At 41.4% G+C, this 131,316-nt stretch overlaps 2 protein-coding genes and 1 long non-coding RNA gene across 6 annotated transcripts in view; all 3 read left to right on the top strand.

Annotated features, from left to right (window-relative positions):
- Positions 1-26,557: 26,557 nt before the first annotated feature.
- On the top strand, positions 26,558-34,647 carry LOC110016549. Its single transcript, XR_002291879.2, has 2 exons — positions 26,558-27,684; positions 34,134-34,647. It is a non-coding gene; the product is annotated as an uncharacterized LOC110016549 (long non-coding RNA).
- A 210-nt stretch (positions 34,648-34,857) lies between these two features.
- Positions 34,858-92,014, top strand: LOC105355847. Of its 4 annotated transcripts, XM_023963415.1 has the most exons (20): positions 34,858-35,570; positions 35,781-35,967; positions 36,639-36,785; positions 39,471-40,059; positions 46,751-46,804; positions 49,452-49,937; positions 79,508-79,608; positions 79,761-79,887; positions 80,001-80,050; positions 80,717-80,822; positions 81,266-81,424; positions 81,519-81,636; positions 81,722-81,783; positions 84,178-84,303; positions 84,395-84,483; positions 84,567-84,695; positions 84,801-84,994; positions 86,688-86,811; positions 89,092-89,279; positions 90,759-92,014. In XM_023963415.1, the coding sequence occupies exons 7-20, from the start codon at positions 79,543-79,545 to the stop codon at positions 90,991-90,993; spliced, it is 1,773 nt and encodes a 590-aa protein (XP_023819183.1). In that variant the 5' UTR covers positions 34,858-35,570; positions 35,781-35,967; positions 36,639-36,785; positions 39,471-40,059; positions 46,751-46,804; positions 49,452-49,937; positions 79,508-79,542; the 3' UTR covers positions 90,994-92,014. The 4 variants fall into 4 exon arrangements, with proteins under 4 accessions (XP_023819183.1, XP_023819182.1, XP_023819181.1 ...); XM_023963414.1 differs by lacking the exons at positions 34,858-35,570; positions 35,781-35,967; positions 36,639-36,785; ... (1 more) ...; positions 46,751-46,804; positions 49,452-49,937 and adding an exon at positions 63,783-64,025; XM_023963412.1 differs by lacking the exons at positions 34,858-35,570; positions 35,781-35,967; positions 36,639-36,785; ... (1 more) ...; positions 46,751-46,804; positions 49,452-49,937 and adding an exon at positions 65,632-67,893.
- A 27,152-nt stretch (positions 92,015-119,166) lies between these two features.
- Positions 119,167-131,316, top strand: part of btbd3 (BTB domain containing 3) — a 13,044-nt gene continuing 894 nt past the window's right edge. Inside the window, exons 1-4 of the mRNA XM_004077476.4 lie at positions 119,167-120,077; positions 120,671-120,761; positions 127,380-127,498; positions 128,918-131,316. The exon at positions 128,918-131,316 is cut by the window's right edge and continues 894 nt beyond it. Coding sequence (XP_004077524.2) covers positions 119,614-120,077; positions 120,671-120,761; positions 127,380-127,498; positions 128,918-129,950 — 1,707 coding nt within the window. The 5' untranslated portion in view covers positions 119,167-119,613 and the 3' untranslated portion in view covers positions 129,951-131,316. The remainder of the gene's footprint in view (positions 120,078-120,670; positions 120,762-127,379; positions 127,499-128,917) is intronic.

The following is a 131,316-nucleotide window of genomic DNA, read 5'->3' as shown; positions in this document are numbered from 1 at the left end:
GAAAAACTGAAACTTTAGAAAGTTTAAGTAAAAAGGATTTATTATCTGTCTTGTAGGAAAAATAGTTGTTAATGACAAATTTTTTAAATTGCAAAAAAAACACGTCAGTGAATGAAGTTTTTCTTCTGAAATCGAAATTCAGGGTATTTGCTGAATTTTTTAAGGAAAATGTTCAAATGTTAAGAAGTTTTGTCTTATTTCTTTTTTTGCAGAAATAAACAGTTGTTTCTGTAAATTACTTACTTGTGTTGCACTGATTGTTACTAAAACAAATTTTATGGTGCAAAAATGGAAAACAAGCCACGAATGGCGTTGTGCCCCCATTTGACCCGAACACGTCTATGAAGTTTTTAGAAGAATCGGCAAAAGTACATTTTTTGGATTTCCTTGGCAACTGTGGTTTTTTTCCTAATACACTATGTCCTATTGTTTCATTCAGCTTGAGCTGGAGATTCAGGCTTTCCATTTTCATAAAATTACTGTATAAAACGCCCCAGATTCAAAATCTACATTTTCTAATTCCAACATTTTTCCCCTGGAAGCTTCCCATGATGCTCGAGGGTAGATCAACTAGCGGGAGTTTCAATTTGTATCCTAAAGGAGATTTCCTTTTAAATTCAAGATGGTGGCCTCTTCCCAAGGTCAAAGGTCAATGAAACTTCAGTTTGGAATTCTTCCCTTACCCCGAAATAGCTTTTTTAGGAGCTAACACCCGTGGCGGAGGGCTCGGCATCTATCCGTCGCGAAGGCGTTCCATGTCGCGCTGTGGAGAAGTGCTTTTTTTCACGTCGGTGTGCTCTGATGCACAGATGTTCAAAAAAAGTAATGACCGTTTGCTTTAGCACGAAACTTTAAAACCAAGGTTTTTATGCACTTCTGAGCGCTAGCAGCTCTGCGCTGACGTGGCCGAGTGATGACGTCATCGAGTGAGAGTGACGTCCGAATGAGAAGACACTAGTTTTCCATAACTCTCCTTATGGAGGGTTAAATGTAGGGAGAAGCCATAGGGGAAGAATTAGGATTGTTTCCTTTACTCAGAAAGAAAGAAGAATTGTAAAAACAATCTGGTTCTTCAGTCCAGGACGTGAAAATCAGTCAAAAATGTTTGGCAAACGTTCTTCGTTCGGCTCAAACTGTTATAAATCGCTTTTATCAATTAGAATCTGTTTGTTGGCGCATTAATGCAGCTTTAAAGCGACTCACGGCGCCGTTTTGTCTTCAGAAGAATCTTTCTGCCTTTTTCATGTTCATGTTTGACGTCTGTTGCAGAAAAACTTCAGAATTCCAAGTCTCTGTTGCGACTTACAGGGAAGAAACACAAAACCTACAAATATTTCCGATGACAGGCCTTTTCTGTAGGTTCACCACAATCTGACCTCATAGGAGCCTGTTTATTTGGGTCTAACCCAACAGCACATGTATTCAGTGTTTTATTACCAAAGCATCGCCATGGCACTTTTAGAGATTCAGGCTGTGCGTCTGCAAAAAAACACAACCACTTATTAAAGTCTAGACGCAACACAAAACCATCTGAAGTTCTGCAGTAAGCACTCACAGCTTGTCATGCACCGAGCTGTCAGTATCTCTTCACCCGAGCGGAGAGGAGCCGCTTCCTTCAAAGCCAGCAAAGAGAAAATATCTTCTGGATCAAGAAAAAGTCTTTGGCCTGAAGAGCTGACAGAGATGCACCGTAAAAACAGGCTGCCTAAAAAGCACGAAGCTTAAGAAGAAAACAGGAAACTCATCAAGTGATCAAGTCGTTTACTTAACAAGAGATCTTACAGTTCTGCACGGTGCTGCAGGGGTCAGCCCCACAGCGGGAAGGCCCTGGTTCGAATCCCAGCGGGGACCTTCCCGTGTGGACTTTGCATGTTCTCCTCGTGCCTGTGTGGGTTTTCTGCGGGCGCTCTTGCTTCCGCCCACGGTTCAAAACATGTTACACAGGTTGATTGGTGACTCTAGAGTCCCTCAGTGTGCATGTGTGAGAGTGTGTGGTGATTGAGTGACTGCCCTGCGACGGACCTATCCGGGTGTACTGGGACAGGCTCCAGCAACCATGTGACCCCAGAAGGGATGAAGCAGGGAAGGATGATGGATGCATGGGATGAATCGGAAAGAAAAATATCAAAATCTAGAAACAAGCAGATCCAGACACGCATAGAAAAAGGACATTTAAGCTTAAATAGATACTGTTAGATGGAATGATCAGAAATTAAATGTTAAATGGATGAACATTAAGTCATTTTCTGACTTAAATTCAGAGCAAATGGTTTGTATTTTTTGAGTTTTTAAGTATACAAGTTGTTTTAACATCTCTTTGCTCTACACCTTTCCAAACGTTTTTAGTCTTATAAAGGGCTAGGATTTAAAAATAAGGAGATTATTATTGAAATGAGTCAAAAATCTTTTGCTCCAAACTCCTGACAATAGAAAAACTTTATTTCAGACTCAATAAAACCCAAGTTTTGCTGTGATTTGTGTTTATATTTTTAGGATGTTATTTTAAAGTGTTTGAGAATGTCTACAAGTTTAACTGACGTTGAGTGTCATTATTATGAGAACAAAATGTAGATTTATGTTCAAAGAATAAGTGCTACTTTTAGAATTTTTTGAGGAATTATTAAGATGGGCCAACTTATCTAGATTGTCATTTTGTTTCAAAATGACTCATTTTTTTCCAAAATGAGTCATTTCCACTCGTTTGTAGAACGTTTGTTAATTCCATAGAATCTGTATCAGAGAACTGGACTGAGCAAGTGGGACATCATCCATAGAAAACGGATTACCAAATCAAATCCGTTGCTATTCTTTTGCGATACGGACGGCGCCACGTTGAAGCCAGACATCGTCAGTGATCGGGCCAACTCGATCTGATTAAACGTGTCTATGGCAACCACCTTCGCCAATCAGCTACTAATTTTATAAAGGCATCCGATTGGTCAGTTTGTGACTTGAATAACTTGAACTACAGAAAAAAAAATCATGAGAAAAATGAGGATTGTTGCGTTTATTTCTCTATTGAAGTCTATGGGATTTTGGCTTCTTGGAGCCAGCGGGTTATTGCTGTTTGGAACGCCGGGGGGAGGGGTCACTCAGTCCAGTTCTGACATACAGTCAATGGTACAGTGACAAAAAATGTGTAAAAAGTGGAAATTACTCAAATGTGATCAAAAAAAAAATCTTAGGACGAGTTGGACCATCTCAATGAATCTTCATAAAATCTAAAACTAGCACTTATTCTTTGAACATAAATCGACATTGTTGTTTCCAAAATAATGACAAAATAAGAGACTTAATGTGGCTTCTATTAGTTATGAAGGAATTTTGTTTCATATTAAATGTCTCATGTCTTACATCAAACTATTGTCAAGGATTCTAACTCACTTTTATAGTAATTTCCTTTTTTCTAGATCTAAGCTCTAATTGGGAGAAAAAAATCTGCTGATTTTAAGAAAAGCTTGGAGAGCAAAGAGAAGTTAAAACAACTTAAAACCTGCTATAATGTGTCGATTTGAAATCTTTGTCACGATCAGACAGTTTGCATTGTTTGCATTGAAGTGGCCTTTTTGTACAGTAAAGCCGGTGTGATGAACCCCCCCCTTTCTGAGGTCTTCTTTCTGCATCACAGTGGATGTGTTTAAGTGAGATCTCTTAGTTTTAACCGGCATAAACCTGCAGGCAAAAGGTTGGAGGCTTTTGTCTCTGATGAGAGTTTTTGGGGCTGACATCTTTTTGCAGGAAAGAACAGACGAGTCTCTCTGTTGCGGACGTGAAACTCACAGTTGCAATGAATGGAGAAAGTGAAAAGTCCTGGTGAAAGAGAGGGATCATTTACATTGAAGTGCATCTGCTCGTGCCAGGGATGTGTAGGAATTTTGAGTTGCAGTCTACCTCGTCCCTGAAATAATGAACCTTGACCTCAAACAAAAGACTCTGAAGGCTGCCGGAGCCGCTGTCAGTGTGTGGACACTCACGGAGGAATGGGGAGCTTTTGGAATGAAAGCATTTCTCTAATCTTTTAGCGAGACATTGAGATAGGGAACATAGCAAGGTGAAACGCATAATGCTGCTCGCGGCGGCGCAGAGGAGCGGGTCTGAGGAGTCCGGAGGTCTGGCCCTCTCTTCAAATGGCACAGTGTTTTGTTGGGGAATGTGCAATTATGGAGGCCAGGCCTTTGATCCAGGTTTTCCATCAGGGCTAAATTGTCCTCACATTGAGCTCAACAGTGTATCCTTGGGCACTCCTTTATATTCTGCTGCTCTTTCATGTGCACCCCTCTGGAACTCAAAGCATCCCCTCCTGAAAAGCAAAGCCTGTCCGTGGTCCAGTGCGGTGTGGAGAAACAGCCCAGTCTGCCCGGACATTTGTGGAGACGAGGAGCGATTTGATGCTCGTAGTTTCTTCCACCTGCAACAACCCCCCCCCCAACAGTCCCGGTTTATCACACAGACTTTCTCCTTCTTTTCCTACAGAGGTTTCTTTTGTTTAAAAGTTAACATCCAGGAGTTTAATGCTCATCTTCTGATTCGTTTTTTTTGTGAGGGTCTATATTTGGCGAATTATATTCGTATTACTATTATTCGTATTAGTATTACCTCTATATAAAAAGTGCTTTATAAATGAAGTTTGATTCACCTATATGTTTGTGCTTTAAGTTAATTAAAATGACTTCTGCCAGAAATGGGCCAAAAATTATTTCATTGTTTAGAGCTTAGTAAGAATAAATATATAATGGATGTGATCATCTTTTGATCTATTTTCAAAGCGTTTCCAGTGGTCTTTTAATTAGGATTATGACCTTTTTTTTTTGACAAAATCAAAACCCTGAGTCGTTTTCCAGGACATGGATTCTGCAGAGCGGCAGGAGTTTATTAGAAATTCAGCTCTGAGATGTGGGCGGGACCACTGGTACAGAGCAACCCCGCCCCCCCTTCCCGTCATGCATAGCTGAGCGCTATCTGGTTACACGCTCCCCCGCTAGCTTACGGCCCCTCTCACACCCCGACCGAGACATTACAGGTGGAACAAAAATGGCAACGATACTGGAGCCTTCCAGACGACACTGATTCACAATGACTTAAAGAAAAAAAAACCTCAGAACTTTAATCTTAATATTTCTTTCAGTATGTCTTCTGTCATCAGAAAAATGCCACAAGTAAAAAAAAAACCCAAAACACAGTTTTCCTTGCAGTGGGTCTTACAGTCAGAACCTTTGTTTTACTTTGCTTAACTGCAAGGAATGTTTTAAAGTTTTCTTTAAAGGAAAAAAAAAACATTTTGCAAATAGACAGTAATGTATCACCCAAATGAATTTGTTAAAAAGTTGATTTTCATGCTAAATTTAAGGATTTGTTGTTTTACCAAAGCACAACAGAAGGTTTAAAAGCAACTGATCCACAATTTTCTGCTTTTAAACCTTATAAATCCAGTCTGTACTATTCGGCTTTACTTTTTTTAGGGCAGTCTTTTTTGCCAATGACAAAAACATTAATTGAAATCCCCCACTGGTGAAGCAGAACACCCCCCCCCCACAACCACCACCAACACTCTTGACACGGCAACAAATGGTTTGAAAATGTTCACATTTTGTTTTTTGTATGACAAAATTAGTATTATAATAAGGATATTCTGTTAGTTTTGATGAAGTCATTTTTATGACATGCTTGGCAGCTTTTTATTCTTTCATTCTCTAATTGAGCCTTAAGAATACTATAATAAATGTGTCCTTTGAAGTATTTTAACTTTTTCAAGTATTATCAAAAGTAATTTGCGTATGATTTTATTCCAAACACGTTGAACTCATCTAATGATTGTTTCATAGTTTTGGGAAATGATTTCTGCATTCATTGCTCGGTAATTGCAAAGGGATCTGGGTGGTAAGATCTGACCTGCAGCGATCCATGAAGGTTTTCCTGTAAGACTGAACTGCTTTCCTCTGCAGGCTGAAGATAATGAAGACGTTTCACGGTTTGACATCAGTTTGTGTTGACGTAAAGTGTGGTTTCCAGCCTTTGCAGGACTTTGGATGAAAAGTTTAAAGACGCCGTCCAATAAAATTTCTCAACATGTTTTTGTGACACTTTTCTAATGATGGAGAACATTTATAAAGGAAAATTCATCTTCAAATTGCATTTCAGCGATGTATTTATTCAAATCATTGTGAATCAGGAGCAGATGAAAACATGTGAGGAATTTGTGACGTAGAAAATATTCTGGATCCATGAACGTCTGAGCTGGAATCTGGATCTGAACTGGACGGCTGGATACTGCTCGCCATTTCTGTTGCACCTGTAATGTTAGGTAGACCGTGTGAGGAGCTGTAAGCTAGAAGGAGACCATGTAAACAGAAATCTCTCATTTCTGGCAGGCTTGCTCTGCGTCAACAGTCCCCGCCCACAACTCAGAGGTAAAAATATCTACTGAACTCCTGCCGCTCTGCAGAAACTGTCCTAAAAAAAACAAGAGTTGTTTTTTTTACGGCATAATTAAAAGACCACCGAACGCCTTGAAAATACATCAAAACGTGGTCAGAGGGGGAATTAAAGAATCTTTTAAGAGAACCCAACTTTAGGGGAGATTTAAGGGATTTGCTGTACATGGTTTTATATTCCCTGCATTTCCAGAGATGAATTCCCTTCAACAGCTTCACTGCCCTCCGAGTGAGAACGACGTCAGCTGTTAAGATGTGCTAAATAGCAGTAGGAATGTGTTTCAAGTGGTCTCAAAGATGGCAAAGAGTCAAGGGCAGGCCCCCCCCTTCCCACTCCTCTGGTGAGGTGCCAAGCTCCGCTGCAGGGCGGTGGGTCTCCTCTGAAGGTGATTTTGTTTAAGTGTGCGCACACTTTAGTCATGTAAGTGGGTGCAAACTTTCATTAGTGGTTCCCCGAGCAGTTGAGAGATTTCTGGCACGACACGGACGCCTGCTGCTTCCAAAGCAAACGCGTTGCTTCTACCAACCCAGCGGCCGGCACGCATCCCGTCTCAGAATGTCCACGTGATCCTTTGAACGGTCACTCATCACGCTCTCCGTGCAGAGCTCTGCAGCCCGCCAGTCAGCGCTTTCACTCCATAGTGTAACTGTATCCGGATGACTTTTGTCCCACAAACGTTCTGAGATGCAGTTTCATCCACAAACATCAGCCGTGCAAATCAAAGCTGGTGGTCAGAGAGCTGCAGGAAAAGTGAGCGGTAAATTATATGTCAATGCTGTAAGACATATTTCCCTTTGGGGTGGGGGTGGGGGGGGTGTATTACCACAGATGAAAGGAGTCGCCTGGTAGAAGGAGATCAGACTGGGACTGGTGCCGACCAGAGCTTGGCCGGCTGCTTTGGAAAGCCACACAAGTGTGTTTAATTGCCTGACAGACCCGAATAATTCTTCCACAATCTCAATTTACGCAGTCACTTGAGTGGGGTCATAAAATGCTGGTGATGCTTGTAGAGGATGGAGACACCGAGCCTGCTGCATATCTTTGACATTTTGGTCATGTGTGCGTTACACTGTACGAGTAACGGCGTGAACAAGGACTCTAAAGCCGCAGTCACATGTACTCATGTATGGCGGGGAGGTGTCGGGTTATTGGGTTGTCCGAGTCCCCGGAAATTCGTAGAGAGCAGCAGCTGCATCTTGAAGGGAGCACAGGTGAGTCTTGAAAATGGAACGCACCATCGTTGTTTTGGACTTTCAGGTGTCCTTTATTATGAGGTCATCAGATTGTGTCTCTAAACCTAAAGCGCGCCTTGATGGTAGACTAGATTGATGCACTTTACTGTTCTTTTTTGTAACCAGAAAAAAACGTGAAAACTTTCATGTTGGAACCTACAGTTTTTCTACAAAACTATCCCCGTCAGATCTCTTGTTGTCAAAGACAAAACTGAGATCATTTAAAACAACAAAGCTGTTGTTTTTCCTCTCAATATTTTAGCCCTCCAAAAATTCTACTCAAAAGAAATGGGCTCAGATTTTCACTTCACACTCTCAGATGTTCAGTTCATGGTTGGCAACAAACCCAAGATTTTAGACAGATGGCAAAATAATTCATTTTATACTTAAGTATGGAAGACAATAGCCGTCCAACCGGCTCATGAATGTTATTTTATAAAGCAACAAACACCCTTTGAGCTCCATCAACTGTTTTTTTAACTTTTCTCTCTGCCTAGGTCCGGTTGGCTTTTTGCACGACCCGTTAACGTTAGTGTGGTAGGTGTATCGTAAAGTATATAAGAGTTATACAAACACACATTCTGGTGAAGCTGTCATACGATGACCTTAAGCCACACTCTAGTTGTTAGTACGGCGTGCACATGATGTGTGCCTGTAGGACCCCCCATAGGATGGATGTCCACACAAACTACACTCCGATTGTCAAATTTCCTTGATTCTAACAGTCGGGCCGCATGCAAGGAGCGCGCACGTGTCACGTGAACAGCACGTCAAATTTTAGAACCACGAGTCAAAACGTTTGCTGTTCTCCGTGTTTGGTGGTTTCTCCCTTTTTGCATCTGTTTTTATGCAGATATTTGTGTCAGCAGCAGTACTTTTGTTGTTCCAGTGGTTTAAAGTATTTAATTGTTTTGGTCTTCTGGTCCCCCCCACCTCTATCTTAGCAGCTGTTAACTTCTTACTTCTCTTTCTTCCTGATTTTCCATAGCAGGAACACTGACAGCTGCTTTGTCGACTGCAGATAACGTAATAATACCCAAACCTATTTGACAAAGTAAAAAACTGATTAGATGGATTTTTATGCCTATAAAGATGGAAATTCTTTCTTCTTGCAATTTAAGGATCAGAGAGCTTTTTATTGTCATACCAATATGTAATTCAAATTTATGGAATGTATATATAAAAAATTGGCATAAAAACCTGTATTTTAAAACCTGTGCAGTAAATTACCATCCAGAGTAACATTGATTTTCAATTTGTTTTAGAATTTAAAACGACTGAGACTTTGCAACATCTTCTTTGACTGAAAAAAGGGAAAGAAGCTGAAACCTTTTATTGGTCAGCTTTAAATCCAACATGCAGTTGTGTGTCTGCTGATGTGAAAGACTCAGAAAACCCCACAAGCACACAAACTAATCCAAATGAAATTCGATCGTGCGCGTGGGGCCATGTGTGCACACACACCCGAGGATTTGTGCACAGGAAGCTTTTGGAGTGTGAAGTGATCACATGTTTGTGGTGGTGGTGGGGGGGCACGTGCACGTTAGACCTTTAGTGTGTTGAGCTTGTAACATTGTGTTACATGTATTGAAGCTGCTCGTGTGGAACAGAAATAAACATCTTTTCAGGTTTAGACCAGTTTCTTTGCTTCTTTCCAAAGTTTTTTTCTACATCTTCATGTAGGGCCAACATCTTCACCCCCTCCCCCTGTAGTCCCTGTGTTTTATCCTTGACCCTCTCAAAAGGTCACCTTGCCTTGTTGCATCTGTCCCACTCAGACGCTCAAGGACAGCCTATGCTTTCCAGAGGACAAGGTGCAAGGCCAGCCTTCTCCTTCGGTTGTACATCTTTCAGGCTCCGGCCTTGAGGAGCCTTGAGGGACGGTTTTGTGTGGTCCCGGCTCCGAGTAGTTTTCGGTTGGACAAAGGCGCGTGTTCTTCATTAAGGTTTGATGATGTTCAGGTATAAACCTCTGCCTGCGGGTGTTTCTGAGGATTCTGACACATTTTAAACTCATTTTCCTTGTTGAATTTGCAGAAAGACATTAGTTTTAAAAGAAGACAGAAATTAATTTCTTGTTTGCTGTACAATGAGCTCAAGGTGACCAAAAGATCAGGTATTTTGCTCAGATTTGCCCCCAAAAATTCCTACGATTTAACTGTAAAATTATTCATGCTGTCGTGTTTTTCTCTACCGGACAAAGGATAAGTGTTTAAAGTGGTTTCATATGGAAAATGCATAACAAAGGTCCATCTGCTATCAACATCCAGCCAGGCACAACATTAGATGCTGATCTCCCAATGAGGAGGCTTCAAGTTTGGAGCAGCCTGATGATTTTTTAACTTACCGAGAGCCTTCTCTCCTTGAGACGGACGTTCACTTTCATCCATCTTTCTGCTCTGTGACTAATGGTCCGGCCTCGTGTGAGCAATAAGTGCCGTTCATGGCTCAGGGCACGGGACGCCCATCCCGGAGCGGCAGCTCCTCTTCCTCCTTGGTGCTCCTGCGTTTAGGAAAAGGTGAAGGACAAACGAATGTGCTTCGCCTGAGCACTAATCTGTCCCCTGAGTATCGAGCCTAACCAGAGACCCCAGCTGGCCCATCAGTAACTTAACCCCGTCCTGAATCAAGACTAACACCATGTGGACGAGCTGAGGTGACTGTGAAGCTCAGGTTTCTCAATAGAAACGAATTTATCCTGCCATTAAGCAAATTCATAAGAAGAAAGGCTGTCATGGCCGCTCAGTGATAAATCGACTTGCTGGCTTATCGTTTCCCCAAAGAAGCAGAACTAAAATCTTAAATACACCTAATATTCTTAATGTTATTGTGGTTAACCATGAAACTGAGCTGAGTTTTCAGAGGTAGTAAAAACTATATGAAAAACGCAGATGGCTTGTACAATAGCTCGGCTCTCGGAAACTTTAGTGTACTTAAGTAAAAACTTGAGGTCTAAGTAATGAGAAGATGGGCTGCAGAAGAAACCCCCACTGAGGAGCCCTTTAGGCAAAAGGATGTACTCTAAATCATCACAGGACAACCTCAAGAGTTCACTCTGCATTTTGGGTCCAACCACTCCTAGCAGCACCATCCGATATCTTTTTAGAAAAACCCAAAATAATGGAACGTAATAATACATAGTTCCATGTTGATGTAGTGTGCAGACACAAGTGCTTTTTCTACACAAAGACTAATTTAATTGAAGTTTTATCCCTAATTTATGAACCAAACTCCTAAATTTATGTTTACATGAAAACCCAAACTATCTATTTATTTGTAGCTTATGGGTGCAGTTAATTTTTATCTATTCATTTGTTGGTCATTGTTTTTAAGTTTTTGCCTTTTTTTACCCATTCATTTACCTGTCTTTCATATGGTCCAGACATGTAGATCAACTAAATAGTAAATGTTGATTTCTGTGGACATTTGAGGTTCGCCTGGTAAAAAGGTCTTAGTTCATTTGCAATGTAAATGAAGAAAGGATGTTAGGTAAACAAAATACCAGAAGAACTGCATTAAGGCTAGAGCCTTAATCACATGCACGTGTGTGGTGGTGGTGGTGGGGGGTGGGGGGTTGACCCGTACAGGTGCTGCAGGTTTTTGGGTATTTCTGCACAGGTGAGATAGCACCTGTACTCGAGTAAGTGTTTATGTTTTTCTGGGTTGGATGATGGAATGTCATCCCCACACCAAGGCCCCCGCCAAGGCAGCAGTGGTAGCCAGGACCCCCCCAACACCCGCATGGTACAGCAGATGACCAGTTAGAGCAACCACCTTTTAAAACTAAATTAAACAGACTAAACCAAACTGGACACCCCTGCCCTTAGACTCTCCTTCTCGGTAAGGAAAGACTCCTAAAAATAAACGGATTCCGGAAAAAAATGTGGACAGGGGTGTACACGTTGAGGAGGGGTCCTCCCCCAGGATGGACAGGCGTTGTCCCAGAACTCTTAGAGAAGAATTAGCTTATCTGACCCTACAACTAGATGTTTAAATGGTCCAGCAGATGAGCTTCATCCAGATGGAGTTGGTGGACGGCTGGGGGCGCCAGACGAGCCGGAGGTCCACGGCCAAGTACCAATACTCAGTCCTGAGCCGATACTTTTGTAAAACATTAAAAAATAATACTTTTTCCGGTTGTTCCTTATTTTTCCCCCCTAATTTTATCTTTTAACACCTAAACAGAGCATTTCTGAAGTAAAAATAGTGCAACTATCAACTAGAAAGAAATGTCGACTATTAACCAGTAAAAATAGGTGATAATTAGTCATGCGAGGAAAGTTTGGGAACTGTAGTGTTAGTTCCTTTAGAACTATAAGTCTTTGGTTAATTATGATCCATTTTTACACGAAAAACTCTTTAAAAATGTGATTTTCTCCCAGAATATTGGCTTCAGTAGGACAGTACAGTAGTAATTAGTCTTGTGAGAAAGCTTGAAGACTGTAGCCTTAGTATCTTGAGAACTATTGAACACAGATGTGATTCATATCTGCATGAAATATTTGTAATTGGTGTTGTCTAAGACCTGTCACCCGCAGGCGGATCGTAGAGAAAAATGCGCACGAACATTTTAGAACATTTGTGCCTTAAGGATTTAGGGATAGGAAAAAAAAAGACAAAAAATTCAATAACCGGGTTTCTGAGCAAAAGTTTTGCAAACGCCCTTAAAAAAAAGTCAGCACTTTGTGGGAGGAACAAGGTTCTATCTGCTTGTTTCAGGCAGAGCTTCTCAGAAACGAGCCGACATTTTACCCACAGTTCCAGGTATCGGGTTTGTTCTGAGAATCAATGTGTGAAACTATTGGACAAATTCTCTCATATAATCAAACAAAATCCAAACGTCTTTAAGGGTTTTTTCTCTTACACTAATGTCTTTAAGTTGTGTCAGCACAAGTCCGCATGACTCAGCAAGCTTGAAAATGTGCGGCGCTCATCTTCTGTGTAACTAGGGGTCATGGTGTGATTTGTTCAGAGAAAACTGGATACGAGAAAAAAAAATCAGTGCATAAATCAAGATTAAGCACATGAAGGATCGTGGAATGTTTTAATTACAGTAATTAAAATGAGGAATTGTGTGTGGCTACTGTGCTCTTTTAAATGTATTGTATGCTCTTCAGGGTCAGCCTATCATTAGTGAATGTGTGGGAGGATCTTCACAGCACAGCGCTGACCCAACACTGTAATCAAAGGCATCTATAGGTTAATAAATATCCACTGTCTTCAAGCAAAACAAAGACATTTTGTGAACTTCTAAAGCTTTTCCTAAATCCCAGCTTTATCATTATGGAAACAGTTTGGCTTAGCCTGCTAAAATGGTTTTACAGCCCCTTTGTGCTGCATGTGACGGCGCTTAAGTCTAAATACAGACTCAGGATGTTGAGCTGTGAGAAATCTTCCTATGAGAAAATACATGAAAGCGAAAAGGGGCAGCGGGCTCCACAAAACGACAGATTGTGATAGAGATGGAGGGAATCGGGACACAAACGAGGAAGTGGGAGGGCGCAGGCGAGAGTTCAAGAGTGAGGGAAGTCTGTGGGGAGGGGCTCACGGAGGGTGGGATGAAAGAGAGAGGCCCGGACGGGTCCGAACAAGAAAGCAAAGCAAAATATCTAATTGGAATCAAGTGTCCTGACAGCGTGCGTGGGCGACTGAATTCCACAAAGCGTGCTGCTTTTTCCACTCGCAAGGGTGAAGCCTTCGAGCTCAAGCCAGCCAGGGGGGAAATTCTTTTTTATTTTTTATTTTTTCAAAAGTTAGAGGAGACCCTTGCATCGGAGTGATTTTCTTTGTGGGCGGTTTTGGTTGAAGCAAATGATGGAAGGGTGTGGAGAACAACCACACAAGTAATTCCATTTCAAACTTCCCCTTTTCCTGCCAACGAGTCTCAGACTTCCCAGCGTTTGTGTTGTACGCTCACTGAAGAACTAAAAACTAAATTAAACACTGAACTGCGAGTGCGCCCTAAATGCTGATGAGAGCGTGCACGTGTGGAAACGTGTTAGGCTGGAAGGAGGAGGATTCTGCTGTTTATTCACTCCTAGTTTACCTGTATTAGTCCATACCTAAAAACAAAAACAGAGTCACGTTTAGTTGACAAGTATTCACAACATGCATCCTTTTCCTAAATCTTGGCAGAAAAAAAAGTTCTTCTCACATAATAATAATAATAATAATAATAATAATAATAATAATAATAATAATAATAACGCTCCCCCCTTTACCCCTGCCATCCTGCTCAGAGCTGCACATGACAAAAATTGACGTTAAATTGATACTTTATTTATCTCACAATGGGGACATTCTTCTCCCTATTTTGACCCATCCCCTGGGGGGAGCGGTGAGCTGCGGGGGGGGGGGCGACGGCTGGCTGGGGAGAGCAGGGATCGATTTGCCAACCCTTCGGTTGTTGGACGACCAGCTCTACCACCTGAGCTAAACTGCAGCCCAAAATAATCACTTTTTCCAAAACGATGGATTCGTGTTGGTTTTATCTCCATAGCAACCATTTTCTTATTGATCGCCCGGGGGTGATGAACAGGTCTATGTAGGTTTTAGAAAAATCAGCAATATTTCAATTTCCTTGGCAACTGAGGTTTTTGTTAACGTGCTCACATTCTCTTATATTTTCATATTATATGTCATGTTGCATTGTTCAGCTTGAGCCAGTAAATCATGCATTAAATTTCAGCATATTTTGCAAGAAAGTATGCAATCAACAAGGAAACGCCACTTTTTCTGAGCCTGCCACACTAACGGCGTTCAAAATCTTCAAACTTTAAAACCAACATTAGTTTGTAGCTTCTCAGTGAGGCTCTAGGAGTTACAGACGATAGAATGAAATCCCCAGGGGGAGTTCAAATTTGTAAAAGGTGCTAACGAAGATTTTTTTTTTTAATTCAAGACGGCGGCCTCTCCCTGAGGTCAAAGGTCAATGAAACTTCGATTGTAGTTTTAGACATTACCTGTTGGCGTCTGTGTGGGAAATTCCATGACGAAAAAGATACGTTTTGAGTTTGCTAGGGAAGAAAATGATTCATAGATGGGATTTATGCACTACCTGGTATATAGGCGATTAGATATACATATTGTCTTTTATTCAGAATGATGGTTTCTTTTCTGTCAGTTTATCGGCATAGAAAATGTTCATGTTTGCTCTCTGGACTCGACACGACTATTGTGCTGAAAATAGTTAAGTTGTTTGTTATTTAGGAATATGAGTCATAACAGTGTATTGACTCTGGGAAGACGCTCGATTTTACATGGCTAGCGTTGCATCTGTAGTCCTTACTGGTTTGGAGGAAGGTTGGAGTATCAGGAAACACGTCTATAACGATAAAACGCTCCCAATAAGAAAGCCTGATATTGAGTTTTTGGTCCTAAACGGAGCAGCGGGCTGCATACATTCCAGCACCTGTGACAAGGAAACGATCGGAGACTACTTTGGAAGTGTAACTGAAAACCTACAGCTCTTCTGCGGCGGTGGACACGGAATTTGAGACACAATTCACTGAAGGGGAAACTCTACTCCCCTCATTGTTCAACGTAAGGCCAGAATAATCAAGGGAACACCCTTTCTTGCAATAAAGTCAAAAATAGTGGCATGAAGGGAGACTGTTGTGCTGAAAAACATCAGCTTCTTTCAGCTGAAGGACATTTCTCATCAGAATTGGTGTTTTTGGCGGATTGCTCCGTGGCGTCTCTGCACTCCGAATGTAAGGTGGACCTCCTTTCTCCCAGGGAATCCTGGAAGAACATTCCCGTCCTGACACACCTCTTAAATTATAAACATTAGGAGATCCTGGACTGATAGCTACTCAGTCCTGAAAGCCGTCATCCAGAAGTCATTCATCTTACTCAGTCGAAGATGAGAAAGAAACCTTAAAGGCCACTTAGAGGTCGGACTAGTTAGGTTTTCTGAACGTGGGCTGTCTGAGATGAAAAAAAGAAAAACAGCAGAAATGATTAAAAATCTATTTGCCAAAAAGAAAAACTGAATTTAGAGGCAAAACGTTGGCTGACAGAAGTACCTCTGCCATGCGCTTTTTTATGTTAAAATTGATATTTTATGGTACTGTTAAAATGGTCCTTCTCCATTGGTTTATGTATTACGGAGCCCTCCGGGTGCCAGTGGTAAAAAAATAAAGATAAGAATAAAAAATCAGATAATCCGTGGGCACGGATTGCTCAATTGTGCCCACAGATTAATCAATTGTGCTCGTAATGTTGCGCAATCGTATGCGCGCGCACACTGCTCAGAGACTCATACATTACCGGTGCAAGTACCAAAAGTGTGCAGCAGTAGGAACTGATTCATTCGTGGGCCCAATTTAGTGATCCGTGCCCACGGATAATCAGATTTTTTAATTTATTTAACCACCGGCACCCTGGGGGCTTCGTAATTTATAGCCTTTATAAATTACTAAAGTGTTTCTGTTAAAGATGTTTTTAAAATAATAAGTTAAAATATACCAAAATTCTTTCGATTTATTTTATTTTGACTTGAAGCCAAATAGAATAATTTGTGCCTGAAAAATAATGAAAATGTCAATTTTTTTAATTTATTTTAATCTACAACCAAAAATGTCATTTGGAAATGGATGTTTTTATTTAGAGGCAAAAAAAATAGGATTTATTGGAAATGATTGATTTGGACATAAAGAACACATTCTTTCATTTTGTCTTTGTTATAAACATCTTTTAATATAATTTAAAAAATTAAGATTCCCAATGACTTTGCTGCATTTATCACCAGATCATTGCTTCCCAAAAAATTAAAAAAAATTTGATTATCACAAAAAAAGAAAAGCGTTTCCTTAAAATTTGTAGTGGTCCTGAGTGTCTAAGTGGTGGAGCTTGTATGTCGGCCGCATTCCCATCTGGTTCTGATTAAGGTCGTAGGCATTCCATTTCAGAGCGGACATATCTACTCATCAGCTTATTACTTTGCTTTGTCTGTGATGCAAAATCTTCCTGTTCCAACTTTAAACAACTGCATTGAAACAGAATATTTTACCTGTTCCTCTTTAAAGCTCTTTTTTATAATAAAAAATAAATTTAAGTAGTTCCTTCCTCAAAGTCAGTTACATGTGAACTGCAGTCATAAGAAGGGATGCCGATTGCAGATTTAAAAATAACCTCTGGTCTCTGCACGGGTCCTGAAAATCTGCTCCCGTTAGGAATGCTTTGTGGAAACTTCTCATGAACAAAAAATGCTATTTGCAGCTTTTAAAAACCGTCTCGTACGTTTACCACAGCTTATGAAACAGTCACACATCACCTCTTAAAACCTTTTAACCAAGATGTCCTCATGGTGCCATGGCGCATAAACAGGTACAGTGTTTGTTTTCCTGACCTCCGAAGGGAACTACAGTGTCTCTTACTGTAACTAATGGCAAAGAACTCAATCCTGCTCTGCCCTTAACTTTGTCCAGATGGGATGTCTGAACTGTGGTTTGGAAAAGTTAAAAATAGTCCACAAAGTAACACTTCATCTATCTTTCTCAGCACTGTGACAACCAGCTGAAAGAGAACAAACCACGTCACTTTTGCTCTGCGCCGGGGGAGATGCTGGAGGACCTCTGACATTTACAGACATGCTGCTCTCTTTTCTCTGAGTAAGAGAGAAGGAACTCTTAACTGCAGCATTTACAGATGAGGTACATTTCTGCAGAACATGACTTTTTCTGTACTTTAAAGTGCAAAAACTGAATCTAAAGGTCGTGTTGCAGAGCCACTACGTACATTTGCCACATATTGCACAGATGTAAGTTGGTCATGCGTGACTATATGTGGAAAAAGGGAGAAAAGTCGTGGTCTTCACATGAATGTTTTTATAAATGAACCACGCAAAGAACCCGTAAATCAACGTAGAACATGAACCGTGCGTGTTTATATGCAATTTATTGGTGATTTGTGCGTTAATTATGTGATTTTTACCATGATGTGAGCGCCGCAGATGCGATATAAAAGTTATACATCGGTGGTACATGCGTTAAAAGTCTGTTAGACAGACGGGGAGTGGGTGGGGAAATATGCATCTCTAAAAAAATCATGTACAATTGCGAAAGATTTACATAATAATTGCGTAAAATACGCATAAACTGCGTAACTCTCAACCGACAGAAAATGTTGAACAGCTCAGATTCCTGATCAGTTTGAGAAAACATGTCTTGGTGACTGGAATGTTTTAGAGTTCTTAGTTAAACCATTTTTCTTACCTTATTGGCAGTTTCCTCTCACTTTTTCTTTTGCTTATTTAAAGACAATCTGCGAATTGGGAAATCATTTTTGACTTTTTTCTAATTAATTTTTGACTTTTTACAGTGTATGTTACGAACCAAGGTAGTCTAGAAAGAGCACTAATCTTAAGAAAATCATAAGAAAATGTTCTGTTCATGCAGCAGGTCACAAGAAATATAATTATAAAATATCAAAGGAGTTCCATACTAGCATTCAAAAAGGGAAACATTGTAATTGTAGCTTATTTTGACTACAGTGACAAAAAACTAAGTGGAAATTAATTCTATTAGGCTTCATTTATTCCAAAAAGGTCCAGACCGCTAACTCATCAGTTGCAATGAGCGTTGTTTTTGCGACATTACCTAAAGTAGACTTTCAGAGGCTGTTTGTGACTGTTTTTCCGAATGCATTTCTTTTCATGGTCTTCAAATAGACTGTGTTCATTTTCTAGAGCCGTGAGAGACATTTAATGTGGCTTCTTCTCCGTGTTATGAAGTCATTTTTTAAATCAAGCAAGTTAAGGTTTTTAATCACGTTTTCAATTGTCAGTTTTTAGAATAGAAGAGTTTGGAACAAAAGGATTTTGATTCCTTTTAATGATGGTTTCTTTATTTCTAGATCCTTGCTCTTAATGAAACAAACATTCTGGATGGTGCTCATTTTCTAGAAAATGCTTGGAGCAAAGAGAAGTTAAAACAACCTGGATGTCTAAAAACAAGGTTTGAAATCGTTGCAAAGATCAAATAGTTTGCAGTAAAATACAAATCTAACGGCAAACGGATAATCTTTTTCCCAGAAAAGATTTACTAAAATGTTTCACAAGAAAAAGCCCAAAAGCATTTCTTTGCACCAGTTAGGAAAGACTCAGAAAAATGTCCGTTACAGGTGTGTGCGTGTGTGCGCCGTGTGCGGCTAAGCTTTGCTTGTTTGGAAGGGGAACAAAATAAGAGGACAAGGAAGTGAAAAAGGAAAGGCAAAAGTGGGATCAAGACATTACGGTTCGCCACAGATGGTTATTGTTTAGAACTCCAAGGTCACGATCTTGCTCTCCGTCTATCTCAGAGACCCTCAGGGCTACGAATTAATCATACGAAACTCAAGCCTTGATATTGTAAGTAGCCTCCTATCAGATTACCAAATGTCAACAGAAATCGGATTACTTCAGCAATAGGCGGAGACACTTGCGATTATAGTCGTAGCCGGCAGCGGAATGCCAGCCCTGCCAAGGTCTAGAAACTAATATTTTCTACATCTAACCAACATCTGCTACCATCTTCCATTGGGTCTGAGGGACAGAAGTAGACTTCCTTTCTTTCTTTTTTTTGCTGTTTACTTTTCTGTTAACTGGAAGGGATATCCTGTCAGTGCGTGCTCTCTTTCTTCTTTCAATCTCCTCGGCCAGTCACACTTGCGGCTGCAGTGAGGATGTCAGCAGGAGAAACTCCTGAAAGATAACGCTCTGAAAAAGCCTCTTTGTCTGCAGCAGACAACCAGCAAAAAGGCTTTGAAGGGATGAAGTATCCCGCCTGTCACCCGCCGCCTCACACCTCCCATTATCTCCGTATCCTCCTCCCTGTGTGTGATCCCAGTGCGCAGCGACACAGGACCCAAGCATTTAGTTGCTGTCAGTCAGGAAGGAGAACATAGAAGAGCCGTCTTGGCTCTGTAGTGGCCAATGAGCCAAAGAGAGCCCCCCCCCCCGTTACTTTCCCTGCTTGTCAGGAAAGGGTTAACCTCGGTGGGGGAGGCCAAACAATATGAGTGATGGTAACTGAGTGTGTAATTAATGCTCAAAGTGTCCGGTCCCCAGGACGTTCCCAACTTCAGGACACTTTCTCAGACATTGGAAGACAGAAAGGTCAGCAGCAGGAGAGGGGGGCATCCGGGGCCCCCGTATGCCACAGCATCTGTCCTGGGGGAGGATTTGGTCTCCAACTGGGCCTCAAGCCAATGACCCTTGGCAACCATGAAGTTCTGGCCTACGGTTATGGCAACGGTTCTCTGGTCACACATGTGTGGACGAGGTGATCAATTCTAAGCTGCATATTGGTTAGTTAATAGATGATTTTCAATCTCAGCATCACAAATAAATGATGTTTTAACTTTTTACTGCACGTGAAATGTATATGCCTGTAGGATGTCCACATAAACTACACTGTGGTTGTCTAATTTCCTGATTTCTAACAGTCAGGCTGCACCGAAAGGAGCGCATTTATCACCTGAACAGCCCAAACAGGCTCCCTGCTCAGCTAGCAGAAACTAAATGATTTGCTTTACTTTACCCTTACTTACCCTTTGCTTGAACATTTTCTATCTCCGGATTCACCAAGCAGTCTACGACCTTGATGTTTCGCGCGGGTCACCTCCGTGGCCACGGACAGGTTTAACCATTTTTCACCGGCAGGCTGATTCACCGGCAGGAAAGGCTGATTTTCACCGGTCCGTCTGTGTTGCGTCTCCGTTGAGTTGCAATGGCAGAATACAATCGATCATTCATTCATCAATATAACATATTCACTTCACATCCATCATGTCTGCGTCTGACAGCCGTCTCTCCAAAACACTAGCTTTACTCAAGAGTTCTATGTCACTCCGTTGACGCGTCAATCTCACGGCAGAAAGCCTAAAAAAACTGTTTCAAAGGTTCCAAAATAAAAACTTCCTTTGTACTTTCAAAATAAAAACGTAATGTTATGTTTAAGGTGACGGGCCCACATGATAATGCATGTTAACATTGCTAACAACGTTGTCCATTTTCGCCATGGATGACGAAAGTTTAGTTTTGGAAGGAGAGAAACATAACATCACTTATGACGCAAAACATCCATTTTACAAGGACTCAGCGAGGAAGAAGAGGGCACAGAGGGGTGGCAGGAGAAACCACCCCTCCAGGAGACGCAGCAGAGACAATGTAAACTAACTGGCGGAAACTTAAAAGCCTGCAGGGAACACAAATCAGGACCATTGATCAGAGCTACAGCTTTCATTTGAAACTGAACCTAACGACTGGGACAGAGTCTGGCTCAGTGCTGCTGGTGTTTAGCCATTGGGAATTTATTGGAAAGTGATCTGAAATATCATCATTGTCTTCTTTTAAGCTATATAAAACAAAAGCCTTTTAAAGAAACAGCAATCATTCTCAGGATGTGCAATCACACAATAATAATGATAATTTATGACTGTAATGGTGAGCAATTGGATTGTGTTTAATGTAGACACACAGTGGACACCAGAACCAATGATGGGAAATCCCAGCACCATCTGTCAAAGTTGATGTTTTCCTTTTTGATGGAACTGCTGTAATTCAAAAGTTATATTTAGTTGGTTGATTCAGACCGGGCCTGCTTGATTGTGCAGACTTATTTGGGCATGGAAAAATCTGTTTTAAATTGGACGGGACACATTATGTCTGATCGAGTTACATCAGCGAAGCAGACACTAGCCCGCTGTGCAGGAGCGTGCACGGGCTTACAGCGACGTGTAGTTAGTGCGGCTTGTTCTGGGTTTCTTATTGATTAATGCTCTCACAGCAAAGGCCAACCCAGGCCTTGCTCATGTTTCATTTGGCTTCCTAAATGAAGTTAATTGTTGGCCAAATTCAACAAAAGGTTAAATTAAAACTTTTCATTGAGACTGTGAGAGTATTTCTGCGTGGCATAAATAAATATGGAGTGACATTCATAAAATCCCATTTGATCTGGCTGTGTAGTTCCGTGTTTGTTTCGGATGCTGGTAAGTGGTGATTAAGTGCATTTTTGGCCAGAAACAAAAGATCAGTCATGCAGTAAACAAAACTGTGATTGGTTGCGCCGCCACAGTCCAGAGTAAACAAATAACACGCTCTAGTAAGAGACTTAAGCCAGAAAGGAAACTGGCATCAACCTCAGATGTAAAAGTCAATCGGCCTCCTATGCTGTTTCCCCCACCAGGAATCTTGATGACCAAAGCCATCTAACTCTTTGTCAATGGTGGTGAGAGCCGCTCCACCACATGTGAGCATTCCTGAGGCACCACGGCTTCACCACAGGCTCATATTTATCGTGTGTGGTTCAAACACCACAAAGAAGACCACAGCGCCCAGGGAACACACACACACACACACACACACTGTGTGTGCTGTCTGACCTCGTCAGCGTTGCCTGTCAAGCTCCTCTCCTGTGGAACATGGACTGTAACAGCAATGTTATCGATGTAAGGAATCCAGCTCTTGTAAAACAAGTTAGCGAGGACATCTGGCAGCTGTGGCGCTCCGACTTGAGAAGCCTCCCATCAAGATCAACCGATTTTCAACTTGCTTGGAGGGTGACCCACCAAGCTGGCATTTGGTAATTACTACTTTGCTAAGTCTTTTGTATTTTAATTAACCTACAGCTAATGCCGTTTAATCACTAACACAGAAAAAGCCTCTTTCTCTTTACGATGTCTTCAGTGTGTGTTATAGGAGATATAACGAGTGTCAGACAGGCTGTGTCTGAAACATACAAGCCATTAGCAGCCAGTAAGAAGTGCAGGGAGTCCTTCCTCTGGCTGCTCTTTGGCTCTTTGATTGTGGACCGTCTCAGTAGTTTCAGTGGAGCTCAGTTATTATCATCCTCCAAGGTAACATGCAGCGGCGCTTTTATGTCTTCCCTGAACTTTAGACCCAGCTGGATATGTTTAGGACTGTTATAATGCAACAGAGGTTCAAAAGATTTCACTACCTTCCATTTGGCTCTCCTGCTGGCCCTGTTGGGCCACTTTAATATGCTTCCACACAGGGTCTGGATCTCATCAGGCCCATGTGAGGGAAGGGGAAAAGGTGGGTGGGTTGACAGTCAGGCTGGATTTACAGGGAGAATCAATGAGATAAAATGCCGATCTGTTAGCTGCCGTGGTGGTGAGGCCTGACAGATACAAGTGCATTGTGGGCTGATTAGCCAATGCTGCATGGGGAACTTTCTGGTGCAGTAATTGGCATCCTGGATTTCAGATGCATACATCTGTTTTTAAGGTGCAATGTTTGACTGCAGTAATGGGGGGGGGGGGGGGGGGGGGGTAGTTTGAGTCAAAAGTAATACTAAAAACCACATTTTCACAGTTTAAGATACCTTTAAGCCCCCAACTCAACTGCACCCTAGTGCCAGCCCAGGCATGACTACAGAGTACTTTCCTAGGCGATGGCGTCAATTTCCCCTACTCTCTCCCTGGGGAGTGTGGTGGGACACCATAAAACTTTACTGAGGGGAGTAGTGCGACATGGGAGTGTCTCACCTCCATTAAAGTGCTTGCCAGGGAGCTGTGGCATTTAAGCACTCATAAATAATTAATGGCGAGCTTCACAAAGACCAACATGGAGTTCCCCCCAGTGTGAGGTGGAACAACAGCGGGGATCGTGAGGGGTAGAGCAGAAATGGAAGGGTCAGATGAGGCTTCCTGGTCACAACCAAGCAAAATGACTCCTGAAAAAACTTTACAGAAACCGCTCAAACGCTGCAGCCCTCTGTAGTCGCACTGAACCACAGCCAAGCGTTTGCTCCCCAGGAGAAGACTGCCACCAATATAGTCATCATAAGCTGGGTGTTTTTCCCACTCTTGCTTTACAGGCGAGAGGTTAGGTCACCAACATCTGGAGGCCCGTTCTCCAAGTAAGGGAAGGTCAGTGGAGAGGCAGACTTTCTCATTACTGTTATATGGCTCATGAAGTCCTACCGTGAAGTGGGTGGGGGCGGCTCACACAATGTAAATTTCAATCAGGTATGACAGTAATAGTCTGCGTCTGTATCTTGGCAGCCTGGATTGGGGCGTGTTGTCGAGTAGGTGATGAGTATGTGGTGGATAACCTTGGATTACTTCACTCAGTGACATGCCGTATGGGGGGGGGGGCTAAAACTGTTAGCAGGGCAGCTTGACATCACGGAACTGATACAATCACAGCACTGTCTGTAAAGCAGCTCTTTAGTCAGGAGGGGAGGGGCCGGACTACGTCAGCCTCCTGAGGTAATTCACTCTGCGAGTCCTGCTTGCTCTGCATGGGGAGGATTTGTAGGGATTTTGGGTGGGCCTTTTGTCGGGTCGTCCGTCTCGTGACTGCACCGGTTGAAGTGAGATTGATCTGCGGTCGGGGCTAAGCCCTGGAAGTCTGACACAGAACGGAATTAAAAACGAAGACAAACGATTGCCCCATCATTTTTGCTAACAAAGAGAGACAGAAAGTGAACTTGACAGGCACTGGGGCATTGCATGTTTACCCAGGTGTGAGTTGTAGCTTGTCAGCTGCTGTGGGACAATACCGAGAGCGGGCTAAATGCTTCACTGTATGCACAGATCTTAGCAGGAGGCATCAGTCTTTCACAAATAACCCGATTGAGACACATCCTCTAATGGAAAACCTTTATTCTACAGCCTCTTCTCTGCATTTTACATTCACCGTAACGTTTCAAGATGGACAAATTTGAATTCATATTTTCAGGGAAACAACGGAATAGAACTTAAGCGAATTCCCAATAATTTTAAGCCTTCCTCTTTACAGAATAAATAATAAAATTGAATGGTGTCTAGTCCATAGTAATGTAAACAAATATATTTAGCAGGACAGAAAAAGTCCCAGCCTGTCTATGTGGAATAAATCTTTAGCTCAAATTCCTCCTTTGACTCAGAGATTCATTGCAAAAGCTGTTGGCAGCTGAATCATGTTAAAGGCTCTTTTCTTTCTCCTCATTTTAAAAAGGTATTGCATGGCGGTCGCGCCAGGAGAAATAAATCTTCATGAAAACTGTCCACGCTCAAAGCTGTGTGTGTGTGTGTATGCGTGTAAAACCAGGACAACATCAATTTCATCAATTCTGTGGGGTTTTTCCAGCAACCGTATTACTTCTAATTACAATGGACCTTTCACAGTTATAGCCACGAGCTTCATATGGTTGTAGTTTGCATTAATTCATATGTGGTCCATGTTTGTAGCCTCAGTAGTTTAATCTGAGCCCAATCACAATTCAAAGTCAAATTCCGGATGTTTCCTCGATTGATCCCATTCCCACCCTCTGGAGATGAAGGGGGGGGGGGGGGGGGTATTAAAACATAGAAGGGCACACATGCAGCCACTCAGGCCGTTGTTGGTCTGGCAAAAGAAAACATTACAGCATAAAAATTTGTATTAAACAAATGATAGAAGACGAAAGTTAGAGCATGGTCAGTGTGTTTGTGTTAAGCAAAGTGAGGTAGAGGAATTTTAAATGCAGCTCAGATGGTAGGAAGTTGTCCAACGCGCACCTAAAAAATTAAACCAAACTTCCCTTTAGAAGACAAAACAATTTTTCTCTGTCATACTATTTTGGACATTTTCGATTGGCTCAGTCGGCGATTCATGTCGTTAGAACATGAACTGACAAGAGGCAATAAAGCCATGAGCATTGTTGAATGGCGTCACCCTCTACCGCCCTCACCGCCCCCTTTGGACCCACTCTCACTGGCTGAACGGTTGGTACCCGGCCCTCACTCTGCATTTTACTGCTGCTGTTCAGAACTATAGGTGACAAATTTAAAAAAAACACACACACTTTTTTCAAAAGGGAAGCTTTTCTGTTTGTTTTATCGCCATGGCAACCATTTTATTTTTTGGTCATCTGTGGGTGACCAAAAAGTCTAGGCTAACTTAAGAAGAATTGGCAAAAACAAACTTTTGGATTTTCTTGGCAACAGAAGCTTTTCGTTTACCACACCCACATTCCTTGTACTATTTCTTTTGTATTGTTTATCTGGTTTAATCTAGTTTTAACATTGTAAAGCCCTTTGTGATTCACTCTCTGTGAAAAGCGCTATATATATAAAGATGAACTTACTCGTCATATTTTATTTAATTTGAACGATTCATGTGTGTCAAAACTACTATATGTCTCCATATTTGCATCATTTTGCGAGTTTGCCGTGCTGATGCTGTTAAAACTCTACAAACCTTAAGCCTACTAAAGGTGATTTTCTTTGGAGGGGGGAAATTACTTCTGTTTTGGTTGTAGACTTAACCAGGTGGCATGTGTGTGTGTGTGTTTGTGTGTGTGTGGGGGTCATTCTAAAGAGAATAGAAGAACCAAAGAGGAAGAATTACGAAAACAATCTGGCCCTTGCAGCCCAGGATGGCTGCGGGACAGACAGTAGCGGTTTTAGGCACGGGCAATACGGGCATATGCCCAGGGCGCAAATTTAAAAAAATCTGCACCACTATTGTTATATCACGGAGTTGGTAACGCTTTGTAATAAGTCATTAATAAACTGTCTTTATAAGCATCTTAATACCACATTACTCATGCTTGTTAATGTCTTTTAAGTAGTTTATTAAGGAATATGTTAATGTATTTATAAATAGCTTATTTAACTGGTAAATCAGTTGTAAGACCTTTAAAAATGCTAATTAATGTACTTATAAGCAGCTTACAAAAACATTACTAGTGCTTGTTAATGTCTTATAAATAGTTTATTAAGGACTCTTATTATAAAGCTTTAGCGTAAGTTAGTTTGGAACGCAGAACAAGTCCTGCAGCATTTATACCTCAAGGACTTCTCACCATGTTGATCAAAAAGCACAAGAAAGAAGGAAAAAAGCCTGAAACTAAAGAACAAAACTTGTTTCAGCTCTACCCAGTTTTTGTAATTATAAGCCGATAAAATAAAAATTTTTGAAAGAGCAAAATATGACTTAAAAAGACGATTTCAAACAATTAATTGTACATTAAATATTACTGACATTGACAGTTTTGAATAATGAAATAAACCATAGACCATCAACCAAAGAATAAACAATAAACCCAATTGGAGAACTCTTGTACAAAACGATCAATAATTTACTTTAATTTAAAAAAGTAATTGCACTTGGGAGGAAGTTGACGCTTTATGAGAACTTTCCATCCATGTTATGTTTAAAGGAAAAGAAAGCCAATATTATTTTTCTTAGCAAAAAATTCTGTTTTACTCAGAATGTGGACGTCAGTGAATAAAGTGAAGGGCGTCCTTCCAGAAGTTGTGTTTTACAGTGAAAGGGGTTTGTGGGTTCATTTTATTTCTGTCTTAATGAGGGTCACTCAGGCCAGTAATGGATTCTTTGGCCGTAGTAGTTGCTGCGGTCTTCCACAGTGATGATCTGACTTGACATTTGAGAGGGTATACCTCCTCTTGTGGGGACTGTGGGAGATAATGACTGCCAGATTACATCAACAGGCTACCATGCCAACTGCTCATTGATGACACATCCCATGATGCAAAGCTATAATAAAGCTCCCATCAGTGGTGTCATAGGACTTTCAATGCTGGTTATTTCTCCGCAACAGATAGTTACCCAATAATTACATTTTAAAGTTCACTGAGAGATTTCCATAAAGATTTTAGAGACATTATCCTGTATTTCATGTCAGTTTTACTGAAATATAGTTCACCATGTCAGTCTGATGAATCTCCCATCGTGCTATTGTTTGGTGCAGTTCAAAACATAAATTAGACTTTTATGAATTTGAAGTTAATGTGACACTGACACCAACAATCACTGTTTATTTATGATAAAGATGATCAGATTAAGATGATCATGTTTTCACATGTCTATGTTGGACTGCCCTCTATCACCAGTTCTGTTCATAAACTTTGATAGTGGAAAGAGTTTCTAGGCACAACCAGTGGCTGGAGGGGGTCTGGTTCTGTGGACTACAGGATTTCCTCTCTGCTCTTTGCAGATGATGTTGTCCTGGTGGCTTCATCAAGCCAGGTCCTCCAGCAGGCATTGCGGCGGTTTGCCGCCGAGTGTGGAGCGGCTGGGATGAAGGTCAGTACCGCCAACCCTGAAGCCATAGTTCTTGACCAGAGAAAGGTAGTTTGTCCTCTCTGCTTGGATGGAGTGCTCCTGCCCACAGTGGAGGAATTTAAGTATTTTGGGGTCCTGTTGACGAGTGAGGAAAGATCTGAGTTTAAGATAGACAGGTGGATCGGAGCGGCATCTTCTGTTATGCCGTCTCTGTGCCGGTCTTTCTTGATAAAGCGAGAGCTGAGCCGCAAAGCAAAGCTCTCAGTTTATTAGTTGATCTTCGTTCCAATACTCAACGATGGTCATGAGCTCTGGGTCATGATCCAGAGCACACGTTTACATAGACTTCCCATTGGACGTGCTTTGCCAATGGCAGTTTGGACGTAGCTTTAGAGAGAGAGTGAGAAACTTGGTCATCAGGGGCCTCATTTATAAACGTTGCGTACGCACAAAAGAAGGCGTACGCCACTCTCTACGCAATAGTTGAGATTTATAAAAAGCAAACTTGACGGGAAAATGTGCGGTCCTCCACGCAAGCTCTGACCCAGGCGTACGCACAAAAACGGGTGAAATGAGAAATGGCGACACCGTCGGCAGATGGAAGAAACACGTGAAAGTGACAGTGTGTGCCAAATCGTGCTGGCATGTGCTGTGCTACACAATGTGGCACAGCTTAAAAACGTGCCTCTACCCCCTGGCGCTGATTGCTGTGTTGGCCCCGACCCTGAACCCCATCCCCACGCATTTGAGCCATTTGCTGCTGCTGTGCGCCAGCGTTTGGAAGTGATGCGTCGCTTGTAAAGAAAAAGAGGTGTGGAAAATATTATTTATTTAAGAATTCCCTCATCGTGCAGTTTATTTCAGTCAGGGCGATCTTGATTTCGCCCAACTCCTTGGCCACCTCTCTGATTGAACTACTGACTTCCCTCTGCATTTCAAGGACTGCATCGGTGAGGACGCGTCCACTGCTGGAGGGTTGAGAGCCGCGTGCCGTGGAGACGCTGGGGCCAGACGGCTGCTCAGCTGCAGCATCGTAACCACTGGCCCCGCTGGAACACCCAGCAACTAAAATAAAATTTTTCTATATTAATAATCTGTAATTGTGTAGCCTGCATACATGTGACTGCATTCATTTGAATTATTTCTCTTACCTGTGTCACCCTGACCCTGGCGCGTCGGCGATGCAGCGCTAGACGTTTTTTTGCCTCTACTTTGATGTCCGATCATTTCTTTCATTTCTTTTTTATTTCGGCCACGTCCGAGGTTGTGAGGCTACAGCATTTTCGGCGTCTGCCACCGTTTGCCGCTCACGTGCCTTTTTGGCATTAGTAATGTCCACACTGTGCCCCAAACAACACTTTTCTCCTCTATGGGCAACTATGGGCGTGTCATGTAGCCGCAAAAGCTGCGCTGCATTTAGAATCGGTTGTGATTTATAAAGGGAAAGATGCGTAGGATGTGCGTGCGCACGGTTTTATAAATCCGAATATTTCTGTGCGTACGCACGTCCTATGTTTCATCCGTACGCCACTTCTGACGCAAATCCTACGCAAAGTTTTATAAATGAGGCCCCTGGAGAGAGCTCAGAGTAGAGCAACTGTTCCTCCACATCTAGAGTTGAGGTGGCTCAAGCATCTGTTCCAGATGCCTTCTGGAGGCCTTCCTGGGGAGGTGATCCAGTTTACGCTGGAGAGACTATGTCTCCCGGCTGGCCTGGGAATGCTTTGGAGTCTCCACAGAGGAGCTGGAGGAAATGGGCAAGGAGAGGGAAGTCAGGGCATTTAGCTCAGACTGCTGATGGATGGATGGATGTTTTCACCTATGGTCATATGTCTCCATATTTGCATCATAATCTCACCTGAAATCTGAACTTTAGCAGATGATTTAAAGAATTTTACGTTTGTTTGGCCCCTTCCAGCTCTGTGGAGAACTGAAACAAAGAAGACAGAAACTCTGTGCTTAATTTTCATTGTTTACAAAATGCATTGCATTGTAATTCTGGTAAACATATTCAATGTGGAAAAAGAGTTGATTCAAGGTCTTGTTCCATCCCCAAATAACCGTGCAAAAAGAAGATTATTCTATTTACTTGACCACATAAATCATCCACGATTCCCCGCTGAAACATTTCTCATGGAAACTATCTGTTCATCAGACTTTTGCTTCCGTCTTGAGCCAGACCACCATACAGTGTTTACTATTAGAGAAGCACGTCTATAATTCATATTCTGTGCTGAGTTCTACTGATGTTGAAAAAGTGTGTTAAAAAAAAAATCCAATCCCCTGTTTGCTGAAAACTCGACCTTTTGAAAATTGGACAATCTCCTGTATTGTCAGGTGTGGGTGGGCTTGGCTCTTTTTCTGCACATTAGCTTCCAGCCACAGACTGCAATCTTGCTTGTTAAAAAGTGAGAACAGGCCAAGAAAAGGTGGTGGTCTGGATTTCCAAAAAACTCTTTGTAAATCATGATCATCACTTCCTTTGTGCATCCAAGAAAAGCAGTTTGGAGGTGGCAAAAAATCATTCTAGCAGATGCCGGTGGAGCGTGGAACGGCTCGTCTCACCTTTCCATCTGGAAGCCCTTACACAACACAATGCAGAGTACGCACTGCCATGGCAACGTGGTCCCGTTTAGAAAAAGGTGATGCTCAAACAAAAGTTTAGAGGAAAGGACACATGCAAGATGCAGGAGCACGCTGTGTGCACGCCTGCAGTCTTTAAGCTCAAGTGGTCCTGGATGTTGTTTGGAAGAGGCAACCCTGCAGGTAATGAGTAGGTACTGACTTGGCCCTGCGAAGGTGAGCTCACTTCCCCTCTTCATTTCTTCACACTCGCATGCACCGCTGCTCTCCAACTATGACTCAGCTCATGGACGGAGAAAGCCCTGCAAGAAACAGGAAGTGGTTTTACCAACCAAACTCAGGTAAAACTGATTGAAACATAACAGCTCAGACGAGGAGACCCCTCCCCCCTTACACACATGTCTGTACTCTATACATGCCCCCCCCCCAAAAAAAAAAAAAAACATGCAGAGAAACAGGATGTTTGCAGGCTCCCCAATGCGATCTTTTCAGACTCTAATGGCATCCTGATGGAACACAGGTGTCTCCTGGGAGTTGCAGCAAAAACACAAAAGATGACTCAGTGCCCGCTTCTCCGGTTTAATCATTCAGTGATTATTTTGTCTTTTGGTATTTCCTTACGCCCATGCTTTGCTGCAATTTAAAAGCTTCAGTCTGTTTTTATTTTTTTTGGGGGGGGGGGGGGGGGGTGCTAAAAGACTCTATAATAAAGTGATGAGACAGCAGGTCTTTGTGCCTGCCACATAAACAGGCCCCTGACTTTTAAGGGATTTTCCCTGAGACATCGGATGCAGGTGCTCTGCTTAGATCAAAGCGGCCAAGTAAAACTTAGTCTGGAGAGTCCAGGGGAACTGATTTATTCAGCTGTCCCTCTGTAAAAATGCAGTGTAGGATATTCAGCTAATGATGTTCCTTCAGATCACTTTAAAGTCCCACTCCGATCATCTTTTAATCTATTTTCAAAGTGTCACCAGGGGTCTTTCAATTAAGATTTTGCCATTTGTAGTGCCCCCCCTAAAAAAAAACAAATAAAACAAAAAAAAAACCTGTGTTGCTTTATAGGACATAGTCTCTGAAGAGCAGGAGGGGGTCATTGGAAAGTCATCTCTGAGTTGTGGGCGGGACTATCTATCTATCGATCGATCGATCAATCGAATGGTTCTATTCATTAATATTAATATTGTGCTGTTGAAAAATAGAGTGCATGACTGTGCAACGCCAAAACGCCTGTCTGTACTATGTGCCTAAGGCGAGGGATGATGGACTTTGTCAAGCAGAAGGAATGCTTTCACTAAAGACGTTAACGTCACACCCATACACGCCAGTGATACCTGAAATTGGCAGCAACAGTCAGTGAAACATGAACACACTTGTGAATTTGTGTTCAAATGTTGGGCTGTGAAGGCAACAACTTGTCTGTAAAACCTCAACCTGAGAAACATAAAAGTGAAAACATGACATCAGTTACTTGATCAAAAAGAATCCAGAGCCAATAAAAAAAAGTTTTTTAATGGAAATTCAGGAGGACTGTTGTCTGCCAAAAAAGAATGCAGTCATTTTTGATGTGTCAGCACACGCATGAACCCCCACACTGCTACGGTTTTAATGTATGAAGCTTCATAGCAGGGCAGAACAAGTGTGAAAGACGGTCCGATGTACCTGTTCAGCCCCTAACTGCAGGTGCTGTACAGCTCCTGAGCTTCGTTTTAATGCACTAATAACTGTGTTCTATTTTATAATAAAATCTAAAATAATCTGGAGTCTCAACAGGATTTCATAATCTAGCAAACAATTTGACATTTGCCTTTTGTTGCTGAAGAACAGTGAGAGCATCTGTCAAAATAGCAATAAATTCTTTTTTCAAAGTTGGAAAAGCTTCACCCCCTCAAGGTTTACAGGGGAGATTAATGTCTTTTAAAAAAACAACAACTGGTATCCTTATTCTCTGAACAAAACTCTGAACAAACACATCTGGAATGTACCTCTGGTTTCGGATGTTGTTGTGTACCAACTCCACAAATTTTGCTCTGAATGCAGCCCTGTTCCCATTGGAACGTTTAGAATCGAAAATCTCTTTGCCAGCCATCGATTTCCTGCATGCTGCTGTATTAAGGTGGTAGGAGATCTCAAACAGGAACAAGATGTGGAAGATATGAGTCATTGTGAAATTTTCAAAATCACAGCATTGGCTTTGTTCCCTTGTCTTGACATGTGTGCCTGAAATCCTGAAGACGGTGTTTTCTAACAAGCCCGCTTCACCTGCAACATCTTCCCGCCCAGAATCATGTCATCAAAGCAGATCTAATGGTCACCCCAGAGATGAGTGGATTTTCTGCATGGCTTGTCCCCAGTGCAGCCTTCTGTAACTGCTGTATCCCCGCTGAGTGAATGTTTCACAGGTATCAGCGCACGGAGTTGACAGAGGATGAAGCAGAGCTTGTACCACAACACAAACCGTCTCACATGAAAGGCAAACAAGAGTTGAAGCGCAGCTGAGTGCAGGAGGGGTGGAACACACCGCCACTAACAGCAGAGTAAATAATACCTGCAGGGATTGACCTTCTTGTTTTGACATGTATATTGCATTCCCAGCAGGGAGAAATTGGAGAAATGAAGGCAGCAGTGATGGAGCACCTCCAACCTGCATACAGAGCCATTCAGAGAACATCCTTGACTCAATGTTCTAGGCTAACAATGCAAATTACCTCCTTTCAAATATAATGAAAAGGCCTAGAGAAGATCCAGACACAAGGAGGAATGTAATAGAGATAATAAACTAAAATACTAAACTAACTTAGGGCAAAAATGTACTAAAGTAAAATAATCATGAAAAAAGCCTAAGTTAAAGGTTGGTAGTTACCTTTGTTTGGCAGAAATTTAATTTATTTGAGTCCATATTTGTAAACAACGTTTGTATTGATTGTTTTGTTAATCTGATTGTTTGGTTTTATGTATTAAAATGACAGTAAAAAATGTAAAAACATTTTTTTTTTACTCTGGGAGCAAAAATAAAAGGTTTCATTTCTGGACTGAGTAGCGCCCCTGAATGTTACGACAGTCCAAGTCCAACTACCTCAGAGACTGGGCTCGCCTGCAGACGCAGATTTTTTGCATGAAAGTCATTTCTGAGGGACAGCAGCCAGCTGTGGTGAATTTCTGCTCATCTGGAGGGACTGAGATGTAACATGGGGCTTCTATATGTCTCCACACAAATCTCAACTTTTTCTTCTCCTTAGGTATTTCTCTGACTTTTTGAGAAACATCTTTTTGTAGCAAACCCCTCTTTCTTCTACTCCTCATTAACCTGATGAAGAAGGAAACATGTTTGGTGTGAGCCCTCCCCCCAACACCACTTTGCTGTGGGAATGGAGTAGTAATGGTCGATGGAGGGAGGTCTCACACAGGAGGGGAAGACACCCACAATCAACACACACATAGATCAGAGAGCCGCAGTGTGTTTTCAGGTAACGCTGAGGGGGGGGGGGGGGGGGGGGCAGATGAACGCATCCACAGGAGCAGCGGGGGTCCTGATGAGACGCCTGAAGAGTCCTGGAACAGCCCAAGGAGGTACGGCGCTCGTCTGGCCCGTTTCCCGGCCTCCCGTGTTGGATCATGAAAAGGATCCAGTCGTTTACACCCTGTTGAAAAAGCCACCATAGCCACAGCAGCACCTGGATGTTATTTGGGCTAATGGACTTGGGGCTCACACCACAGTAATCAACTCAAGGGGGGGGGGGGGTTGTCGCTTGATTTCATGCAGCACCTTTCTCCAAAACTCCCTTTCTTTGTCTTTCTAAGCTCCCCTCCACTTTATTACCTTCCTACCTGCTTTCCCTGTCCTTATCTCCCCCATCCCCTCTTCTCATGTTTACCCTTTTTTTGCACAGGGCCGTGTTATGACAGAGACTTCCCTCCCCGGATGTATGCAGTCGGCGCTGGTGTCATGCCCTTAAGAGGTATGAGGGCCCTCACCGTCCTGCCAGACCCACCCGGGCCGGGAGGAGGGGCTGCTGGAGGTTCTGCTCGCACCTTTCCTCTCCTGGCTGCTGTTGATGGAAACTTAACGCAACCACACCAGAGGGACGAGGATTCACCTGTAAAATGTTCTCCTCATGAGCCTTTGCAGATGCTAAGAATGGTATTTACACGCCAGGATTGTTTCCAATTCTAGAAAAAGACTCCAACCTCACGCCAATGTAATTTCAAATGGAAAACAAGGTCAAAGTTATGAAAAAAAGTTGTTAAAGTATAGGAAGAAATGTCAAAATTTTAAGTTGTTAAAGTGTGTGAAGAAGGTTGCAAGAAAGTACAAGAAAAAAATCGTAAATGTATTAAATGAAAAGTCATTATTTCACAAGCAGTTGTGCCTTTTCAGAATAAAGTTCTAATTTAATTAAAATACATTTTTTCCAAGAGATTAACGCAGATTCAACAAGATTTTTGATCCGTGTAATGTCCAACCGATTTTACTGAATTTTCTGCAACATAAACAAAAAAAATGTAACGCTCAATTGTCTTTGGTGAAACCTTTTGAAAAGCTAAATTTAACACTTTTTGTAAAATTATGGCATTTTTATTAATACATTTATGGTTTAATTCTCATAAAAATGTTTGATTTTTTTCTCATACATTTACAACATTCTCCTTAATCATCATTTTACTTTAATTTCATGAATTTTGATTTATTTGACATATTTTATGGTTGCCCTAATATGACCTGTATGGACCAATTCCTTCATTTGTTTTTTATTTTCTCTCCCTTACTTTTCTGTAGTTTTTACACATTATCCTGCTGAGGTTTCTTGGTCCCTTTTACTCTTCTTGACTCACATTTATTTTTGTTATGAAAGCATCACATTGAAGGTTATCACATCCAAACCTAGAAAAAAAAAACGTAAACAGACATTGATTTTCATTTCTTTCAATACATGGTGTCAACCCAGAAAGCCGCCAATATAACATTATCAGTGCAACCCACCATATAAGTAAACCTGCCATAAAACATGTCAAATAAGTTTCCATTGGCCTCCTGTTTTCTCCCTTTTCTAACAGCCTGAATGTGAAAAAAGTCTTAAGTAAAATGCTACATTTCACCATTTTTCCATTCTTTAATTTTCACCACAAAGCCTGACATGTTTTAGGAGGTGCAACTTAATATTGCCTGAACTCCAGGACCTACCACAAAGATCTCTGGGTAAATGGGAGGGAAGGAAGTGCACAGACAGGAGGACGGGCGTGGATGGAAAACTGCACACTGACTTGGCTGGAGCAAACTCTTAAGTAACAACACGTGGCGGCGGAGGAGCTCCACATTCACGGTCACGGTGAGAGCCAGGATGACAATGGCCGCCCGGGCAGCCGGCGAGTTCCGAATAGGAAGCTGATAAGGCTTTGCCATACCTAATTCCTTTCCATGTTCTCATCCTGGGTAGCCATCACAATGGGCATGATTCATGGGGGTAATTCCGCCAGCTACTGAGTTGGCTCCTGTTTGCGTTTGGGAAGAATGTGACCTCACAATATGTCTCTTTCAGACCCATCACTATCTGCCTCCAACCAGGCTCCGCTTGAAGCCCTCTTCTGTTAAAGACTGCAGAGTGAGGACAAGGGAATGTAACAGACAGGCAAGGAGGAGAGGGGAAAAATCCTGCAAACACACTCCTCCTCCTCCATCCACTCTCCTCCTACATCACTCCGTCTGTTCCGGAGCTAAATCGACAAGTAAGGGAAGCCAGTTTACAGCAACAACCTGATTTCATGGAGCAAGAAGATCCCATTCTTGTCCTTTGTTTCTATAAATAAGCCACAGGAACTCCTCTAACTTTCAGATCAGAGCAGGAACGTGTGACGCAACAGTGTTGTGTAACAGGAGACCTCAGAAGGTCTCCGCATCTGCCTCTGAGACAAACTGCAATCATCGTGGGTAATTATTTAGCTGTATTAGGCTGTTTGAAGCTCAGTTAATTCCTTGTTACATTCCATCTGTCACACACACAAAGGCCCCAGTCTTATCTGCAGTCGGTGCTGAAATGTAAATTGGCTCAGGCAGCAGTGAGCTTATGCTACACGGAACATGAAGAGTGTAGAATGGCATTCAGTGCCAAGCGTGACTTGGCGTCTGCGTGTTTGTAAAAGCCTTAAAAACTGTAAGGATGTGGGATTAGTCGTTCTTGATATAATTTAATACACTTCTTTCCTTCTGAAGAGATGAGCTGATTCTCGGTTTGTCATTAGGAACTGGATGTATGGCGGGTGGCATTTCAATTCTTTGCCTCCAAAAGTCATCAGAAAATTTGTTTTCAATGATTCTGAGAAGATGAGCAGATAGAAGTTTTCTGTGCAATGCAAATTCAGTTTAAGAGGCATCAGTTTACATCAATTGACCCGTACAGGTGCTGCACAATTTTGGATTGGCGGGTCATGGAGAGGAGCGGCAGCATCTTAAGTTGAGTACAGGTGTGTCTTGCTGTTCCTTTGAGGACCGTACGACCATCTCAAGGGACGTCATGAAAATGGAACGTTCCACTTTCCTGCATCTGGTAAGTGTATCATGTTGTATTTGTAGGACTAATAGAAGTTTCACGCACTTATCACGTCTAGGTGATGCTGTTGTACGGTGTCCTAATGTCACACTAGTTGTCACGCCAATCTCGCCTTCTTTATTTTCCCTTACTCTTAAGCTACGCTCACATTGGGCAATCTTGAACGTGCTTTCAGCATATGGTGTTCACACTGCCTGAATGTAGCACATGTACTCAGTTGGAAGAGGCGTGTTGCAAAATGTCAAAGCGGTGCAAATCTGGTGAATCGTGCTCCAGGCTATATATTTTTCACAGATTTATTCTGATATACGACAGACTTGGTGCCAGATAAATCCAGTCGGGCACAAGTTGCAATCATTAATTCCTCCTTCATGATCAGTTCTACAACAGTTGGTACTATCGTGTTTTGAAAAAGACGCGAGTTTAACTTACAACATGCGTTCCGTGGTCACGCATGTTGGACGTAGATCCCAAAAACTGATTTAAAGGGTCTATACCGTGCTTTTCTCAAGTCTTTCAGATTAAATTATATCCTTATACAGTATATGATAATATGTTACTTTTGGCAGACTAAAGAGCTTTTTTTTTAAATTAAATATTAGTTATTTTCACAGCTCGTTTTCCAACCTGGAAGTAAGACATGTTGACCTCTGAGGCTCCGCCTTTCTCTCTATGGGTTCTCAGCAGCGTGTTTGTGTTTTCTCCCACAAAAACAAACGACATCCAAACTTTTGTAAAGAAGGAAGTGCATATTGTTTATATAAAAGGAACGCATTTACCCGATCCCCGCTAGCTCCACGGCAGTGCAGAGTCTACCTGGAAGAGGCTGTTCCTCACTTTGTGATGTCATAATGTGAGAACCCGCTAGTTTTTGTTGAGTTGGAGGGGCTGCTGCTCAGAGAGTGTGTACATTTCTAATAATGCACACCTCGTCGGCCATTAACCCTTACTTGCTGAGATTCTTTAAGTTTTTAATTAAAGAAAACTGTCAAGATGTTGAAGGATGAAGGCCTGCAAGAGAAGAGAACGACTCTGTGTCTACGTTTATGTTTGCTGAACTCTTAGCATGTTTTTAAAATACAGAAACTACAACAGTTGGTTCAATAACAACACCCTACATTAGTGGAATAGGTGCATGTTTAAACTGCAGGCATAAGCAGTGATACATCCTCCATGGATGGAAGCCAAACTTAAGTAAACTAATGTGCTGTTCTATTTATTCAACAAAGGTTATTAAATAGCGACTCGTCGCATTTCGGGCAGACACTCGGCAGAATTGCAGGTTACTCCCCTAGGGCGGGTCAGTTAATTAACCCACCTGCTTAGCGTCCTATTTAAGTCAGGTGTGCAATTGTTCATTCTCTCTTACCTTCAGCGCTCATTCTTTGCAGTTCCCTGTGCTCGCTGTTCTCTTTTCACTGTCCCGCCGGTCCCTGTCGGATCTTGTTGGATCTTCATCCTTTTCGCAGCAGCGCTGTGTTCCTCTTCGCCGATTCTCCGTGTTCGTTGTTCTCCTTCTGCGTCATGGTGTCCTCCCCCGTTCTTCTGTTTGTTGGTTCCCCCCTTCTTACAGGGGGGGGGGGGGGGGACATCCGTCTCCCCGCGTCTGCCCCTGTGTTTCGGCTTCCGGCTCGTTGCGCGTCTTCGGATCCGCGGCTCTCGTGTCGCGTGCCTGCGTGTCGCGTTGCGTGTCTACGGAGCAGTGTCCTGCCTCAGTCGGGTTGTCTGTGGCGATCGATCGGGAGATGTCTCGGCGTTTTTGGGTGCCGTAGTCGCCGGAATGCTTGGTGAGCGGCGTGCGTTGGCTTCGGCTTCTGTGCTGTGTTTTCTTCCGGGTTTTCCTGCTGTCGCTGTCGTCTGTGACGTCACGCTCCTAAGGACCCTGGGACTTGCAGTTCTCTATAAGGCACAGTGCGTTTTCAGACTCTGGTCCGGTTTCTGCTGTCTGGGCCATTATTCAGTGGCGGCTATTTGTTTTGCTTTCTTTGAAGCTGTGTACAATTGCTAGTTGACCTGTATTTGGATGGGTTGGTTTATTGGTAGGTCTCTTTAGTGTGAGGGGGAGAGGAGGTAAAGTAGCGAATGTTCCCCTGGCTTTCGGCGGAACTAAATTCTGCCCCGTTGTGTGTGCGTCTGTCAGTTTGCGCATGGCCTGTCCACTCACGCACACTGGTGTTTTGTTTTGTTTTTTGTGTTTTTTGGCGTTCTGGTTGTGTGTTCTTTGGTTGTTTGGGGATTTGTCGTGGGGGGGTTAATGATGGGCTTTTCCCAGGGGCCGTTTCTGTTTTGGATCGGCACTAAGGTGACACCCGGACGTTCATGTCGACGCGATTGTGTGGGAACTGTCGCGCCTCGGTTCCTCCGCTTTGATTTTGGCATCGGCGGCTTTTTTCCTCGTGTTCCTTCTGATTTTCGTTTTCGCTCGGCTGACTATGCCATCTCTATAAGTTGTTCTGTCAGACACTCGTTTTGGATTTCGGTTCCGCTTTATTCAAGGAAGACGGATGGGTCTCCGCCATCCGGATCATTTGTTTCTGCTCGGATCTTGGTTTTGATGCGCGCCTCTCTGTCCCTATGTAATCTTCGTGTTGTGCTGCCCGTCGTTCATCCTGTCTTTGGAGTATCCGGACATCCTTGGTTACTTCATTTCAGTGGTCTGTGCTTTGTTTCCACCTATTCCAGCACCTCTATTATCGGATGCAAGAATCAAATCCGGCCGAGCCGCACTCCGTTGCTACGTGCGATGTTGACCTTCCTCATCTACAATCTCCTTGGTTCTCGGTTATACTTCCCAGTGCCTGCTCCTCCGTGACCTTCCGCAGGTGCGTCCCTTTGGAACTTTTGAAAGTTACTTCTCTTACCACTGGTGTACATAAAATTTGGTGTTAAGTTTTTGTGCAGGTTCTGTATTTCACTGTCACTTCTCTGTTGGAATTTTTGATTATGGTGGTTTCCATTGTGCGATGACTCCACAATGGGACTTTTTCTTAACTTCTACCGAATTTCGCTTCTCAGTATTGTTCTTTTAAAAGCAGTGTTATTCCATTTTGTCTCAAGCATTTTAAAACTGATCAGTTTCTGGGTTATTTGTATGTTCTTTGCCAAGACTAATACTGGTTTTGTCTTTATCTATGCATCGCATCCTGAGCCTGCGAACGCCTACTCCCCGGTCAGCTGCTCCATTTCTGCCGATTGTCACCCCTGCATTCCCTGGTCTGGTGCTGCAACGATGACTGCTCAACGCACCTATTGCTGCACTGAAAGTGAAGAGGTGGTGGACCTCCTCTGCGTTCCAAGGACATTTCTGGCTTGAATCAATCTATGTCAGCGGCGGAATGAGTGTGAAATTCTTGGATTATAAATGTTGAAAGAAAATTATTTGTCAGGTGGAAGCCTAAAAAATTAAGGATGTTCTGGGTTTGTATTGGTATGCGATGGAGCTACAAAATTGGTTCGTAAGTTCATTTATATGTTAGTGTAATGGAACTCGACTTCATGGAGGTTTGAGGGCGTTTAATTGGTATGCCAATTGGGAGAACTTTGTGGCCGTTAGGCTCGTTGTGGAATTGTCGTTGGGAGTTCGTAATAATGGAAGTTACTAAGCCTGCGTGAGTAGCATGCCTAATGGATGTTGTGGCGTCGAGCCCGTCATAGTGTGATGGCAGCTTAGATTAATGGATGTTACTGAGCTTGTGTGAATATTATGCCAGATGAAATGTTTATGGCCGTTAACCCCGTCATAGTATGAGATGGAAGCTTCGTATATGGGGTTATTTCAGCATGGCATAGAATGTCATGTATTGGATGTAAGTTTGTGTCATCCTAGGGTCGTTCATGGCGGCTAAAATTGTAGTTCCGCACAGCGTTTTGCGGACGTGGGCTTTACGTTCTAAAATCAGGTATGAGTACTTCTTCTGTCGGCTCCCATTTCATTTCTTTCCCTTTCTCTTTTAGGTAGTATGCTCCCCTGGTGAACGGGAGCGGCCCAACGGTCAATGGTGCCGGGGTAAACATATAGCAGATACACTAGATAGCATGTTCCCTTCGTAGAGTGGTTCTCGTATGGGAGCGGCCCAAACGGTCAATGGTGCCGGGTAAACACATAGCAGATACACTAGATAGCATGTTCCCTTCGTAGAGTGGTTCTCGTATGGGAGCGGCCCAAACGGTCAATGGTGCCGGGTAAACACATAGCAGATACACTAGATAGCATGTTCCCTTCGTAGAGTGGTTCTCGTATGGGAGCGGCCCAAACGGTCAATGGTGCCGGGTAAACACATAGCAGATACACTAGATAGCATGTTCCCTTCGTGGAGTGGTTCTCGAAGGGATCGGCCAAACGGTCAATGGTGCCGGGTAAACACATAGCAGATACACTAGATAGCATGTTCCCTTCGTAGAGTGGTTCTCGAAGGGAGCGGCCAAACGGTCAATGGTGCCGGGTAAACACATAGCAGATACACTAGATAGAATGTTCCCTTCGTAGAGTGGTTCTCGAAGGGATCGGCCAAACGGTCAATGGTGCCGGGTAAACACATAGCAGTCATACTGGAAAATGAAATGAAATGAAGTGAAAATGGAATGCCGCCGAAAACACACCTCATCTTATTTACACACTGATTATACATTCACATTTTCTTCTTCTGGATGATCTTGGGTTGGGGGTTTGTTACCCTAAAGCGTAAGGAAAATAATTATCTTAAGAGAAGTCCTTCCTCAAGTGGAAGCCGCGAATGATGAGTTTAAAATGCATGGTGTTTAAATTGAATCAGGTTGTGTAATCTCGTTTGCTCCCCTCCAGTCTTCTCTCTCTCTCTTCAGATAGTATGCTCCCCTGGTGAACGGGAGCGGCCCAACGGTCAATGGTGCCGGGGTAAACACATAGCAGATACACTAGATAGCATGTTCCCTTCGTGGAGTGGTTCTCGAAGGGATCGGCCAAACGGTCAATGGTGCCGGGTAAACACATAGCAGATACACTAGATAGCATGTTCCCTTCGTAGAGTGGTTCTCGAAGGGAGCGGCCAAACGGTCAATGGTGCCGGGTAAACACATAGCAGATACACTAGATAGAATGTTCCCTTCGTAGAGTGGTTCTCGAAGGGATCGGCCAAACGGTCAATGGTGCCGGGTAAACACATAGCAGTCATACTGGAAAATGAAATGAAATGAAGTGAAAATGGAATGCCGCCGAAAACACACCTCATCTTATTTACACACTGATTATACATTCACATTTTCTTCTTCTGGATGATCTTGGGTTGGGGGTTTGTTACCCTAAAGCGTAAGGAAAATAATTATCTTAAGAGAAGTCCTTCCTCAAGTGGAAGCCGCGAATGATGAGTTTAAAATGCATGGTGTTTAAATTGAATCAGGTTGTGTAATCTCGTTTGCTCCCCTCCAGTCTTCTCTCTCTCTCTTCAGATAGTATGCTCCCCTGGTGAACGGGAGCGGCCCAACGGTCAATGGTGCCGGGGTAAACACATAGCAGATACACTAGATAGCATGTTCCCTTCGTAGAGTGGTTCTCGAAGGGAGCGGCCAAACGGTCAATGGTGCCGGGTAAACACATAGCAGATACACTAGATAGCATGTTCCCTTCGTAGAGTGGTTCTCGAAGGGAGCGGCCAAACGGTCAATGGTGCCGGGTAAACACATAGCAGATACACTAGATAGCATGTTCCCTTCGTAGAGTGGTTCTCGAAGGGAGCGGCCAAACGGTCTATGGTGCCGGGTAAACACATAGCAGATACACTAGATAGCATGTTCCCTTCGTAGAGTGGTTCTCGAAGGGAGCGGCCAAACGGTCAATGGTGCCGGGTAAACACATAGCAGATACACTAGATAGCATGTTCCCTTCGTAGAGTGGTTCTCGAAGGGAGCGGCCAAACGGTCAATGGTGCCGGGTAAACACATAGCAGATACACTAGATAGCATGTTCCCTTCGTAGAGTGGTTCTCGAAGGGAGCGGCCAAACGGTCAATGGTGCCGGGTAAACACATAGCAGTCATACTGGAAAATGAAATGAAATGAAGTGAAAATGGAATGATGCCGAAAACACACCTCATCTTATTTACACACTGATTATACATTCACATTTACATTTTCTTCTTCTGGATGATCTCGGTGTTGGGGGTTGTTACCCGAAAGTGTATGGAAAAAATAAGTGTCTCAAGGAATTGAACGGAGCCTTATGCCAAAACGAAGTTGTGAATCAAATTGTGAATGTCAACCTAAAGATGTTGTGAAATAAATATTCTTCTGCAAGAGTTGTCTGACTGAAATGGCGTATACTTATATAGCGCTTTCTACCTTCTTATGAAGGCCCAAAGCGCTTTACAGTCACAGTCCCATTCACCCATGCACACACACATTCACACACACATTCACACACTGGCGGCGGCTCCGCTGCCGAGCACTGGCGCCAACCTCCCACCAGAGGCAAGGTGGGGTTCAGTGTCTTGCCCAAGGACACTTCGACACATGGGCGTGCAAGGGGGGAATCGAACCTGCAATCTTATGATCATGGGTCGACCGCCCTACCGCTGCACCACGGCCGCCCCCCACGGAGGCCCTTTTAAAAAAAAAGGGCCTCCGTGATCAAATACATCTTTTTATATCGTTAAATTACTGAAACTCCAGTTGGGTCGATGCTACAAATGACCGACTCGTTCATAAGGCATGTTCGCTCTGACTGTCATGTCTTTGACATGCCGTCTGCCTAATAAGCTGCTGCAGGCTCTTTCACAGGGGGCTGTGATGTCACTTCTGGCATAGGCTGACTTCCCCGGAAAATGCAATTCTTCAGATTAAGAGAAGAGTTTCTGCTTGTCTGAGTAAACCAGGGTCAGGGTGGTACGGCTGACTGCACACCAGCCCAGTTCAGATAACATTCAGACCCAAACTCATGCAGATGTGCCGCTCACAAGTCATCCCTGCAACTCTTAATTGCGGTGCTCCACCAGGACCGCTGGCAATTAGAAAGCAGGCCGCCAGCGTCGGGTTTGAAACCGCACGGTGGGGTTGATCTTTACGAGGCCTCATCAGGCTGTGGCCCTCACGGTGTCTGACACGTGCTGAGCTGCACCTTCTCGTTTGTCAGGACTTTGATGAATTGATTGCTTGAAGAAACCCACGGAGAGTCCGTTCAGATCCTGTTCCACCCTCGCCGTGTCTCAGTAAACGAGGGGATTCTTGAACGCTGACTCATGATCTGCTTCTGCTAACCGTGCAGATGAAAGTTAGCAGACTTCCAGTTTCTAATCTTTCTTTGCAGTGTTTGAGATCCGTCACAAAGTGTAAGACATTTTGGAAAGCTTTGTTAAAAAAGAGACTTTTGGAAGAAAATGAAACATATTTTTAGGAATAATTCTTTAAAATTGTTCTGCTTTCCATCACCAAGTGAAGGGCAGGAGAAGGCTTCTCCAAATCCTAACTCATGTTTCATCCAGCTGCCGTTTCCTCACACAGAAGAGAAAAAAATCCCTCAATGCACCAAAAAATGTTAAATGGCGTAGACTTGTGTAGCGCTTTCCTACCCCGCTCTTTATAGTCACAGTCCCATTCACACACTGATGGCGGCTCCGCTGCCCAACACTGGCGCCAACCTTCCACCAGGGGCAAGCTGGGGTTCAGTGTCTTGCCCAAGGACACTTTGACACAAGGGTGGACAAGGCGGGAGTCAAACCTGCAATATTCCTATCAGAGGTCAACAGCTGCACCACAGCTGCAAAAAATCACACTTCATCACTTGTTATTATAATCAATACAAGCTGTTTCAAAAACATAGTTATTAACCTTTATACTTCTCAAGTAGAAGCTCAATTATAGTAAGTTTGAAACAGCCGTTGTTTGATGCATATTTGCATCAACAGGCACTGAGGTGTTAAAACACACCCACACATCACGTAGTGCAAACGTCATCACCAACATCACTGATGTGACTACTATTAAAAAAAACAACACAAATTAAAAAGGCAACATGAAGTTTTAGAAATCCAAACAAAATGCCAGAAACCAAAACCTAAATCTAAAAAAAAACAAGTCCTAAAAAAAATGAAACAAGATGAAAATAAAACATTTTTAAAAGCAAAAGTAGGTTCCAGAAATCGGATTGAAATGGTAAGAAATTAAATAAAAAAACAAAACCAGAAAAAGTAGATATCATAGGATATCATACACCTTTTGAACAGGAATATGAGACCCTCTATAGAAGATATTTCCTAAAGCTTCTGGCCATGCCCACTGCAGGAGTTTGGTGATTGATCAACCAAAACATCCTTCTGCTTCCCTTTTCTAAAAAATTCAAACCTCATCTTCCCATCAGCGATATCCCATCATACCTATCTTTTTCTTGTTTCAAATTTTGTCACATTTCATTTGGATTTTTGGAAATGACATTTGATTTCTCAAATATTTCCTTTGTTTTATTTTTTACATTTTCTCATCTAGAATTCAGTTTTTCTTTCAAAAATCCAATTCTTTCTTTATTATTTGTTTTGCCTTTTTAACTGCCATTGTGCTCTTTATTATGCTTTTGCTTTAAGTGATGAATCGTGTGGATGTCATCCTGATACTGACACTGTTTTAGATTTAAACACTTTCTCACAATTCCAGATAAATACCTCAGTAAAGCGTCTTTAAAATGAGCTATTCAAATAAATATCTATGTAATCTGGAGGAACGTTTGGTGAAATGTTCACAAACTGACTTTGTTTACCCATGGGAACGCAGACTCATCGAAATCTGTTCAGCTTTTCTATTTTGGACTAACGTCTAGACATAAAAACATTTACTACGAACCAAAAGCCACAGCTGGGTTTTACAAAACTGAGCGAGACTTGGACTCCTCAGAAAATACCGTTTGTCATGTTGGGCCAAACCAAGCGTCTGCATTTGATTTCCTGCCAAACACCTTGCTCGACAGGGTTTATATCTGAACTCCTCCAATCCTGTACAGCTGATGAGGTCATGTGTTTACTCTCTGCTATGGCTTTACACTTGGGAAAAGATCGTCTGCAGTCATAAAATGTTTATATTAGCGACTTTTATGAGACGTTCCTTGTATACATAAGTGTTTGCACCACAATAAAATACAACAAGGCCAACAAAGTGAAAATTGCAGGCTTCATGCAGGGGCTGACCACCTATTTTTCCACCCTCCAAGTCACAACATCTGTAAATAAAGTCAATCTGTTCAACCAACAACACCCAAAAGTGCGGCCGCAGTGATGTCATTCCTGCATAATTATGGAGTCAGTTCGTTTAATTAAAAATGCACTTTCTTATCATTACTTACTTTTAGGACTTACATTTCTATAAAACATAATGGCAGGAAAATGTACACACGAGGAATTTAAAAAAAGCAGATTTACTGCAGAAAATTGAGTTTTATTGTTATCTGAGATGCACCCATGTGGTTTTGGTTTTTATTGCCTTTCTTAGAAGTGGAACACTGAAAAAAAAAAATCAAAATTAAGAACACAACTGGAATACAATTGGGAAATGAATAATTGAGATTCACCTGAGAACGGTGTTGGTAGAATTCTTAGTTTCTGAGCCAGTGGTGGAGCTAAAGCAGAGGTCTTTGGTAGGGAGCAAATGGGAACAGCTGAGTAGAGTAGACAACCATAACAAAATAAAGGATCAAAAATATGCATAAACACTTTTTTTTATTATTATTCATGAAGCTTTTTTTGTTAATATTATTTGTCTAGAACAATACTAATATTGACTCAAAATAAGGGGTCAAGTGGGAGGGGTAAAGCTTTCTACTGGGGGGGCAGGTGCCACCATTTGCCTCCCTGTAGCTCCGCCCCTGCTTTGAGCACCATCTTTTCTTCACGCTTACTGTTTATGCAACATTTATGATTGTTATTACCCAAGCTCAATAACAAAATTTCTTAATAAATATCATTTCTTCACATTGTTTTTGACTGAATGATGTTTGCGGTCTTTTACAGGGAACTCCAGGGATGCTCATGTTCCAGATACCTGCTGCAGATTACCTGGATCAGGTGAGTTGTACCTGTGAAGACACCTGTAAATGAGACTATTTTATGCCTAAATGTTGATAACTCTGCAGAGAAAAACACATTCTAAATAAATGAGAGCTGTTGGGGTGTGAGAAGACCAACAACACAAAAACAGAAACAGGAGCATCTGCGTGAAGACAAAATATTCTCTTTTTTGTCAGTAATAATAACAGATGAAGAAGAAGATTTCATGTTTTTCTGCACTGGTACATAAAGTCATGAGAAACATCTCTGAAATAAGTGGTTACTGTTTGCTCAAAGTTATAAATTTCAACAAGAAATTCAACTAAATGAAGCAATCAGAGGCAGTTCTCTAAAGTTTTTCCCCCCTATAATTCACTTTTTCTGTGTTTCTTTCTTTAACTGATTTATAGGTGATATTTGTGTCCAAAGTCCAAAACTGAAACCGAGCACCGCTCTAGATTTAACATGAAAACAAGGACTCCACTTTGAATCATTTCTTGTCTTCGGCAGGTCAAATCCAATCCTGTCTTAATCTTGAGGAAACATATTGATGTGCAAAAGCTGGTTCAGAGCAACAAGAATGACTGAAAGTCCTGTTTTGATTGAAAAAAGTCTAAAATGAGCCTCAGCACTGATACTGTGAGTGGGAACAAAAAACACAAAGAGTTCGCAGGAAGAATGGGCCTCCATTAGTGTTCCCTGTGCCCACTGATGACTGATATGATAGCAAGCCCATTCAAACTGCGAATTTTACACATGATTGAGGCTCTATTGGATGTAATGAAATGGATTTCCTGAATATTGCACTTGAGAGACTGTGTGGCCACTAGCACAATAGCTACTATTATGGTTTTGGACCCTCGACCCATTTTTCATTGTACCGGGTCCGCTGTGTCATTACCACAGAACCCGCGGTGAACCAGCGTCTTTGGTTTCGCGGCGGTTACACATGCGACTGTTCCCCTCTGCAGGAGCAATTCGAGGAGTGTTAATTGAGCTCTGCAATCACTCAGCAGATTCATGGAGGGTCTGAGGGGTCACGGGAGACTTTCAGGGGAGGCTGCAGGGAGGCAGCCGGGCCTCAGAGCTGAACACTGTGGCTAGAAAATTGGTGATATTTTAATTGGAGCTTGTGTATTGCTTTTTTTATTATTATTATTGCATTTGGTTCTTTCAAGTTTTTAAGTGTGGACAATACAACAAAAAAAAATCAAAGATATGTTAAACTCATTTCAGAAAACAAAGGAATACATTGATTAAAAGACAGAAAAATCAACAAAAATGTAAGAAGAAAATAATTCATAAACATAAATAGAGATTTTTTGCCATGATACAGATAATTAAACTTAGGTCACATCACATTTATTAAATACAGTCATTATTAGAGCTCATATAATCCCACCCCCACTGGGTTATTTCATTTTATATTTTTTCATAGTTGTCATAATCCTGTTCATATCAGATTAAGAAACCTTGACAGACCGATTCGGATCCATCACTGCTCACTGACGCTGTCCGGTTCCAACATGGCCGCCGCTTCTGTACTTCAGAAAAATTACGGCAGAAGTAAACCGTTTTCTTTTGGTGACATCACTTGGTCACGTTCTCAGACACAGACAACGATTTGAGTCGTCGTTTCCATGACAACCACTCTGGCCAATCTTGAGTGAGCTTGTTAAAAGGCCACATCCCTTCCACTTGAAAGGGGGGCTACACCAAGGTTGTGTCCAAATTTCTTCCTTACTCACTACAGTGCGCTCCATAGGGCGTTCAGCATTTTGTAGTGCTGTCCGAATCTACCATTCCAAAATCCAGCGCCCTAGAAATGACCAGAAGTCTCTGTGAAAAACCAGAGTGCATCGATAGTCACTGGATTGGTGAATGTAGACCACAATGCATTGCGTCTGAACAATTTTTGCCAGTATGACAATGGATTCATAAATGACCATCGCAAAACGCTCATATCAATTCGATTTTCACTTCTTGAAATCGATGACGTCAAAAGCAGTGAGCATGGTGTCTGAATTGCTTTTAATATCCTGGGCACTACATAGTTTTTTAGTGGTTAGGGGTTAGGGTGGGTTAGGGTTCAGACACAGCCCAAATGTGTCAGTCAAACGTTTTGAACGTTGAACATGGGGGCCGGAAAACTCCACCTACTTATATTTAGGAATCTGATTGGTCAGTTTATAACTTGAATAACCTGAACTACAGTAATAATATTTTTAAAAAAAGAGGATTATCAAGATTGTGTTTAACCCTTGTGCTATAGGCACTTTAACATTGGGAGTTGGGTCATCTAGACCCACTCGACAGTGCTCTGAACCTTTTTTCTTCAATGGTTTGTGATCTTCACTGGTGTCCATGGATTACATGAAATCTTTCCACCTTCATCCACCTTTGTCATGGTAGGTAGAACACGTTAAAGTAAGGGTGGGGTCATCTAAGATAGCACAAGGGTTAGAAAGAAAGGTTTCAGAGCAAGAATGGTTCTTCTGACCAATAGACTGAGCAAAAGCTGCTTATTTCTCTATAGAAGTCTATAGGGTTTTGGCGGGTACTTCCTGTTTGGAACGCCATAGGGGCGGGGTCACTCAGTCCACTTCTCTTATAGAGTCAGTAGCCATGACCCAATTTGATGTCCTTTTGTGTTCCTCCTGTGCAGATGTGCTTCAGTCATTGGGTGAAGATCATTGGCGGAGACAGACTGGGCGTGGCCACGGAGGCCCATCTGGCCTCCTATAATCAGCTTTAGACAATGGAGCTTCAGCAGAGCTACACAGATGCAGTTGGAAGATGCACATGCATAAACCAAAGTACAGAGACCTCAGCTTTTGCTTCAAGAAGGTCCAATCCTTAGATTTATGTGGCACAAAGGCTGGATAGAAAGTTCTGAGATTAACTAACCGATAATGTTCATTGTTTACTCTCCAGTGGGGAGATTCAGTGAGTCAGAGTATTCGTTTGAATCAATCTGCATGCAGCCCAGCATCTGGACACTCTTAATTCCATTTAATCCCCTACTATCAGCCAACCACCTCACGCCAGCACACTCTCAGCCGTGTACCATTTATCTTCAAACAGAGAAAGGGAGAATCTCTTATCTTCTCCATCATGGAACAATGACACCTTTGCATCTTCTCCTGTTGGGGTAAGAAAATGTAATTTCCAGTATTTCTCATTGGGCAGAATTCCTCCTATTATATGTGGTGTGTGTTGGCCAAATAACCAGTTCTGTTTACTGAAGCTTTTCGGTAGTTTTATTTGTATTTTTTGCAAATTGTAAAGCATTGAAGTGTAAATACTTATACTTTAAATTTGCATGAACAATGTCCCAAATTCTTCATGGACATGCATCTGCTCCGTAAAGCGAAAATATCAAGTTGAAATCTAGTGCTGGTGCACCCACTAGGTCTGTCGCCGTGTGGTGCCCTGCAGGGTTCCTATTTTGGACAGTCTGTCCTCTCCGTTAAGGGCGGTAACATCTGGAACAGATACGACTGTTCAACGTTTAATACATTTAAGAAACAACTTCAAGTTGGGCTTAAATACAAACAACAAAGCACTCACTCTGGAAGAGGATATACCAAACAACCGCATGAACTTGCAGATGTAAATATTGTATGTCAGTGTTGGATGAATATCGCATTTTGACTGTTTAAATGGTTTCATTATAATAGTTTATCGATTTATCTGCCACCACTTCCTGTTTAGAAGGCCAGGGGGGAGGGGCATCTTAGTCCAGTTTTGACACACAGTCAATGGTTTGATATCCTCCATTTTAATGTATTTTACCTGAAATTCAGAGCTCTGGGTTACTGTTTTCTGCTTCTCAGTCGGCTTTGTAAATCAAACACAGAGTGGTTTACATGTTTAGCACATCGCCGGGCTGCTGCTCTGCCGGTTAAGTGAAGGTCAGAGTCATGTGACTCTGTTTTCCTTCTGACACTGGAAGAGCAAATGCCATGTTTCATCTGACACACTTTGAAACCCTGCGTCACAGTCTGGGTACAGCACAGTCAGGTTGTTGTAACTCATGAAAAACAAGGAGTTTACTGTGATTGCCTTTTAAAAAATTAGGCGGTGATTATGTGCTACTGAAAAAATATACAATAGGATTTATTGAGCTTTGCCCTGACTTAATGACTGTCTGTGCTTTTCAGGATTGGAGCCTTTCTGGTGAGTGCAATCATAACAACATCGTTTTCTTTTCTTTCACACAGAAATGCAGAACTAATGAGTTTGTGTTACCCCACTAAATAAGGTTGAGCTGTAAAATTGCTCCACCAGGCACGGTTCTGCAAAGGCATCAGTGCCAGATGGCAGAATTGGACAAACCTGCATCATGAGCCCCGTCTGCCAAGAATACGAGGTTTTCCCAGTGTCTCCCAGCTGATTGCATACTTGTTGTTTTCTCATTATCCACGGCTCCACCCGGTCCCGTTATTTGGAAGTGTTTGATGGAAGGTAAACAATCGGTGCACAACATACTAGACTTGAATCCTGCAGGCAGTTTTGGACGAGACACGAACCCGTGGAGTGGTTTGCATTTGGGTGGAGTCGGCTGCATTTACAGTAGAACTGCAGAAAAATATGCATGGACCCCACCCTGGGCTAGTGATCAACTCCTCTGTCATCAGTGTCTTTATCATGGAGACAGGGATTGATGTCCAAGGATCAGATTTCATCAGATTTATATTGCAAGAGAAAGTCCCACTTTTCAAGCACTTGGAAACTGAAAAGCTTTCTCTTTCACTGCTTGCTGGGATGTTTTATTGTCTTTTTCACGAAAGCTGGCAGCGCTCAGCAGCTTGTGATTTTCCAAGCTGCTTTTCGACGGTTGTCAATGCACTTCTTGTTTCTGAGAACACCTAATCAAATAGGATGTTGTTGGTTTTCTCAAACCACCTATGAAGTTTTCCAGTTAGATCCTTAAATCATATTTGCAGAGCTTTTCCCCTGACTTGTATCTAAGAAAACCACAGATGACTAATTGTCTTGTTGCACCAGCTCATTAAAAATGAGTAAAAGCTGAGAGGGAAAAAACAACAGAGATGCAGAAAGGATCTGAGATGTGTGGGATTTTCCTCGCCGTAAAAGAAAATCAATTGTGTTCTATGTAATCCAAATGTTTATGTGATTTTATTCCTCAATCCTGTGAAGTCCTCTGATCTACCTTAACAACCGTGTGGTCCAAACCACATTTAGTGACTCTGAAGTCGCATGAATGACAGGGATTTCTGGTTCCAAACTGTGATTTGCTGTATAAAAGCTCACTTTGAAACGCTGTTTAGAGCAAAACATAGATGGCAATACAGGAAATGCAATTTACAAACAGCAAGTAATACTCTAAGATGTTATGATTTGGATGATTACACATTAAAAAAAGAGAGACTTGTTTTTTATTAATTAAAGGGTAGAAGCAGAAAACCTCTTTTTGTTAACACACCCAAATAAAGGCATTAAAAAGCTTGAAATGATGCTTAAAGGTAGTTTGAACGGGACTTTAATCATTTACCCCCTTCCTTTAGACATTTCTGTGAAACAGATACTTTATTAGTACTTCTAAGGAGGTGTTTTAAATCTGTTTTTAGGAACTCTGTGCAGTTTTTCTAGTTTACCACATCCATTGAGAAGATTCCAGAGATTATTTTAAGCTTAAATTCCTTATAGCTGAAACAAATGTTGACTTCTTTGGGTACTCAAAGGCCACTTAGAGGAACCTTTACAAGTAAAAACACGTGTTCACATGAATCATTGTCTTATATCTGTGTTACAACATGTGGTTAAAGTGTGAACCAGAGTGGGAAAGGACCATTCAGGCCAACACCAGCATTTCAAAATCAAGGCTTCGTTTGGGTTTGAGACATTTTATGGGAAAATTAACTCACTCCTGTGTTCAAAAACTAAAAAAACTACATGCAAGTTTTGGTCCAAATATATAAGGGCAAAAAAGAAAAAGTACCAGTTTTTTCCCCCGAATAAATGAATGAGTGAACAAAGGAATAAAACTTTATTTCAATAACACTTTACGACACAATCACGGTGCCAATGTGCTTTAGAAAAGAAAATAAAAAAATAGAAAAGAAAATGTTAAAATTGATAATATTCAGAACAAAACATTATAAATAACAGCATATAAATACAACAACAATAAAATACAGGAAAGACAGATAAGAATTCACCAAAATGAGTTAAAGAAAAAAAGGCTGCATTCACAGATTCAGACTGAAAAGGTCCGCTGGTTCAGACAGAGTCCGCTTCATTTGGTCCAGGTCGAGTCCTGAACCTTATGTTTGGCCTGTATTCAGACTGGCATCCGCCGAAGATTTCTGTCACAACTGAAGCTTGTAAACAAAACCACATGACTAAAGACCTCTTCAGTTATTGACCAGGAATTATGAGGGCTTGGCAAAGCAATGAGAAAAAGAATAAAGGACGTTCTTCGCTTTGCAATTCTCGTCGGGATAGTTCCTTTATTCAAACTTTTGGAAAACGTTCATTTTAGCAACACTCCGAGAAAGTGAATTTTTAAATGTTAGTAAACTGAACAAAAGTGGACAAAACGTGATTTTTATGAGACAGTTCCGGTTTTCTGAGTGTTCTAGAGGTAGATAAGAAGACTAATCTGACCTTTCCTGCTCTTTCTTTGGAGTTGAGTACTTTCACTGGGTCAGATAACATGAGTGTTTTAGTGCAGAGAGGAGGAGCAATAGAGGTAAAGAGACCTGGGACAATAGTTCAAAGCCTCTTTGTATTTTGGTCAGCATTTGATCCATTGTCCCTGCTGGTCTTTAGAGACCACCACCAACATGGCATTATCTTACTCAGGTTGACAGGGCTTTGTATGGCTGAGATGAGCTGACAGATTAGGTGCAGGTGAAGCTTGAAGAGGGAGGGATCTCAGCAGTTTGTTTTTGCCTGAGGAATGGCACACCAATATTTTCAAGACTTTTTTTTCCAAAAGGGAATCTTCTAAAACATACAGCGAGTTTGGGATCATCAATCGTCTCAATTGGACTGACACAAAGGCTGGTTTTGTTCGTCCAGTAAAAATGCAGAGTGCATCTATCTCTCATTCAGTGACACAATTAGTGGGTGGAGTATCTTTAGAAAAATGCAAATGAAAGCCAGAGTGGGAGAATTTGGACGAATTACTGTCAGTAACAAAACATTTACTGTTCCATCCCTAAGGCTTGGCTTCCTGGAAACTTGATAACGGTTCTCTTAACTTCTTTGCTTCTATTTGGATCAGACTGAGACTTTGGCAAAAGCTAAAGACTCTCAGGACTGTTTGTCATGTTTATATTGAGATAATTTAATGGGCTTCATAAGGACGCTGAGAAAGTGGTCCATAGAAGTGATCAATCAGCGACCACAGAAAGCAATAGTAGTTCATTTCAGGCCAAAAGAGACTTTAACTTGTCTTAAAAATGTTGCTTTTTCTCAAGTCTCCTGGATTTAAAATACTCCCTGGAAAAGCTCACTGCATCAGCATGTGCAGCATGGAGGATCGGCTCTTGGCCTGCACATGAATGGATGTGACAAAGAGATGTTATCTGGCCGTAGGGAGGATGTTTGCAGTGTGGGAGAGGGAGAGCTGTGTGGCTTCAGTGTGCTAATGCAGCCGGCAGCCAGGAAGGCAAAGGTGTCGACTCTGCAGATCTGGGTTAGCTACTGATGGCTGCGAGGACCGAGCACTGACCCCATGGGCTGATAAAAAAAAAAAAGTCACCTCAGGCAGGAGCCGCGGGGGTCAGAGGTAACCTCATGGCTGGGAAAACACAGGCCGTGGCTTTCCGTCACTATTTGGCCTAATTGAAATGACAGTTGAAGACCGGTGGGGTTCCAGTGTTTATTTACGTCTTTGTTACACGGTGAGCAAGCGCAAAGATATGCTTTTCTCTGCCAGGGATGACATAGCTCCTGTATGCTGTCTGACTCTGGGATCTCCGCACCAGTACAATAAGGACTTCCTGTGCGCCATCAGATTCCAGGGCATTACAGCCGGCGCAGGGTGAGGTTGGGTGGGTGGGAGTGGGGGGTGCCGGGGACGGGGCTTAGCCAGAGAGCGTGGATCTTTATCAGACCGACAGAATTATCTCCTCTTTTGACTCCAAAGCCGGCTGTCAGTGCGTCATGGAGGCTGAAACAGACTGTAGTTTTGTTGGAAGGTGGACTCGTACTGAAATAACTTTAGGAAGATGTTCTGTTTTGATTAGCAAAATATAGGCAACCCCGTATGGGGCATGTAGGTTCCTGCACGAACTATCAAGGTCGTAGACTGCTCGGTGACCCAGAGAACAAAAATGTTACTAAATGTTTACAGGCATGCTGCGTGTGACAGGTCGAAATAAACACTACAACAACACGTAAGGTTGAAGTAAGTGAAATGTGGGCGTGTTGTACAGATTTTGAATTTTTTCAGCACCTTTAAATTCTGTGCACTGCGCAAGAAGCACATTAGTACTCAACCGATAAGTGCACGCTCCTTGTGTGCCCTGTAACGCAAAGATCTCACAAAAGGCACTGTTTGCTAGCAATAAGGAAGTTAGACAAAGTCGCTTGTGTGAACATTCTTTGGGTGTCATACGAGTTCGCGTTTGTGCACAGTCAGTCAGGAGCCAGGACTCACACTTTACTTACGACTAGAGTGCAGTGTGAGGGATCTGTACGACTGTGTCACCCATATGTCATAAGTGCATGCAGCTTACCTAAAGGTTCATGATAGAATTACCACATGCAGAAAAATGGTACGTCCCTATAGGTGGCTGTACGAGCCTTAAGGGAACTGCAGGACACACCTCTGCCTCCTTTAAGATGCAGCTGCTACTCTCTACGACTCTTCAGACAACCCAAAAAACTTGCAGCACCTGTATGTGTGAAGCCCGGTACGGGTGCATGTGACCACCAACAATGCACCACAGAGAAAATAACAATTGTCAGTTGTAAAGTATGTTCCAGGTGGTTCCTTGTGTCCCAAGTATATGAAAACAAAACAGAATCAAATAATAAAATAAATAAATAATAAGAATAAAATAATACAAATAAACCATATTTGTTAGGAAAATTATGTAAGAGCAGAAACGTCTATGAAGACTCAGCTCTCATGGTTTAAACACAGTTTCTACTTAAAGAAACCCAGGGAGACAATGAGCTATCCTCTTTCACTCAGGTCAAGGTGAAAGGGCAACCCTCATCAACCTGAGTGCTAAAACAGCCTGCTGTTGTGCAGCACGCTGACACGTTTGGCATTAATGGCCTTCAGGAGGAAAATACACAATCCCTAAACACAGATTTGTGGCAGCAAAAACCTGGCCTGAGCTGCAGGGATTACAGCATCCGTTGGAGTCTTTTCGTTAGGTTTTCTCATAGATTTTAGGGTTTGATGAGCATGTGCCACGTACTACAGCATCACGTGCATAACATTTGTGATTCACTGCTTCAAAATAAAGCTTTTAAAGCCTGAAGGTCATTGCAAATTCTGAAGAGCAACGGCTCTTTGGGTTGAGCAAATTTTTCGTTTTGACACGAGGATGAATAAGCTTGTGATGATTTCAAAAGTCCATTGAGAACAGGAAATGAGCAGCTAATGTGCTGCCTTTTCTCTAATTGAGCTGCTCACAGGGTCAGGTTTCTGTCCTCACTTGACTGTGAAATGAAAGGATCACCGCCACACTTCCTCAAAACCTCCGTGACATCCGTCACATGTGACTAAAAAGCACACAGCGCGTGGTGTTCCTTATTTTAGTAAAGCTATGTGGGAGTGCTGATACTTGCCCCCATTATTATTTTTCTTCATTTATTCAATACTTTTTTGTTTTTCCTTCTGTGCTGATCTGAAAGCCTATAGTTCAAAACATCCAATAAAAATGATTACTCACAGGTGAAAAGTGTTTCCAACGTATTTACTTCAAAGTCAGACGACGAAAAACAGTAACCAGGAATCTTCAGGCCTCAGCTTGTAGGTTCAGTGTTAGTTTTATTGCAGAGCAATCAAGAAACGACATGATGAGTTAGTTCGAGAAAGCCTCTTCTCTCAGGAAAGAATGCGGAAGGACGGCTCAAGCCGTGTCCGCAAAGAAACATTTAAACCGAAAACCAAACAAAAAAATGACAAGACCCGAGCGGAGATGTTCAACCACACCTGAAAACCAAACCAAACAGCAGGAACAGCTGTCAAGCACGGAGGTGGAAGGGTGATGATTTGTTTGCATCCACAGAACATGGGCAGAAAAAAAGTAACTGAGTCAACCAATACACATCCTGTGTGGAGTTCTTATTGAAAAAAGAGGAAGTGATCTGTCAGACGTGTACAGCTTGACCGATGGTGGATTGGTGATGCAACAGGGTGGAGAAGCCCACCTGGATGGGAACGGGTGCAGATTTCACCACCTTTTTGTCAAACCAACTCAAGTTTCTTATAAAAATATAACTTTGTAATAATTATGTCAGCGTGTTTTTCTAAAAACTGTTTAAGCTTGAGTTCTGCAAACTAATAGTGACCACTTTGTCCTAATTGGCAATTTTGAAATGCACCACATTTTCTTATTTCCACTATTAAGGAATAATGTAAACAACACTGCTCCTTTTTTGGGATTTTTGATTGCTCAAGCTTATGCGTGAAAACCAGTTTTTCTAAAGGATTGTTCTATTTTCCAACAGTTTTCCGAGTGTTTATTTTAACCCTTGTGCTATCCTAGGCACTTTACCATTGGGAGTTGGGTCATCTAGAACCACTAAACAGAGCGCTGAACCTTTTTTCTTCAATGATTTGTGATCTTCACTGGTGTCCATGGATTACATGAAATCTTTCCACCTTTATCCACCTTTGTCATGGTAGGGAGAACACGTCAATGGAAGGGTGGGGTCATCTAAGATAGCACAAGGGTTAAATAGTGATGAGGGCTCGAAGAATCAGAACGGGAGGAAACCGAACGGTTTTCACATTTCCTACACAACATTAGATACTGTTTTTCCAAAAATCACCTTCACCAAATCAAAGGCTTTTTGATGGAAAGAACTTTGTGCTGAAATATTTTTTTTTTTTTTATAAAACGCAGTGGACTCATCGGGGTGTGACAACCTGTGGACCAGTTCAGTTCTTTTTGATGATTTTCAGTCTTTTCTTCACTTGCACCAAACAAGAAATGAAAACTTAAAAAAAGAAGAAAAACCCCCCACAAACTTTCATGAAATAAGCAACTATACAACAACCTGCCACAAGGGGGCCCAAGTTTGGGTCCCCCTGTGCCTGTCCCCAGCCCGGGTAAATGTCAGGAAGGGCATCCGGCGTAAAAATCTCTGCCAAACCACCTGTGCGACTCAGTGAAAGCTGATTCGCTGCTGAGACCCCTGAAGGGAAATACCGAAAGGTGAACAATGACAACATAAAACAAACTGCTGTTAACTCAAACATTCACAACATTTGTATGATGATCCTTAACAGTGGATGGTATCAGATCAGGAAAAGGATCTTATCACAGGATGTGACATCCACTAATCTAAACTAACTTTATTGATAAGAACAACAGAAAATAAGTAAAGTAAAGCAGATCAAGCATGACAAAAATGTCACACAGAATCATCTTTTGTTTTTTTGGTGCACTGTTGTTTTTACGCTACACAACCCTGAGATCTTACGCAATCTCATTCTTAAGTCTAAGTCTGAATCTGAATTCCTCCCTAACCGATCCAGCTCCTCCTAACCCCCAACGTAAGTAAGGGAAAGTATATGAGAAAAGTGCACAAAAGTGCATAACATGAAATTGTTCCCACCTGGTAATTTTTACAGCATCAAAAAGTGAATATTAAGTCATTTTTGCGTGTTTTCCAAGTGAGGGTCGTTTCTATCACTGCAGGCTATAGTTTTATTAATAGAGCTACTTCCTCTCCATTGTCTTCTGCAACATCTGCTCCTAACCCTCCAGATGTATATGAACCATCTAATCACCTGCCACACTTAATTAAAGCCTCCATCCCTGCTTTTATGAGAGGCATCAAAGGCTGCCGTCCAAAGGGGGTCATGCAGATAACACTTTAATGGTGCACTCTGCGAGGTTTCTACACAATGGGTGATAGGAAAAGACTTGGTTTGGTGAAAATAGGTCAGTGTCGGCAGCTGTAGGTAAAGTGCTCCAAGCAGGGCCTGCAGTCCAGCGTGCCTCTCCTCGTATTTAACACCCTTTGTGCCATCCCCTCGGCACTAATCTGGCTTTTCACCAAGTGTTAAAATTAATTTGCAGTGATGTCTATGAGGATGCGAGCTTTGTTAGGAATCCTCAAAGGGGCAACAGTGGGACAAGTTGTCAACGGTGGGCCTTTGTCCTCATTCGGCCTCTGTCTAAACACCCCTGACAGCGGCTTTGAAATCCACGTCTGTGTGTAAAATCCCAGAGTCCAGTCCGAGTTTCTCGGTTAGCTCTGAAAGGACAGATGGAGTGTAATTTTGTTTATCTATTTACTTCACTTCCTCAAACTTATCTCAAAGGAGGACATCAGTGAGGAGATAACCGCATGGCATCAACAGAAGGTGTTTCCATGGGAAAACTAGTGTTAGTCATTCATGCAGTGATGCTCAGAATGCCTGTATGCAGCAGCAGCAGCAGCTGTTTTCTTAGCATCTTAATCTGTTTAGAAAGTTTGCGTGCATCAGTAAAGACCCAGTCCCATGAAAATTGTGTTTTTAACATGTTTTTGTGGCATTTATAAAGAGAATTTATTTGATGCATCCACCTGCAGACAAACAGATCCATGAACGTCTTTGTTTTCCTCGTCTGAGCTGGAATCTGGATCTAAACTGTACGGCAGGACAGCTCTTATATTGCTCACTAATGTTAAGTTGGGGGTGAGATAGGCTGCAAGCTAGTGGGAAAGCGTGTAAACAAAGGGATTATGGGAAATATAGAGATAATAATAATAATTTGAGTTTTTCTTTGTTCAAATCTAAAGCATAGAAGGAGATTTAATTTCAAGTACTATACTAAAACATATATGTTAAACTCTAGAACTCACAAGAAAATGAGATGAAATTTAAGAATTATGACACAGGTTATAAGTGTTTGTTACATCATCTTTCTTTTTTACATCAAAATGTATTTTTCTTTCTTTCCCTTGACTGTATGGGTCATGAATAATAAATATGTTTACATACAGATATAGTAATGTATTCAATAAATGCTTTATTAATCAGAATCAGAATTACTTTATTGATCCCACATGTGGGAAATTTGCTCGTTAGAGGATTGTAAACATAAGTGGGGAAAAAGAGAATAAGAATGATATAAAAACAAAAGAAATTGTAACATAAATGTAAACAACAGGGTGGTATAATTTAAAAAGCTGTTTACAGACAGTGCAGGTAAAAAGATGTGGAAAAAAAGTGCAAAGAAAAAAAATTGCTAAGGTCATCTGTTGCATTTTAAACAAATCAATAAATAAATACATAAACAAATAGATCCATGTTCGTCCTCTGAGCTGGTTACGGCTGAATAGCTTTAATATTTCTCGCCATTTTTGTTGCAGCGGTAATGTTTGATGTGGGTTGTGAGGCAAGTGTGTAAACAGAGGGGTGATGGGAAGTGGGGTGGGGTTGCCCTGAGTCAACAGTCCTGCCAACAACTCAGAGGTGAATTTCTGATGAACTCCTGCTGCTTTGCAGAAACTACGTCCTAGAAAATGACACACATTTTTTTGATTATGGCTAAAAGTGGCATCAAGAGAAACAAAAAGACCACTGGGAACACTGTGAAAGTAGATCAAAAGCTGATCGGGGTGGGACTTTTTAAATAAATTGCCACAATAAAAGCGGATTAAGTTACAACTTTTCTGTCTGTCAGCTCCTTTAGCGTCACTCTGGAGATGTCACGAGCGAACATTCAGACAAAAACAGAGTAAATGAGTAAAAGTGTGAGCCGGGCAGTGGTGGTGGTGGTGGTGGTGGTGGGGGTTGCAGTGGGAGAGTTCCTGTCACCAAATTAAACTTCCATCCCTTTCAAAGCCACTTTCAGATTCCAGCAAGCCAATCAGCCCATCTAAGACAAATGATATTGCTGAGCTTTCCTGCCACACTGGGCGTGGGAACGGCACAGATTCTCATAAAAAAACAGAGCCAGTAAATTACCCCCCCCCCCCCCGCTTCAAAGACCCTAAAAAAAAAAGAAAAGAAAAAAGTTTGTGTTTATGTGTGTTGTTGTCTTTGAGCCCATCGGCATTAGCCGCTCTCAGCTGTGTGGTGTGAGCGCAGAGACGGATGACGGTCAGAATCCTAAAGGTGCCGACCGTCATTCTCATGAACATACGCAGCACAAAGTCGGGTTTGCGTTACTCTTTTCTCAAGGCAGCCGTTTGATCAAAGCCATTTAGAGGTCCTTTCCCCTAAAATTCCCCCCTGTCCCACCCTGCAACCCCCCAAACCACTTCTTCCTTGCCGCTGCTAATCATTGGTGGTCTCCTGACTGCCAACAGTAATTGATTAGAGAGAAAAGGCTGGCAGTGGAGGGGAGGGGAAACGAGGGGAAAGTTCAGCCGAGGAGTTCTGAAGGTCGCTGGCCTTTTCTTCTCCCCTCTGAACCCTTTTTCTCCTGCTATTAGGTATCAGCCACAGGGGAAACGGCAAATATTTGGCACACTTTCCAAGAGTTTTAGTGCTGATTACAAACAGGAAGCAAAAGGAGGGCATCTGCTCCGAGGGGAAAAAAGGCCTTTTTTTTTTCTTGTTGTTCTAAACAGATTTAGTGAAGCCTTTTTGAAATCAACTTCAGCTCCTGAATGCCATCACAGTTTGGCCCCATGTGGCTGCTCAACAGCCCTGACAGAACAGGTTTTTCTGAAACAGTCACTCCTTCCATCCGTCTTGATTTCACATTAAAAGGTGACATTCATTTCCTTCGGGAAGTCTTGTTTACGCAGCATAAACTGAATCTTAGGAAAGTAAAAAAGACCCTATTTATTCCAATAAAAATTCTCTTCTTTTCTGTCTTACCAGAAATATAATCTTGTCAAAGTTCCACTCCAATCGTCTTTTGATCTATTTTCAAAGCCTTTCCAGTGGTCCTTTAAATCTGATTAGACTTGCACAATAAATCACAAATTTATCGCGATATCAAGCTGTGCGATATGGAAAAGACTGCAACAACTGTGATAAATGGTTTCCTTAAATTTCCATAAACAATCTTATGGCACTTTGAAGTATTTAACAAATCCAGTAAATCTGTTTGTGCATTTGACAAATCGGATGGAGCTCTTTCACGTTAGATGTTCGCCTCCTATGAGTAGGGTAGGGTCATTTGGAGTAGAACTTAAGATATGTTGACTCTTATTTAAATTAAACTGTTCCAGTAAAATGGAAATGATGCTTTTGGTTGTTTTGCTGTTTCTTCATGTATCGCAGGTTATATGGTCATTGCAATATTGATCACAAATATCACAAATTGCAAGTTTACCTCATATCATGCATCATAATTCAGAGTATGCCGTTTTTAGCCAAAATCCCAAAACCTGTCGATTTCTAGGTTGAATGCTTCCCTTCTCCTAAGTCTTCTCCCTATCCCCCAAAAAATTGGGTCTTCAAAATCCCCCAACTCCATCTGGAAGAAGCTCATCTGCTGGACCAATTTAAACATGTAGTTGTAGAGTCAGATAAGCTACTTCTTCTCTAAGAGTTCTGGTCCATCACCTGTCCGTCCTGGGGAAGGATCCCTCCTTCAAGTGGACACCCCTGAGGTTTCTTCTTTTAATTTAGGAGCTTTTCCTTACTGAGAAGGAGGGTCTAAGGGCAGGGATAGCCAGTTTAGTCTGTTTAGTTTAGCCATTACCGATTGAACTCCATGTCTTCATGTTTACTATAGAATTACCGGTATGAAGCCCACTGGGACGACTATGGTTGTAATATCGGGCTATATGGATAAAATTGAATTGAAAATCCGGACTGCATCAATACCCGCCGGTCTCTACGTTAGCGCCTAGCTGCCAGCGATCAGAAAATGCATAAGATTGTTTTGTAACTTAAAAAAATCATGCAAAAGCAAAATGTTATTATTTGCATTTAAATGTAAACTTCTATTTACAGAGCACACCCACAAAAAGAAATGTGTTTCACCCTACTGGCGCAACGGCTCCTTCTAAACCCTTGTGCACTTTAACATTCGGAGTCCCAGGTTGACCTGTACAGATGCTGCAGGATTTTGGTTTGTCCGGGTCTGTGAGGGGTCACGAAGAGGAGCGGCTGCATCTTAACCCTTGTGCTATCCTAGTCACTTTAACGTTGGGAGTTGGGTCATCCAGACCCACTAGACAGTGCTCTGAACCTTTTTTCTTCAATGATTTGTGATCTTCACTGGTGTCCATGGATTACATGAAATCTTTCCACCTTTATTCACCTTTGTCATGGTAGGGAGAACACGTCAATGTAAGGGGGGGGGTCATCTAAGATAGCACAAGGGTTAAAAAAACAGTTCAGGTCCAAACGCCCCTACAATTGGAGCAATGGGGAGGAGGCGGAGGGGAAGGGAATGAATTCGGATTCTGACCTAGTTTCTGCACAGCAGCAGGAGTTCAATAGAAATTTACCTCTAAGTTGTGGGTGGGACTGTTGACGTGGTCTATTTCCCATAATCCCTTTGTTTACACGCTTTCCCACTAGCTTGAAGCCTATCTCACTCCCAACTTAACATTAGTGAGCAATATCAGAGCTGTCCTGCCGTACAGTTTAGATCCAGATTCCAACTCAGACGAAGAAAACAAAGACGTTCATGGATCTGTTTGTCTGCAGGTGGATGCATCAGAATGGAGCAGAGCAGGAAGTGTGTGTCCCACCCGGCGTATTTTCTACGTCACATATGTGAACATATATAATTCACAACAATTTTCACAAGAAACGCAGTTTTAATGTGATGTTTCTTTATATATTGTCCTCCATCATGAGAAAAATGCTTCAAGAACCTGTTAAAACAAAGTTTTCCTCGAACTGAGCTTTTAAGAAGGTTTTTTTCTTACAGACCCACAATGCAACTACAGAGAGGCTGAAGCATTCTGCTCCTCTGTGAATAGGAGTGAAGAAAATGGCTCTTTTTTGGGGGGGAACTGTGTTTGCCTGCAGCAGCTCTCTGTATGACCAAACAGGGTCATGATCACCACACAACCCAGCGCCGACTGTGCACGCAGAGTCCCGATGCCTATGGAAACACGACTGTCTCCGGAAATGTTCGACATGCTTCGCAGAGCTGCTGCAGAGCACGAGGTGAGGCTGTTTTAGAAAGCAGAAGCGGGTCGGTGTTGATGTTGGCTGCACAGCCACATCTGGGCCATCCAGAGTTTACCACTTTCTCTGCTTATGAGACCGTTAAAAACACAATCGGGGTACGCTGGGATCCTCTCAGACATTTGTCTGGACATGTACCCTACCTCACAGAGTGGAGGGAGGTCCAGGGAGTTCATGAAGGCGGGGAGAAAGTCAAACAAAACCCAGGGGGCTAAGTTAAAGGCAAATAATTAGACTTGTTTATAATTTATGTTGGAGGAAAAGGTGGGCTTCCATGTTTATCCTGGTCATCTTTTCTGCAAAGTGCCTGCAGGCCTATAGCATCTGTGAAGCATTCATCCTCGTCTTTACTAACTCCACGTCTCTGCAACATCAGAAGGAAGTCATTTTTTTTCTAGATCTGCAAGTTGTCAAGGTTAATGCTCTTTGTCGTGTTTTTTTGTGTGCCTTTGATAGAGTTGTGATCTTTGCATTTTGCTGCATAGTTTTGTGTTTATTTTGAATTTGAACACCATGAGGAATTTTGTTTCCTGCTGATGAACGAACTCGTCGTTAATTGGTGAAATATCTCTTTCTGTAGAGGCTTCTGCAGATTTTGCTTTTCTTTCTACTCGTTTCTATCTTGGTTTTCCTCAGACTCAGTGGGTTTCCTGCTGTTTAAGCATCACACCAACATATGGAGATCTTTTAACAGCGTTGGACTTCTTCCACCCTGAGCGTCTGCTCTCTACTGCCCTCCTTTGAGAGCATAGTTGTTTGACCTGTTTTACACCCTTTAACATTATTTAAGCTTTTTATTTTCCTTTTGTTTGATGCTGCTACTTTTATTGTTTTCCTTTGCTTTCTTGTTTTGTTTTCTAAAATCCCATAAGGCTTTGTCACATTCGCTCTCCGCTGTTTTTGAAGGAGCTTCTCACCTTGACCTCCTAACCTGAACCTTCTAACTCAACGCAGATGTTCACAGCATCAGGAGCGGCGCTGCCTGCTGGCATCTTTGTCTCTTTAGTGACATATGAGAAATGACCCTGTGTGGTTACATTCATATGGTGTGGTCTGGAGCCATCTTCAGCCTCTGGGACAAGTTTCCTGTTCTTGCATTTGTACGAAAATGTTTACAAAGTCTGAGAGGAAAAGAGCAGAAAGTAAGAAACTCTAGAGGCTGTTAGTTTGATTTCTTTAAAAAAGAAAACAAATCTGTGACGGGAATATTTTTAAATAGTTTACTGCTGGTTTAACTTTGTGTTGAGACAAAGTAAAGAAAGTAAGTAGGACTTCAGATATGATATCAAAGACAATGTCTGCAGAAAATGTTTGGCAGGGACCAATTCAAAAATTAGGCAGCATTTAGATCTCTTTTCACAACACTGAAGAAAATTTATGAAATGGAGAGTTATTAACAAAAAGGAAAACTAAATTGTGTTATTTGTGGTTTATCAAACTAAAGTTTTTAACCTTCATGGCTGATTTTCAGAAAAGACAAGTAAAAATCGAAAATCTGAATGTTACATATTTCGATTTTGTAACAAAATAAAAGAAGTTCTGTATCTGAAATTTTGATTTTTTTAATTAGATCTAATAGCACTTTTCTTGAACATTTTTTTTTTAAAGTCAAGACTTTTAAAAGATCAGGATTTATTTGGCAGCACATGTTCAAGCGGCCACTTTTAATCATAAGTCTAGGTAAACGTGAGTAAATGTACGTTTCGGGTTCTGCGTTCAAATTTCTCGCATTTACCACAAATGTTTAAAGTCAGTCTTTGAGCTCTGAGTACAAAACACTGAACGCGGACTGAAATTTAAATTAGGTTAAACTTTGACCAATCAGGGACGCAGATTTGTTGGTGATGTATAGCTTTTAATTCACAGAAGTACCAAAAATGTGAAACTTGATCCTGAAGTTTTTTGTTTTTTTGCCAGAATTTTTTGACACCAAGTCTTTCATGTATCGGAATGGAGCCTGGAAGAGATTTGCACTGCTGCGACTTTTCGCAGCAAATCTCTTCCAAATGTGGGAGGCGGCACGCGCCAGGAAACAGTAGAATAAGAAAAAAGAAGTAGTCCCTCCCTGCTTGTCCAGTGTGATTACATTGGGCTAAAGGCTGAAGTTTAAGATCCCCCATTTAGCGCGTTCTTGAACATGTGTCACCGGTGTGAACGATGCTTAATAAGGCAGCTCCACAATCTGACAAAAAAGAACAAAAAAAGAAAACTACAGTTTAAAATGAACTCAAAGGAGCAAAAGTCCTTTCTTTTCTTTGGGTTGCGTTCTAAATAATACGGATGAGCTGGAAACTGAGGAGCAAATCAAAGTCTTCCTGTGGAAAAGCTTAAATAACAGCAGCCGGTAAAGACGGTAAAGAGCGCCAGCGTTTTGCTTTCACTCACAGTGTGCAAGGTGAGATGTGGATACAGGTAAGAGTCATTTCCCCCCATCACTCTGCTGTCACTCTTTGGGCTGTGTGAGAAATGCAGGGATATCATCTTTTCACACATGCTTCCAGTGTGGGTGGGTGCGCTAAAATGGCTTCAGGTTGGTGCTGGATGATTAATCAAGCTGGAGAGGACAGGACCGGGCCTGCGGAATGAGGGAAATGTCATCCGACGCCATACGGGTTGTGTGAGCAAAGCATCCGCCAGCCCATATTCCTATGTCTCCTACAGATGACCCTGACAGGAATTATACCCTGACTTGCTGATACGCCGGCCCATGCACAGTCATGCATAAACAGAAGCACCAATGTGGACATAAACACAGGATAATCTTACAAATAAGCGGATGGTTTTGTTGGACTGTTTTTTCCGGTGTGTTATTCAGAGCGTCTGAGTTTTCTTTTGACGCTGAAGTGCATCTGAAATGATGCTGTTTACCATTTCAAAGCATCCTGATTGAAGCTGGCATTCATTTCAAGTGTTTTCACCTGATCTGACCGGCATGAAGTGGCCTTTTTCTCTCTGTCCTCCTGAGCAACACGTGATGCAGATGACTGGACGGTGTGGCGAGGCTGCAGCTTCTGTTTTTTCTTTCAAAGATGAAGAGGTGGGCGAGCCGCCACTATGGCCAGTACAGACGTGGAAAACCGGCGGCCTCAAGAACGGAAATGGAGAAAAGGCACTCGGCGTTGGTCCTGCAGGCTGCTCTGCTGCTCGTGTTTGCGTGGTCATCAGGAAGAGAAGACTAATGAGGGTTCCTTACATCTGAACCTCAAAAAAGAGGGATCAAGTGAAAGGGAGGCAGCAATACTGATTAGAGTGGAGGATGTGGGGATTGTCAATGCCAGCTTCAGTCTGTCAGACGAAGACCCCCTGACTCAGACGAATAGCAAAGCTCGCTTCGCCAGTGCTGTGTCTGCGACTCCAAGGCTGCAGAAGAAGAAAGGACTCAAACATCTGTCTGCACTCAGCATTCAGCCATCCAGCGATGCAAAGGATAACGTACAAAGAGAGGAATACAATCTGCAGCACGAGAGGGCCACTGATAGCCCTCCAGCATCTGAAGGCCTCCTCACACCACTTATCCATCTGATACCACCCACTCCTTCTAACGTTGTCGAAGACGATCGCTTCTTTGACAGCAATTCTGAGGAAAGTGATGGACGAACGTCAAGCGGAGATCAAAAGTCCAACTCCTGTGAGCAGGAAGCAGATGAGGGAAAAGTGGAGGGTTTGAAGGCAGATGGACATGAAAGCACAGAGGACCTCGACGCTGAGCCTGAAAACGACAGAGAGGAAGACTTTGGAGACAAAGAAGAGCCTGTGTCAGCAACAAGGGTGGACAAGGAGAAAGCAAAACCCAGATCCGTTTGGAGAGGCTGTCACATGACCCCTCTCCATGAACACCTTCAGAAAAGTGAGTGTGCTTCATTCAGAGATTATTTTTCCACATGTGTTCTTTAAAATGATACCTTTCTTTTTTGCCTTTTTCTTTTTGTATCTAAATGAAATGCACTCAAACTAGTTTATTTAAATTTAGTGACAATTTGAGACATTTATCCCAGCAAACATAAACGTTTTAAAGAGAAAGTGGTGTTTGAGGCATTTTTCACATGATGGAGGACGTCTACTAAATAAAATTAAGCTTAAAGCTGCATATTTTTTAATTCAAAATGTTTTTATCCATAAACAGGCGCAAAAAGTTCAGTTAGATGAAGATAATGTTTGATACATAAAAACACGATGGGGACGCCACAAGATTTGATTTGATTTATTCCCACATAAAGAAAAACATTCTCATATAAGTATAATCTAACTTAGAAAATAAAAGAGGTGATGGGACAGTCTGGGTTCATTTACACCACTACACCCTTAAGAGATTTGATGAAATAAAAAGTAAAAGTTAAACAAAAAAAAATCTAAAACACAAAAGTCAACAAATTAAAACAGAGGCTGAGGCTTGTGAGGGCTGGCTTATTGGAGTTTTCTTTTGGTTCAGTTGTACACATTTTAATGAAACGTTACAGACATGTGTGTTTGTATCGCTACTCTAGCAAGAATACTGTAAAAAATGTGGAATTTGTGCAGCTTAATTCCATCTTTGGTTCTCAGTTCATCCTGCAGTCTAGAAACTGCATTTCTTCTTATTTTGAGTGATAAAATGCCGCAGAAAACACAATGTACCTGGTCAGAAATATACAGTTTGGACACACCTTTCCATTCATTTGAATGAGAAGGTGTGTCCAAACGTTTGGTCTGTACTGTATGTGCAAACTCAAAAACACACAGTTATTCTTTAATTAGTCAAAAATTGCAGAGGATAATAAACAATGTCATCCATCATGGGGCAGACAGAAAATCTGTCTATGAATCGGGTAAAATTAATTTATTCTCGCCACAGATTGAGACGCTTAATACATTTATCAAGGAATTTCTCAAACAACCCTTTTATTATAACACAATGTTCCTTTATTATTAAGAGCAGGATTGGCATTTATTTCCTTTCCTTTCCACCAATAAAAATAGATAATTACGGCATAAAAATACTTAGTTTACAAGTTTAGAGTACATTTTGTACTTTGTTAGGGTCACATGGTGGTCCTGCAGTAGAATAAAAATTTGTGACTTAAAAAAAACCCCACACATCACGTTTAGAACCATTTTTTTCTCACTCTTAGTTTCACACGCTCACATAAATGCTCAAACAAGCTCATCCTTCATATTTCAGATGCAAATATCACATGAGTCGTGTGTGCACACCTGATTTACGTGAGTACCTAAGTGAAAAAAAAGGAAGACCCACCATATCTGCAAAAGAAAAACTTTGCAGACAAAAATTTAACTCTGCATATTCAAAACAAAACAAAAAATAATGCCTCAAATAAAAAAAACAACTTCCCCTTCATCCAAATAACTATTGTTACCCACGCCTCATCATAGTGTCTGTCCTCAAAGGGCCAGATATAAGTTACACATGTAACTAAATGTAATGAAAAATAAATGTAACTTGTTAATGTTAAATAACTCATTAGTTGTTTACTATAACTTTTTAAAGTGACAATTACAGTTGCATAGAAAATATGTTTTGTTACTCTAGCATAAAAATGTTATTCTGTCAGCTTAGGTTATATGGAGAGTGTTTAAGTCCTAATGTATAGTTGCCCAATCCCATATTTCAAGTCCATTTCCCCCTAGATATGATTAAATATACACCAATTTTTAATTTTTATTTTGAGAACTTAAAAACTTTTATGCTCTCGCGGGCAGTAACGTGCAGTCAGGAGAGGCAGGTGAGGCTGTGCCTCACCTGTCATTATGGGAAGAAAAGAGAAAAAATAAATTCAATTATTATATTTAATCAGTAATTTGTGCTTTGCAGTCACTTTCCATTTAAATGTACCATTTTTGAGTGTTTTTTCTTTTCAAAATCGCTGAATTTCCGCATTTGCCGTTCAGATACTAAGAAGTGACGTGCGATGAGGCACCAGCCCGCTATCCAAGCCTCACCTTGGATTGCGCAATACCTACGCAGTCAGACGGTGCTGCTGTATCTCTGTATGTCGGTTCAATCACTTGTACTATATGAGCTGAGTTTACATAATTTAGCAGATGTATATAATGTACAGTGTTTGTTTTTATAAATAACTGTATGTGAGGGACGTGTTTCTGGTGCTGAGCGCTAAACGCCGGCAAAAAAGCCGCTGGGTGAGGCCAGACATTCTCGTGCCTCATGTTAGGGGGCGCCGGTGAGCCCTGAGATCATGACGCTAAAAAATACTAGAATAAGTGATAGCAAGCTGCAAGTCATTTTCTTCAGAAGGAGCGGAATATGGACTTTATTTACAAGTAAAGGTAAGACCAGTGCCGGCCCTGGTCTTCCGGGGGCCCTAAGCGAGATTTAATTTGTGGGCCCTCTAACTGATCAGCAGCACCAACAAAACGCAACTGTTGTTGTAATATAAATGAGATATATCTAGTGCAGAATGTTGGAAAGAAGTGCCTTCACTGTTGTGCGTCTGTGCACAAATGTATGACTGTCCTTTAAGTAATAATGAAACAATAAGTTTGATTTGGGTTCCATATTGGGTAGATTTGAACTTACCAGCAGCAACATCAACATTTTCCCCTTTCAACAGAAGATGTGGTGACAGGAGTTTCCTATGCAGCTAAAAAACAAGAATTATTATACAATAATTATTGATGAAGTTAATAAAATAACTATAGCAGAATACTACTAATAGTTTAGTGGTTCAGTTAAAATCTGTGTGCAGGTTTTTCACAATGTCATGATCTTTTTATATATTTATGAGAAATAGATTGTTTGATTATATATTTGCACAAGATCATATTTATTTATTTATTAAGAACAGTTTGGGGCTCCATACTCTTCAGCCGCTGTTTATGGAAAAAAAGGGGTTATGCAGACACTGTTTTTTAAATTACTTTACATGCCACATGAAGGGATGTGGATGCTGCACCTCCTCCAATACTTTTTGATACTTTTTGAGAGCAGAAGAAAATGTTGGCTGACACGGAACTGTGCAAAACATCCTCATTATGTAAAACCAAAACTGTGAAATACAAATGAGAAAGAAATGTACCTATTTATAAATAATAAATGTGAATAATAATTTGAGTATAAATGGAAATATAAGCATTTATACACTTCTTATTCTAGTGTATAAATGCTTATACACTTCTTATTCTAATCTAGCCACAGGGGTTGCAAGCCAGTTGCCTCTGTGCCGGTCCCAAGCCCGGATAAATAGAGAGGGTTGCGTCAGGAAGGGCATCCGGCGTAAAAATTGCCAAAATAACCATGCGAATCATCCACAACACTTTAGACATACCGGATCGGTCGAGGCCCGGGTTAACAACGACCGCCACCGATGCTGTTAACCTACAGGGTGTCGGTGGAAATTTGACTACTGTTGGTCGAAGAAAGAGGGGAGGCAGAAGGGTCCGTGGCCAGAGAGAGAAGGGAAAAGGCAGGAACATAGGTTTGAGAATAGGGACTCTTAACGTTGGCACAATGACAGGGAAAGGCAGAGAGCTGGCAGACATGATGGAGAGAAGGAAGGTAGATGTACTGTGTGTGCAGGAGACAAGGTGGAAGGGCAGCAAGGCACGTAGTATTGGAGGAGGATACAAACTGTTCTATCATGGTGTTGATAGGAAGAGAAACGGGGTAGGAGTGATTCTGAAGGGGGAGTTTGTAAACAGGGTTCTAGAGGTGAAAAGAGTCTCAGACAGGATGATGAGCCTAAAGTTAGAAATTGAAGGGGTGATGGTGAATGTAGTCAGTGGGTATGCGCCACAGGTTGGCTGTGAGTTAGAAGTGAAGGAGAGATTCTGGAGTGAGTTGGATGAGGTCATACAGAGTTTCCCCAGAGGAGAGAGAGTTGTTATTGGAGCAGACTTTAATGGGCATGTTGGTGAGGGCAATAGAGGTGATGAGGAGGTGATGGGCAGGTTTGGTGTGAAGGAAAGGAATCTGGAGGGACAGATGGTGGTGGACTTTGCGAAGAGGATGGAAATGGCTGTAGTCAACACTTACTTCCAGAAGAGAGAGGAACATAGAGTGACATACAGAAGTGGAGGTAGGAGTACCCAGGTGGACTACATCCTATGTAGACGAGGTCATTTGAGAGAGGTTAGTGACTGCAAAGTGGTGGTAGGAGAGAGTGTAGCCAGACAGCACCGCATGGTGGTGTGTAAGATGACTCTGGAGGTCAGGAAGAAGAAGAGAGGGAAAACAGAAAAGAAGACCAAGTGGTGGAAGCTACAGAATGAAGAAACTTGTGAGGAATTTAGGCAGAAGTTGAGACAGGGTCTGGGTGGTCAGGATGAGCTTCCAGATGACTGGGAAACTACAGCAGAAATTATCAGGGAAACAGGTAGGAAGGTGCTAGGTGTGTCATCTGGAAAGAGGAAAGACGGTAAAGAGACTTGGTGGTGGAATGAGGAAGTACAGGAATGCGTCCAGAGGAAGAGGTTGGCTAAAAAGAAGTGGGATGTAGAAAGGACTGAGGAAGGTAGACAGGAGTACAAGGAAGCGCAGCGTAGAGTGAAGAGAGAGGTGGCAAAGGCCAAACAGAAGGCTTACGATGAGCTATATGACAGGTTAGACACAAAGGAAGGAGAGAAGGACTTGTACAGGCTAGCCAGACAGAGAGACAGAGATGGGAAGGACGTGCAACAGATAAGGGTGATTAAGGACAGAGACGGAAAGGTGCTAACAACTCAGGAGAGTGTACAGAAAAGATGGAAGGAGTATTTTGAGGAGCTGATGAACGTGGAAAATGACAGGGAAAGAAGGGAGGAAGATGTGGTTGTTGTGGAGCAGGAAGTAGCAGAGATTGGAAAGGATGAGGTTAGGAAGGCTCTGAAAAGGATGAAGAGCGGAAAGGCCGTTGGTCCTGATGACGTTCCTGTGGAGGTATGGAAGTGCTTAGGAGAGGCAGCAGTGGAATTTCTAACAAGGTTGTTCAATAGGATTTTAGAGAGTGAGAAGATGCCTGAGGAATGGAGGAGAAGCGTTCTGGTTCCGATCTTTAAGAACAAGGGTGACACGCAGAACTGCAGCAACTATAGAGGAATAAAGTTGATGAGCCACACAATGAAGCTGTGGGAAAGAGTAGTGGAAGCCAGGCTTAGGAAGAAGGTGGAGATCTGTGAGCAGCAGTATGGTTTCATGCCCCGTAAGAGCACCACTGATGCCATTTTTGCTTTGAGAATGTTGATGGAAAAGTACAGAGAAGGTCAGAAGGAGCTGCATTGTGTGTTCGTAGATTTAGAGAAGGCGTATGACAGGGTGCCGAGGGAGGAGCTGTGGTACTGTATGAGGTCGTCTGGAGTGGCAGAGAAGTATGTCAGAGTAGTTCAGGACATGTATGAGAGAAGTATGACGGTGGTGAGATGTGCTGTAGGTCAGACAGAGGAGTTCAAGGTGGAGGTGGGACTACACCAAGGATCAGCTTTGAGTCCTTTTTTGTTTGCTATGCTGATGGACAGGCTGACAGATGAGGTAAGACAGGAATCTCCCTGGACAATGATGTTTGCGGATGACATTGTAATTTGCAGTGAGAGTAGAGAGCAGGTGGAGGAACAGCTAGAGAGGTGGAGGTTTGCTCTGGAAAGAAGAGGCATGAAGGTCAGTCGTAGTAAGACAGAATACATGTGTCTGAACGAGAGGGATCAAGGTAGAAGCGTTAGGTTACAGGGGGCTGAGGTGAAGAAGGTGCAGGAGTTTAAGTACTTGGGGTCAACAGTTCAGTGTGATGGGGAGTGTGGAAAAGAGGTGAAGAGGCGAGTGCAGGCAGGTTGGAGCGGTTGGAGGAAAGTGTCAGGAGTGTTGTGTGACAGAAGAGTGCCAGCAAGACTCAAAGGAAAGGTGTACAAGACAGTGGTGAGACCAGCTCTGCTCTATGGGTTAGAGACGGTAGCAGTGAGACAGAGACAAGAGGCTGAGATGGAGGTAGCGGAGATGAAGATGTTGAGGTTCTCCTTAGGAGTGACCAGGTTAGACAGGATAAGGAACGAGTACATCAGAAGGACGGCTCATGTTGCCTGTGTTAGCGACAAAGTCAGAGAAGCCAGACTGAGATGGTTTGGACATGTTCAGAGGAGGGATAGTGGATATATTGGTAGAAGGATGTTGGAGATGGAGCTGCCTGGCAGGAGGGCAAGAGGACGGCCAAAGAGGAGATACATGGATGTCTTAACAGAGGACATGAAGTTGGCTAATGTTAGGGTAGAAGATGTCCATGATAGAGTGAGGTGGAAAAGGATGATTCGCTGTGGCGACCCCTGATGGGAAAAGCCGAAAGAGAAAGAAGATACACTTCTTATTCTATTATTTTGTATGTTCATAATTTTAAAATGAGTACATTTATTTTATTTGTCATTAATAAATTAGAACCTTTATTTCCTATGTATTTGGCAGTTTTGATTCTCCATATTTCATGCCAATGCAAGATTTTAAGACACTTTGTTGAAAAAGTCAGACTACCAGACTGTCTATAACAGATAAACAGCAGTTTCTATACTGACATAAACCGGAAAATGCAGAACGCACTAAATATGTGTTAGCAAAACAATTAAACAATACAATAACGTGAGTTAAACATTTATCAGCCATCACCATTGTCGTTATTTAATCTTCTCTTCGCCGTTTTGGAAGGTCCTGTCTGACCTCATCCAGGAAACTTGGGTATCAGAATTATTTTAGAGTTTTCCATTGGAAATTACGAAACGGGGTCGTTTATGTGCAAACTTCACCTGTCTTTCTAACTTTACCGAACTTCGGATCAATTAGTATTTTAAATCGCGAATGCACAGAAATACTGGATAATGTAAAAAATATGGCCCCATCATCCTCCAAACTTACCTTGTGATTGATGCTGAAGTTGTTCATCTTTTTTCAGCTCCTGATGGATAAAGTCTCTTCGGCATGAAGTGCTCTTGTTGTCGCTTTGATCAGCGTGACAAAATGCACTCGTTTTTTTTCTTTTCTCAACTTTATTGAAACAAAATGCGCTCGTAAATGCACACTGTGCCAGGCTTAGATGCAGTGATGTTGGCCAATCGTTGCTGAGAGTGGCGTAACGTCATTATTTGGGTTGCCAGATTGGTTCAGGTGTGTTGACAAGGGGGATCATTAAAGTGCAGGCAACTTTCTTTTGCACAACATTCACAGCTATGAAATAGGTTGCCAGATTTGGGTCTTTTTTTTATTTTATTTTTTCGCCACTTCGGGGCCCTGGTGGTGACGGGGGCCCTACGCGGCTGCGTAATTCGCGTATAGGGAGGGCCGGCCATGGGTAAGACGATAATAAGGTTTGTGCTTTTTTCTATGCTGCAGTTTGCATATGAAAAAAAAAAAACACGTTGAAATGATATTTTAAACAAAACACGTTAACTGTTGTCAATCAAATGGTGAATAAGTTACTCAGTTATTTATACTCATGGTTCATATGTTTGTAAATCTGACTGATGACGTCAGTGCCTCACCAGCCATTAACTTCACTGTACGTCACTGCTCGCGGGCCACATAAAATGACATGGTGACCACATTTGGCGCGCTGGCCTTGAGTCTGACATGTGTGCCTTAGATTATTGTTAGCATGATTATTGATGACAAAAGCAATCAAGGTAATAAGTTGCCTGACGTATTTGCAGTAGTTGTTTCCACTCGGATGTGTTCTTGTTGCGTCTGTCTGCACTCTGGGTTTCTCCGTGTTAGCAGAGGCTAACAATAAACCGGCATCCTCTTTCTAACCCCGGACTACATGTCTTAACCAAAGAACACATTAAGAAGTAAACAGTGACATGAAACACTAACATCTTCACTTACCTTGTCCTTCTTTTTCCAATTCATACTCCTGTTCCTTTTTCTCCTTCTTCTTACAACGGGGCAGGGGTAAAAACCATTCCCGACATTCCACCGGTGTTTGAGGTTTTTTTATTGCAGCGTTTTTATTAACCATTTGCAACAGTGCGTATTTTTATTTGTGGCATTTTTATTAATTGCAACACCCTTTATTTTTATTTGCAGAGTTTTTTTGTTTGCACTCTATTCTTTGCCACAGTGGCGGGTCTCGGCCTCCAAACCCAACTGATCGACTTCAGTTTTGGCAAATAAAGCATTGCATGGCAGGGGAGATTGATTCCTTTGCTGTGTTGGATAGTTCAGTCTTTCTGTTTTAGTGTGGGAGGGGTTCCGATAATAATTGAATGATGATGTATTTCACTGACCTGCTGAGCTCATGTCTTCCTCTTTGGTTTGATCTCATTTCTCTATTCAGATAAAATTGCACTCATTATGTGACATGGCTGCAGAACCTTGAGTGCCTCCTTTGGGAGCTGCAGAACCCCCCCCCTCCCTTTGTTTGAACCCTTTTTAACTATTATGCGTGGATTCCCCATGTGTTGCTTGTCCAACTGTTCCCAGGTTTTGGGTTCCCGTGACTCAGCAGGCTCTCCTCTCTTGGTCTTTTCTCAAAGAGCTTCCTTTGCTTTCAACAGGAACGGGACAATAACTCTGGAAACGATAAGCTTCGCTTTAGCCTGTTCATTCCGATAATGTGCTGAAATGTCTCAAATCCAAAACTCTACTCGTCATTAAGTATGAGTGACTGTGGAGTTGTGCGAGGCGTCAGGCGAAAAGCCCTCTGAGCACAGCCAGCATGTGTTTCTGAGCTTCATCATCCCTCCTCACACCGACACACTTTAGGTTTGGTCGGCTCCACATTGATGCTTTTCTTTTCTGTTCTTTTTCTCGCTGGACTCTCCATTCCGTACACTATGGACATGTTTTCACTCTAACCACCCGTTGGCTTTGGAATGGCAGAAATGAGGCTAGAAGTGGGTGGAGTTTACTGACTGGTGTTCCAAAAATGGTCGGTTAGACACGACAGAGTGAAGTAATTTTTCTCGAGTCCACCAGGTTGAAACAATGACCGTATATAAGAATTGGACTGAGTGACTCCTCCCTTCTGGCATTCGAACTAGGAAGTACCCGTTGGCTCCACAGACGTCTATTGAGAAATAAACAGCTGTTACTCAGTCATTCAACTGATCAGAATAACCATTCTTGATCTGATACCTTTTTTTAACATCTTCTTGATAATCCTAATTTTTTTCATGATATTTTTCTGTTGTTATTCAAATTATAAACTGACCAATTAGATGCCTCAAAAAAAGTAGGTGGAGCCTGCAAAGCTAACAAATTTAGTGTAGTCCACCTTTAAATGTTGAGGTCGTGGACTTCCAAGAAGCTCGCTCTGGGTTGGAGAGCTAGATTTCTATAGAAATGTTGATTCAGACCGACACAGACCAATTACTGCTTACTGACGACGCCTAGCTCCAACACAGTGGCGTCTGTATCGGGACAAAATAGTGAGTGGGCGGAGCTTGGATTCTTTTTTGGCGGGTAAAGGGGGACTTTTTTACCATTGTAGTTAGTAGGAAGTTACGCCCTTCTGTCGTCATTTGAGAAGCAGCAATGTTGGAGAACTCCAGGTTTAAATCCAGGAACGGAAAGTGACAGTTTGCCGTTTCAACACATAAGGAGCCTCCCCAGAGATGCCTTTCTTTTTAGAAAGAAAGTCTTAGAGGAAGACTTTAACTGGTTTCTGCTCACTTTTAAAGACATAATGTTCTTTCTGAGGTCAGAAAGCAACGTGCACGCATGTAGTTCCTCTTTTTTGGCTAAAGCTTTAGTCGACACCCCCTAAAGCAGGGGTGGGCAATTCCAGGCCTCGAGGGCCGGTGTGTCTGCATGATTTCCAGATAGTCTTGCCCTACTCATGACTGATTACCTGGTTCAGGTGTGTCCAGCCAATTAGAACATGCCAGAGCAGGGTATGCTGGAAAACATGCAGGAATGCGGCCCTCAGTGCCCACCTCTGCCCTAAAGGGTGGCTGACTACAGTTGAAAAATAGGCAAACCTGTATGGGGGCACGCTGGTGACCTGCATGATATATCAAGGTCGTGGACCGCTCTGTGGGCCCGTAAAGCAAAAATGTCACAGAGAGAAAAACGTGGAATCTGGACAAAAACATGCTTTCATTTTGATTGAAAATAAAAATATATATATTTCAAAATAGAAGGTTTTGGAGATTTTCATTTAAAACTGTGGCTTTTGTTCTAATTTTAGTGCCATTTGCACCAACAGGTTAATGTCCCTCAGAGAAAAACGCAAACTTAGACAAATGCTGAAGTCACAAAGGATTGATAAAATCGGATAAATGACTGTTCGACTTGGAAAACACACGTGACTCTCAGAAAAACAACAAATCTTCCCACATTTCATGAATGCAGAAGAATCTTTCTGCTCCTAAACAAATAGACCTCTGTTAAAGGTTCCATAAAAGGTCCCCATCTATTGGACACAACAGAATTACAAGAAAAAATAAAAAAACAACAAGAGTTATCAATTTAATTTATTTCAGTTTGGCGCGCCAGATTACTGTAACTAGTTTGACGGCATATGGCCCCTTGGCTGTAGTTTGCCTACCCCTGGACTAGAGTTTTGCGTAAGGCCACAGTATGACATCATCCATACATCATAGTTTTATGCAACGTCCATTAGCCTCACAAACACTTCACGGTGCACTTACCACACACACAGCAATGGTACAATCCATTTTTATGACGCCCCCCCTTAACCCTTGTGCTATCTTAGATGACCCCACCCTTACATTGATGTGTTCTCCCTACCATGACAAAGGTGGATAAAGGTGAAAGATGTCATGTAATCCATGGACACCAGTGAAGATCACAAATCATTGAAGAAAAAGGGTTCAGAGCACTGTCTAGTGGGTCTAGATGACCCAACTCCCAATGTTAACGCGCCTAGGATAGCACAAGGGTCAAGATGCAGCCGCTCCTCTTCATGACCCTTCACAGACCCGGACTAACCAAAATCCTGCAGCATCTGTACAGGTCAACCTGGGACCAATGATTCCCCTCGGTGACTCACAGACCATCCAGGTGAAACATCTCGCTCCCTTCTCCTCGTTTCGTCAGGGCTGTGATGAGGTTCCTCTGCTGACACATAAACAAATCTCAGCGTGCTATCTGCTTCTGAGGCCGTTCAGTCTGGATTAATTTCAAAGCAGTGTTTTCAGGACATTGTTAAGGAGGAAGGCACGGAACAATTTAGCTTCAAACTTCAAAACAAAGCCGGAGGATCTCCTATAACTAGACGAACAAATGACCTCTGTGGGAAAAAGTTCACCCTGTCAGAGAAGAACCAGACAGACGTCTGTGTTTGATGCATCGCACGGCAACATGTATCTGAGTCCCCGTATCAGCACCAGTGAATACTTCTTCCAAATTGAATGGAGGGAAGAAATGATAAAACACCGGCTAACCCATATCGTCATCTACTCCTTACATTAACCTTTTGTGTCTTTGTCATTGTACGCTGAGTCATGGACACAGAGGAGATTTTTTTATCACAACAGATAATGAAGTTTCCTGAAAATCACAATCTAAATCTAAATTTCACTTTGTGTGAAAGCAGATGACCTAAGCGGACAGGATTTGTGCTGCTGTGACATGCTGAAGGCTGAACCTCAGCGGCCAAACAACACTGCCGTGATGGATGCATTTACTCACCAAAAGGTAAAACTCTCCGAAACCCTTCAGTCCGAACCTCTCATGTTGAATCTGTGAGCATCGCTAGTGTGAATCTCTGATGTGAAGAAAATCGATAAAGATGTCAGTAACAAGATTCAATGTTTCTGATGGTTTTCTTTTCTATTCTGATGGGACAGCGAGCGATAACTCGCTCCTGCAGTCTTGGGGACACAACAAGAAGAGACACTTTTCATGGTCTGACCCAGACTGCAGACCAGTACCAAGAGGGGAGGAGGATTTCTCGTCAACGACGCATAACTGTTGGCAAGTCTGCCGTTAAACTGCACATGTTCAACTAAACACTGCATGTGTGTCAGCTGATGCACAGCCAATCAACTCCCTTGTGAGCATCTGCTTTGTTTACGCTCTCCACACAGCATCATATATGCCCTATTCCAAGGATCAGAACGGAAACTTCCCAGAGAAGGTAACACGGAGGATCAAAGCGGAGCCTTCAGGGTGGCATCAACACAGCGCAGAGCCGCTGCAATTACAGAACTTGTTCTGTTTATGTTTCCCAGCTCCCTTGATCTGTAAAAGCAATGACTCTGCAAATAGTCTCGGGATTTTAGTCTTTGCATCCAGGATTTGCCGAGCAAGATCAGTTGTTTCCTTAGCAATCTGTGTATTTGTTGAAACACAGAACACGGACAAAAGGATGCAATTTCTTCAAGGAAAATTGTACACTTCCTGATTTGACTATATCTCTGCGCCGTATCAAGGCTGGATTCCCTTTGGGATTCTGTCAGCTACAAGCTAAATTAGCAAATGTCAGGGTCTTTGTGGACATTAGGACCGAGGAGGATTATTATTTCATCAAGGGTTTAAAACCAGGAGTCTAATAAGTAAATGTATTTATGTCTTAAATATAATTATAAAAACGTTTGCATATTATCGCTTATGACTGTAAAAAAAGAAACGGCTTAAAAAATCCAGTGACCCACTAGGATGAGTTTGCAATTATCCATGTTTACTCGTCTGGATGATTGAGTCAGATTTAAGTCAAATAGTTTTTTTTTTTTACTATTAAACAGTTTCATCCCTGAATCTTTCAGATTTTAGTGCATATTTGTGTTTCTTCTTCCTCCTCCAGGATGAAAACAGAGACCTGGCCAAACCTCTCAAAGAGTTAAACACAGAAGAAGTCTGCCAGTGGTTCACCGGCATTGGATTGCAAAAATGTCTCCCTTTCATTCGAGGTAAAGTCAAAATATTCTGACTTTGATCACATCTGCTTCATTATCTTGTCAAAATGTAGCAGTAAAATCACTCAGCTGTATCCAAGATAAGCTTTCAGCTTAAGCGCTGCAAGAAAACAACATTTCCATGAAAGCTTCTGAAGAAAATCCAATTAATTTGATTTGTTTATGTTGAACTAACATTTTTTTTTTAACCTGCATGGATTGTTGGCCTTTGGAGGCGCCATATCAATGCATGTTTGGACAAAAGTCCTAACAAAGTTCCTCTGATTTTTAAACGGATACACAAATACAAAATACCCCAAATAAATGAATTTAAATGACACATTAACAAGAAATATAACTCAGTGGATATTTGAGGCGATCATTTTTAATGAATGTATAGGTTTGATGCACAGCTCTTTGACTTGTCTTTGTGCTTTACCATTGAATGTTTGTTTCAGAGGAAAGTCTGTGTGGGGCTGACATAGCCTCAGTGGATGCAAACACTCTGGACATCCTGCACATCACCTCCCTGGAGGAAAGAGAGCAGTTACTGTCAGCCATCTACAACGAGCTCCACCCTCCCAACACCACCAGTCAGACGCTGGACTCTCTGCTTGGTATGAATGAATCGGTAACATGACAAACAAGCACAGAGCTGGATCCTTCTGCAAATGAAGACTAAGTGCTCACAGATGTTTCTTCCGTAACCAGAATCCTTCGGGCCAAAGAACGTGGAAAAGCTCACTGAAACATTGTTATCGTTGACCAAGACCAAGTCTTCGCCTCAGGTGAGCTGCCTGAGCATGAACCAGCGATCCTTCAAACTCAGGTGAAGCTGATTTACTGAATATTCCTGAATCTAAAAGAAAACAAAACAAAGACTAACGTTTTTTGGCTCCATTTTTCTACTGTAGAAACACAGGTCCAAACCAAGTTTCAAAGAGGAACTCTCAGATGATCGAGATCACCATAAATGGTAGGAAAAATGCTCCTCTTTGTAAATATTTCATCGAAAGTTAACGCAGCAACAAAAACACCAACACAATAACTTAGATACTAGTTTATTATAGGATTACTTGTTATAATTTTTTCCCAAAAACTTTCCCAGAGCTCCACCCCCTATTGTAGGACAGTGTTAGTCAAACATTTCCCATAAAGTAAACTTGTACAATTAGCAGAGAAAACTCAAACTTTTACGAAAATGAACTCATAAAATCACAAGAAAAATATCTACATTTTACAAGAACAAAGTCAATATTTTATGAGAATAAATGTATAGAATTATGAGTAAATAAGTCCATTTTTACCAGAAAAGAGTTATAATTTCATAAATTATAAATTAAGAATTTGGGAGATTAAATCATAGATCTATGAGGCAAAAAGCTGATGACTAAGAAAAATAAAAACAACAACAAAAAAACAACAAATATGTTTCAGCATGAGAGACGTAAAGTCCATCGTTAGCGGTTTCCTCAGTGTTGGTTTCTTAAATAAGGAAGCCTTTAGTGAGTCAACATTGACTCAGTGTAGGTGAAGGGATATTACAGTTTTTCTCCATTGGTTTGGCTCATTTCTTGAAACAGAAATTACATTCTGAAAATTCTAAGATCATTTGGCAAAACAGTCTAACAGTTCAGCACAACACTACAGCTCCCTCGCAAAACCTAATATATCTCCCAAAAAGGTTCACTCCTGCTTCAAAACTAAATTCCGTTCCCATGTGTGCCACGAAAAACGGCAAAGATCCTTCTCAATTGCTTTGGCTCATTTCTTGATCAGACTGGACGTTCTCAAAACTCTTGGTGCTTTTGCCAAAATAATGTGGATGGTTCGGCACAACGCCATGGTTCACCTGCAAAAGCTCATATCTCTCCCAAAACAATTCACTCCTTTGTCAAAACTACATTTCCTTCTCATTTTAACAGCCAGTGCCCCCAAAATACTTTGTCCCTTTAGCATTGTATTAGCACTGCAAGTCAAAATGATTAGATGTTTTGTCACTATAGCAGAGGACCATTGAAATATCCCTCATGTCCACCTTTCAGTCTTAGCTCAGTCCTTTATTGACAATGGTAACTGTACTGTTTTTGTATAGCTAACAGAATACAATGTTATATAAAACTGAAAAAAAGAAAAAGGACTTTAGGGTGAGAGTAGCCTCTTAGGTTTACAGTTTTTCTATTCATGGTATTATGTTCTTGACTAATTTTGAGGATTGAACAGACTATTGTACATGTGATGACTTACACAATGAAATGATGCTGACTCATTTTGGAGTGAACAACCATTAGACTGAGAATCAACAATCAGTTTAGATCAACAAGATCTATTCACTTGGAAATTGTGCTAAATGAAGGCTACCTGTACTTAATTATTTGCAAAGATGTACTGAGACATTGAGACATATACTAAGACATTTCCACTTTGATGAAACTAATGAGAAATTCCATTCTGTTGTGAACAATTGCCAAGTGGTTTGGAGGTTTGTCCCTGTTGTTTTGAGAATGTAATTTCTGTTTTCAGAAATGAGCCAAACCAATGTAGAAAACTGTAAAAATAATTTGCAGGAAACTGGGCCTCTTCAGAAGAAGATTCAGCAGTAGAGTTGCAAATTCATTATAGCACATGGATTCTTTTGACAAAAGATTTAGTCTGCAACCTAATGTGGATGGAGGCTTTTTTTACGCCTTTTTCTCACAAATTTACAACTTTATCATTGACTGCATAGAGGAACTGGACTGAGTGACTGGTGTTCCAAACAGGAAGTACCCGCTGGTTCCAAGAAGCCAAATTCCCATAGATTTCTATAGAGAAATGATCAGCTGTTACTCACTCCTTCTGTTTGTCAGAATAAACATCTATAGATGATGTATAGATATTTCACCGGCTTCCACCTTTGAGCTTTCTATGAAGATCTTTGTTTTATTGTATCTGAAAGCAGCCTTATGCCAAACTAAAAGAAAATACGGAAATAAATCATTCTCTACTGCATGAGTTGTCCGACTGAAATGACATTTTAATTCCTACTGAACTGAAAAATCCAATAATGCATTTGCATAAATTGCAAAATACCTTTTTCAATTGCAAATTGAATTGTAAATTGTAAATTATATATAACTAATTTAGCCTTTTTTTCATAATTTTAAGACTTTATTCTCATATATGAATCTATTTAATTTTCTTTCATGGTGGCCCTGATACTCTGTCGTAAAATTCTCCCCTGTAGAAACCAAAATGAGTTCATTTAGTAATATGCAATGGTTGGGAGATACAGATCACCAATTGGCCTTACTTGTACTCAGGAGGGTCTCATAAATTTTCTTTATATTGTAAAAAAACAAATGATGACATCATGCGTTTTGTCCTGCAGCTTTGGAGAGGATTGTTCATCTCCGAACTCCAAAGGAAACAACTGTGGGAAAAATCATGGAGTCCTGTATTAAAATGTTGGGAATGACGGATGATGCCAGCTTTTTCACACTGAAGGAAAAACAAGGTGCTCTGAATCAAAATTGGATTTTTACATTGAAGTTGATGGCAAACTTAAACTGCGCAGATTATAACAAGTGTTGTGTTTCTATTCAAAGATTCACCTGAGAAACTTTCTCCAGATCAGCAAATTGGATCTTTTCTGACATCAGAGAACCGACAGCTGGAGCTGCATCTGTGTAAAATGGTGCGATTAAAGTAGAACAGTATTTGTAGAAGGCTGGTCTTCATCATGATTATGTAAATCCTCTGCATGATTTTACATCACAGGACAAATCGCTGGGTTCTGCTTCTCAGAAAAGTTCCAGTGAAAATGGATCCAACCATAAAAACGCTAAAGAGGAACGGATTAAAGAACTAAACCAGCAAGTGGAATCGCTGCAAAACGTGATCCTGCAGGTTCAATTTTTACATTTAATTTCACACAAACATGTAGAAACCGGACACGTCTGATCAGCCTATAGGAAGGGTTATAATCAAGCTGACATCTCTGACTGTGAAAAGGTCCAGGAGCTCCACCACAGCCTGGTGGCGTTTTGTTCAGAGCTGAAGAGCATGGAAGCAGACGTGAATGTGGACGGGCTCGGTTCTGCTCAGCTGAAGCGGAGGCTGGAGGTGGTCATCGGCCAACTGAACGACAAGAAGCAGAGCATGCAGACCCTCAGAGACAACACCAACAACTCGGCTCAGAGTAAAAAGTAGGTGGACTGTTCTCCTCACTTCTCCGCTCAGCTGCGTCACGTGTCGTCGTTGTGACCCGCAAATCCAAAGAGCAACTAAACCTGTAAGAGTCATCTGGATATGACGTCAGAACCTGGAGATTCTCCACCTGATCAGACTGGGATTCTGCTGAATTTCCTTTTATGGTCTTCCATCATCTCTACTGCCCCCATCGCTGCACTTTTTCATTAACACAAAGCAGGCTGCTTAAGCCTTGAAGTGCTTCGAAATGATGCAGATCTAGTTTGAACCTGCAGCCGTCCTGGACCGAAGAACCAGATGTTTTTTTTTCTGTAATTCTTCTTTCTTTCTGCGCACTTGAGGATGCATTTTACCCCCGCCACTGACACAATACGCCAAATCCTCAAGAACCCACCAAAATCTCCAGCACCCAGGACCCTGTGTAAATGAATTTTTGACATAGTGAACCCCCCCCCCCCCCCACCAGCACCACCCAAACAAACAAATGACATCACTGTAGGAGAAACCATCAAAAAGTAAATGGGGTCAAAAATCTCTTACAGGGTTAAGAAAAATGTATTTCAAAATCCACTAACAGAACCAAAACACACACATCGTAGATGTCCAAAGGAAGTTTTCAAACTATTATGGGATGGCTACGGGACCTGCAACTTGGTGGCCATGTTGTGACAAAGTGTGAAATCCAACCTTTTTCCCCCAATATGAATAAAGAAAAGTTGTTCAAGTGGTCTTCAAAACATGACACACACGCCACCACACACCACAACCAAAGTTGTACTGACCTTGAATTTGACCTTGAAACTTAAGTTTTCCCAAAAAGATTACCTTTAGGACCTTTTTCCTGATTTAAAGTCCACAAAACTCCTTAGGCATCACTTGGAAGATGTTTGGAACAAAAAGCTGGACTTAAATGGGTAGATTTTGAACAATAGTTTACAAAAGTAGCGTTCCCATGTTGCTGCTTTTCCCAAAATGTTGTCAAAATGTAAGACACGAATCGTTGGGTCAAGTTGAATGTAACAATATGCCATATGAAATAAAATGATAGTTTCTTGTTTTGGACAATGCTTTAAAGAAAAAAGAGCACAAGATTAAAGGAAAATGAGAATGAAAAACACAAGAAGCCCTAATGCCTTATAAATTCTCCCCCGCAAACGATTTGAATCTATTAGGAAAGTGAGCGTGGTTAATATAAAACCTCTGTTGCCAAGGAAATTTAAAAATTTACTTTTGATGATTCTTCAGAAAATGACATAGACCTGTTTCTCACCGCTAGACGATCAAAAAATGAAATGGTTGCTATGAAGATAAAACCAGCAGAAATAAAAAAAGAGTGTTTTTGTTAGGGTGCCATGGGGAGAATGGGAAAATGATGGGTGGGTTCCAGCTGCTCAGCCAGTATGGACTGGTCAAAAAGGCCATGCAACGACACTCGGGCTTAAAATTATTTTGGATTCTTTATTCTGTACATTTATATTTCTGCACATGTGTTTCTGGTTCCTCAGCTCCCCTAATGTATTCTTGTTGCTTTGAAATACTCAAGAAGCTCCAGCAGAACCATCATGCAGCTCAAACTTTCCTCTTCTGATAATTCTTTGGCTGCAGTTTGAGACAAATTGACTTTTCTTTCTTTCTTTTACACTCCAAATTCTAATGCATCATGTTAGGTTGATCTCTTTTCCCGTGCAGACAGCTGGAGGTTCGACTCCTGGAAAAGATGAAACGCAACTGCCAAGTCTTTAAGGAGGAGATTTCCATCGTGCATCTCAACCGGCAGGTGGCCCATCTCCAAAATGCCCTGCAAGAAAGTAAGGTACTGTTTAAAAAGCTTAGCACCTTCTAAATGATTCTCTGCACAAGCGTTGAATTTTGGCTGTGTCTTTCACGTCTGGAGCTCGGGCTGAAGAGTTTAATCAAGATGTCAGATGCACCGAAATGTGGGAAAATCAGCCTGAGACAGAGAATGTTTTGATTTCTAAAAATACACACTGAGAAACTGATATTTTGCACCAAAACAGCCATGGAAACTGAGCGAGGCATGTTTGGTATGGAATAATAAAATCATAACTTCAGAAACAACAATCACAGAGAGATTCCATGACTAACATCATTCCCAGTCGGCTTTTTCTGAACCACTTAAGCACCTTAAAGAGCAAACCTTTCAGAGAAATTACTGTACACCATCACTTGACACTATTATAAAGCAACACAAAGCTCCATTCAGCCTGATGCTCCCCTTGTTGTGGGAATGGGAGAACAAGGCCCAGCCAACTTCTTTAGATCACATTATCCTTTTTCTTTTTTGAAAATGACGTTTAGTGCGACATTTGAGAGCCTGTGACCATACCAACAATGGAATTTGTGTGCGACAAAAGCTACAGGGAGAACAGAGTGGAGAACTGGGCCGGCATGTGTAAAACTATCTCTGTCTATTCCCAGAGGAGCTCACTTCTTTTTAATGCCACTCTTTTATCTGGTCGGAGAAGTCCTAACGAGGTGCCATGAAAGGATACACGAGGCTTCGGCTTTGAAAGGTGCCCCGTGTCACGTTGCCACCCTGAGGCCACGCTTTTTTAGGTGCCGAGTTTGTGGGAAAAGCAGCAGCGCTAATGTTTATCATATGACCTAATCAGAGTTAACACACAGGTCAGAGCTGAAGAGCAGCCTGGGAACTGATAGAGCCGCTGTTCAAATAAGGAACAGACCGCCCTGTGTTTAGTCTTGTAGGCTGTCCTGGATTACAGACAATAAGGAAATATTTATCATCGCCAGTCCAATCTCCAGGATCTATTGCAACTGGTGGGCACCAATAAAGCAGCTGAGGAGGGGGGACGCAATCTAAAGAAAGAAGATTGAGGACTGTAGACGGAAAAATGATCCGGATGATTTGAAATCTGTCAGACAGACTCCTAAAATAAAAGGGGGAAATGCCCAATCCTTTGTCTCAGCGTGAGCTCAGCTGTCTCCCATGTTTGAATCCCTCCTTCTGCCCCGAAAGATCTCAGCGGCTGAGTGAGTCAGGACCTTCTCCTCCTGTGAGACAGCTCTGAATGTCGGTCTCCAGTCCATCAAGACAAATGAAAGGCAATCCTCCCCATTCAAAGTCCTGTCAGAGTCCCATTTCTCACGCTGGGAGAAACAAAGCCTTTCTCAGAGCGTGTTTATGACTTCCTGTGGTAAAAGTAAATTATGATATTTGTTACACTACATGCAAGATCTCTTCCCCGTTTTGTTCCACTTCTTTTGAGTAAAGCATTACTTCTTTGGTCAGTTCTGTGTGCAACAGCTTAAAAACAAGTCAAACATTTGTACACCATTGGCAGATATTCTTCAAACAGAAAAATTATTCTAGTCACTAAAACATGTCTTCTCAAACTAGGATTAAAACGTTCTTGACAAGATGATTTTTCTTGTAAGACAGAAAGTACGACCATTTTATTTTGATTTTCTTAAAATCCAGGTTTTGCAGCATATTAAGTACAAGTCCCGTTTTTGGCTCAGGCAGACTTGGATTTAATTGGATCTTCAGGATAAACATTTCCAATATGAAGAGAAAATTCCTGGGGATCTTGGAGCATGTCCAAAATTCAGCAAGCTAGAAAAATGATGCATATTAGAGTTTGCTCCTCAAGGGGCTTCGGTTGAGTTTCCGTTGATATATCCTGTCTGGCCCATTTGTCTGCAGAGAGCGAAGCCTTAGCTTTGACCCTTGACCCTCGCGAGGCGGCAGCTCTTGCTGCGAGGCATTCACACGCCATGTGGGGGGAGAGGAGAGTATGCCAAGAGGCTGGATGAGGAAACCCTGGAATTTGGTGGTCAAACTCACAAGTTATTTCTGATCCCTTCCAGCTACTTGTGGTGTGATCTCTTCTAAAGCTAATCATTATATCTTGGTGGTAGCCGTGGCAGCATCAGCCTGTTTTCTGAACTTGTTTGTACTCCAGTGGGGTAACAGAAAGGAAATTTCATATTTCCGTGTCCCAAAAGCAGCCCTGCTTTATGTTTCCACAGCGGTGTCAAATGGAAATCATCACTTCTCAGGGTTGTTGGTTTCGTGAGCATTCGTGTGAGTTTCTGCCCTCTATTCCTTCAGGAAAAAGAACAGAAAAAGACTTTTAGTACTTTAAGCCAGTTGGTGTCGCCACGATCTCCGGTCATGCTGATGGTTGTGGAGGAGAAGCGGGGCCCGGATGGCGAGTATGGCTTCACGTGTCACTACCAAGAAGGCAGTGGGCTGGTGGTGATGAAGGTGCACAACTCTCAGCTCTGTGTGAACGACAGGTAATAGAAAAGGCTAAAAGCAGATTTATCCCTTGTGCTATCCTAGGCACTTTAACATTGGGAGTTGGGTCATCTAGACCCACTAGACCAGGGGTGTCAAACTCATTTTGCCTCGGGGGCCACATTCAAAATACAATGACTGAAAATTGTATTTTCAGTCATTTATTGACTGAAAATACAATAAATGACTGGATTCCTTCATTTGGCACCCAAGTCTCCTCAGTGATGTTGGATCTGTAATTGTAATCCTTGATAGACTCATGTTGGCAAAGGTCGACTGCTTTTTGGGAACAAGACTTCTGCAGCCTTCAGCCTTTTTTCATAAGTTCACCATCAGAAAATGGTTTGGATGTTTGCTCCCACTTGTCTGCAATCAGGCATCTGTCACTGCTCCATCACTGACATCACGGCTGCAGTAATGCAGACGGTTATTTTGTCAGTCCAGCTAATAGTTGATAAATCTTCTCTTTTCTTAACTGCAAAGGGTGAAACTTTTCTTTATGGTGAGTCTCAGTGGTGCTGAATGCTATATTCTTTGAGCACTGCAACCTGTTGATGACATACCAATCACACAGGTTTTGCATTCAGCTCCATGAACAAATAAAACTCTTTCTATTTTTTCCTGGAAAGCTCAGCACTCCACTTCAACCTTATTTTATCATTCTGACAACATTTTGCTCATTATTGTATCACTACTGATCATTCTTATAGCAATGTAACAGTGGTGAGGCTCACGAGGAACCAAACTACATCTTACCCAGACCCAGAGCTGTTAGGTTTCCCTTTTTGCACATGCAGATATTTGCTGTTTCATCTGTTTTGCTTTTCTTTTGCTCCCCCTAGTGGCGGAATTGCGCATTTCGGTTATTTCTTTAAAAAATCATAACTCGCCACAGGAATGGACTAGAAACGTGCTTTCTTTTTTAAACATCCTTTTGATTTTTACTCTTCATGTGTGGGCCACACTAAACCACCTGGCGGGCCTGATATGGCCCGCGGGCCGTATGTTTGACACCCCTGCACTAGACAGTGCGCTGAACCTTTTTTCTTCAATGATTTGTGAACCTTACTGGTGTCCATGGATTACATGAACTCCTCTTCACCTTTATCCACCTTTGTCATGGTAGGGAGAACATGTCAATATAAGGCTGGGGTCATCTAGGACAGCACAAGGGATAATAGGAAAAATAATTACAGTTCATGTGTTTTCTCATGTCTGACATAAAACAGTTGATGTCAAGAGAAACAGGCTTTTCGTGAAAAAAGGCAGATACTAAACAGCTTTCAGGATCAGGCTTTCTTGCTGTACCTTGTTTCACACACAAAAATAATCTCAAATATTCTACTTTTTGGCCTTTGGTTATTTGACTGCTAAAGTAGATGTTATTTTGAGTGTTTTTAATATGACAGACAAATATATTATTGAAGATCTGCGGAATTGAAATTGTTCTAAATTAATTCTACATGTCAACCTCATAGGCTGGTGGAAGTGAATGGCGTGTCGGTGATAAACTCTTCATCCTGGGAGCTAAACGACCTTCTGCTGGGGGGAACCAGCGCTCAGATTGTTGTCCTCCGTCAGCCTTCGACCATCGCGCCCCCCTCTGAGTTTCTGCACCGCATGGTCAGCCCCGATCCTGCTGAAAAACAACGCCAAGGAGGTGATGCGGGAACCATGAAAACCCCTCCCCAGCGTAAGGTCATGGCCATATAAGGAATATCAAATGAAGGAGCATCCATCCATCAACTGAGACTTGAACCTTCTGTCCATCCAACCACCCATCTGTCTGTCCATCCATCCATCTGTCCAATCATCCACCCATCCATCCATCCTTCAGTACATCCATCCACCCATCTATTCTTCAACAGTGACTTAGACCATCCCTCCCTCCCTCCATCCCTCCATCAGTCCATCCATCCATTAACTGTGACTCAAACCCTCTGTCTATCTATCCATCCATCCATCCATCCAACAATCCATTCATCAACTGTGACTTAGAGCTTCTGTCCGTCCGTCTGTCCGTCCATCCATCCATCCATCCATCCATCCATCCATCCATTTTGAAATCAAATGTGTGATGTATGTATATAAATAGGTTTCCAAGATGTAGAAAGTTTCAAAGTTGAAAAGTCAAATAAAAATCTGATGGACACGTGAGCAGCTAAAATAAGGTAAAGATGATTCCGGTGACTGAACAGTTGTGGTTCTGGGAAGGATGAATGCAATCGTCATGCTGTGTACGGTAAACTATGAGTAATTGTTACAACAGAAGTCAAGACTCACTCAGTACCTCAGGCCACTTTTTTCTATCTTCTGTTGATGAGTTTTTGCATTGCGTTGCTTAACTTTCCTCTTAAACACTTAGCGTCTTTCAACTGCAGCCCCTTAATCTCAAGATTTCATCATTTGGTTCAGATATGATCTTATCCACACCTTAATCGTAGCAAGACTTAGTTCGAATTTTATCGCTCTGATAACCTTCTCTGACGTGTCATTACATATTTCCCATGATATAAACTCTTCACAGAAAGTTTTTTTTCCCCCTTAATTCTGTCCAACCTCAGAGACCAGAAACAGGAATTTGAGGATTTTGCTTCACTGGAAGGAAACTAAGACTTGATCTATGGAAACTCTGAACAATGTTTATTAGTTTGTTTGTATTTTTGTGTTATCGTGTTACATTTGTGTTTGTGCAGAAAATATACATGCATTTTTTTAACTCCACTGGTTGCAAGTTCTGTAACATAAAACAATAAGTGTTTTCATTTTGAAACTTGATTTAAAAACAAAGTCTTGTCCTCTTGTCTTGTCCAAACTTGTCCTGTCCAACAGCTGGGCAGACAGATGAGAGCTGAAGGCCTCTTGTGTTTGACATGTTATACTTTAACAACAGGGTTTATGAATCTTCTGGCAAACCAGAGGTATGTCTGAATAAACCCCTTTTGGAATCGAGGCCAAACTTTATTTATTTTAATCATATTTGAAAATCTTTTGTGTTTGACCGGACGGAAAAGGAAAGGAAGGAGGAAGAGAGAGGATGTTAGAGAGGGGGGGGTAGGATGGGTGATTATAGGGGGGGGGGGGGGGGGGGGTAAAACCATAAAGCAGCATAAAGCAACAAGTTGCTGGATGGTTATCAGGTCAGATGTAATACAAATTTAGAAGGGGCGGGGCCTGTCCACACACACACTCAAATGTTATAAACACACCTATTGGCTCCAAAAATGTTCACATGTCAACATGTACACAATACAAATATCGTTCACACACGCATACCTATGCCTTCAAACCAACAAGTGTGAAATATTTCATTCAATCACGCAAAATATTAGTGCAAAGGTGAGCTAACACCTGTGCTCAGGTAAGTGTTTGTTCTTCTAAAATGGATGATGGAATGTAAAAAGAAGGAGGAGTGCCCAGCCATCCCCACACCAAGACCCCCGCCGCAGAAGGTGCAGCAGCCAGAACCCCGAACGCCCGCACAGCAGCAGGTAGAGAACAACCGCCCCCCCGGGTGATTACATCTGCCACCGAGGCCAGGGCCAGCAGGACCGCCACGGGGGCCCCCCAAAGCCAGAGAGCAGGGAGGCATGGGGGGACAGAGAGTGCAGCTCCAGCTCAACCGGAATTGGCCAAAGACTTGACTGAAATAAAAATAAAAAATAAAAAAATTGATTTTAATTTATAGAAAAAGAATGAAGACATTACTTAGATTTGAGATCAAATAAATGAGACCCGCAGCAAGGGGAGATGTTTGCCTTTTTTCCCTCACTTTTTATTAACATGCCTGCACGAGTTTTGCTATGGAATCCACCTGAAAATCAAAATAAATCTGACATCTGGAAACGCCTCAGTAATGGAAAATATTCTCCTTCGTGAAGCAGCCGATGATTTTGAGTGAAAGAGATGATACAGAAGCTATCAAATCCTGACCCTGCAGCTCTAAGAAGGATGAGGCCGGTTTCCCTAAAAAACAGAATAAATCACTGGTCAGTCACCAAAATATTTGACTTAATTTGTGACCAAATCCTGCTAATGACAGAAAAGGCATTTCTGCTCACCAAACAAAGCCACGGGAGGGAGGAGTTTGATTCTGGCAAGCTGGAGATTTGAACTACTTAGTCACAGGCATGGGAAATGGAAGTGAACCACGTCACAACATGTTCATCTATCCACTGACACAGATGAACCATAATGACATACCTCTGAGAGCAACAATAGTCCGAAAAGTGATCCAAAACCACAGAGCGGTGCAATAGCAGGGCGTGGACTCATACTCGGAAAGAGGAAGAGGCGACACAAAATGGGAAAGGGGGGAAAGAAAAATTAGCGCATAAAGATCGTGCTCAGTGTCAAAACAACTGTGCAAGAAAGCGAGCCCAGTCTGATCTGTAGAGTAGAGAAACTCACGGCTCAGTAAAACGAAGCCGCACCGAAAAGAGGGAGAGAATGTGTCATGGAAATAAATTAACACTGGAGAAAATGAGACAAAATCCTATAAACGCCACTGCTGGCAAGACTAGAAAGACGCAGCAGGATTCCCAGTGACCAAAACACCCAGAATACACACTCTGAAGCTTTGATAGTCCGGCCATAAACCCGTGCTTGTCGTCAAGAAGCACGAGAGCCACCGCAAAACCGTCCTTCAGAGAAGCTGTTCCGAGGACCAGCCAAGCACAGAACATCTGCAATAGGTTTCAGCTGCACGGCAACATCCTCCCATACGACCACGGCGCCTCAGGTTGCTGTACCTGACACACCGTGGCACAAAGCAGCTAAGACTGCATCTGGTTTGGCTTAGCAGCCTCGCTGCAGCTCCATCAAGTACACACCGATAAGCTGGGAGGAGAGTCCGGTGTGGCTGGATTTCTCCCCGTCAGTCTGCCAGCCGGCCACGGCTCTTCACTCTTCAACCCCCCCCCCACCACCACCTCTCTTCTGCAACTCTCTAACCACCTCCTGACATTTAAGGGTGCCTGGCATCCGTTTGAAGTGGGAGATGGGGCATTAGCTCTGGTTTCCTGCCCTAATCCCACACAAGCCAATAAAATGCTCACAGGTCTGAAGTGAACTAAAGGAATTCCTGTTCAAACAAATAAGATGGGCGTTCAGCCCCTTTGTGGCAAAAGAATGCAAAAACTACGGCACATCTCAGTGTAATGCTTCCCTTTTCTGTTTGACCTCAGCTTGTTGGGTAACTTACAATCACTTAGATGATAATAATAGAATTTTCTCAGAATCAGATGTTTCTAGTTCTGCACAGCATTAGGCTTCTGCAGCCTCCAGCTTCTTATATTTCAGTAATCGCTCCAGAGGAGTGAAGGCTGCAAAGGTCACGCTCAAATCTCTGGGGCTTTGGATTTCATTTTGCTGAGGTGGAAATGGAACTTCAGCCTTTTCCTCTGGCCAATCTCACACGAAGCAGCTGCACCAGGTACTTAGGGGAGCATCCCCAGAAGAATTTATGAGGTGACCCTTCTCCTGGTCGACGCAGCACTGTTGCATGACCTCTGCACCTGGTGGATGCTGGAAGAGCGTGAGCGAGTGCCGCCATCTGCTGGCAGGCGCACAAAAATCAACAAAGAGAAAAGCTCCAAAAGATTTTTTTTTCTTCAGATTTCTCTATAGATAAAAAGTTGATCAGATCTGATCAATTTAAAATATTAAATCTGTAATTAATAAGAATCAAGCTTAAAGCAGAAAGAGTTATAATACAAAAAATACAAACTAAACTTTTCAACAAAATAATGAAAAAACACACATGCTAAAAGCTAACTTTTATGCACTTTTGTGTGTTTTTCTCATTTTAACTGCAAAATTTTAACAGCATAACTGTGCCGGTTAAAATAATGTCCACTGACGGTGTCGTTACATATTCTTTTGTCTGTTTAAACACGTAGGTATACTCCAGTAGAAATACACTTCCCTGCAAAGAAGTAAAAGGTTTTTCACAGAAAATCTGCAGTTTGTGTTGATTTAAACACACTGCTTTTGTTGCCACATGCCCAATCAGCCAGCATTTTGCAGCCAGATTATTGAGATTAGAGAAATCCGGTAATTACACAGCTTTCCCTTTTTCCCAGTGACCCCGGCATGACTTAATGTAAATGTGAACCAGACGTTCTACTATTCTGCACGGGCAGAAAAACAAGACAATAAGGTCAAAACGAGATAATCATCCATCATTTGTGACTTTAATGTGGGTTTAATTCTCAAAAATGACTGTGTCGGCTGGAGTGTGCAGCGTAAAAGCTGCTGAGAGACATTTTAGCACTCCCTGCTGCTCATTTACAAGGATAATGAAAATGCCATTAGGATTAGGTCGAAGGTGTGCTCAGAGATAAATGCGTCTGTAAGATGGCTCTGCAAAGCCGCGCCAGCAGCACCTGACAAAGGTCAAAATTAATGTCACTTTTTTCCCACCTTTAGCCAAAAACGACCTGTGTCTCTTTTTTTTGTTGCTGCTGTGAAAGGTTTAATTAAAGCAGACTGATGGAAAAAGATGATTGTGCAACACTATTGGAGAGAATTGATAATAGGAAGAAAAAAAATATCATTAAAAATATGTTGATAGTGCATCTGGAGACTGTTAAACCTCTGATGAACTGTGGCTTTATCTCTTCCACGCAGGTTTTGAGCTTACTTGTGTAATAAAAACTCACACTGAGCGTCTGACTCATTTTTAAGCCTCCAGGCAATTTCTGCCAACTCTTTTCGTACCACCTGGGCGTTGAGGTAACTTGTCAAAACAGTAGAGGAGGATAGAAGAACAGGGGAAATCCACTGAGTGTGAATGTTAATTGGTTTCACTTTTTCCTGCTGCTGGAAGGAAGGAAAAATTATTTTCTATTAATCGGTCAGAATCAATTTCTGGCTGAGTTATAGCATTAAGATAACAAAGTGAGAGCCTGCTTTTTCATTTTTTTCCTTTGAGTCATAAAAATGATTTAGCGTTGAGAGGAGATGACTGCACAGGCTGCACATGCTTTTCCCAGTGTTCCTCTCTAGGTGGCAGTAGAAGTCTCAGTATTCGCCTGGTGGGCTACATGAAACAGTAAACACTCAGTTATTTTTGGTAAAGCCCAACACTTGCTTCTCCAGCATCCCTGTTTAAAGACTGCCGAGCAGATCCGATGCTGATTCCTTCCTCCCGGATGGTTTGGAAAGTAGGCCAAGGCGCCGCTGATCCTCATTTGCCATAACAGGTTTGACACAAGCAGCAGAGAGCGCTTCAAGTTGAAAAGTGAGGTGCAATATGTGCACGTTTATGATGCCATCTGATGCTGCGCTTGTGGAAAATCAGAAGCCATGATTGCATTACCGGCAACATTACCAAGGCGCTTCAGACTACAATCTGCTGTGTTGGGCTTCGGATCCTATCCAGCAGCCGAAGGCGACGTTAAAACACAACATCTGTGCGGGGATACTTGTTGCTTTTAATGCCTGAGTCACAAAAACACTGCTGTCATGAAGGGAAACGATGCAGTCTGCTGCTGGAGTCGCCAGACAAACACAGAATCCTTCAATTGGCTTCACTCTGTGGCACAAGCATGGAAATAAAAGGATGTATGTGGAGCGTTTGATGGTGAGTGAACAGGCCAGAGAAGATGGAGGAAGCACACCGGGGGAATGATGAGAGGAAATGATGCGCATGATGAGTGCTGAATGCTTGGCCAGTGGGACAAACCCTGTCAGACTGTCTGCTAAATGGGTGGAAGACAGGAAAACCACTGCAGACAGACGAAGGAACAGAAGCTTAAGAGAGCATGAAAGAAGGGATCATCAGACAAAGTTCAGAAAACAAAAGTCACGACTGGTATACAATGGAAACATTTGGTCTTTGCAAAGAATTCCAACTTCGTTTTTAGACATTCAAGATATTTTAGCAGTTTTGAAGTGACTTGAACTTTTCTTTGCTTCACACCTTTTCAAACTTTTCTCAAAGTCAGCACAGTTCATGTTTGTCTCATTTTTGGATCCAAAAAGAAATTATTATTAAAATTAGTCAAAAACTCTTGACGATAGATAGATAGATAGATAGATAGATAGATAGATAGATAGATAGATAGATAGATAGATAGATAGATAGATAGATAGATAGATAGATAGATAGATAGATAGATAGATAGATAGATAGATAGATAGATAGATAGATAGATAGATAGATAGATAGATAGATAGATAGATAGATAGATAGATAGATAGATAGATAGATAGATAGATAGATAGATAGATAGATAGATAGATAGATAGATAGATAGATAGATAGATAGATAGATAGATAGATAGATAGATAGATAGATAGATAGATAGATAGATAGATAGATAGATAGATAGATAGATAGATAGATAAATGACAATAAAAAGAAAGTAAAATACCACCAACTACTGTCTCTAAAAAGTTATTGTTTGAGTTAACATTAGGTCTGATTTCTGCAGGAATGTGATATTTGAAACAAAAATGTAGATAAACTGCAGTGAAAAGGCTGCATCAAAGACAATTTTGCATCATGTTTTGTTTTGCAAGAAAGATAATTGTATCAAAAAAGTGTCTTGATTTGAAAAAACAGGTTGTAGTGAGGAGAATCTTTTTCTTCAAATTAAAATTCTTGGTAAGAACATTTTTCTTATCCCATTGGCAGATTGTTTTTCTTATTTAGTGGTTTAACATTTTTTGATTAATTTCTAAGCCTACTGTTTTTGCAGCATAGTTTTAGATTCTAAGCAGGTTTATTTAGACGAGCCAACTACTGAAATTCTCATGTTGTTCACATTTGGTTCTGAAATCAGTCAATTCCACTAATTACAATAGATGTCATTGTAATCAAAATGAACTACAATAAGGTCCATAAAAAACTCAAAAAATACAAATCATCTTCTTAGAACTAGCAAACAAATACTTCTTGTTGGGCTGTAAAACATTCAATTTGGAGTAATTCCATTTAATATTAATCTTATTTTTCTCATTTTGAATGCTTGTTGGGAACTCTGATACCTTATTAGCAGATTTCTTGTTAAATGAAAATGACTTGCTGCATGGTCAGATACTTTTACTACTTTCTCGTGATTTTCTTCTCTAAAGGTTAGTGCTCGTTTTCTCCTTTTAGGCTCCCTGATTTTGCAGTGTATCTCTGTCACCTAAACCAGGCTAATGAATGGTTTTTCCCTGAAATGCTCCAAGTTATTTACAGCACGCCAGGAGCATATTTTATTCAGCTTTTTGCAATGCCATCTCTTTGCCATAAGTTCTTTTGTGGCTTCGAGTACTACACTGAGCACCCCCCCCCCCCTTTTCTTCAAGCTTTTCATCTGCAGAGCGAGTCCTAACACAGATACAATGATGACCCAGTTCTGAGTTTGTCTCTGTCTCACAGCTGGTTCTTCTCCGTCCTAATCGTAGTCCCAAAGCAGCAAAGCTGCCGCTCCAAAACACTGGGAGGAAGCAGGCGATGAAACGGAGGAAGCGAAGGAGACAGTCAGGTTAAAGACTTGATCCGAGGAGGAAGAACGACGACGATGAGATGGATGGGTGGATGGCACAAATAGAATTACAGAGCAGGCCAAATAACGGATTCAATCCCTGTGGCGAGCACACCTGAAGGCAGGATTGATGCCATGACAGGCTGAGGAGGGGGAAGTGGAGGATGGAAGCCCCCGTGTTTCTTCATCTGCACAGATGTCTCTGGAGATACAGAAAATCAGGTCATCCTGTTCTTCATCAGGTGTGGATGTAGTTGGTGAGGAGTTTTCTCAAACTCTAAGATAGTAGATAACTTTTTAGCATATCTAACTTTAAATGTAATTATTTAAAATAATTTTTCAATCTTCCAAAAACAGAAAAATGGCTCAAAAGTTGGACAAATGTTAAAATCCGGCAGTTTGGTGGAGCATTTGGGGGGAAAGTTATTCCCCCAAAGTTGCAGGAACTTATCTGGTTCAGATAGGATGCTTGTTTTAAACAGCATAAATGTTTATGACTAGTCTGAACTATAAACCTGACATGAAAGGTGAAGCTGAGGCTGAGCAGATAAACTGACCGTCCAACTCTTATTGCTGTGCTTTGCAGATGGGTTTAGAGTCTGACCGTTGGTCCCTGACTGAGCATAAAAAAAACACTCATTAGATTTTGATTTTTGAGTGTTTTATTGCATTTTTAATTGATTGATCTAATGTGCAGCTGCTGCTAATGAAAATCCTTTGGTATTAGTGGAAATACAATCTTCAATCTGCTTCCATTTGGACCACGTTTCTGTAGCAAGAAACCTGCAGAATCTGTTGCATCAAAATGTAAATAATCCCTCTAATGTCTCATATTATGTCTCCATATACTGGAAATAACAGTCCTAAAACAAGTAAAAGAAAAGAAAAGGAAATGTTTTTCTAATGCTCAGAGTGTAAAGATTTGCCAATGGAACTTGTAGAATTTATCTTGGTGAGATTTGAAGCATTACAACTGTCCAACTTCCATTATTTCGGAACCATAATCAACTTAAAGGAAGACTAGAGTCGCACATTTTAATCTAAATTTGTCTAAAGAATCATATGTAGATTATGAGTAAGAAAAAAGTCAATTTTCCCCAAACTAAGTAAGTCTGCTTCTTAAAACAAATTTATAGATCATCAAGATCCAGTGGCTGGAAACCATCAGCCACAAGTAGCCCTGGCAAAGAACTGACCAGACGTCAGGTGGAAGAAGAGAACAGGAGAAGATGGCATTGGATCGACTAGACTCTGACACAGCATCACACACTCCGCCCTGACCTGGAATCCCCAGGGGGAGGAGAAAACGAGGAAGAACAAGGAATATGAGGAGCAGGAACCCTGGAGGCTGACGTCAAAGAGACCGGGAGGTGTAGAAAGGATCGCCCAGGACAAAAGACGAAGGCGGGGAGTTGTTGATGGCCTATGGCCAACCAGTGACCCATGAACTACAGTAACAAGTACCCAAAGAAAACTTTATTTGTAGAGCACTTTTCCAAGTCATGTCACTCAAAGTGCTTTACAAAAAAACATAATTAAAATTTAAAAGCAAAAAACAAGATATTGCACAAATATTTTGCATAAAACCCATACAATGTGCCCCCCCCTGGACACACACACACATGGATGAACTCTATAGTGAAGCCAAAACTGATCCACTAAAATGATGCAATGTAAAAATCTGGCTTTGTATTGAAGTGGAAAACAAGGTTTTGGGGACCTGTCCACATCAGTGACCCCCCCACTCAAGCTCACACAACACTCTACCACAGGACCCCCCCAGATCTAAGCAATGAGCCAGATGAGCCAGAGATCCCATTGCAGTAACTCTGAGAAGGGTCAGTCACTGATGTGGAGGAATCCTCTGAGGGAAAACACTGGAGTTAAAAATGTAAAAGGAATAAAATAAATAAAAGTTAAAACAGGTGAACAACCAGATAAGTGAATAAATTAACCTCAATAGACATATGAGAACCAGTAAACGTGAATAAAGAAATATATTAGTAAACGAAAACAAAAAATCATTATAAAATATTAAATACATTTCTAAATTTCCACTGAAAGCTACATTAAATAGGCGGGGGTTTAAAAACATGAACAGTCTCTGCAGCCCCAAGGCATGCTGGGAGGCTGTTCCACAGGCGAGGTCCAAACGAACTGAATGAGGCCTCGCCGTATGTTTTAGTTCTTTTGGAATAATCAAAAAGCCTGTGTCAGAGGACCTCGGGGTCCGCGGGGGCTCATACTGTACAATCATATCAGATGCATATGAAGGCCCAAGACCATAAAACATTTATGAACCAACACGGTTTTTTTAAAAACTCAGATGAGAATAAAAACATCATGTAGTCAGTTCTGTAAATATGTAATGTGTTTTTTTTTCCAAATTATTTTGAGAAATAATCCTCTTCCCCACTAGCTGCTCAGCGCGTATTTAGACACCAATTTAAAATATAAAAAGTAGGACTTCATTATAAATGCATAAGTGGAACATTGATGGGTAAAGCTCAACAAAATGAACAATTCATTAAAATTGGTACAAATGATGCGTCAAAGTCCTCCTCCGATCATCTTTTATGTGTTTTCACAGTGGTCTTTTTATTGCTGCTTTCAGCCAAAATCCAAAAACCAGTGCTGTTTTCTAGGAAGTAGTTTCTGCAGAGCGGACGGAGTGTATCAGAAAATTGCTTGTGGGCGGAGTCACACAGGCTCCCCTACCCCTCCTCTTTGCAAAGCGGGGAGCTTGTGGCCCGCCCAGCATATTTTCTGCGTAACAAATACGATCTCTTTCAAATGATGTTGAATATTTTTTTATTCAACGATTTTGAATGAAGAAATATTCAGAAATGCAATTTTAAACTTAATTTTCTGTAAATATGTCCTCCGTCTTCAGAAAATGCTAGAAGAACATGTTAAAAACCCCAAAATGACTATTTTGGGTCTTTAGAGTCGATACTTGCTCGATGTGTAAGTAGCAAAAGTCATGAGAGTGTCGTGACAAAAACCACCTGGGAAACGATCTCAGAGCTTTTCCAGACAAACGAGAAGCGGCATCGTGTGAGCGATGCTCCACGCCGGCGTCACGCTCCGCTGTGATGCAAACGGACTGAAGGGTAAACCGTGGATAAATGTGCATCCAACATGAAAACCTCGTCCTCTTCCAGACGGCCTGGTGACGGAGATTAGTGCCAGATGGGGAGTGGGGGGGGCTTGACCTTGTCTCCTCACATATCTAGAACTCAGCAAAAGACAGATGAAGCACTATTGTTTAAAGTGTATTTTTGCCCAACATGAATTCACGTTTGCTGTAAATCAGAGGGTCCGCATCAGCATCTCTCTGATTCAGAGGGAGGTGTGATTTAAAAGAGTGAACGGTCAAGGGTGCCAAAGCCGGGGAGACACCAAGCTGGCACCGTGCTGGCACTGAGCGGATTTTTTTTTCTTGGCAGAGGGTGGGAAGGGGGCATTTCTTGCCTGTCAGGGCTTTATATGACGAAAACGAGGAACCACATCCGAATGGCTCCTAAGCTGTCGGTATTATGATAAGACGCGTCTCGTCAAGGGAGCGTGGAGCGCAACCAAAAGTCACGCAAGGACGGAGATTTAGCATTTAGCCACGCCGACGCAGCACAGGAATCTGAGTCCAGACACACAACACTGCCTCTGCATGAGAGGGATAAAAAAAAACGTTTTTTTTCAATCTATAACTAAATCTGTGAGGATTTTTCAGCACAAATATTCTTTCTTCGGATGCAGTAAAAAACGGTGGAAATGTGAGGTTATAAACACAGAAGGGACACTTTTCAAACTAGACTGATAAACACAGACATCAGTGCTCTGCTTGTGATTGTGTTATGGCAGAGTTTGCTTCGATTTACTCGGCGTGATATACATCTCTGACAGGAAGAGATGAATTACACCCTCAGCTCATTTCCTCCTCCTGTACAACCTCTGAACAAGGTGACCTTGCATGGAACATAATTCACAGCTGAATGACAGGTTTGCTCTTCAAACGCCTGCCAGGCTGAATCAACCAACACTGTTAGTGTTGGGGGGGGGGGGGGGGGGGGGTTGTTTCGCTACACTAAATGGGGGAAATTCAAAGATAAGGATTCGTGTCCTTTTTTACATGCATTGATGTTTTCTCTGCACGATAAAGCGGCATGCAGTCTGAGTGGATACATATTTTTAGTAAACTTGTAAACTGGTATTTTGATCCACTCACACATTTCTGAGAATTCCTCTAAAAACCTGCTCTCTTCGCACCGGCTCCTCCGGATCCTCCAAAATGAGTGGGTCCTCACTTACATTACGTCTGGTTTGGAAAACGAGCTGCAAAACTAGATCATATTTCATTGAAAAATGGCTCTTTAGTGTTCCAAAGGTAATACTATCATATATGAGACTATATATTTAGTTTCCTCTGAAAGACTGAAGAAAAGGATGGTATAGACCCAGGATGAGATATTTAGGCTGGTTTGACGTTATTCTAACTTCTCTTTGCTTGTCTCAAAATCAGCACAGTCAAGAATTTTTTTGTCTCACTTAGAGCTGAGATCTTGAATGAAAGAAACATTTATTGTAATGAGTCAAAATCCTTTTGGTCTTACCTCTTGACAATAGAAAAGCTTAGTTTAAGACTCAAAAAACTCAAATTTCACTGTATTTTTGGTGCAATTATAAGGATGCTATTTTAAAGTTCCATTATTGTTGACAATTCTTTTTTTAATGTAAATTTATGTTCTAAGAATAAGTGCTAGTTTTAGATTATTTATTAAGATGTGCCAATCGGTAAGATTGTAATCTCATGTTTTTCCCATTTAATCATTTTCATTTTTACTCCTTACACTAGTTTTTTCCCTTTTCTCTTTTTGAATGCTTGTGTGAAACTCCTTGTGTCTACCTTTTTAAAAATGAAGGGAAAAAGACTTTCTGCATGGACAGATCATTTTTCTAATTTCCAGTGACTTTCTTTTTAAGATTAGAGTCCTTTTCCTGTTTTTAGGCTTCGTCTTTTCAGCCACTGTGAAAGGTGGGTGTAAACTACATTTGGCCAATGCAGAACTTTCTGAACTTTTCTTGTGGTTTACATCATTGACAGTATCCCCCCCCCACCACCTATGCTGTCCCCGTGCTCCACCAACCAGCAGTTGAAGATTTGAAATATTGATTTGCATGTCCACCCATATCACCACGCCTTGGCTTTGCTGTCAAGTTGGTTTAGCGAAGCTCGCCTTAATGCTCCTTTGACGCCAATCTTGTGGCAGTCGCCAGATTAGAGGTGCATAAGGTGGGGGTGGAGGGTAGGGGTGGAGGAGTCCCTTGAGGTCAAAACTAAACAAAAAAAAATGCCTGTGTTGAGATATTTATAATCCAGTATAGAATCAACGTAGCTAAACATTGTATTTGGGGCATGAACCTGTGGTTATTCATGCAGATGGAGGCTGTTGCATCAAATGAGGTTGTACACTTTATTTCCCAATTAGTCATTTCAGCATGGATACACTCTTCTGCTTCAGATAAACAGCCAACAGCCTCGCCTGAACTTAGAAACTCGCACACAAGCCGCCGCACACAGACACACACACTCAGGGAGGGTAGGAAACGGCGCTTCGTGAGCTGCTCTGAGACGGCGTGGCCTTTGCCGCAAACATGAGGTAAAGACATTATGCTGTCACTGCAGAGGAGACCGTGTTACGTCTCCGCTTCGGTGGTCCACAGACCCGTTCCAGGCGGAAAACTAATGTCACATGGAGATTTAAGAGAAATAACAAGGTGACCTTTTCATTGCAGGATCTCAATGACAAATTGATGTTACTGCCTTGACTCTGAGAGTTTTCCTCCTCCTTAAGAACTGCTCAGCAGCTTCATTTTCTCACAAAGAACGACTAGCCGGGAAAGTACGGCACAAATCAGCTGCTGCTGAAAGCTGAGGGGCATCTATTTTCTATTTTTTATCTTCAATATCAGTGAGTTTGGGAGCCACTTCGGTCAGACGGTGACAGTTCATCATCCAGTAGGAGAAACCAGTGGCCTTTATTCTGACAGCCGCGGTCTGACACGAATGCCAGGCTGAAGAAGAAATGAGCAACAAAAAAAAGCAGATAGAATGAGCCTGGAGGGGCACGGATGAGAGAAAAAGAAGATGGACAGACACGGCTTCAGGAGAGTATGAAGGAGAAAGGCCACATCCCAGTCAATGAGAAAAGCTCTCCAAAAAGACGACCTGGTGTCAGAGCGAGGGCTCCCAGACAACAAAGACGGAGAATTCTCCTCGCTGACTTGAAATGCCTAGAAAAAGGTGAATCACTAAACAGACGTGCAGCAGGAGAGGCCAAATGAAACTTCGCTCACGCTAGAGTAGATATCACAGTCGGCTGTGGCGGAGCGGCTGCTCACAGGAGAAGCAGAGCGCGGAGAGTCAGGAAGCGATTGATCTGCTAATTGTTTTCTCTGTTCTTTGGTGAGGCGCTTCAGCTCATTCTGTGGCCCACTTCCAAAGATTTGCATCATTCTCTCCAAACCTGCTGTTTATTTATTTATTTATTTACATAAAGAAATTTGGGTCAGGCATTCATGCAGGCCATACATTTTTAATAGTTTTGCAGCTTTTGCTCAAATGTCTGCAAGCAGCCTCTGCGAGTCGATCGGCCACAGACGCAGATCTGAAGGCAGGCGGTGCAGGGCGCCTTTAGAAATACCACTTTAATAGCCTGCAGGGCTTTACAAATAATGTCTTCTCACAGAGGATATTCTGGATAGAAACGAGCGTCTGTGTTGCACATTTTCTATTGTCTTTCTACACTGATCCGAACAGAAGGCAATTAGGAGACAAGTTTGCTAGGAATGTGAGGTGTCTTCAGTGGTTTCAGACTGATCCTGTTTCCTACAGGGAGCGCTTTTGCAGCATAGCCACAGATTATTTTGGTACTCAGTCTAGTATTTTTTTCTAAAAGGCATGGAAGGGCCCAGAGGCCACGACTGGCCTTTACTCCTCTGTAATTAGAAGCCTTTTTACTTCAACGTCTCTAAACATTGAAATGTGTTGAACATTGAACCAATTTATGTCAAATTCAAAGAAACTGGATTAAATGGATTCATCATTTTTTCAGAATAAAAACATTTAGGTTGGTCTATTCAATGTGTTTTTAGTAATCTAGCTAAAACTCTAGAAGGAACCGAAAACATACTGATGCATCGGATCACAAATGGTAAAGAAATAACTCAAAGCAAGACCTAAAAAAAAAAAAGAGTTCAAATCCTAGGCGGGGGGTCCTTTCTGTGTGGAGTGTTCAGGTTCTCCCCATGCGTGGGCGTTTTTTCTTCTAAAAACGTGCTTCATAGGTGGATTTGTGTCTTTTAAATGTCTCTGGGTGTGCACGTGAGTGTGTACGTGTGGCCCAGGAACAAACTGAAGACCTGTTCAGGATGTTACCCCGCCTTCACCTGGCTCACACAGCTTAATTTCATTTGAAGTCGATTAACGGACGTGGTAACTTCATTAGTTGCTGCAACAATTCTTATTTTCAATTTTATCAGATAGTTGGATGAATCTTCTCGTTATGCCTTGACTCAGAGAGTCTCCCTCCTCTTTAAAACAGCTCAACAGCTTCATTTTCTCACCAAGAACAACTGAAAGTGCCGCACAAATCAGCTGCTGCTGAAAGCTGAGGGCATCTATTTTAAGAGGCTGCAATAAGGTAAGTTGCTCTGATTTGCTTTAATAATTTATACTTTAAATTTCATTGGGAAGACAGATGGAGAGAGCAGCTTCTTGAGTTGCAGCAGCAATACTTGCTTTACATTTTGTTGGATTGACAGATGTTTCAACTTCTTGAGTTGCTGCATCAATTGGTATTTTCAATTTTATCAGATGTATGTAGCAACTTTCTCAGTTGCTGCAGCAATATTTGCTTTTACTTTTACTTAATATTTAATTTTTTCACATTAATGGATGTGGCGACTTCTTTAGTTGCTGCAACAATTCTCACTGTTTTTATTTTGTCAGACCTACGAAGTCTTGAGTTGCTGCATTAATATTTATTTATATTTTTATTGGATTGATGGATGTGGCAACTTGAGGTGCTGCAACAATTCTTATTCCAAATTTTATCAGTTGGTTGGATGAATCTTCATGAGTTGCGACAATATTTTTTACTTAAAATGTTATCAGATAGAGGATGGACACCTCAACTTCTTGAGTTGACGCAGCAGTGTTTACTTAAAATTGTCGGGTTGACGGATGTGGCAACTTCTTGTGTTGCTGCAACGATTTTCATATTTAACAGACAAACGCAGCAACTTCTTAAATTGCAGCCACAGTTGTTGCAGTAACTAAAGCTGTAGTTGTTGAAGCCATCACATTCACTTCTGTGAAAGACCAAGACTTGTCCAGAAACGGTTTTCAAAACAAGAGACTCTGGATTTAAAAAACTTGTCTTGTGTGTCTGAAGATAAATAACAGAGATAGGAAACTTCCAGGAAGACTTTTTTTTTTTCCTCACAGCAGTTTTTGGGGAGTATGAATTGAGAGTCAATTGGCGACCCTCAAATGATAGTGAACACGTTTTGTTTTTTCTAAGCTGCAGTCTTTTATCTTCTACTTTTGAGCTAATTGGAAATGTCTCTAAAACATGATTACTTTAGCATCTATTCTAATCAGTACAAACAGCATTTACTGCAAATAAAGGGAAGCTGTTAAATCAGTGAATGGAAGCTCTAATGGAAGTCTGGCAGCACACGCACTAACCTGCCTTTTTATCCTGCAGGAGCATAAATGCTTTTGTCAGACAATCATTATATAACTCTGACAACAATATCACATATTCTGCAGCAGCTGCTGGTTATGCCAGAAAGAGGAAAGGACTGGTTTCTCAGCAGACAGGGGTTGTATTTTATTTTTAATGCATTAAATGGGCAAAATCAATAAATGTCTACGCTGTCAGTCTGCAGAGACGACAGCATTTAATGTTTGCCAAGGAGTGTTTTGTGGTCAGAGCCCACAAACGGATCTATTTCTTTTAAATGAAGATACTTGGTCCTCTCTATTGCTAATGCATAACTAAGCAAAAAGTTTTTTTGGTGTCCAAATGGGGATAAATGATGATCAACTTACAAAAGAAATGTCAGAAGTAGCTTCAAAATAAAAGTTAAAGACCCAATCCATGGTGTTTTTAACATGATGGAGGACATATATAAGGAAAATTAAAAAATCTTTAAGAATTTTTGACTCAGAAGCAGACGTAAAAATACAGAAACTATGTTCCACAAAACAAAAGATTTTCAGATTTTGGCTTAAAACGGTAAAATCATAATTAAAAGCTTTTACAGACTTAAAGTGTGGATCATTTCATGCTTTTCGTGGATCAGAATAAATACAAATTTACCTCAATTTGTTAAAAACAAATAACTTAATTGATATATATAATATATATTCCAATATAATCCAATTTTAAAAGCGTTTGCCACTGATTCTTTGTTTGTTGTTGTGCAGCCTGGTTCACTGCATTCAGCATGACAGCTGCTGTGCAATCCTAATCTAATAAAGGCGGCCAGGTTCACAGTTTGTCAGGTGAAAATGTAATTTGGATACATCTAGAGACGTTCGGAGTCGCTGGAATTAAGGCAGCAGATGAGATTACACAAACTACGACCTTCAGAACCAGCTGAAATATTAATTTTATGCTGCAGATTTGATCATTTTATGTAAGATTCTCTTAATATCTGTCAGAATAAACTGCTAATTTTTACTTCTGCAGCTATCAGAGTTTTCACTTAATATTCAACAATTATTTCATTTTGATAAAGATGAATCATTCCCTCCTTCATTGATCAAAGCCTGTTGGTGAACAGGAGTGACTATAACAGCAAGACCCTGTTTTCATCTAAGCGAGTACTGCAGAGGAATAGCAACGCTGACAGGAGCCCCCCCCCCAACCCCTGACAACTGAATGTTGTCACTGAGCCATAGCGTTGATGGATATGGGCTGATTGCAGCTACACAGGCTCCGCCCACTTTTAAATCAGCTCGACAGCCATCAGCAAAAACAGCAGTGAATGTGCAGGAAACCCAGAGTCCTCTCAGAAGATTGTTGCAATGCAACCAAGACAGTGCGGCTTCAGAAAAGCGGCGTGAAAGCTCCTTCAAGAAACTTCAGATTTTATTCACGCATTTTCCCGGTTCTGTGAAATAAAAGCATAACTTTTAGCTCATCCTTTGACATGACAAATGCATGTTATCATTTTACTCTAATCTTGTTTCCATTGTTTGTCCTCTCCTGGCACGTTGATTATAAGCTGCCAGGCGCCAACAACGCCCACACGGGCAGCTCCACCGTGAACAAGAATGAGTTGAAATGTTGCACGCAGCCTTAAAAAGGGAGGAACAGACAGGTTCAAATTCACCTCCGAATGGTTCAAATTCGGATAAAAAACAAACATTTAAAAGTAAATTTGTGAGACAATATGCAATATGGGTTGTTTGTTCTAAATGTGGTGAAAACTTTAACGTTTTAGAACCAAAATGAGTGTTTCAGTGCAACAGTGAGAAGATTCATGCATGCAAGGTAAATAGAATATGAGAGGTTTTTTATTGTGGTAAGTGAAAATATCTACTATTGGAACTAGTAGACTTTATTTTGGTAAGATTACCTCAAATAATTCTGGGTGTTCTGCTCGATAAAATGTAATCTTGAAATTAGCTCTAAACATTCATATTTAGGTATTTTGCTCTGGCTTTTGAAAACACTACATCTTAAAATAAACAGTTGTTTTTTTTTTAACCAATTTTAAAATATTTAATCTAAGTACATTTATGTACGTGCTAATACCTTGAATGCTACAAAATATCCTATTTAAATGCTACAACAATCCAATTATCCTTATGTATGGACCAAGTAAAATAAGACAAGAATTACAAATTTCAAGATAAAGTTTTCAATTTTACGAGTTAAACAAATTAGTTTCAGTTGAGATATTACCTAAAATAAGATGTTTTCTAGATCAAATTCAAAATAATTGTCTTAAAACTAACATTTTACTGATAATTTACTACTTAGTTTTGTCTTTTATTAAATATAAAATAATGGTTTACACAAAAACCAACCCAAGTTATTTGGTGATATTTTGTGTTTTTGGCGCAGGAAGAACACATAAACCTTTAGAAATCTTCCTTTCAGGCAAACGTTTCTACACAACAATGTGTCTGCTCACAGAAGAAAACAAGTTTAATTAAAATGGCATAATCAATCATTTTCTGCTGACCTTTTCATAAACATTACTCACACTTTTAACTATAATGCACTCGCTAAATCCCTGGAGGGTGAGGACCGGAAACGTAAAGAAAATTATTTAGCGGTGAGGCGCAGATTCTTGATTTTCATCCACTCGAAAGTCTTCGGTCTCAGGTGGGTTTCATTATTAATTTATCTATAATAGAATTATATCTACATTAAAACACACAAAAACATTTTTTTTTCCGAAATTCTCCCAACTTTACCTCTTTAGTTTCCGCTTTTATTTTGAAAATACTGCCAACACCTCTGCACCTTTCTCAATCAGATCGCATTTTGGTTGTTGCACTGTAATTATTTTGTCTGAACATGTTATTGTCAAACTGCTTTGACAGCAACTTCAATGGTAATGTTTTCCAAACATGTAAGTCATTACTGTTGGAAGAAAAGCATTTGTTCATGATTGCATATAAAACAGCAGATCCTCTTTGATGCAGAGTTTTATACTGGAAGTTGAAAAAAAAAGAAGAGAAAACCTGTTATCTTTATTTGGAGATTACTCTAGATGTCTAGAGAGCACAGATGCCTAGTACGATCTTTTTCACAACGATTTGAATGAAGAAATACTCCGACATGCAAATATGAGCCTAAATTTCTAAATATGTGTCCAAACAAAAACATGTTAAGAGCAGCATTTTCATTGGAGTGGGTCTTTAGGTGAGTTTCAGTGCTTATCTTGTGATTTATTTAGGTTGTTGCACTAAGAGTTCCTGTTTCAAATCAGACCCAGAAAAGCCCGTTGACCTACATTTGGTCTGAGCAATCTCCTCTGAGTCTGAGCGATTGTGTTTGGTTTTTTTTTAAAAGGTTTTGAATTTGAAAACCTTTAAATTTGCAGATTATCTGTGCGGACTAGTACATAATCAGCAAGTCAAAGATCCCACAGCTTTCTCTGCAGCCGCTTTAGTTCGTCCGATGGAGCAAAAACGATTCTGACGTGAACAGCTGAACAGATAAGTGAAGAAAAGTGAAATAAGTCTTCATCACTGCAATATGCCAAAAACTGGAACTGAACGCATTTCAAAAATGCCAACTTTAATTCTCATTAGTGTCATTTTGTTTGTAGAATTGATAATAACTTTGGAGAAGGTCACATTTTCTCCCTCTGGGCTACAGCAAAAGCTTCAGAAAGTCATCGGTCGGAAGGTTAAAGCGTCCACTCCTATCTTAGCAGAGTGTAATTAGTATTAATGATTAAGTGTAGGGGATTTTTTCTGTGGACCAAATTAAAAACTGTTACAAAAATTTAAATGTTAATATAAGGTCAAAGTTTAAACAGAGGAAAGGAAAAAGGAATTGGTGAATTGTGGAAAAGGAATTAAAAATAATTTCCAGACTCTGCGGTTCCGTGTTCCAGTCTTTTCCACAGCTGGTATCCAATTAGAATAAATTAAAAAACACTTTTTTTAGAGCATATTCCATTGATTAAAAGGCACAAACTTGAAAACACATCTTTTATCAGCATCTACACTGCAAACAGCTGCCGTTTCTGCTTTATTTTGTTTAAAAATCTTGTTTAACCTTGAGTTTAACAGCACGTAAAATTGGTTTAACAAATATTTCGGTCTTTCAATTAGCATCATTTTGAAGGATTTCTGCTTCCCTGGGTGCCCTTGCTTTTGTTTTATTGAGAGCTCAGGAAGTAGACGTGCACTTCCTCCTTCACAAACTGTCTCTCCTTCCCTTTTCCATCTGCTGTTGCCCCCGCTACCCCCTTCTGTCCTCTACATGCCTGGTCAGCACTCTGCTCCTCTGGGGATCTTTTGGCACAGCTTGAATGTGTTTAGATACTCCTGTGCATATTTGTCACAATCAAAGATGGCACAAATCACATGGAGGCGTGTGCTTCGAATGTGTACGACATTGGAAATAAAATGTGCCAACAAATAAACAAAGATTAGCATTGTGGTTGTGTAAATACACATCTTTCTGAATCTGCATTGGATGCAGACGTTGTAAATCACACAGTAGGAATAAACCATCTGGTCAGCCTTTTCAGCACCGGTGGGACTCCCACCAACGCTGTAACAGCTTTGTCAACACCGAGTTTTCCATATTTTAATCTGGTACAGCATTGCAGCAGTAAGCATCTGTGCTCACTGTGAGTCTGGGAACACTCAGGCTTTACCTCCTCATCTCTTTATAATTTCTTTCCACCATCTGATGGCAGAAATGTCAAATCATCAGCTGAAATGACATTTAATTGATACAAAACTGAACTTAATTTGTGTTCCTCAGGCATCAAAATGGGGTTTTTAACAAGTTCTTGTTGCAGTTTTCTCATGATGGAGGAAGAAAATTAGGTTTTAAACTACATGTCTGAGTTTTTCTTTATTGAAATCGTTGTGAATCAGGACAGTTTAAAATGATCGTAGTTGTGACGTATAAAAGAACGCTGGGCGGGGCCACAAGCTCCCTGCTTCGTTCTGTTCTGATGCATCCGCTGCGCAGACAAATAGATCCATGAACGCCTTTGTTTTCACCGCTAATGTTAGGTTGGAGGTATGAGGAGATATAAGCCAGTAGGGGAGCATGGAAACAGAGAGCTCTCAGCAAATGGGAAAGGAAGGAGATGTGCGCCAACAGTCACACAAAACTCACAGGTGAATTTCTAACAAACTCCTGCTGCTCTGCAGAAACTATGTCCTCAAAAAGCGACACAGGTTTTTGGATTTCAGCTAAAAATGGCATAATCCTAATTTAAAGACCACTGGGAACATTTTAAAAAGCGATCTAAAAAGGATCGGAGTGGATCTTTAAGAAACAAAGCAGAGCAAATGAAGCAAGAAATAATGTTTCCATTCTTAAAGACCAGAAAGTCAAGAAAATATTTTTTCTTATTTGAGCATTTGTCAAGACTGACCCTCCTACAACCGCAAACATTTATTTTTGAGCAAAAAAGCTGTTTTTTTCAAAGAGAAAACACAACATTGCTATGGTAAAGAAAGGCTGCTGTATTTGTAGAACTGAGACTTTTTTAGTATGTCATTAGAGGCTTAAAACCACAGAACCAGTGGTCCAACAACTATAAAGAAACCGTTGCACCTGTCAAAAATCTGTTTCAAATATCCACTTTTGAGGCATGAAATTGCACTGGAAATGATGGGAATTGTTTTCACACGAAAACAGAGCGAAGGCAAAGAGTGAGCACCAGCAGAAAGCGCGTGGGAGGCGGTGTGCTCATGTGGTGGGCCGGGGTTACAAGGTCATCTCTGCACTGTCATTATTGTGTCCACACACAGAGCAGGAAGCACACAAACACAGCTGATATACATAAATGCACTGACCAACACACGGCTGAGCCCAACGCCGTGGTGCGTTCAGGGTTTGGTGATCTAAAGAAGCTTCTGACTCTTGCTTCCTCCTACATGGCTGCTTTTTTTTTTTTTTGCCTGTGCTAGACTGGCAAGTAAAATTACCCCCATACATCTAAGTGTGACATATTGATTGTGAACCTAAGGGAAGGCTACCATCCCATCTATGTTGATTTAGCCTTTTTTGGCCCCGATAGTGTCACCGCTGTTAAAACAAATAACAACAATCAAGTTTGTGATGCCTTTCCTGCTACTTTTTTTATCAAAATTGAAAGTTATGATGAAAAATTGGCTAAATTGAGAGCACAACTGCGTAACCATTTGCTTTCACACACAGCTCCTCCCGTGTCTGACTGCCAGCTCTCTTCTCTGACGAACAGCTCTCTGTTTTAGGACTTCCAAGCCCCTTGTCTGGGCAGACGCCATCGTTTCCGCCCCTTCCACCTGTCAGGTGCCCTTGCCTGCTTTATAAGTGGCAGCAGAGGAGGAAGGCTGAGGGGAGGATGCGAGGGGGGGGGGGGGGGCAGTGGACGTGTTGCTGGATCCTGTTCCCGCCTTCATGTGCCAGCCAGCCATCACAGTTCACTTTGCAGCCTCCTCTATCCTCCGCTTTGCTCAGCCAAGACTCCCAGCAGGTGTCTCGTTGCGGAAAAGTTCTGTCATCGTGCAGGAGTGCAACTCTGTCAAAGTCTGACAGACCACAAGTCTACTGTACAGGAAAAATACAGAAAATCAGCTGCAGGATTTTTTTGTTTACAATGCAAATTAAAAAAAATGTCATTACCCTTTAGAAATCATAACAACATTCCAGAAACAAACAAACAACAACAACCAAAAAAAAACTTTTCAGAAAACAAAAGAAATTGCCAGAAATCAAAATGTTAAAAAATGAAACAAAATAAAAAAGCTGTATGAAGGTATGAGATATCACTGATTGGATGATAACGTTTGAAGTAGCGGTCAATGCTGATTGGGGGGTTTTCTCTTGTGACTTTTATTTCATAAAAAGGGGAGGGTTTTATTTCCGCAGATTCACTAAAAATGTGGAGTTATCTTTTTTCTCACCATTTATTGTAAAAACTCAAAATCTAACAACTTGCATATGAGAGGTTTTGATTTTGACTATTTTTGCAACGAGTGATTTGTTGGTGTGATTTGCCCTTCAGGGCCACCGTACAAATCTAATTCAACCTCCAAACCTCCGACATTTCATATTGATCATTTCATGTTAACAAACTAAATATTTATATAATTATCCTAAGTTCGATACATCTTTGAATGAATGTATGAATGCTTATTGTATTGTTTTGTGCATTATTCCGTGATTGCTTGAAAGAAACATTTTCAAATCAAATCAAATCAAATCAAATCGGACTGAATATGCACAGTAACCATAACCGTATTTAGCTACATGAAACATAGGAGCACACTCCTGGCAAAAGGTATGCAAAAAAAACACGAGTTATATTCCAAAGAAATATGGTATGCAGCTTTTCTCCAATGAAAGTAAAGAATGTTGTTTTCCAGAAATGCAAAAATGAAGCATAAAAACATCCACACTTAATAAAAAAAAGTAGATTAATTAATCAATTAAGACAGTAAAAATAGTGTACTTAGATTCAGAATGCCACGTGAGCATAAACAGACCCTGACAAAATGTGTCAGTAGTCTTTATTGCACTCCTTCAGTCACATTTGACTTAACACGTTTAACTTAACCTGAACTTCATCCAGCCCTGCAAGTAATCTACCCCCCTCCCCCCCATCACTTCTCACAGGATGGGGGGGGGGGGCAGTCCAGTCATAATGACTTTCAAGATAAAGGTATTCATCAAGAAGCAATCAACAAAGGCACAGCTGGACGTCTTTTGCCTTTTAACTTCACCTTTTTGAAGTTTACACACAACACAGAGCATTGTAATAGGACCCACATGTACAAACTGTACTGTCAGAATATACTATGAGTTTAGTACTTTGTGTTACCTTTTCTATAAAATGTACTATGTTAACAAACTTTGATTTGATTTGATTTGATTTGGGGAAAAACTCTAACCCTGAAACCCACTACATGTGAGAATTGACAAAAACCTATAAAAAAAAAATTTAATTAAGTTTTTCAACCTTTGATGAAATCCACAAGAAACATTTTTACTACATATTTTTTATGATGTATAGATAGTATCAGTTATGTTTGGTAGGTTTTGCTCACAATAATGTTATTTTAAGACGCAAAAATATGGACATGAATATTCAGAAAAAAGAAGGACCTTATTAACCCGCTATCTCAATTATTATCCACACATTTTTAACATGTGTCATAAAAATAATAATAATCAACACATTTTGCATTCATGATTTTTCCTACTGAAGCATAATTTGCACATATTTGTAACTTTTGATACTTGATCAGTTTATGTTGTGAAGATTTTTGAAAGAGTGTTATGTCTATTATACTGATATAAAATTAATTTATAATCATATACATGATTTTTATGTTTATTTTTTACATAATAATTAAGCAATTCATCTTGGTTATGTGCTTTATTAATACCTAAAGATTCCTAATTCCGTCTGAAAAGAGTTGTGAACCGAATAATGATAAGTGATGTTATAAAATGGTTACGGTAGAACAGGGGTGGGATTTTATAAATTGCTTCCTTCCACTCCCTTTCAAGCAATACTTAAGTTTATGTCTATTTATCCTAAGTTTGATACGTCATTCTATGAATGTATGACTGATGATTGTAATGTTTTGTTATGTATTATTCATATTTGATTGCTTGAAATAAAACCTTTCAAATCAAATCAAAATTCTTTCAATACAGTCAGGTAGTCAGTAGTGTTGAAAATTAGCACAACTTTTCCTGTCAAAAGTTTTTTTGAGATTTCACGGGAGCAGTATTTTTATATGAGCAGGAAAAGACCCTCTACTGCCCCTAGTGGAATGATAATCCACCTCAGGGCAGAAAATGTGCAGCAAGTTAAAAAAATGCTTTTTTTTTACTTTTGTACTTAAAATCATGTGTTGTAAATTGTTCATGTTGTATTTGTGTTCCCTACAACCTGTTTCCCACGGCATGTCCGTAGTGAATAAGGTGTATGGACATTTTTGCTCTATGGGCCTTCCAAGTTTGATAGAGTTGTGACTCAGGCTTTATTTAGGCCTAAATCTTGAGTTTTTTCTAAAGCGTCTGTGTTTTCTGGTTCTTTCAGCATCTCACTGCTGTGAAACTGCACTTGCTCTAATGTTTTCCCTCTTCTGTGCAAATGTGCGACTACACGATGACAAAGTGTGAGACAAAGGTGCTGTTGACGGTGTGACAACACTATCATTACTTCCTTCGCTCACTCCCACCTCTCAATGTGTGAATAACAAGATTACATTTTCTGCTGATGAACCATTAGGAAAATGCAATTAAGCCATTGACTGTGATATATGATGACATCCTATTTATCAAATGCTGTAGCCTCCTGCAACACCATGATAAGACAAATCACAAAACTGATGATTTAATTGTATTAATTCTAATTCAATTTGCCACCTCTTGTCATGTTGTCAGCATTACAATTTAATTAAAGTGTAGAAGTAGTGACACTTTATAGGGAATAAAAAAAAATCCTTCCAAGACAAAAACAATTTAGCCTTTTACGTCATCATTGTTTTTATCCCTGCATAATACGTTCTTCTTCTGATGTTGCTTGTGGATGTGGTTACCAGGGTAACATCTCTAGTGGCCTGCAATTTCAGAGTATGGTGCCCTGTAATGTTGGCTCTATGTTGCCATAGCAAGTTTCTCTGTTCTGCAGCATCCACTGTATCAGAGGGCTTAGTGGGGTAATGCTCCTCAGCACAGCAAAACACTGAGACAGTTAATTAAGGCTCATGGAAAAATCGATATTGTCACAGAGGCTGAAGGAAGACTTCCACTGGATTCACTTACATTATCCTGCCAATTTTGTCGGTTTTATTTTGCTGCAAAAATACGGTGCTGCATGCAGAGATGCATTTATAAACATTTGAGCCATATTTTATAGAGAACACGCGATAAGTGAACGCCCTTCAGGTGGAATGGTTTGATTTTTACAACATCAGCAATTTGGAGTGTCCTTGTGTGAAACACAGAATTTCCACCCTCGGGGTTGTTTTCACCTTGAATAAAAAAAAAAAAAATCACAGGATATTGACGATGCAACGCGATAATAAAAGCAATGGATCAAGATTTTAACAGGCTGCGTCAAGCACCAAACCTGTCGCTAAAAAAATATATATAATTTGGGTCTTTCATCAGAGCCAATATCGACGAGGCAAAACTGTTTTTGCATATTTAAATCCCTGAACACCAAATGATGCAGCAATTGGAATCCCAAGAGAAAACAGATATAAATAATTAAACTAGCAAGCCTACTGGCGTTGTGTGGCTCTTTGGCATTACCTGCCCCCACATTAACAGCCCCCTTTGACTCGCCCTCACTACACGCCCCTCACTCTGCCCCTGCTGCCCTGTCAGGCCTGCACATGACAAACTGATAAAAAAAACAACACTTTTTTCAAAATGGCATTTTTCTGTTGGTTTTCCATGGCAACCATTTTATTTTTTGGTGTCCTGGGGGTGACGATCGGATTTATATCATTTTTAGAAGAATGAGCAAAACAACATTTTGGGATTTTAATTGAATTCAATTGAATTCAAGGTAATGGCTAAACTAAACTGGGCATCCCTGCCCTTAGACCCTCCTTCGCAGTACGGAAAAACTTCTAACAGAAAAACAGAAGAAACCACAGGGGTGCCAACGTGGATCCTCCCCCAGGACGGACAGGCCATGTACCAGAATTCTTAGAGAAGAATCACCTTATCTAACTCTACAACTACATATATATTATTTTCTTGGCAACTGATATTTTTGCTAACCACGCCCACATTCCCAACATGTTGGCATCGTCTGTCATATCGATTTGTACAGCTTGCGCCAACGATTCATGTATTTCATTTTTAACAATATTTCAGTGAAAAATGTGTGAGCAACAGGAAAAAATCTCTTTTGCGAGCTCGCCACAGCACCGCCTTTAAAAATCGACAACTTCTATATCCAACATTTTTCCACAGGTAGTTTCTCGATGCAACAGATCGAAATCCCAAGTAGGAGTTTTTAAATTTGTAGAAGGTACCACCGTTTTTTTTCTTTGAAGGCCTCTTTTTCGGGGTCAAAAAAAATAAAAAAAACTTTGCTGTGATTGTACTTAACCTGATGGCGTGTGTGTAAAATTTCACGAAGCTCACTCAAACCCACGTTTTTTTTTTCCATCTGCAAATTTCACACTTTTGCCAAAATATGGCTGCAAAAACGTAGGTTTCGCAGCCATCCCATAATAATTGGCAAACTTTCCTGTGGATATCTGCGACATGTTGTTTTTGGTTTCATCAGTGGATTTCGAAATATTTTCTTTTTATCCCTAAGACATCTTTTTGATGGTTTCTCCTGCTCTGATGTCATCTCATTTTTGTTGTTGTCTAAGCTCCATAAACAGTGTCTGTTACTATAATACGTTTTTTTTAAACACAATTGAATGTGTTGGATATCTTCTTGACAAATTCTGCATTTGCAGCAGAATAAAGTGAAATGCAGAGGAAACGCTGAAGCCAAACTGTGGATAAATATATATCATTCTCATTGGATTTGCCAATTAAAACCGCATGTCTTCTTACATATTCGAGCATGTGCTTCACCAGGCTTCATTAGCCAATCATGAAAGCTGTTGGATGTCATTGGCTGCTCACGGGGGGAGAGCTGTAAATTGTGCTGAAATGGGGCGGGGAGGCGGGGGCTCTCCATCTCCTCTGCGCTCTCTCCTATTCAACCTCTGTAGTCAGCAGATCGAGCAGCGCAGCATCCACAGCATCGCGCAGAGGAAAGGACGGAGAAGCGGCGGGCTGTGGAGAGGAAAAGATCAAGTCACAGATGAAGACGGGCGGAAAGAGACGAAACGCTCAGGGGGGGCTGAGGATGCAAAATGAAAGGACCCGAGTGAACGCTGCCGCCTCAGCTCCACTGCAGTTGTACTAAATCTGGAGCTGTCAGGGCAACCTGAGAGAGACAGAGGAGGAGAAAAAACTGATCTGAGGAGCTGATCTCATCACTCTGGACAAGCAGGGATGGGAACCCCAGGAGCCTCTCGTCAGCAAATCAAACTTCACACAGGAGTAGCTCCATCAGCTCGCCAGCCCGAACCTTCAGAAGACTGACAAATACATGAGAAGATCCGTTTCTGTACTTCCAAGCTCTACAGGATCTCTGTGTACTGCGCTGTTCCCGCCCCCCCCCCAACCCCCCCAACACACCTTCCTGCTTCTGGTGGATGTCTTCTCCGCACACACTCCCACTGCTCAGCAGTTGAACACACTCATGGTCGATGCCAAGGGAAGGAACATGAAATGTCTGACTTTCTTCTTAATGCTTCCAGAGTCGGTAAAAAGCAAGTCGAGTAAAAGCTCAAAGAAAGGGAATGCCAGTGGCAGCTCCAAGCTGCCCCCAGTCTGCTATGAGATAATAACTCTGAGGAGCAAGAAGAAGAAGAAGATGGCAGCGGACATCTTCCCCACCAAAAAGTCAGCATCTAGCACCACGGTGCAACAGTACCAGCAGCAAAACCTCAACAATAACAACACTGTTCAGAACTGCAACTGGCAGGGACTCTACTCAACCATTCGAGAAAGGTAAGTCCGGCCGTCTCTGATGAGTTAGGAGTCCAACTACAAGAATACTAGCACATTTTTTAGAATAAATCCCAAACTGCTAGGTTTTTGTGCGCTAAAGCAGGAAGGTGTTTTTGTGTCCTCAGTCTGTTGGGGGTACCTCCGTTTCCACCTCCCTCTGCACGCTCTGACATAACAGGGAGCGGACAGGCAGCAAGTGTGTTTGAAATACACAGCAAGCAGAGGTCGACCTCAACCAAAAGAAAATTTATTTACCTTGGCCTTTCAGGAAAAGCTGTCCAGGACAAGACGAGTGCTTTCTGCTTTGTTGTCCTTCCAGAACAACCAGGGGGGCTTACCCGCCCCTGTGTCATGTTCAACTGCTCAATAATACATAAAAACAGCTTTATTATGAAACCCAGTTGGGATTTTCCCCAGTCTCCAATGTCTTGTTTATGTTTGAGAGTTCTGTGCAAAAAAAAAAAAAGTTGGTTTCCACAAGGAAGTTCAAAGTAGACCTAAAACAGGATTTTGACCCAGAAATACTACATTTTGCTCACATTTATCCTTTTAAACATTTATCTAAATATATTTTTCTCCCCTCCTGTCTTCAGAAACTCTGTGATGTTCAACAATGAACTGATGGCAGATGTTCATTTCGTGGTGGGTCAGCCTGGGAGGACTCAGCGGCTGCCGGGGCACAGAGTAAGCATTCGTCCAGAAAAAACTCCGCCAAACAAGAAGAAAATCACAGAAATAAAACAAACCAACAACAAATCTCAGCACAAATATGCTCTTCTTCATACCTGCGGGGTGTGGAGGTGAAGTCCTTTGTGCTCCACTTCCACACCATGTGTCTTTTTTGAGACAGTCCTCAATTATTTATGTAAATGAGGCTGAGAGAGAACGGGTGAAGGAGAATCCAACAGGATGTCCTTTGTTCCCGCTTTCCCTCTGTACCTTAAAATCTTTAAAAAACACAACATATACCCCCTAAAATCAATGTTGAATTTAAGCTTCAAATCCCAATGTGAAACATTCCTAAAATTTGGAGACAAGTATTTTCCCTCAAGAACCAATCAACATGTACCACTGTTGATAAAATCACTGGTTTATACCTTCAACTACAGACAAAGCTTTTCGTGAATGGAGGCATTGCTAGTAGAGGATAAACTGTATGAAGTAATACCTCCCCCCCCCCACTCAGTTTCAGGGGACCGTTTGGAAAAATCTACAAAACAAAACAAAAACCAGCACTAATAATTCTAATAATTCTTTTAACACTTTGTTCCCCAATGGGAAGAGGACTTGGATTTAAGTATCTCTAAGGAGATCTGTGAAAAAGCTCTCGATAGAATACATTCCTCCTTAAGTTATGTTTATTCAATTCAAGATTGTACGTCGATAACACTGTTCTGAAAAAAATCTTGTACATTCCCAGTATTAATCCCATTTGTCATCAATGCAAACAATCAACAGCCCCAATGTCACATATGTTTTGGTCCTGTGTAAAATCAAATTGCTTCTGTCAGTCAATATTCTACTGTAGCAGAGAGTATAAAATCTGATTATATTTGGGACCATGATTGCCAGGAGACTAGTACTTTCTATATGGAAAGAGCAATTTCCTTTAAGATGTGGGCCAATGATCTCTTATACCATTTGAGAAAATAGTTTTTTTCGCGATGGGTTGTTCACAATATTTTTATGCCCTTCTTGAGCAATATGGAGAAATTAGACGTCACTATTGTTGGAATATTTTGTGATTTGACCCCTTACTGTATGCAGTTTTGAATTATATTTTCTACTGAAAGAATTTAGTTTATGTAGTTTGAATGAGTGGTACAATAATGGGAGGAAGATGCACTTTCCTAAATCTGTATCTTTGTACCACTTTAAAAAAAATGCAAAATACTATTAAAAAATATTTGTTTTAAATAAATCAAATCATTCAGGTTTGTAAAATATGAGAAGTCCCCTGAAAACAATGACTCAGTAAAGGAAGAAGTTGTTAGATTACGTACAACTAAAACTTTTCTAAGTATACAACTGACAAAAATCTGATTATTTGTCTTAAAATTTGGTGTATATTCTTTTAATAAGGTTAAATTAGATACCTTTCTAGTCCATAAAATATTAGACATTCACTGATTTTCCTAAAATGAAGCTGAAATTCAAAACCTTTTCTTGGAAAAACTCTGTGCGTCTGCATTCACGATATATTTCATGGACAAGCCGGAGTTTCATAATTTCCTGTAGTGTGACCCAGTTTCCGCCACACATGTGATCACAGAATGTTCTCTTGAATACTGTAATGAGAAAGAAGTTCCTGCTGGTCATGTCGATTGGAGGCTTTGGGCATAAAACAAGCCCAGATCTTTGCTGCTTTGCTGTTAGAGACGTTTGACCTGAGAGTGGAGTTGTGTTTTATAGACCAGATGGGAGGTTATTTTAGTTTGGAGTGATGCTGAACCCAAACTGTGCTGTCAGTCCTTTAAAAGGAGGGAATTTCTCCAACTGTCTTTGACTTTAAGCTTTCAAACTTGGCTCTGCAGAGTCTGAGTTATAAATTCATGAGCCTGAGAACACATGTGCTGATTTTCTTCACTGCTGATGTTTACAAATGATAAGTTAGCGACAGCCTTTACATAAAGTTCTGTATAGATTGGATACACTATGTACAAGTCTGTAAGCAGGTAAGCCACAGGTAGATGGTTTGAGTTTTGAAGTCCATATCTCCAAAGGTTATACAACAAAAGATGAAGTTGTAGATTCACTTGAATATTTTCCAAGCTTTTCTATGCTTGGTTAGTAAGAATCATCGTATCCAACTTTTCAGCTCTTTCAACACGTCGTCACACTAACTCGTCATAAATGGACGCATGGGTAGGGATCATTGTTTGTGTAATGTAACTGGGTGAATTGGGTGTAACGTTGCCCGTAGAAAATACTTTGTTTCCAGTTCCAGTTGAAGTCAATTCAGTGGCCATGTCTGTCGCCATGTTGGAACCAGATGTCCTCAGTAAGCTGTGATTGGTCTGTATTCATTTTTTATGACAACCACTCTCTCCAATCAGGAGTGAGAAGATTAGAAGGCCACACCCCTAACACTAAAAGCGGGCATGGGAGAATCTGTTAACTTAAAGCTTCGAACTTTCGACGCGAGGCAACATACTTTTATTGAGTCATCTGATTGGTCACTTTATAACTTAAATACAGTACAGACCATAAGTTTGGACACACCTTCTCATTCAAATGAATGGGAAGGTGAATGGGAAGGTGTGTACTGAAGCTCGCTAAAATTTTGTGAAAAAAATTAGGATTAGCAAGAAAATGTAAATAAAAAGATATCAGAGCAGCAATTGTTATTCTGACGAACATAATGACTGAGACAGCTGTTTATTTCTCTATAGAAATCAATAGGATATCGGCTTTTTGGGACCAGCAGGTACTTCCTGCTTGGAATGCGAGGGAGGAGGGGTTGTTCAGCCCAGTTCTCATTTACTGTCCATGGTAGAGACCCTCTGTGTTTTGAGGGTGAGCCCAACTCATCGTTTTTGACATGCTAAAAATAAGAGGTCCCGAAACGCTGGGGATTGATTTACAGTTTCAACCTTGACAACAATTTCATTTAATTTCTGCTTTACATACCAAGAATGTAGACTATTTTAAATGAAAGCAACGCCATCGAACGCTGCTTTCAGACTATATGAGGAAAAGGAAAAATACTTTTTATTTGATTTGATTTATTGATTTATTTCAAGCATTGTAGTCAAAGCAATGAAAGAAATTACACATATTTATCAAAATCATTACAGAAATGTTGAAATGCATAGTTTAAAAAGACAAAAAATAAAACAAAACAAAAAGTCACTTAAATCACATTTGCTTAATTAAATATAGATAATTAACTAAAGTTAAGTAGAGCTTGATTTATTGCTTGAAAAGGAGTGGGAAGAAGCGAACTTATATAATCCCACCCCTACTTTTTATTTTTGTCTTTTCTTTTCTGTTCTCTTTATTAATGTTATTATTATTGTGTTATTACTTGAGCAAAATAATCTCATCGGAGCAGGCAGCACATCTAAAAACAACGAGTTAGCCTCACCCAAAAGGTCAATATGTGATACGGGGGGGGCTTACCCATGCATCCATATATGACGAGTTGGAATGAGAATGTGTTGACTCTTTACATGAAAATGTTTGCCATCTTGACCGTCACAAGGTTGCCATGGTGATGTAACAGTCATCTTTTTGTTGTAGTATTTCTTTTACCAAACCTGAGGCGTCTTGTTACATTTGATGAGTTTTCCAATTTTTTTAGAGGTCAAAGCTGTGTTTGTTCACAAAGAAAGAAAAGGTGCAGAATAATTTGCTTCGGTTCCTGAGAAGAAACTGAAAACTGCAGCAAAACGTCCTCTAGATGAACCAAAAGCAAAAACACAACTGGCATGACCGGCATGTGATCTTTACACAAAGGAAGAAATATTTCAACAGATGTTTATATTTTAGTGCAAATTGTTCGGATAAAGTATTTGAGTGCCAAAAGCAGCTTGAATAAATAAAACGGTGGAAAACAATCAGATGATGCATTAACTGGTTAAAATCACAGTAATATCTGGAGCATAAAGACCGATGGGATAAAAACCAGGAAGCAGACATGACAGTCAGACAGGAAAGACAAAAAAATACTATCAAATTAAAGCAGTTCAATTCAATTCAATTTTATTTTATTTTATTTGTAAAGCCCAAAATCCCAACAACAGTCGTCTCGATGGGCTTTGTGCAGATAAATGTAGTGTAAAACATAAAATCAAAAGGATCATGAACACACACAATTCAATAGAAAGATTCTAAACTGAACTAACTAAACTAAAACTGGACATCCCTGCCCTTAGACCCTCCTACGCGGTAGCAGTGCACACACACAAAAAAAACACAAAACCAGAGAAGAGCCATGTTCAGTTTCTGCACTGTAAATAGCAAATTACAGAGAACTTTTAGAGTTGCATCTTATTTCATCATACACTGGAAAAGCCATGAATTCTGGCAAACAAAACTTTTGTAACACTTTGTTCTGGGACTAGCAATCTGCCTCAGGGGAACCAGAACAGAGATAAAATACCTCGATGACTTAAATACATTTCAATGGCTACAGAATACTCTAGGAAGTCAATGCCTGACTGTAAATCCTAAAGGAGCTACAGTTTCATTCAGGGGTAATTTCTAAACAGATATATATATAAAACAAATTTACCGGTATGTAACTGCTGCTTTAGTATTAGACAGAATGTGAGGAGAGTTCTACATTTGTTGGATCTCATCAATCAATAATAGTTAAGTATTAAACAAGACAGAAGAAATGTGGAACAGCCAGGAATCTTTAACCCTTGTGTTATCTTAGATGACCCCACCCTTCCATTGACGTGTTTCCCCACCAGGACAAAGGTGGATAAAGGTGGAAAGATTTCATGTAATCCATGGACACCAGTGAAGATCACAAATCATTGAAGAAAAAAGTTTCAGCGCACTGTCTAGTGGGTCTAGATGACCCCACTCCCAACATAAAGTGCCCAGGATAGCACAAGGGTTAAAAACAACGCAACTTTTTCACCTCAAGGTCATTATCTTTGCAAACTACACAAGACATTCTCACTTTTAAAACACAGTTGACATGTACAACACACAAAAAGCTAACACAAAGGGACAAAACTGAAACTCTGTTCCAACACAACAATCACTGTCAACACACAACTGGTCAAAGCTGAGGACATTTGTTGTGAATTGACGCTAGTAATGTATGTGTAAAGTCCGTTCTGGAGCAGCTGAGCAGCTTTTCAGGGATGGATAACAGAGCAAAGGAAGTTAGACCCAGACCAGCACCAAGACCCGAACCCGCACTCCAACTACACCCAGACCAGCACCAAGACCCGAACCCGCACTCCAACTACACCCAGACCCAGACCAGCACCAAGACCTGAACCCGCACTCCAACAACACCCAGACCCAGACCTGCACCAAGGCCAGAACCCGCACTCCAACAACACCCAGACCCAGACCTGCACCAAGGCCAGAACCCGCACTCCAACTACACCCAGACCCAGACCAGCACCAAGACCCGAACCCGCACTCCAACTACACCCAGACCCAGACCAGCACCAAAACCCGAACCCGCACTACAACTACACCCAGACCAGCACCAAGACCCGAACCCGCACTACAACTACACCCAGACCAGCACCAAGACCCGAACCCGCACTCCAACTACACCCAGACCCAGACCAGCACCAAGACCTTAACCCGCACTCCAACAACACCCAGACCCAGACCTGCACCAAGGCCAGAACCCGCACTCCAACAACACCCAGACCCAGACCTGCACCAAGGCCAGAACCCGCACTCCAACTACACCCAGACCCAGACCAGCACCAAGACCCGAACCCGCACTCCAACTACACCCAGACCCAGACCAGCACCAAGACCCGAACCCGCACTCCAACTACACCCAGACCCAGACCAGCACCAAGACCCGAACCCGCACTCAAACCCGCATGAATCAAAATAGTTTGGATTAGGACAGCTTGAATTGTTTTTAGTCATGATGCTGGTTTGAAAACACAAACTCAGCACTGACATTTCATCTCAACCTCAACCTGCTGTTGAAGTCGTGTGGCATTGAAGTGTCAAATGTAAAGCCATCTGTGTAACTGTAATGGGGTCGCACAAGAATCAAAGTGTGTTAAAAATGTTTGAATTTCAATTGAGCAAAAACATAAAATACATTTTGTTCGTCTCTCTTTGTTTTTCTGATAACTTGTACATAATAATCCCATTTGTCTGAATTTGTGGTTTCATAAGTTTAGGAACTTTTACATTATGTTTTTGCACACGAAAAATAATTGAAACAGCATATCCATTTTAGACCATAGCAGTTCAGACCAAAATTGCTTTTGATTTAGGGTTTTTTATCCAATTATATCGTTTTCAGGCTGAAACAGTCTTTCTTTGAAAATTCAAAGGTAAAAAAATGTTGATGTTTTTATTATTATATAAATGCTTAAAATTGCAGTTGCTTTTACTAAATAGCTACGAAAGAACAAAGCAACAAGAAAGCCTATTAAAAATTTTGGTAAGATTATATGGCACAGCTTTCAGCTGTTTGTCTAAAATCTGAGTAATTTTTTTTAACCACTTCGGCAGAATGAGTCAAATCATTGAAAGATTGAAGTCACTGACTTACTGCAAACTTACTGCAGACATACACAATCAGCAGTTTTTCTGTATCCTGTTTTCATTTGTGACTGTCCTTCTCTTCTTCAACAGTATGTGTTGGCCGTGGGCAGCTCAGTGTTCCACGCCATGTTTTATGGGGAACTCGCTGAAAACAAAGACGAGATCCATATTCCAGATGTGGAACCAGCAGCTTTTCTGGGAATGCTAAAGTAAGGATTTTGTTCAATTAAAAATTGTTTTAAAAACTTGCTTTCAATCAGAATTTTAATGTGTGATAATCCTTGTTTGTTTCTGTCTGCTTATATTAAAAACTCATATTCATGATTGTTCTTCAGCCTTTGTGTTGGCAGTTTATCATCCCTTTTACTCTGGGCATTGGTTTCCTGTGTCATTTTGCACCAAGCCTCTTCCAGCTGTAGTTGGCAGACATGCGCTAGTTAACAGTGGATAAAGAAAAAGAAGAAGAAGAAACCCCTCCCTGCTTGTTTAGTCTGAACACCATGAGAGAGAGAGAGCCAGAGATGTATTCAACATCAAAATAGAGACTATTTTTGTCAGAAATAAAGAATAGGTTAGAGCAGCGCTGCATGACCCGCACCTTCACCCTTACCCTCGACGCAGCCTTTTTAGCCGCCTTCATTGGCTAAACAGCTGCCACATGCTCTTCACTCCCACCCTCTGCCCCTGCAACCTGGTCAGAACTGTACGTGACAAATTTATATATAAAAAAATAAAAACATTAATTTCAAAATGGTCCCTTATTGTTGGTTTTATCTCCATAGCAACCATCGTAATTTTTGGTCACCTGGAGATGGCGATCGGATTTATTTAATTTCTAAAAGAATCGGCAAAAGAAAACTTTAGGAATTCCTTGGCAACAGTAATTTTTTTGTTGACCACACCCACATTCCTAATATGTTCATTTCTGTATGTTATATCATTTTGCTCAGCTTGAGGAAGGTCACTTTTGCTGGCTCGACAAGCTAACATTGTTTAAAATCTAAAACCTCTAAAGTCAACATTTCTTCTCCCCAAGTATAAGTATCTCTAGGTGGAATTTGCACTTATTGAGGGCACTAAAACGGATTTTATCTTGGAAAAAATAAGATGACGGCCGTTTCTCAACGTCAAAAGTTAACAAAACTTTAGTTGTGATTGTGGACTCAAGCTCGTGACGTATGCGGGAAATTTTGTGAAGATCAATCAAATAAAAGTTTTCTTTTCCCATATTGAGTGAAAATGTGAAAACCTCCAAATTTCATAGAATGGCCACCTTTAAAGTAGGTCCTGTGCCAATCCCATAATATTTTCAAAACGTTTTTTGAACATCCCCGACAGGTGTGTTTTGGGTTCGTTAGTGGATTTTGAAATATTTTTTGAGCCCCATAAAAGATTTTGTCCCCATTGTTTTTTTAATGGTTTCCTCCACTGTCATGTCATCATTTTTTGATGGGGTTGTTCAATGTGCCTGAAATTAATTTGAAATGCTTTTTTTTTATTATGCTGTTCAAGTTCTGTGATGTGAATTCTTTCTTTTTTAAATTTTAGCAAATTGATCAAATGTAAAAAAAAAAAAAAATTATAAACAGAATGATTTAACTCTCACTCTGATATGTTTGCATCAACAGATACATTTACTGTGATGAAATTGACCTGACTGCTGACACCGTGCTGGCCACCCTGTATGCTGCTAAGAAGTACATTGTCCCTCACCTGGCACGCGCCTGCGTCAACTTCCTGGAGACCAGTCTTAGTGCCAAAAATGCCTGCGTGTTACTTTCCCAGAGCTGCCTTTTCGAGGAGCCGGAGCTGACGCAACGCTGCTGGGAGGTGATTGATGCCCAGGCTGAGCTGGCTTTACGTTCAGAGGGCTTCTGTGACATTGATGCCCAGACTCTGGAGAGCATCCTACAGCGAGAGACGCTGAATGCTAAAGAGATCGTGGTGTTTGAGGCGGCGCTTAGTTGGGCCGAAGCAGAGTGCCAAAGACAGGAGCTCATCTCTTCCACCGACAACAAGCGTAAAGTTTTGGGAAAAGCGATGTACCTCATACGTATCCCAACAATGGCGCTGGATGATTTTGCCAATGGCGCAGCTCAGTCGGGTGTGTTGACACTAAATGAGACAAACGACGTCTTCCTGTGGTACACAGCGGCTAAGAAACCTGAGCTGGAATTTGTTTGTCAACCACGGAAGGGACTGACCCCCCAGCGCTGCCACCGATTCCAGTCCTGTGCCTACCGAAGCAATCAGTGGCGCTATCGGGGGCGCTGTGACAGCATTCAGTTTGCCGTAGATAAAAGAGTTTTCATCGCTGGCTTCGGCTTGTACGGATCGAGCTGCGGATCGGCAGAGTACAGCGCCAAGATAGAGCTGAAGCGTCAAGGCGTGCTGCTGGGGCAAAACCACAGCAAGTACTTCTCTGACGGATCCAGCAACACCTTCCCAGTGTGGTTTGAGTATCCGGTTCAAATTGAGCCCGATACCTTCTACACTGCCAGTGTGGTCCTGGATGGAATTGAGCTGAGCTACTTTGGACAGGAAGGAATGACGGAGGTGCAGTGTGGTAAGGTGACGTTTCAGTTCCAGTGCTCCTCGGACAGCACCAACGGCACCGGTGTGCAGGGAGGGCAGATTCCTGAGCTCATCTTTTACGCTTGACATCAATAATGTTGATCTTCTGGGGCTTTTTCTTCAAACTTAGACACCATTCTGCGCTGTCCCTCTCTGTTTTTACAGTCTCAGATCTGTAAAAGGTGGACTCAATTTCATATATGGCCTACTTAGATGGGATTAGATGAATTATTTTAGGAGTTTTCTCAAAAACAAAGATGAACTGTTTTAAAGTCTTGAAGAATATCTAGCACTAAAAGTGCATGTATGTAAATATCTGTACATATGTAAATGTATTTAAAACTGCAATTGTGGCCATAAATATATCCTATATAATAAAAATGCAAATTAAGTTTAATTTCCGTCAAAGATCTGAAAGACACAGCAGCAATATTTCACATCCTGATGAGGATTTTATATCTGGAGTTCGGAAAAACTTGTTGGGATTCAAAAGCATCAGAAAATTTAAAGCTCTGTTTAAAACCATTTTAACAACAGTTTTATTTTTTTCTTGTCCATTAAAGCCTTAGTCACATGCAGTCATACGGTGGATGGGGGTTGACCTTAATGGGTCCTGTGGGTTTATGCGTTGCCAGGTACGTGAAGGGTCATAGAGACAAGCACAGGTGTGTCTTACAGTTGAGGCCATGAAAATAAAACATCCCATTGTTGTGCATGTGGTAGGTGTATCGTGATGAATTTGAAAGGCTAACGAAAGTTGCACGCAATTATTACGCACGGGTGATGGTGTCGTACTGTTCCCTTACACCGCACTGGTCATTAGTAAGGTATGCACACTTCCCCTTTACCGACCGCCCTCAAATACTGCACACATGGGTCTGCACATAATTCGTAAGTGCCTGTCGGACGTCCAGAAGATTCACCACAGAATATAAATCTCTGATTGTCTAATTTTCTAAACTCTAAAGGTACATTCACACCACACTTAGCAACGCTCTTTTAAGCGTCCACTTCCAAAGAAAAGTCTATGTAAATGGGCTTTCGCGTTGACAACTTCTATGATCATATATAGCTACGCAAGTTTCTACTAATATTTGTAGGCTCTACATACAACACATGCTGCATTTATAAGTAAAACCCTTTGAACTTTGACCAGTGAGGAACTCAGATTTGGTAGTGAAGAATGGATGGCGTCCTGTTTTATTCACGGAAAAATGGATCACGAATAAATAATAATGTGCGCCCAGTCAAAATAATTTGACACCAAGTCTTTTATATATCGGAATAGAGCTGTGAAAGCAATAGCCTGAAGCAAGATTTGCACGGCATTGACATTTTGCACCAAGCCTCTTTCAGCTGTAGTTGCCACACATGCACTAGTTACCAGTGGATAAAGAAGAAGAAGAAGAAGCCCCTCCCTGCTTGTTTAGTGTGAACACCATGAGCTAAACCC

This window comes from Oryzias latipes, chromosome 15 (assembly GCF_002234675.1).
Source record: "Oryzias latipes chromosome 15, ASM223467v1".
Classification (NCBI taxonomy): Eukaryota; Metazoa; Chordata; class Actinopteri; order Beloniformes; family Adrianichthyidae; genus Oryzias; species Oryzias latipes.
The sequence above is the reverse complement of the archived record's forward strand: the minus strand, read 5'-3'. Positions and strand labels throughout refer to the sequence as shown.

What these genes read in the sequence shown, in the direction of transcription:
- LOC105355847 (XM_023963412.1), top strand. Translation starts at nt 67,101, where the DNA reads ATGGCCAGTACAGACGTGGAAAACCGGCGGCCTCAAGAACGGAAATGG. An exon ending in CCATGAACACCTTCAGAAAA is followed by an intron (nt 67,894 to 79,507) that starts GTGAGTGTGCTT and finishes GTGTGAAAGCAG; the next exon opens with ATGACCTAAGCGGACAGGAT. An exon ending in ATGTCTCCCTTTCATTCGAG is followed by an intron (nt 80,823 to 81,265) that starts GTAAAGTCAAAA and finishes TGTTTGTTTCAG; the next exon opens with AGGAAAGTCTGTGTGGGGCT.